The 139,431-nt window shown below is 51.3% G+C and overlaps 10 long non-coding RNA genes across 12 annotated transcripts; all 10 read left to right on the top strand.

Annotated features, from left to right (window-relative positions):
- The first annotated feature begins 31,455 nt into the window (after nt 1–31,455).
- LOC125326721 lies at nt 31,456–34,493 on the top strand. 2 transcript variants are annotated; one of them, XR_007203961.1, is made up of 3 exons: nt 31,456–32,651; nt 32,919–33,044; nt 34,201–34,493. It is a non-coding gene; the product is annotated as an uncharacterized LOC125326721 (long non-coding RNA). The 2 variants fall into 2 exon arrangements; XR_007203960.1 differs by having other exon boundaries at nt 31,456–33,044.
- Nucleotides 34,494–52,448: 17,955 nt separating this feature from the next.
- Nucleotides 52,449–52,840, top strand: LOC125326112. Its single transcript, XR_007203683.1, has 3 exons — nt 52,449–52,491; nt 52,593–52,634; nt 52,729–52,840. It is a non-coding gene; the product is annotated as an uncharacterized LOC125326112 (long non-coding RNA).
- Nucleotides 52,841–60,910: 8,070 nt separating this feature from the next.
- LOC125326683 lies at nt 60,911–65,183 on the top strand. The gene is made up of 3 exons (XR_007203935.1): nt 60,911–60,944; nt 61,039–61,164; nt 65,155–65,183. It is a non-coding gene; the product is annotated as an uncharacterized LOC125326683 (long non-coding RNA).
- Nucleotides 65,184–66,386: 1,203 nt separating this feature from the next.
- Nucleotides 66,387–67,507, top strand: LOC125326691. Of its 2 annotated transcripts, none has more exons than XR_007203944.1 (3): nt 66,387–66,473; nt 67,334–67,397; nt 67,476–67,507. It is a non-coding gene; the product is annotated as an uncharacterized LOC125326691 (long non-coding RNA). The 2 variants fall into 2 exon arrangements; XR_007203943.1 differs by lacking the exon at nt 66,387–66,473 and adding an exon at nt 66,942–66,992.
- A 3,817-nt stretch (nt 67,508–71,324) lies between these two features.
- LOC125326684 lies at nt 71,325–78,335 on the top strand. Its single transcript, XR_007203936.1, has 3 exons — nt 71,325–71,358; nt 74,191–74,316; nt 78,307–78,335. It is a non-coding gene; the product is annotated as an uncharacterized LOC125326684 (long non-coding RNA).
- Nucleotides 78,336–91,082: 12,747 nt separating this feature from the next.
- Nucleotides 91,083–97,139, top strand: LOC125326685. The gene is made up of 3 exons (XR_007203937.1): nt 91,083–91,116; nt 94,723–94,848; nt 97,111–97,139. It is a non-coding gene; the product is annotated as an uncharacterized LOC125326685 (long non-coding RNA).
- Nucleotides 97,140–100,234: 3,095 nt separating this feature from the next.
- On the top strand, nt 100,235–104,511 carry LOC125326686. The gene is made up of 3 exons (XR_007203938.1): nt 100,235–100,268; nt 100,363–100,488; nt 104,483–104,511. It is a non-coding gene; the product is annotated as an uncharacterized LOC125326686 (long non-coding RNA).
- A 3,095-nt stretch (nt 104,512–107,606) lies between these two features.
- On the top strand, nt 107,607–111,875 carry LOC125326687. The gene is made up of 3 exons (XR_007203939.1): nt 107,607–107,640; nt 107,735–107,860; nt 111,847–111,875. It is a non-coding gene; the product is annotated as an uncharacterized LOC125326687 (long non-coding RNA).
- Nucleotides 111,876–125,098: 13,223 nt separating this feature from the next.
- LOC125326688 lies at nt 125,099–128,609 on the top strand. The gene is made up of 3 exons (XR_007203940.1): nt 125,099–125,132; nt 125,227–125,352; nt 128,581–128,609. It is a non-coding gene; the product is annotated as an uncharacterized LOC125326688 (long non-coding RNA).
- Nucleotides 128,610–135,584: 6,975 nt separating this feature from the next.
- Nucleotides 135,585–137,180, top strand: LOC125326682. Its single transcript, XR_007203934.1, has 4 exons — nt 135,585–135,658; nt 135,743–135,783; nt 135,888–135,957; nt 137,051–137,180. It is a non-coding gene; the product is annotated as an uncharacterized LOC125326682 (long non-coding RNA).
- The last annotated feature ends 2,251 nt before the right edge of the window (nt 137,181–139,431 follow it).

Genomic DNA, 139,431 nt, shown 5'->3' on the forward strand with positions numbered 1-139,431 from the left:
GATTTGGATCAAACGTGGCGTTTAAATCTGGGACAGCTCCGCTCCCCGGGTGGGAAAGTGCTTGGAGTAGCTGAGAGCTGAGCCGTTCTTGAGAATTCCAAGCGTTGTGTCCTTACGCTCCTTAATACAGCGTTTAAATAATTGATCCTGAAAGGAGCCAGTATCAGAGGGATTTGTTAGAGGGGCAGGGATGTTTTTTCACGTGGCAGTGTGTCGGGATAGTCAAGACTCCTTACGTCAGAATTAATTGGTCTTCCTTCTTTTCCCTTTTGTTCTTTCTAGATTGTGGCTGAGTGGGGAGAATATTTGGGATAAAGAAACGAAATGCCCGAGGGAAGCTTCGTGTTCCCGTGGGGATGCTTTAGGCACGTGCAGCTTCTGAGCTGCACCGAAAGTTGAGGCTCCCCCAGAAGCCTTCCGAAGCTGGAAGGGCCGGGGAAGAGAATTCCAGGAGAGGTGTGGGAAGCGCTTTCTGCCAGGTCTGGACAGCACCGAGGTGGGAATGACTTCAAAGTGTTCCTTGTCCCTGTCCTGTTCCCAGCCCAGGACAAAGTTGGTGTTCCCTGAACGGCTGCGGTTCCCTGGATGTGGCAGGAGGAGGTCTCTGCCGGGGAGTGGGAGAAGTGTCCCTGCCCGGTGCCGTGTCCTTGGCGGGCAGAGAGCGCCGATCGTGGCAAGGGGGGTTTGTGAGTGTGGAATCAATCCTAGCTCCTTTTTAAGGGGGTGTTTTAATGAGTCATCAGCAGGGACCACTTTTAGCCAGCTTTAGTTAAGTTCCTTTTGCACAGGTTTCATGTGGCTTTGATGGTGAAATCAGCAAACCCTGAAGTTTGCCAAATTACCCCTGAAAAGCTTTAATGAACCCATCCTGAGGGAACTGGGGATTGCATATCTGGGATCTTACGGCCCTTTGAGGCCATGTTGGGTTTAGCCCCTGATTTTGGTGCCGAGGGAAACTCCAAGTTAAGAATAATCCAAATATGAAGCACTTCTCACAAAACTCAGCTTTGCAAACCTTTATTTGGGCTAAAAAAGAAAAGATGGGAATGCCCTTGGCAGAAAAGCAGCTGTGAGGCACAGCAGGCTTCAAATGCCTGTCAGCAGGCGCTCCAGGAGAAACGGCTGCTGGCTCCGGGCATCCTGGGCTTTCCAGGCAGGTTTTGTACTGGATTGCAAGGCAGTTCTCCTGCCTCTGGGGGGTGGCACCCGCATCCCACTGGAAAGGGAAAATGTGGAGAGAGCGGCAAGCGGGAAGACGGTTGCTGATGTGTGTCCTTGGATTGCAGTTCCTCCCGGTGGGTCTGTGCTGCTGGAAGTTTGAAGGAGATCAGCCTTGGAGTACGTGTGGGTTCACCGGTGGGGCTTGGGAGAGACGCTGGACATGAAATTCCAGGGATGTTCCCCTTGCTGGAGTGAGAAGCAGTGGAAGCACTTTGCTGTCTGCTTCTTCATCGCCCTCACCTCGGTCCCCTGGGGCTCCAGGAAATCCCCTCTCACCTTTGCTTTTCCAAGGGTCTCTAAATGAGGGCTTGAGCTTTGGTGCAGCTCCCGTTACAGGGAAGATCTGTTCCAGGAAAGGTCTCCTGGTCTGGACCGATGGCGTTGCAGGAAGAGCAGGAAACCCCAGAGCTCCTGTGGCTCCCTCATCTGATTTGCCTGCAGGCAGCAAGGATCATTCCCAAGTGTCATCCCCTGGCTCCGTGACTCGGGGAGGTTGTGTTCCCCCAAAGGCCAGGGGCCGCTTTGTGTTGCAGCTCACGGAAGTCCAGCTCGGTGGTGCTGGGTTTGGTTTTTGCGTGCAATGAAGGCACTAAAAAATTCCCCTCCTTCACTGGCACAGCCCTGGAGTGGGAGCAGATTCCCCTTATCCCGGAGTTATCCCGCTCCTGCCCTGGATCCCTGCGGTGCCGTGTGTTCTCCAAGCTCACAGCACTGCTGGCTCTAAACAAGAAAAACAATCCCTGTTCCATCTCTTCTCCGTCCTTGATGTTCCCAGGCCCTGCATCTCCCTGGCTATTCCCTGTGGGAGTCTTCATCTCCATCCCACCTTATCCCGATCAAATAAGGGTCTGAGACGTGTTTAGCAGCAAATGCATTCTTGTAAAGAAAGCCAAGAGCAAAGAGCGTCCAGATGCAGAGAAGTCTTTAGAAAAGCATTGCAGACGTGCAAATGAGGGATGTGTCTTCCTGCATCTCCTGTTGTTTTTTCTCTGTCAGGTTTTGGAAGGGTTTTCTCTCAGTGATTTCCTGCAGTCCAGGTGCGTCCCTTCTTTTGTCCAAATCCAGTGCCAGAGGATCGAACAACTGACGAGTGGGGTCTGGGATGAAAACGGTTCTCCTAAAATGAGGGAAACAATGCTAGAAGAGAAATGAGCATCCTTTTAATGCCTGGAATAAAAATGCTGGAAAAGGGCAATTTTATTTGATATGGTGTCTTTCTCTTTTTTTTTTTCCATGGCTAAAACTGCACGGTGAGCAATCAGAGCAGAAATAGGAAATGCAGGAGTCTTGGATTCCACAGTGGGATTAACTTCCCTTTTCTGCTCTCTTTCAGGACAGGAAAAAACCACCGAACTCGCCCCATCTTTGGGACCAAGAGCTTTGGTGTTGGAGTAGGCAAAGCCAGCTAGGGCCCCCCTTGTCCTGCCCATGGTGTGGGTCAGGGACAGGCTCCTCTTCTCCTCTGGGCTGGGATGAACTGGCTAGGGAATGCTCTTTCTGACAGGCCGGTCCTAGCCCCGGCTACTGGAAATGGGCAGAGGTGAAGAGGCGCAAGTGCCAGAGTTCCTTGGGGATGACGGAATTGTGGTGTTTGGCTGTGCCCAGAGGGGCAGGTTGGGCATTTCTGTGTGTGTGAGGACCGGTTTGGGTGCTGGGGAGCCCGGGGAGCCGAGCTCTCAGTGCATTCCCAGCTCTCCCAGGGCTGGGAGCTGGTGCAGGGCTGGGTGACAGCCTCTGGTCGGGCTCGGGGCAGGCCCTGGCCCCGGCACGGACACGCTGGGGTGGTTTGGGGCCGCTTGGGGAGCCGTGGGAGGCAAATGAGGGATGGTGCTGGGCGGAGCGATCGGCCTGCGCTCGTGTCAGCGCAGCCGTGCAGGGCACTGGGATCTGGGTAAAACACCGGCTCTCCTGGCGTTCAGGGATGCAAGGTCTGAGGGACTGGATTTACTTGGGACTTTCCAGGACAGCAGGAAGAAGAGGAAATGTGGTGCCAGAGGTGCGTCCCATCCGGTTGCATTTCCCTCTTTCCCGTTTCCATTTCCTCCTCAGTGCAGGTGTCCCCTGCAGGCCATGAGCACGGGGCCGGTGACAACTCCCTGTCTGTAGAGGGATTCCTTATGGAACAAGGGCAGATGACACTTGTGTGAGGCTTACGACTGTTAGAATTAGACCAGGATGGGTTAAGAAAAAGAAAACTAGAATGGTGTGTTAATCTTACTGGTCAATTAACAAATAGAATCCACACTTCTGTAAGAAAAAATACAGTGTATGGAGCATATAGAAGAAGCTGGTTTTGCCTGCTGCTGCTGCTTGGCTTTATCATGTAACCCCATTCGAACTCTGCCTTCAAGACAGCTGTGAGACTGTGAAATAAAGAACTCAGCAGAACAGCAGCCTCCTCTGCTCTTTCACCCTGGTCCGAGAAGGAAGGGTACCCTGTCAAAGGCTCAACACTTGCCTTTCTGAGTTTGTTTCTAAATTTCTACCTTTCTAATTTTGTTTCTAGTTTTTTTTTTTGTTTCTAACTTTGTTTGTTTTTAACTTTCGACCTTTGGAAATTTGTTTGTTTCTTGTATTTTACCTCTTTGTTTGTTTCTAAATTTCTGCTGTTGTAACTTTGTTTCTAAGTTTCTACTTTTTACATTTCATTCGTTTTTAACTTTTTACCATTCCTCCCAGCGAGGGATGTGTGCAGAATACTAAAACCTGTTAAGTTCTTCACTTTTACATCTATAGGCAAGTGCTACTGATTTAGATGTAAATTCATTTTGAAATGAGCCAGCCCTCTCTCTCTACTCTGTCGCATACAGGAATATAAGAAGCTGGGAATAGAGATCAGCAAGTTTTGCGAATAACGAGCCGGCGTTTTTCTGTAGGAAGGAAAGAAGCAAGTGCCTGGCCCCAGGAGCCGAGACGCTCGGGCTGCAGGAGCTGCAGAGCGCCCAGAGGCGGCTTTTGCCTCTGCTCTGTCCCTGCCCCCGGGCTGAGCTGGGCGGCGCTGCTGCCGCCCGGTGCCGGCTGAGCCGAGAGGGCGGCGGCCTCGGTGGCTGCCGAGCGTGGCAAGGGCAAGGAGCGGGAGCGAGCGGGGCTGGGTCTGTCAGCGGAGGGGAGGGGCGAAGGGCGGTTCGGAGCGCCGAGGGACAGGGCCGTGCGTGAGCGGGGCCACAGCTATGGAAAGGAGTGGGCGCCGTGCGGGGCGGCGACCGCGAGGAATGACAGCGCGGGGGGCGGCCCGGCGGGGCCGGTTTTGCCGGGCAGCAGAGGCGCGGTCGCAGCGCGACCCGGGCGGGGGGCACCGGGCGGGCACGGTCGGAATCGAGCCGCCCGCGTGTCGCCCTCAAGGAGGCGGCTCGGAAAGGAAGGCGCAGTTGGGCGCTCTCGGGACGGCGTTAAGTGACGTTTTTATTAGAACCTGCCAGGACCTTGCAGAGGGTGGTTTACACTTCCGCCACACTCAAGATGGCGGACGCACTAGGCCCCTTTGAGAGGTGTCCCTGCCGATGCCTGCCGCCGGTCGCGGAGCAGTCGCCCGCCTCCGGCGCCGCTGACCCCACCAGCCGTGTCCTCGCGCCGGGAAGCACCGCGGAAAATCGCGCGGAAAGCGCGGGGCCGGCGTCGGAGTCCGGGCCGGATTCAGGCAGCCGAATAGACGCCCCTGTAAAGGGCGGGGGGGGGCCCCTTAAGAGTACCACACTAAAGATGGCGGCTCGACCGGAAGTGGCTTCTGCCAGCACCAAAGATGGCGGTGAAGGGCGGAAGTTTCGTCACCGCCACACTAAAGATGGCGGCCGTGTACGCTGTTTTCTGACCTTCTCAATATGGCGGCAGGGAAGGCCCCCCCCCCCCCCCCCCCCAAGGTGCGTCTATTCGGCTGCCTGAACGCGACGCCGACGCCGACGCCAGCCCAGCGCTTGCACGCAGATTTCTGAGGCGTTTCCAGCTATGCGGACACCGACTGTGGGGTCAGCGGCGCCTGGGGCAGGCGGGAACATTCAGGCAGCCGAATAGACGGAGCGGGGTCCTTCCGGCCGCCATCTTGAGAAGGTCGAATAGCCACATTGGTGCGGTCCCGGTGACTTCCGCCCTTCTTCGCCGGGAGCGGCAATGGCGGGGAGCCCGGGGAGCAGCGCTGCCGGGCCGGGGGCACCGGCGCGGGTGCTCCGGGCTCGGAGGTGAGCGGGGAACGGGGACAGCCCCGAGCGGACGGTGGGGGCCGCGGGGGATCGGTATTCCGGCCCAGGGATGGCTGCCCCGGCCCAGGGCTGGGTGTCCAGGCACAGGGATGGGTTCCTGGACTATCTAATAATATTATATAACGATCGTACAAGGAGATCTATCTAAGAAATCCTCCATGGTCATCCTTCTCCCAGCCCCGCTGTGTTTTCAGGATCTTGGGGGAAGAGTTTGGGTCTGGACAAGGCTCTCGGGCACAGGGTGGGATTCTTGGGGTGCAGGGCCAGGATTTGGACTCGATGCTCCCTGCGGGTCCCTTGCAGCCCAGGAAATGCTGCGATCCTGTGCCTCTGAGGGTGAAATAAAGGGCACCGGTGGGGTTTGTGCCCGCTGTGTTCACGGCCCCGCCGGCTCAGGGCGGGTTCAAGGCGCAGCTGCCCCGAGCCAGCGGGACCGGCCGGGGCTGCTCGCTCCCGGTGCTGCCGCCTTGTGGGGAGAGCCCGGCACTGCAGCCCGCACAGGCGCTGGACCACGGGATCGGCGTGGAACAGCAGCGCAGGGAGTGCTGAGGCAGCCCAGGGAATGCTGCGGTCCCAGGGAATGCTGCGGTCCCAGGGAAGGCTGAGGCGTCCCCTGCCCGGGGCACTCGGCAGCAAATCCCTGATGTTGAGCAGCAAAAGGAAAGTTCTGGGTTAATGGGAGGAGGTTTCTGGAGTGGAGCTGGGACAGGTGCTGATCCACGCATGGAATCACGGGCTGGTTTGGCTTGGAAGGGACCACCAAGATCATTTCCACTCTGTTTGTTGTCTGGTTCCACAGCAAAGAACATCCAGAACTGCCACCTCACCCTCACGGACAGCAGGAATGTCTTCCATAGCTCTTGTTTTGGAATGGGAATGGCTGTTGGGAGCTCTGGCAGGACCAGGTAAGAAGAGAAATGGGATCGTTCTGGCTGCTGCTGGAGGTGGTTTTCTGCTTTCAGGCTGTTCTTCTCATTGATCCTTTCACAGCAGTGTTCTAGGGCACATTTGAGGGTAATTCCAGGAATTTCAAACCAGATAAAAACTGGTGGGGCAAAAACGTGAACCTGATCCATTTCTGGTAATTCCAAGCTTCTCCCACAACACCGTTCCAGGGGAAAGCTGATGAAAGGGTAAAGATGCAGAGGAACAAGTGCTGTAAACCCCCCATGCGCTCTTGACAGAGCAAACCTTGCAGTACTCCCAGCAGATCTCTTGGAGAAAGTGTGGGATCGCAAGGTTTTCCGGGAAAGCAAAACAGGGGCGGAGATGAGGGACTAGGCTTCCAGTTCTTCGTTTAGCTGAAAGCCTGGGGGAATTGAGAGGGGCCACAAGAACTGTTTGTGTAGGAAAATGGGAGTTTGGGGGCTGAATCTGAGTTTCCCTCTGGGGCATTTTTGAGGGAAAAGCTGAGGTGCTGTTTAAGGGAGAGAGTGCACATTTTTGGGATGGAAAAGGTTTGATCAATATTGTAGAGGAAGTAAAATGTTGGGGGTAAAAGTGGATGCAATCTGGAGGGGACAGAAGGAATATTTTGGAGGCAAAATGGGGAACTGAGTAGTGGACAGATGGGGAACATTTTGGGGGCAACACTTGACAAACTCCCTGGGGTGGAGAACGAAGACATTGAGGGAAAAATGAGGTGATGAGCAGTGGGCACGTAGGGAAGGTGGTGGGGGTAAATGTTGAGAAAAGCCCCGTGGTATTCAAGAAATCCTTGGAAGCAGGACTGAGGAATTCAGTGGTGGAAAGATAGAGGAATTTTGCAGGGGTAAAACTTCCAAAGATCTAAGAGTTGAGAGTGAGTGTTTTTAGGTAAAAAGGATGTCTTGTTGAAGTTGGGCGTCTGGATTGTGGCATTTGTGGATCACAGGGTGTTTTTGCAGAAAGTAGGAGAAAAAGAAGACTCCCAAAGCCTCGGTAGCTGTGTTAAGAAATCCCTCGCAGGGAAGAAAGGTACCTAAACCTCCTAGAAGTAGGGACTAATTAGCATGGGAAGGGGAAAACCCACCCCCAGTGGGAGAGAGCACGCCGGGTAAGGGAAGAGAAGGATGCCCTTAAGAAGGAGCAGGGAAGGTGAATTTCTCGGTTTGCTGAAATGTATCAAAAAGTTTGGAATCTGGGTCTGTGTGGAGGCCGGGATTTTCTCGGCCATATGCAGAGCCCAGCACTAGGAATAAAGTTTTGATATCCTTCCAGCACCCAAACGCAACAGAGGGAATCCTGGAGGAGGTGGAAAACGCTGTCGCTCCGTCGGTGGAATTCCTGGGAAATGGAAAGCAGCAGAAGCAGCAAGAACAGAGTTGGAAGCAGGCTCCAGCCGGGTAAGGCAGACACCAAATCCTTTGGAATTAGAAGTGGGCAGGGGTGGGAAGAATTAATTCTTACATTCGTAGCCCATGGATTCCTGAGCAGGATCCTGGCAGGGAAGACTGCAGGGATCAGACTGGGGACTGATCCCAGCTGGGGGCATGAGCCTTGGAATTGGCCGGAGGGAAGAAAGAGGGATCCTTTGAGCACAAGGATCAGCTGTCAAATGCGGAGATGGCATCAGACAATTCCTGGGGAGGGTTTAGTTCCTGGGCCAAATCGATCTCCTGCCTTGTGAAGGAGCTCAGAGACCTGGGAAGAGCCCAAGCAACGCAGGGAATGCAGTGGCAGATAAAACTGCCGGGGAACGGTGGGGAAAAGCATCCGAACAGGGGGCCTCGTTTTGTACAGGAACGGTACAAAAAAATGTCCAAAAGAGCAGGAATCCAATGGGATTTTACATATTCCTCGGAGACCAGAATCCAGTGGGAAGGCTGAGAGAAGGAAACAAAGCCTAAAAAGGCAAATGAGCCAAATCCTGCCCAAAGCCTCCAATGGCCACATTCCCTGGCATTGCTGAGGACTTCAGCCGAGCTCCAGGCAAAAGGTGAGCCCCTATGGAATCCTTTCTGGGAGACCATATCCAGCTGGGACCCTTCCTGGAGAAGGCCATGGGATATGGGTTATCCCAGGTCCAGAGAATATGTCATTTCCTTGGAAAAACACTTGGATCACTGCATCACTTTCTTGTTTCAGGCTCACCAGTCAGCCGGGCTATCCAAGTCCATCCTCCCCAGCGGGGAGAGCGGGAGCACGTCCGGCCACGGAGAATTTCTGGGAGAGCCCGGGAGAAGAAAGAAGGCTCCAGCTTCACAGATCTGTGTCATAACCCATCCTGTCGGCCGCTCCTGTTTGATCCCGGTGCATTTGTCCTCTTGGATTCAACCTGAGCAGCGCTAATTGCTGGCAATGAAGCAGCCTTTGGTACTTCTTTGCCACAAAACCTCTCCATCCTGCCCTTCAATCCTTTTGCAAACACGGGGAAAACCCAAAACTCCGTTTTTTCCCCTCTCCCCTTCACTTTGCCTCCTCTTTTCTTGCAGGCTTTGGGCTATCCAGGCTTGCATGTGGATTACGCAGAGCACCCTGTAGGCTCAGCTCCAGGTGGGATTGCAGCGGTGTTGGAAGCACCAGGGATTCTCCCAAGGTTTGGTGTGAGGAGCTGCATCTTGGGAGGGGCTGGGATTTTGTGCACTTCTGGGGGTTTTTTTTCCTGTTTGCCTTTTGGGCTGCCTCAGAGAAAAGGCTGAAAACCGAAGGAGCTGAGGGGGGGTTCCCAAATTCCTTTCCAGCCCTTCAGAGGAGGCACAAAGCCACGTGCAGCTGAGGAGAGGGATGTGAGGAGAACGGCAATAATGGAGCCTTGGGACTCTGCACTTCATTCTTTTCACGTGTTTGGAGGTGCAGGAAATGCCAAACCCCACAGGAATTCTGTGTCTGTAACATCGGGTGCAACCTCTTGAAACCCAAATGCTCAGAGTGGGGTTTTCCCAAGGGTAAATCCCAATGTGACATGGCAAGGCTTCAGTGAGGATTTCCAGGCTTGACTGCACAGCTTTTGGGAAAGCTCAGTAACCAAACAAGAGCAGATTTCTGTCGGATTTGGATCAAACGTAGCGTTTAAATCTGGGACAGCTCCGCTCCCTGGGTGGGAAAGTGCTTGGAGTAGCCGAGAGCTGAGCCGTTGTTGAGAATTCCAAGCGTTGTGTCCTTACGCTCCTTAATACAGCGTTTAAATAATTGATCCTGAAAGGAGCCAGTATCAGAGGGATTTGTTAGAGGGGCAGGGATGTTTTTTCACGTGGCAGTGTGTCGGGATAGTCAAGACTCCTTATGTCAGAATTAATTGGTCTTCCTTCTTTTCCCTTTTGTTCTTTCTAGCTTGTGGCTGAGTGGGGAGAATATTTGGGATAAAGAAACGAAATGCCCGAGGGAAGCTTCGTGTTCCCGTGGGGATGCTTTAGGCACGTGCAGCTTCTGAGCTGCACCGAAAGTTGAGGCTCCCCCAGAAGCCTTCCGAAGCTGGAAGGGCCGGGGAAGAGAATTCCAGGAGAGGTGTGGGAAGCGCTTTCTGCCAGGTCTGGACAGCACCGAGGTGGGAATGACTTCAAAGTGTTCCTTGTCCCTGTCCTGTTCCCAGCCCAGGACAAAGTTGGTGTTCCCTGAGCGGCTGCGGTTCCCTGGATGTGGCAGGAGGAGGTCTCTGCCGGGGAGTGGGAGAAACGTCCCTGCCCGGTGCCGTATCCTTGGCGGGCAGAGAGCGCCGATCGTGGCAAGGGGGGTTTGTGAGTGTGGAATCAATCCTAGCTCCTTTTTAAGGGGGTGTTTTAATGAGTCATCAGCAGGGACCACTTTTAGCCAGCTTTAGTTAAGTTCCTTTTGCACAGGTTTCATGTGGCTTTGATGGTGAAATCAGCAAACCCTGAAGTTTGCCAAATTACCCCTGAAAAGCTTTAATGAACCAATCCTGAGGGAACTGGGGATTGCATATCTGGGATCTTATGGCCCTTTGAGGCCATGTTGGGTTTACCCCCTGATTTTGGTGCCGAGGGAAACTCCAAGTTAAGAATAATCCAAATATGAAGCACTTCTCACAAAACTCAGCTTTGCAAACCTTTATTTGGGCTAAAAAAGAAAAGATGGGAATGCCCTTGGCAGAAAAGCAGCTGTGAGGCACAGCAGGCTTCAAATGCCTGTCAGCAGGCGCTCCAGGAGAAACGGCTGCTGGCTCCGGGCATCCTGGGCTTTCCAGGCAGGTTTTGTAGCGGATTGCAAGGCAGTTCTCCTGCCTCTGGGGGGTGGCACCTGCATCCCACTGGAAAGGGAAAATGTGGAGAGAGCGGCAGGCGGGAAGACGGTTGCTGATGTGTGTCCTTGGATTGCAGTTCCTCCCGGTGGGTCTGTGCTGCTGGAAGTTTGAAGGAGATCAGTCCTGGAGTACGTGTGGGTTCACCTGTGGGGCTTGGGAGAGACGCTGGACATGAAATTCCAGGGATGTTCCCCTTGCTGGAGTGAGAAGCAGTGGAAGCACTTTGCTGTCTGCTTCTTCATCGCCCTCACCTCGGTCCCCTGGGGCTCCAGGTAATCCCCTCTCACCTTTGCTTTTCCAAGGGTCTCTAAATGAGGGCTTGAGCTTTGGTGCAGCTCCCTTTACAGGGAAGATCTGTTCCAGGAAAGGTCTCCTGGTCTGGACCGATGGTGTTGCAGGAAGAGCAGGAAACCCCAGAGCTGCTGTGGCTCCCTCATCTGATTTGCCTGCAGGCAGCAAGGATCATTCCCAAGTGTCATCCCCTGGCTCCGTGACTCGGGGAGGTTGTGTTCCCCCAAAGGCCAGGGGCCGCTTTGTGTTGCAGCTCACGGAAGTCCAGCTCGGTGGTGCTGGGTTTGGTTTTTGCGTGCAATGAAGGCACTAAAAAATTCCCCTCCTTCACTGGCACAGCCCTGGAGTGGGAGCAGATTCCCCTTATCCCGGAGTTATCCCGCTCCTGCCCTGGATCCCTGCGGTGCCGTGTGTTCTCCAAGCTCACAGCACTGCTGGCTCTAAACAAGAAAAACAATCCCTGTTCCATCTCTTCTCCGTCCTTGATGTTCCCAGGCCCTGCATCTCCCTGGCTATTCCCTGTGGGAGTCTTCATCTCCATCCCACCTTATCCCGATCAAATAAGGGTCTGAGACGTGTTTAGCAGCAAATGCATTCTTGTGAAGAAAGCCAAGAGCAAAGAGCGTCCAGATGCAGAGAAGTCTTTAGAAAAGCACTCCGGACGTGCAAATGAGGGATGTGTCTTCCTGCATCTCCTGTTGTTTTTTCTCTGTCAGGTTTTGGAAGGGTTTTCTCTCAGTGATTTCCTGCGATCCGGGTGCGTCCCTTCCTTTGTCCAAATCCAGTGCCAGAGGATCGATTAACTGACGAGTGGGGTCTGGGATGAAAACGGTTCTCCTAAAATGAGGGAAACAATGCTAGAAGAGAAATGAGCATCCTTTTAATGCCTGGAATAAAAATGCTGGAAAAGGGCAATTTTATTTGATATGGTGTCTTTCTCTTTTTTTTTTCCATGGCTAAAACTGCACGGTGAGCAATCAGAGCAGAAATAGGAAATGCAGGAGTCTTGGATTCCACAGTGGGATTAACTTCCCTTTTCTGCTCTCTTTCAGGACAGGAAAAACCACTGACCTCGCCCCATCTTTGGGACCAAGAGCTTTGGTGTTGGAGTAGGCAAAGCCAGCTAGGGCCCCCCTTGTCCTGCCCATGGTGTGGGTCAGGGACAGGCTCCTCTTCTCCTCTGGGCTGGGATGAACTGCCTAGGGAATGCTCTTTCTGACAGGCCGGTCCTAGCCCCGGCTACTGGAAATGGGCAGAGGTGAAGAGGCAAGTGCCAGAGTTCCTTGGGGATGATGGAATTGTGGTGTTTGGCTGTGCCCAGAGGGGCAGGTTGGGCATTTCTGTGTGTGTGAGGACCGGTTTGGGTGCTGGGGAGCCCGGGGAGCCGAGCTCTCAGTGCATTCCCAGCTCTCCCGGGGGTGGCAGCTGGTGCAGGGCTGGGTGACAGCCTCTGGTCGGGCTCGGGGCAGGCCCTGGCCCCGGCACAGACACGCTGGGGTGGTTTGGGGCCGCTTGGGGAGCCGTGGGAGGCAAATGAGGGATGGTGCTGGGCGGAGCGATCGGCCTGCGCTCGTGTCAGCGCAGCCGTGCAGGGCACTGGGATCTGGGCAAAACACCGGCTCTCCTGGCGTTCAGGGATGCAAGGTCTGAGGGACTGGATTTACTTGGGCCTTTCCAGGACAGCAGGAACAAGAGGAGGTGTGGTGCCAGAGGTGCGTCCCATCCGGTTGCATTTCCCTCTTTCCCGTTTCCATTTCCTCCTCAGTGCAGGCGTCCCCTGCAGCCCATGAGCACGGGGCCGGTGACAACTCCCTGTCTGTAGAGGGATTCCTTATGGAACAAGGGCAGATGACACTTGTGTGAGGCTTACGACTGTTAGAATTAGACCAGGATGGGTTAAGAAAAAGAAAACTAGAATGGTGTGTTAATCTTACTGGTCAATTAACAAATAGAATCCACACTTCTGTAAGAAAAAATACAGTGTATGGAGCATATAGAAGAAGCTGGTTTTGCCTGCTGCTGCTGCTTGGCTTTATCATGTGACCCCATTCGAACTCTGCCTTCAAGACAGCTGTGAGACCGTGAAATAAAGAACTTAGCAGAGCAGCAGCCTCCTCTGCTCTTTCACCCTGGTCCGAGAAGGAAGGGTACCCTGTCAAAGGCTCAACACTTGCCTTTCTGAGTTTGTTTCTAAATTTCTACCTTTCTAATTTTGTTTGTTTCTAATTTTTTTTTTTGTTTCTAACTTGGTTTGTTTTTAACTTTCTACCTTTAGAAATTTGTTTGTTTCTTGTATTTTACCTCTTTGTTTGTTTCTAAATTTCTGCTGTTGTAACTTTGTTTCTAACTTTCTACTTTTTAAGTTTCATTTGTTTTTAACTTTTTCCATTCCTCCCAGCGAGGGATGTGTGCAGAATACTAAAACCTGTTAAGTTCTTCATTTTTACATCTCTAGGCAAATGCTACTGATTTAGATGTAAATTCATTTTGAAATGAGCCAGCCCTCTCTCTCTACTCTGTCGCATACAGGAATATAAGAAGCTGGGAATAGAGATCAGCAAGTTTTGCGAATAACGAGCCGGCGTTTTTCTGTAGGAAGGAAAGAAGCAAGTGCCTGGCCCCAGGAGCCGAGACGCTCGGGCTGCAGGAGCTGCAGAGCGCCCAGAGGCGGCTTTTCCCTCTGCTCTGTCCCTGCCCCCGGGCTGAGCTGGGCGGCGCTGCTGCCGCCCGGTGCCGGCTGAGCCGAGAGGGCGGCGGCCTCGGTGGCTGCCGAGCGTGGCAAGGGCAAGGAGCGGGAGCGAGCGGGGCTGGGTCTGTCAGCGGAGGGGAGGGGCGAAGGGCGGTTCGGAGCGCCGAGGGACAGGGCCGTGCGTGAGCGGGGCCACAGCTATGGAGAGGAGTGGGCGCCGTGCGGGGCGGCGACCGCGAGGAATGACAGCGCGGGGGGCGGGGCCGGTTTTGCCGGGCAGCAGAGGCGCGGTCGCAGCGCGACCCGGGCGGGGGGCACCGGGCGGGCACGGTCGGAATGGAGCCGCCCGCGTGTCGCTCTCAAGGAGGCGGCTTGGAAAGGAAGGCGCAGTTGGGCGCTCTCGGGACGGCGTTAAGTGACGTTTTTATTAGAACCTGCCAGGACCTTGCAGAGGGTGGTTTACACTTCCGCCACACTCAAGATGGCGGACGCACTAGGCCCCTTTGAGAGGTGTCCCTGCCGATGCCTGCCGCCGGTCGCGGAGCAGTCGCCCGCCTCCGGCGCCGCTGACCCCACCAGCCGTGTCCTCGCACCGGGAAGCACCGCGGAAAATCGCGCGGAAAGCGCGGGGCCGGCGTCGGAGTCCGGGCCGGATTCAGGCAGCCGAATAGACGCCCCTGTAAGGGGCGGGGGGGGCCCCTTAAGGGTACCACACTAAAGATGGCGGCTCGACCGGAAGTGGCTTCTGCCAGCACCAAAGATGGCGGTGAAGGGCGGAAGTTTCGTCACCGCCACACTAAAGATGGCGGCCGTGTACGCTGTTTTCTGACCTTCTCAATATGGCGGCAGGGAAGGCCCCCCCCCCCCCCCCCCCCCAAGGTGCGTCTATTCGGCTGCCTGAACGCGACGCCGACGCCGACGCCAGCCCAGCGCTTGCACGCAGATTTCTGAGGCGTTTCCCGCTATGCGGACACCGACTGTGGGGTCAGCGGCGCCTGGGGCAGGCGGGAGCATTCAGGCAGTCGAATAGACGGAGCGGGGTCCTTCCGGCCGCCATCTTGAGAAGGTCGAATAGCCACATTGGCGCGGTCCCGGTGACTTCCGCCCTTCTTCGCCAGGAGCGGCAATGGCGGGGAGCCCGGGGAGCAGCGCTGCCGGGCCGGGGGCACCGGGCCGGGTGCTCCGGGCTCGGAGGTGAGCGGGGAACGGGGACAGCCCCGAGCGGACGGTGGGGGCCGCGGGGGATCGGTATTCCGGCCCAGGGATGGGTGTCCAGGCACAGGGATGGGTTCCTGGACTATCTAATAATATTATATAACGATCGTACAAGGAGATCTATATAAAAAAATCCTCCATGGTCATCCTTCTCCCAGTCCCTCTGTGTTTTCAGGATCTTGGGGGAAGAGTTTGGGTCTGGACAAGGCTCTCGGGCACAGGGTGGGATTCTTGGGGTGCAGGGCCAGGATTTGGACTCGATGCTCCCTGCGGGTCCCTTCCAGCCCAGGAAATGCTGCGATCCTGTGCCTCTGAGGGTGAAATAAAGGGCACCGGTGGGGTTTGTGCCCGCTGTGTTCACGGCCCCGCCGGCTCAGGGCGGGTTCAAGGCGCAGCTGCCCCGAGCCAGCGGGACCGGCCGGGGCTGCTCGCTCCCGGTGCTGCCGCCTTGTGGGGAGAGCCCGGCACTGCAGCCCGCACAGGCGCTGGACCACGGGATCGGCGTGGAACAGCAGCGCAGGGAGTGCTGAGGCAGCCCAGGGAATGCTGCGGTCCCAGGGAATGCTGCGGTCCCAGGGAAGGCTGAGGCGTCCCCTGCCCGGGGCACTCGGCAGCAAATCCCTGATGTTGAGCAGCAAAAGGAAAGTTCTGGGTTAATGGGAGGAGGTTTCTGGAGTGGAGCTGGGACAGGTGCTGATCCACGCATGGAATCACGGGCTGGTTTGGCTTGGAAGGGACCACCAAGATCATTTCCACTCTGTTTGTTGTCTGGTTCCACAGCAAAGACCATCCAGAACTGCCACCTCACCCTCACGGACAGCAGGAATGTCTTCCATAGCTCTTGTTTTGGAATGGGAATGGCTGTTGGGAGCTCTGGCAGGACCAGGTAAGAAGAGAAATGGGATCGTTCTGGCTGCTGCTGGAGGTGGTTTTCTGCTTTCAGGCTGTTCTTCTCATTGATCCTTTCACAGCAGTGTTCTAGGGCACATTTGAGGGTAATTCCAGGAATTTCAAACCAGATAAAAACTGGTGGGGCAAAAACGTGAACCTGATCCATTTCTGGTAATTCCAAGCTTCTCCCACAACACCGTTCCAGGGGAAAGCTGATGAAAGGGTAAAGATGCAGAGGAACAAGTGCTGTAAACCCCCCATGCGCTCTTGACAGAGCAAACCTTGCAGTACTCCCAGCAGATCTCTTGGAGAAAGTGTGGGATCGCAAGGTTTTCCGGGAAAGCAAAACAGGGGCGGAGATGAGGGACTAGGCTTCCAGTTCTTCGTTTAGCTGAAAGCCTGGGGGAATTGAGAGGGGCCACAAGAACTGTTTGTGTAGGAAAATGGGAGTTTGGGGGCTGAATCTGAGTTTCCCTCTGGGGCATTTTTGAGGGAAAAGCTGAGGTGCTGTTTAAGGGAGAGAGTGCACATTTTTGGGATGGAAAAGGTTTGATCAATATTGTAGAGGAAGTAAAATGTTGGGGGTAAAAGTGGATGCAATCTGGAGGGGACAGAAGGAATATTTTGGAGGCAAAATGGGGAACTGAGTAGTGGACAGATGGGGAACATTTTGGGGGCAACACTTGACAAACTCCCTGGGGTGGAGAACGAAGACATTGAGGGAAAAATGAGGTGATGAGCAGTGGGCACGTAGGGAAGGTGGTGGGGGTAAATGTTGAGAAAAGCCCCGTGGTATTCAAGAAATCCTTGGAAGCAGGACTGAGGAATTCAGTGGTGGAAAGATAGAGGAATTTTGCAGGGGTAAAACTTCCAAAGATCTAAGAGTTGAGAGTGAGTGTTTTTAGGTAAAAAGGATGTCTTGTTGAAGTTGGGCGTCTGGATTGTGGCATTTGTGGATCACAGGGTGTTTTTGCAGAAAGTAGGAGAAAAAGAAGACTCCCAAAGCCTCGGTAGCTGTGTTAAGAAATCCCTCGCAGGGAAGAAAGGTACCTAAACCTCCTAGAAGTAGGGACTAATTAGCATGGGAAGGGGAAAACCCACCCCCAGTGGGAGAGAGCACGCCGGGTAAGGGAAGAGAAGGATGCCCTTAAGAAGGAGCAGGGAAGGTGAATTTCTCGGTTTGCTGAAATGTATCAAAAAGTTTGGAATCTGGGTCTGTGTGGAGGCCGGGATTTTCTCGGCCATATGCAGAGCCCAGCACTAGGAATAAAGTTTTGATATCCTTCCAGCACCCAAACGCAACAGAGGGAATCCTGGAGGAGGTGGAAAACGCTGTCGCTCCGTCGGTGGAATTCCTGGGAAATGGAAAGCAGCAGAAGCAGCAAGAACAGAGTTGGAAGCAGGCTCCAGCCGGGTAAGGCAGACACCAAATCCTTTGGAATTAGAAGTGGGCAGGGGTGGGAAGAATTAATTCTTACATTCGTAGCCCATGGATTCCTGAGCAGGATCCTGGCAGGGAAGACTGCAGGGATCAGACTGGGGACTGATCCCAGCTGGGGGCATGAGCCTTGGAATTGGCTGGAGGGAAGAAAGAGGGATCCTTTGAGCACAAGGATCAGCTGTCAAATGCGGAGATGGCATCAGACAATTCCTGGGGAGGGTTTAGTTCCTGGGCCAAATCGATCTCCTGCCTTGTGAAGGAGCTCAGAGACCTGGGAAGAGCCCAAGCAACGCAGGGAATGCAGTGGCAGATAAAACTGCCGGGGAACGGTGGGGAAAAGCATCCGAACAGGGGGCCTCGTTTTGTACAGGAACGGTACAAAAAAATGTCCAAAAGAGCAGGAATCCAATGGGATTTTACATATTCCTCGGAGACCAGAATCCAGTGGGAAGGCTGAGAGAAGGAAACAAAGCCTAAAAAGGCAAATGAGCCAAATCCTGCCCAAAGCCTCCAATGGCCACATTCCCTGGCATTGCTGAGGACTTCAGCCGAGCTCCAGGCAAAAGGTGAGCCCCTATGGAATCCTTTCTGGGAGACCATATCCAGCTGGGACCCTTCCTGGAGAAGGCCATGGGATATGGGTTATCCCAGGTCCAGAGAATATGTCATTTCCTTGGAAAAACACTTGGATCACTGCATCACTTTCTTGTTTCAGGCTCACCAGTCAGCCGGGCTATCCAAGTCCATCCTCCCCAGCGGGGAGAGCGGGAGCACGTCCGGCCACGGAGAATTTCTGGGAGAGCCCGGGAGAAGAAAGAAGGCTCCAGCTTCACAGATCTGTGTCATAACCCATCCTGTCGGCCGCTCCTGTTTGATCCCGGTGCATTTGTCCTCTTGGATTCAACCTGAGCAGCGCTAATTGCTGGCAATGAAGCAGCCTTTGGTACTTCTTTGCCACAAAACCTCTCCATCCTGCCCTTCAATCCTTTTGCAAACACGGGGAAAACCCAAAACTCCGTTTTTTCCCCTCTCCCCTTCACTTTGCCTCCTCTTTTCTTGCAGGCTTTGGGCTATCCAGGCTTGCATGTGGATTACGCAGAGCACCCTGTAGGCTCAGCTCCAGGTGGGATTGCAGCGGTGTTGGAAGCACCAGGGATTCTCCCAAGGTTTGGTGTGAGGAGCTGCATCTTGGGAGGGGCTGGGATTTTGTGCACTTCTGGGGGTTTTTTTTCCTGTTTGCCTTTTGGGCTGCCTCAGAGAAAAGGCTGAAAACCGAAGGAGCTGAGGGGGGGTTCCCAAATTCCTTTCCAGCCCTTCAGAGGAGGCACAAAGCCACGTGCAGCTGAGGAGAGGGATGTGAGGAGAACGGCAATAATGGAGCCTTGGGACTCTGCACTTCATTCTTTTCACGTGTTTGGAGGTGCAGGAAATGCCAAACCCCACAGGAATTCTGTGTCTGTAACATCGGGTGCAACCTCTTGAAACCCAAATGCTCAGAGTGGGGTTTTCCCAAGGGTAAATCCCAATGTGACATGGCAAGGCTTCAGTGAGGATTTCCAGGCTTGACTGCACAGCTTTTGGGAAAGCTCAGTAACCAAACAAGAGCAGATTTCTGTCGGATTTGGATCAAACGTAGCGTTTAAATCTGGGACAGCTCCGCTCCCTGGGTGGGAAAGTGCTTGGAGTAGCCGAGAGCTGAGCCGTTGTTGAGAATTCCAAGCGTTGTGTCCTTACGCTCCTTAATACAGCGTTTAAATAATTGATCCTGAAAGGAGCCAGTATCAGAGGGATTTGTTAGAGGGGCAGGGATGTTTTTTCACGTGGCAGTGTGTCGGGATAGTCAAGACTCCTTATGTCAGAATTAATTGGTCTTCCTTCTTTTCCCTTTTGTTCTTTCTAGGTTGTGGCTGAGTGGGGAGAATATTTGGGATAAAGAAACGAAATGCCCGAGGGAAGCTTCGTGTTCCCGTGGGGATGCTTTAGGCACGTGCAGCTTCTGAGCTGCACCGAAAGTTGAGGCTCCCCCAGAAGCCTTCCGAAGCTGGAAGGGCCGGGGAAGAGAATTCCAGGAGAGGTGTGGGAAGCGCTTTCTGCCAGGTCTGGACAGCACCGAGGTGGGAATGACTTCAAAGTGTTCCTTGTCCCTGTCCTGTTCCCAGCCCAGGACAAAGTTGGTGTTCCCTGAGCGGCTGCGGTTCCCTGGATGTGGCAGGAGGAGGTCTCTGCCGGGGAGTGGGAGAAACGTCCCTGCCCGGTGCCGTATCCTTGGCGGGCAGAGAGCGCCGATCGTGGCAAGGGGGGTTTGTGAGTGTGGAATCAATCCTAGCTCCTTTTTAAGGGGGTGTTTTAATGAGTCATCAGCAGGGACCACTTTTAGCCAGCTTTAGTTAAGTTCCTTTTGCACAGGTTTCATGTGGCTTTGATGGTGAAATCAGCAAACCCTGAAGTTTGCCAAATTACCCCTGAAAAGCTTTAATGAACCAATCCTGAGGGAACTGGGGATTGCATATCTGGGATCTTATGGCCCTTTGAGGCCATGTTGGGTTTAGCCCCTGATTTTGGTGCCGAGGGAAACTCCAAGTTAAGAATAATCCAAATATGAAGCACTTCTCACAAAACTCAGCTTTGCAAACCTTTATTTGGGCTAAAAAAGAAAAGATGGGAATGCCCTTGGCAGAAAAGCAGCTGTGAGGCACAGCAGGCTTCAAATGCCTGTCAGCAGGCGCTCCAGGAGAAACGGCTGCTGGCTCCGGGCATCCTGGGCTTTCCAGGCAGGTTTTGTAGCGGATTGCAAGGCAGTTCTCCTGCCTCTGGGGGGTGGCACCTGCATCCCACTGGAAAGGGAAAATGTGGAGAGAGCGGCAGGCGGGAAGACGGTTGCTGATGTGTGTCCTTGGATTGCAGTTCCTCCCGGTGGGTCTGTGCTGCTGGAAGTTTGAAGGAGATCAGTCCTGGAGTACGTGTGGGTTCACCTGTGGGGCTTGGGAGCGACGCTGGACATGAAATTCCAGGGATGTTCCCCTTGCTGGAGTGAGAAGCAGTGGAAGCACTTTGCTGTGTGCTTCTTCATCGCCCTCACCTCGGTCCCCTGGGGCTCCAGGTAATCCCCTCTCACCTTTGCTTTTCCAAGGGTCTCTAAATGAGGGCTTGAGCTTTGGTGCAGCTCCCTTTACAGGGAAGATCTGTTCCAGGAAAGGTCTCCTGGTCTGGACCGATGGTGTTGCAGGAAGAGCAGGAAACCCCAGAGCTGCTGTGGCTCCCTCATCTGATTTGCCTGCAGGCAGCAAGGATCATTCCCAAGTGTCATCCCCTGGCTCCGTGACTCGGGGAGGTTGTGTTCCCCCAAAGGCCAGGGGCCGCTTTGTGTTGCAGCTCACGGAAGTCCAGCTCGGTGGTGCTGGGTTTGGTTTTTGCGTGCAATGAAGGCACTAAAAAATTCCCCTCCTTCACTGGCACAGCCCTGGAGTGGGAGCAGATTCCCCTTATCCCGGAGTTATCCCGCTCCTGCCCTGGATCCCTGCGGTGCCGTGTGTTCTCCAAGCTCACAGCACTGCTGGCTCTAAACAAGAAAAACAATCCCTGTTCCATCTCTTCTCCGTCCTTGATGTTCCCAGGCCCTGCATCTCCCTGGCTATTCCCTGTGGGAGTCTTCATCTCCATCCCACCTTATCCCGATCAAATAAGGGTCTGAGACGTGTTTAGCAGCAAATGCATTCTTGTAAAGTAAGCCAAGAGCAAAGAGCGTCCAGATGCAGAGAAGTCTTTAGAAAAGCATTGCAGACGTGCAAATGAGGGATGTGTCTTCCTGCATCTCCTGTTGTTTTTTCTCTGTCAGGTTTTGGAAGGGTTTTCTCTCAGTGATTTCCTGCAGTCCAGGTGCGTCCCTTCTTTTGTCCAAATCCAGTGCCAGAGGATCGAACAACTGACGAGTGGGGTCTGGGATGAAAACGGTTCTCCTAAAATGAGGGAAACAATGCTAGAAGAGAAATGAGCATCCTTTTAATGCCTGGAATAAAAATGCTGGAAAAGGGCAATTTTATTTGATATGGTGTCTTTCTCTTTTTTTTTTCCATGGCTAAAACTGCACGGTGAGCAATCAGAGCAGAAATAGGAAATGCAGGAGTCTTGGATTCCACAGTGGGATTAACTTCCCTTTTCTGCTCTCTTTCAGGACAGGAAAAAACCACCGAACTCGCCCCATCTTTGGGACCAAGAGCTTTGGTGTTGGAGTAGGCAAAGCCAGCTAGGGCCCCCCTTGTCCTGCCCATGGTGTGGGTCAGGGACAGGCTCCTCTTCTCCTCTGGGCTGGGATGAACTGCCTAGGGAATGCTCTTTCTGACAGGCCGGTCCTAGCCCCGGCTACTGGAAATGGGCAGAGGTGAAGAGGCGCAAGTGCCAGAGTTCCTTGGGGATGATGGAACTGTGGTGTTTGGCTGTGCCCAGAGGGGCAGGTTGGGCATTTCTGTGTGTGTGAGGACCGGTTTGGGTGCTGGGGAGCCCGGGGAGCCGAGCTCTCAGTGCATTCCCAGCTCTCCCGGGGGTGGGAGCTGGTGCAGGGCTGGGTGACAGCCTCTGGTCGGGCTCGGGGCAGGCCCTGGCCCCGGCACAGACACGCTGGGGTGGTTTGGGGCCGCTTGGGGAGCCGTGGGAGGCAAATGAGGGATGGTGCTGGGCGGAGCGATCGGCCTGCGCTCGTGTCAGCGCAGCCGTGCAGGGCACTGGGATCTGGGTAAAACACCGGCTCTCCTGGCGTTCAGGGAGGCAAGGTCTGAGGGACTGGATTTACTTGGGACTTTCCAGGACAGCAGGAAGAAGAGGAAATGTGGTGCCAGAGGTGCGTCCCATCCGGTTGCATTTCCCTCTTTCCCGTTTCCATTTCCTCCTCAGTGCAGGTGTCCCCTGCAGGCCATGAGCACGGGGCCGGTGACAACTCCCTGTCTGTAGAGGGATTCCTTATGGAACAAGGGCAGATGACACTTGTGTGAGGCTTACGACTGTTAGAATTAGACCAGGATGGGTTAAGAAAAAGAAAACTAGAATGGTGTGTTAATCTTACTGGTCAATTAACAAATAGAATCCACACTTCTGTAAGAAAAAATACAGTGTATGGAGCATATAGAAGAAGCTGGTTTTGCCTGCTGCTGCTGCTTGGCTTTATCATGTAACCCCATTCGAACTCTGCCTTCAAGACAGCTGTGAGACTGTGAAATAAAGAACTCAGCAGAACAGCAGCCTCCTCTGCTCTTTCACCCTGGTCCGAGAAGGAAGGGTACCCTGTCAAAGGCTCAACACTTGCCTTTCTGAGTTTGTTTCTAAATTTCTACCTTTCTAATTTTGTTTCTAATTTTTTTTTTTGTTTCTAACTTTGTTTGTTTTTAACTTTCGACCTTTGGAAATTTGTTTGTTTCTTGTATTTTACCTCTTTGTTTGTTTCTAAATTTCTGCTGTTGTAACTTTGTTTCTAAGTTTCTACTTTTTACATTTCATTCGTTTTTAACTTTTTACCATTCCTCCCAGCGAGGGATGTGTGCAGAATACTAAAACCTGTTAAGTTCTTCACTTTTACATCTATAGGCAAGTGCTACTGATTTAGATGTAAATTCATTTTGAAATGAGCCAGCCCTCTCTCTCTACTCTGTCGCATACAGGAATATAAGAAGCTGGGAATAGAGATCAGCAAGTTTTGCGAATAACGAGCCGGCGTTTTTCTGTAGGAAGGAAAGAAGCAAGTGCCTGGCCCCAGGAGCCGAGACGCTCGGGCTGCAGGAGCTGCAGAGCGCCCAGAGGCGGCTTTTCCCTCTGCTCTGTCCCTGCCCCCGGGCTGAGCTGGGCGGCGCTGCTGCCGCCCGGTGCCGGCTGAGCCGAGAGGGCGGCGGCCTCGGTGGCTGCCGAGCGTGGCAAGGGCAAGGAGCGGGAGCGAGCGGGGCTGGGTCTGTCAGCGGAGGGGAGGGGCGAAGGGCGGTTCGGAGCGCCGAGGGACAGGGCCGTGCGTGAGCGGGGCCACAGCTATGGAAAGGAGTGGGCGCCGTGCGGGGCGGCGACCGCGAGGAATGACAGCGCGGGGGGCGGCCCGGCGGGGCCGGTTTTGCCGGGCAGCAGAGGCGCGGTCGCAGCGCGACCCGGGCGGGGGGCACCGGGCGGGCACGGTCGGAATCGAGCCGCCCGCGTGTCGCCCTCAAGGAGGCGGCTCGGAAAGGAAGGCGCAGTTGGGCGCTCTCGGGACGGCGTTAAGTGACGTTTTTATTAGAACTTGCCAGGACCTTGCAGAGGGTGGTTTACACTTCCGCCACACTCAAGATGGCGGACGCACTAGGCCCCTTTGAGAGGTGTCCCTGCCGATGCCTGCCGCCGGTCGCGGAGCAGTCGCCCGCCTCCGGCGCCGCTGACCCCACCAGCCGTGTCCTCGCGCCGGGAAGCACCGCGGAAAATCGCGCGGAAAGCGCGGGGCCGGCGTCGGAGTCCGGGCCGGATTCAGGCAGCCGAATAGACGCCCCTGTAAAGGGCGGGGGGGGCCCCTTAAGAGTACCACACTAAAGATGGCGGCTCGACCGGAAGTGGCTTCTGCCAGCACCCAAGATGGCGGCGAAGAGCGGAAGTTTCGTCACCGCCACACTAAAGATGGCGGCCGTGTACGCTGTTTTCTGACCTTCTCAATATGGCGGCAGGGAAGCCCCCCCCCCCCCCCCCCCCCCCCCAAGGTGCGTCTATTCGGCTGCCTGAACGCGACGCCGACGCCGACGCCAGCCCAGCGCTTGCACGCAGATTTCTGAGGCGTTTCCAGCTATGCGGACACCGACTGTGGGGTCAGCGGCGCCTGGGGCAGGCGGGAGCATTCAGGCAGCCGAATAGACGGAGCGGGGTCCTTCCGGCCGCCATCTTGAGAAGGTCGAATAGCCACATTGGTGCGGTCCCGGTGACTTCCGCCCTTCTTCGCCGGGAGCGGCAATGGCGGGGAGCCCGGGGAGCAGCGCTGCCGGGCCGGGGGCACCGGCGCGGGTGCTCCGGGCTCGGAGGTGAGCGGGGAACGGGGACAGCCCCGAGCGGACGGTGGGGGCCGCGGGGGATCGGTATTCCGGCCCAGGGATGGGTGTCCAGGCACAGGGATGGGTTCCTGGACTATCTAATAATATTATATAACGATCGTACAAGGAGATCTATATAAAAAAATCCTCCATGGTCATCCTTCTCCCAGTCCCTCTGTGTTTTCAGGATCTTGGGGGAAGAGTTTGGGTCTGGACAAGGCTCTCGGGCACAGGGTGGGATTCTTGGGGTGCAGGGCCAGGATTTGGACTCGATGCTCCCTGCGGGTCCCTTCCAGCCCAGGAAATGCTGCGATCCTGTGCCTCTGAGGGTGAAATAAAGGGCACCGGTGGGGTTTGTGCCCGCTGTGTTCACGGCCCCGCCGGCTCAGGGCGGGTTCAAGGCGCAGCTGCCCCGAGCCAGCGGGACCGGCCGGGGCTGCTCGCTCCCGGTGCTGCCGCCTTGTGGGGAGAGCCCGGCACTGCAGCCCGCACAGGCGCTGGACCACGGGATCGGCGTGGAACAGCAGCGCAGGGAGTGCTGAGGCAGCCCAGGGAATGCTGCGGTCCCAGGGAATGCTGCGGTCCCAGGGAAGGCTGAGGCGTCCCCTGCCCGGGGCACTCGGCAGCAAATCCCTGATGTTGAGCAGCAAAAGGAAAGTTCTGGGTTAATGGGAGGAGGTTTCTGGAGTGGAGCTGGGACAGGTGCTGATCCACGCATGGAATCACGGGCTGGTTTGGCTTGGAAGGGACCACCAAGATCATTTCCACTCTGTTTGTTGTCTGGTTCCACAGCAAAGACCATCCAGAACTGCCACCTCACCCTCACGGACAGCAGGAATGTCTTCCATAGCTCTTGTTTTGGAATGGGAATGGCTGTTGGGAGCTCTGGCAGGACCAGGTAAGAAGAGAAATGGGATCGTTCTGGCTGCTGCTGGAGGTGGTTTTCTGCTTTCAGGCTGTTCTTCTCATTGATCCTTTCACAGCAGTGTTCTAGGGCACATTTGAGGGTAATTCCAGGAATTTCAAACCAGATAAAAACTGGTGGGGCAAAAACGTGAACCTGATCCATTTCTGGTAATTCCAAGCTTCTCCCACAACACCGTTCCAGGGGAAAGCTGATGAAAGGGTAAAGATGCAGAGGAACAAGTGCTGTAAACCCCCCATGCGCTCTTGACAGAGCAAACCTTGCAGTACTCCCAGCAGATCTCTTGGAGAAAGTGTGGGATCGCAAGGTTTTCCGGGAAAGCAAAACAGGGGCGGAGATGAGGGACTAGGCTTCCAGTTCTTCGTTTAGCTGAAAGCCTGGGGGAATTGAGAGGGGCCACAAGAACTGTTTGTGTAGGAAAATGGGAGTTTGGGGGCTGAATCTGAGTTTCCCTCTGGGGCATTTTTGAGGGAAAAGCTGAGGTGCTGTTTAAGGGAGAGAGTGCACATTTTTGGGATGGAAAAGGTTTGATCAATATTGTAGAGGAAGTAAAATGTTGGGGGTAAAAGTGGATGCAATCTGGAGGGGACAGAAGGAATATTTTGGAGGCAAAATGGGGAACTGAGTAGTGGACAGATGGGGAACATTTTGGGGGCAACACTTGACAAACTCCCTGGGGTGGAGAACGAAGACATTGAGGGAAAAATGAGGTGATGAGCAGTGGGCACGTAGGGAAGGTGGTGGGGGTAAATGTTGAGAAAAGCCCCGTGGTATTCAAGAAATCCTTGGAAGCAGGACTGAGGAATTCAGTGGTGGAAAGATAGAGGAATTTTGCAGGGGTAAAACTTCCAAAGATCTAAGAGTTGAGAGTGAGTGTTTTTAGGTAAAAAGGATGTCTTGTTGAAGTTGGGCGTCTGGATTGTGGCATTTGTGGATCACAGGGTGTTTTTGCAGAAAGTAGGAGAAAAAGAAGACTCCCAAAGCCTCGGTAGCTGTGTTAAGAAATCCCTCGCAGGGAAGAAAGGTACCTAAACCTCCTAGAAGTAGGGACTAATTAGCATGGGAAGGGGAAAACCCACCCCCAGTGGGAGAGAGCACGCCGGGTAAGGGAAGAGAAGGATGCCCTTAAGAAGGAGCAGGGAAGGTGAATTTCTCGGTTTGCTGAAATGTATCAAAAAGTTTGGAATCTGGGTCTGTGTGGAGGCCGGGATTTTCTCGGCCATATGCAGAGCCCAGCACTAGGAATAAAGTTTTGATATCCTTCCAGCACCCAAACGCAACAGAGGGAATCCTGGAGGAGGTGGAAAACGCTGTCGCTCCGTCGGTGGAATTCCTGGGAAATGGAAAGCAGCAGAAGCAGCAAGAACAGAGTTGGAAGCAGGCTCCAGCCGGGTAAGGCAGACACCAAATCCTTTGGAATTAGAAGTGGGCAGGGGTGGGAAGAATTAATTCTTACATTCGTAGCCCATGGATTCCTGAGCAGGATCCTGGCAGGGAAGACTGCAGGGATCAGACTGGGGACTGATCCCAGCTGGGGGCATGAGCCTTGGAATTGGCCGGAGGGAAGAAAGAGGGATCCTTTGAGCACAAGGATCAGCTGTCAAATGCGGAGATGGCATCAGACAATTCCTGGGGAGGGTTTAGTTCCTGGGCCAAATCGATCTCCTGCCTTGTGAAGGAGCTCAGAGACCTGGGAAGAGCCCAAGCAACGCAGGGAATGCAGTGGCAGATAAAACTGCCGGGGAACGGTGGGGAAAAGCATCCGAACAGGGGGCCTCGTTTTGTACAGGAACGGTACAAAAAAATGTCCAAAAGAGCAGGAATCCAATGGGATTTTACATATTCCTCGGAGACCAGAATCCAGTGGGAAGGCTGAGAGAAGGAAACAAAGCCTAAAAAGGCAAATGAGCCAAATCCTGCCCAAAGCCTCCAATGGCCACATTCCCTGGCATTGCTGAGGACTTCAGCCGAGCTCCAGGCAAAAGGTGAGCCCCTATGGAATCCTTTCTGGGAGACCATATCCAGCTGGGACCCTTCCTGGAGAAGGCCATGGGATATGGGTTATCCCAGGTCCAGAGAATATGTCATTTCCTTGGAAAAACACTTGGATCACTGCATCACTTTCTTGTTTCAGGCTCACCAGTCAGCCGGGCTATCCAAGTCCATCCTCCCCAGCGGGGAGAGCGGGAGCACGTCCGGCCACGGAGAATTTCTGGGAGAGCCCGGGAGAAGAAAGAAGGCTCCAGCTTCACAGATCTGTGTCATAACCCATCCTGTCGGCCGCTCCTGTTTGATCCCGGTGCATTTGTCCTCTTGGATTCAACCTGAGCAGCGCTAATTGCTGGCAATGAAGCAGCCTTTGGTACTTCTTTGCCACAAAACCTCTCCATCCTGCCCTTCAATCCTGTTGCAAACACGGGGAAAACCCAAAACTCCGTTTTTTCCCCTCTCCCCTTCACTTTGCCTCCTCTTTTCTTGCAGGCTTTGGGCTATCCAGGCTTGCATGTGGATTAGGCAGAGCACCCTGTAAGCTCAGCTCCAGGTGGGATTGCAGCGGTGTTGGAAGCACCAGGGATTCTCCCAAGGTTTGGTGTGAGGAGCTGCATCTTGGGAGGGGCTGGGATTTTGTGCACTTCTGGGGGTTTTTTTTCCTGTTTGCCTTTTGGGCTGCCTCAGAGAAAAGGCTGAAAACCGAAGGAGCTGAGGGGGGGTTCCCAAATTCCTTTCCAGCCCTTCAGAGGAGGCACAAAGCCACGTGCAGCTGAGGAGAGGGATGTGAGGAGAATGGCAATAATGGAGCCTTGGGACTCTGCACTTCATTCTTTTCACGTGTTTGGAGGTGCAGGAAATGCCAAACCCCACAGGAATTCTGTGTCTGTAACATCGGGTGCAACCTCTTGAAACCCAAGTGCTCAGAGTGGGGTTTTCCCAAGGGTAAATCCCGATGTGACATGGCAAGGCTTCAGTGAGGATTTCCAGGCTTGACTGCACAGCTTTTGGGAAAGCTCAGTAGCCAAACAAGGTCAGATTTCTGTTGGATTTGGATCAAACGTGGCGTTTAAATCTGGGACAGCTCAGCTCCCTGGGTGGGAAAGTGCTTGGAGTAGCCGAGAGCTGAGCCGTTGTTGAGAATTCCAAGCGTTGTGTCCTTACGCTCCTTAATACAGCGTTTAAATAATTGATCCTGAAAGGAGCCAGTATCAGAGGGATTTGTTAGAGGGGCAGGGATGTTTTTTCACGTGGCAGTGTGTCGGGATAGTCAAGACTCCTTATGTCAGAATTAATTGGTCTTCCTTCTTTTCCCTTTTGTTCTTTCTAGCTTGTGGCTGAGTGGGGAGAATATTTGGGATAAAGAAACGAAATGCCCGAGGGAAGCTTCGTGTTCCCGTGGGGATGCTTTAGGCACGTGCAGCTTCTGAGCTGCACCGAAAGTTGAGGCTCCCCCAGAAGCCTTCCGAAGCTGGAAGGGCCGGGGAAGAGAATTCCAGGAGAGGTGTGGGAAGCGCTTTCTGCCAGGTCTGGACAGCACCGAGGTGGGAATGACTTCAAAGTGTTCCTTGTCCCTGTCCTGTTCCCAGCCCAGGACAAAGTTGGTGTTCCCTGAACGGCTGCGGTTCCCTGGATGTGGCAGGAGGAGGTCTCTGCCGGGGAGTGGGAGAAGTGTCCCTGCCCGGTGCCGTGTCCTTGGCGGGCAGAGAGCGCCGATCGTGGCAAGGGGGGTTTGTGAGTATGGAATCAATCCTAGCTCCTTTTTAAGGGGGTGTTTTAATGAGTCATCAGCAGGGACCACTTTTAGCCAGCTTTAGTTAAGTTCCTTTTGCACAGGTTTCATGTGGCTTTGATGGTGAAATCACCAAACCCTGAAGTTTGCCAAATTACCCCTGAAAAGCTTTAATGAACCAATCCTGAGGGAACTGGGGATTGCATATCTGGGATCTTATGGCCCTTTGAGGCCATGTTGGGTTTAGCCCCTGATTTTGGTGCCGAGGGAAACTCCAAGTTAAGAATAATCCAAATATGAAGCACTTCTCACAAAACTCAGCTTTGCAAAGCTTTATTTGGGCTAAAAAAGAAAAGATGGGAATGCCCTTGGCAGAAAAGCAGCTGTGAGGCACAGCAGGCTTCAAATGCCTGTCAGCAGGCGCTCCAGGAGAAACGGCTGCTGGCTCCGGGCATCCTGGGCTTTCCAGGCAGGTTTTGTACTGGATTGCAAGGCAGTTCTCCTGCCTCTGGGGGGTGGCACCTGCATCCCACTGGAAAGGGAAAATGTGGAGAGAGCGGCAAGCGGGAAGACGGTTGCTGATGTGTGTCCTTGGATTGCAGTTCCTCCCGGTGGGTCTGTGCTGCTGGAAGTTTGAAGGAGATCAGCCTTGGAGTACGTGTGGGTTCACCTGTGGGGCCTGGAGCGACGCTGGACATGAAATTCCAGGGATGTTCCCCTTGCTGGAGTGAGAAGCAGTGGAAGCACTTTGCTGTCTGCTTCTTCATCGCCTTCACCTCGGTCCCCTGGGGCTCCAGGAAATCCCCTCTCACCTTTGCTTTTCCAGGGGTCTCTAAATGAGGGCTTGAGCTTTGGTGCAGCTGCCTTTACAGGGAAGATCTGTTCCAGGAAAGGTCTCCTGGTCTGGACCGATGGCGTTGCAGGAAGAGCAGGAAACCCCAGAGCTCCTGTGGCTCCCTCATCTGATTTGCCTGCAGGCAGCAAGGATCATTCCCAAGTGTCATCCCCTGGCTCCGTGACTCGGGGAGGTTGTGTTCCCCCAAAGGCCAGGGGCCGCTTTGTGTTGCAGCTCACGGAAGTCCAGCTCGGTGGTGCTGGGTTTGGTTTTTGTGTGCAATGAAGGCACTAAAAAATTCCCCTCCTTCACTGGCACAGCCCTGGAGTGGGAGCAGATTCCCCTTATCCCGGAGTTATCCCGCTCCTGCCCTGGATCCCTGCGGTGCCGTGTGTTCTCCAAGCTCACAGCACTGCTGGCTCTAAACAAGAAAAACAATCCCTGTTCCATCTCTTCTCTGTCCTTGATGTTCCCAGGCCCTGCATCTCCCTGGCTATTCCCTGTGGGAGTCTTCATCTCCATCCCACCTTATCCCGATCAAATAAGGGTCTGAGACGTGTTTAGCAGCAAATGTATTCTTGTAAAGAAAGCCAAGAGCAAGGAGCGTCCAGATGCAGAGAAGTCTTTAGAAAAGCATTGCAGACGTGCAAATGAGGGATGTGTCTTCCTGCATCTCCTGTTGTTTTTTCTCTGTCAGGTTTTGGAAGGGTTTTCTCTCAGTGATTTCCTGCAGTCCAGGTGCGTCCCTTCTTTTGTCCAAATCCAGTGCCAGAGGATCGAATAACTGACGAGTCGGGTCTGGGATGAAAACGGTTCTCCTAAAATGAGGGAAACAATGCTAGAAGAGAAATGAGCATCCTTTTAATGCCTGGAATAAAAATGCTGGAAAAGGGCAATTTTATTTGATATGGTGTCTTTCTCTTTTTTTTTTCCATGGCTAAAACTGCACGGTGAGCAATCAGAGCAGAAATAGGAAATGCAGGAGTCTTGGATTCCACAGTGGGATTAACTTCCCTTTTCTGCTCTCTTTCAGGACAGGAAAAATCCACTGAACTCGCCCCATCTTTGGGACCAAGAGCTTTGGTGTTGGAGTAGGCAAAGCCAGCTAGGGCCCCCCTCGTCCTGCCCATGGTGTGGGTCAGGGACAGGCTCCTCTTCTCCTCTGGGCTGGGATGAACTGCCTAGGGAATGCTATTTCTGACAGGCCGGTCCTAGCCCCGGCTACTGGAAATGGGCAGAGGTGAAGAGGCAAGTGCCAGAGTTCCTTGGGGATGATGGAATTGTGGTGTTTGGCTGTGCCCAGAGGGGCAGGTTGGGCATTTCTGTGTGTGTGAGGACCGGTTTGGGTGCTGGGGAGCCCGGGGAGCCGAGCTCTCAGTGCATTCCCAGCTCTCCCGGGGGTGGGAGCTGGTGCAGGGCTGGGTGACAGCCTCTGGTCGGGCTCGGGGCAGGCCCTGGCCCCGGCATAGACACGCTGGGGTGGTTTGGGGCCGCTTGGGGAGCCGTGGGAGGAAAATGAGGGATGGTGCTGGGCGGAGCGATCGGCCTGCGCTCGTGTCAGCGCAGCTGTGCAGGGCACTGGGATCTGGATAAAACACCAGCTCTCCTGGTGTTCAGGGATGCAAGGTCTGAGGCACTGGATTTACTTGGGGCTTTCCAGGACAGCAGGAACAAGAGGAGGTGTGGTGCCAGAGTTGCGTCCCATCCGGTTGCATTTCCCTCTTTCCCATTTCCATTTTTTCCTCAGTGCAGGTGTCCCCTGCAGCCCATGAGCACGGGGCAGGTGACAACTCCCTGTCTGTAGAGGGATTCCTTATGGAACAAGGGCATATGATACCCCTGGAAAGATTGGACAACCCAGGGTTGCTGAGGAAAAGCCCCTGAACAGGCCCCTGACTGCAGGCAGCCCTGAGTGTCCTTGGCAAGGTATACAGCTGCCCGGCTCCCCCCCTCATTAGAGGCCATCTAGAGGGACTGGGTGTGAATCTTTGCAAAAGTAGATGTAAGTTGGCATAGTTGAACAATAAGGGGAGAACAATGCTTAATCATATTGGTGTACATGTCATTTATGCGGCCAGCTCTCCGGACTCGGTCCCTAACACCTGTCCTCCTCCTGTCCCCCTGTGCCCCTTTTCTTGGACAAGTCTCAAATGGCAACACACATTCCCAAAGACTGTCTGCTTCCTTAAATCCACGGACCAGCTAGTGCTGTCACTCAACAGCTGAAATGAGCTTTCAGAGCCTAGAAACTAGCAGGAGTGACAAACAAAGGGATTTGAATCTGGAAATAGGTGAGTTCCACCCACCCACTGCTGCTGATGCAGAGACGGGCTCAGGGCATCTGCGCAGCCCTTCCCTTTGGCACTGATCCTGCACTGGAATGTTGTGTTGTTGCCAAACCGGGCCTCAAACCAGGAGAAGGTAAGCCCTGACCATTTGCCCCTGACCCTGGCACACCCACAGTGTGTTATCTGGAGCGTGTGCCTCAGCTGGTGTCACTTGAGTTTCACCAGAGTTGCAAGTTGGCTCCTGCTCTGGGCGATTCCGAGTGACCATCACATCAGTTGTGCACTAAGCACCGTTTAGCCAGACCCAGAGATTTGGCCACATAGTGACTTCTGAACAGAAAATCAAAATGCAGGAAAAGTGCCAGGACCACGGACGGGCCTGGGTACAGCACGGTCTTTGTGGGTCACTGTCACTCCAGGCCCTTACAGTCTCTCCTCATCTTTCTTGTAGGCTCCCTTCAGGTACAGGAGCCATTGCTCACTGGTGTTTTTGACTATTCTCTGCCAAGGAAATGAGTTGAATTTCCTTGTCAAATCTAATAGGCTTTTATACTTGGGCTTCTCTGCTGTGGGATTCATACTCAGAGACTGGTGTTGGTGTCTGGACGCTTCCAGAAGGTGGATGTTATCCCTGGATGTATAAAGAAAACGCCTATCCATCATCTCTCAGGCAATGAGAGCGGTGCAGGTGTCTGGCATGGCAGCCTTTCCACCAGTTCACTGGTTGAGCTGGTGCCAAGGTGAGCCCACTCTCTAAATTTCCCTTGCATGCCTCAAGGCGTGCATCGTAAGATTCGTGCTTGTTGGAAGGACAGGATTGAGCCGGTCTTCCGTGCAGTGAGTGTCAGGCGACGTTCTCTTTGCTGCACGTTGGTGACTCCAGGGGGTTCTGGAGTAACACAGACATGCTGGCTCGAGAAGGCACAAAAGAGTGCTTTCCTTTCAAACACGGGAACTGGTGAAAAAGTGTGGTTTGTCTCTCACTGCCTGCATTCCCTTCAACCCAGGGAGGCCGTATGGAGCTGATGACTTCCTGCCTGTGTTGACATAGGCCCTAGCCCAGTGTGATGAGCTGGAGACTGAAATCGAATACATGACAGAGTGGCTGGATCCATCCTTGGTGTATGGAGAAGGTAATGGATTTTTTTTATTTTTACTAGAACCCCCTGAAGGACTAGTGAGGGGATGTTCTTCCTCACAGCACAGTTGCTGTTCCTCTTGTTTGAGTAGAAATCCTGTTAAGGGGAGACCTAATGACAGTGATGTTAGTAGTGTAGCAGGACAATGTCCTAATCATTTCCACTGCTGGGTAGCTCGCAGAGCACAAGCCCTAGCAGCCTGAAAATGTGCTGCTGTGCATTGCTTTACGAGCAAATACGTTGTTTCTAACCCGTTTTGACTCTGCAGGCAAGGACATCCATTGTGCAGGTGCCCAGTGGCCTTAGCCTTTTGTGCCTGAAAAATTTCCTGAGAGTACTTATAGGGCAGCAGCACTCAGCTCACTGTGAGGCACATAATGAGACTTGGGTTAGGTGCTGTGTGAAAACTTCTGGGGGACTCTTTGCACCTTTGGGGAAGTGCTTTGAAAATATTGCTCCCTTTTAATGATTTTTACTTCTTTCCAATATTTGCTTCTCACAAAGTATTTTTCTGAGCCCTAGGAATGTGTTTCTTGAGGCATTACTTGCATGAGGACTTAAGTCTGCTAGAAGCAAGGAAATCTGCCTCCTTGCTGTTTCCATGGTAGCATTTTTAACAAACAAGTTTTCTGCAAGGCTCCGGTAGGCCCCAGAATCTAAAAAGTTTATGAGAAAGTTTAAAGGTTCTTGCGGCCAAGCCTAGCTGCGTGTTTAGGTATATGTATGTGTTTCCTATTCCTGCTGCATCTTGGCTTTCTGAAGTTGCTGTATCCTCTTGTATGCCATTATGCCTGGGAGAATTCATGCCACGATTCCTCCAGTCTGGCACTAGTGTGCTCCTTGCTTGGTGTACAGAGCATCCTTGGGCACATTGTTAGGAATCTTAGCATGGAAAATAATTGAGATGTGAAGCTGGAGATCAGTAACGCGCTTGAAAAGCCGAAAGTTTTCCTGGACTATTAAGTCACATTATTATGAATGCCGCAAAGGAAGTCTGTCCATAGGCTGGGCCTGTCTTTGGCACTAGCTCAGCTCTACCGTGCAGAAAAAATTGTGTAGTGCTTTGGGGTTGTGCATTTCAACTGTAATGTATTGTCCAATTTATCTAATGGGTCTTGCATGAATTTTGTGTGTCAATCTTGTTGCAAAGCTAAAGGCTGAGAGGGGACACTGTCGGTAATACAGAAAATACTACCCTGTGTACAGAACGCATCTCTGAACGCCTCTGAACAGACTGTGCTGCCTCTTAGCTGGACACTCCCACCCAAATGGCTGACTTGGAAAAGATAAGACAGACAGTGGGTCTCCTGTTGCTGCGGACTGTTACCTCCCGTCGAGACTCTTTTACTTTGTGACCTGCAGCTTCTTTTGTACATTGCAACTCTGTTGTGGCTTTAATTTGTTCTCTGTTTGTGTAATAAAGGTGGAGTATGCAGGACTGTACACACCATCTCCCGAACAAGTTGGACATTATGGGGAATGCCACAAAGGTGACAGACCAGTTGTTGTTTTAAAAACAAAGGCAACCCTTTGGGATGATTGCAGAGTACAAATCTCACACTCAATTGTTGCTTTATTGCCACTAAGAGCGGTTGCTTTGATGTTGATGAACACCGGTAGATTGTCTTTTACTTTGTTTAAGCAGCCGTGTTTATTTCATCCACCTCTGAAGCTTGGGAAGAAGACAAAACCCTGTTAGATAATCATTTAAAATAAAGCTGGTGTTCCAAGAGTAGAGGAATAAACACATGGGAGTAAAGGAGAGACAGGAGTCTTTTAAGGAATCGGCTTTCCTCAGCATGAGTGGACCCAGCCACGGGCACCGCTGTATCATATGGAGCACATGCAACCACTGAATGCGTCTCAGTGGCTGAGAATACACACTCCAGCGTTTTGCAGGCCAATGAGCTGTTTTCCTTTTGTGTGAAAATATTTTGGCCATAGAATAAAGGGACTTTCTGTATATCCGTGTGTGTGTCTGGGTGCCTCTCTGGATGTATTTATACATCTCAAAGAAAACGGTCTGTACCTGTGACTGAGACCACTCTGAGACGTTCTTCCCTTGCTGTCCTTCACAGGAGGCTATTATTTGACAAGTGCTTATGGAGCACTTTCACTGTTCAAGAACTTCCAGGAAGAACAAATAGCCCTACAGCTCAGCTCAGAGGCCAGGGATACTCTCCGGCAGTGGCACAACAGGAGGACAACAAACAGGACAATACCTCTGGTTGATGATTTTCAGATAGAGCTTAGGGCTGAAATAAGAACTGGGATGATTGTGTTGTTGTAAATTGCTATTTGAGAGGTATGATTTGTAGCAAATTCTCTTGGTGCTGCCAAACACCTCTGCAAACCTACACTACTGCTTACATGAAAGTTCCTTACCAAACTCCTTCACCACCTCCTGTAAGGAGCCTGAAGCAGCAGACTGATGGATTTCAATCCTAAATCGGGTTCTCCACATTCTTTCTCTGCTCCTTCTCTACAACCCTTTCCTTCAATTTGCTCTTGTAGCCTCCTAGTTTTGTTTAAAACACTGCATCTAAGCAATAATAGAGATAACAATACATCAAGTTCAGATAAAGGCACTGGAATCAGTAGTTCTGATGTTGCAACCTTCTCACAGATAACACAAGCTTCCAAAGAACTCTCTTGGAACAGGGAAAGAAGAGAAAGTACATGGACTTTCAATGCCATACTCGAAAACCAGCAAGAGATTTAGTCTTGTATATCAAATGTCAAAAATCACATGCATAATTACAGAATTTTTTATAGTTAAAGAAGTATTTCAAAACCCAACCCTGACAGTTCACCTGCAACTTGCATCAAATATCTGTTATCCATAGGAAGGAAAGCCCGGTGCCCCAGTGTGTCAGGTGCAGAGGATGAGCTGTCCAGGGAATGAGCAGCAAATCCTTTCTGCACCTGCCCTCACACTGGGACTGGCAACAACCCCGGGTGTGAGCTGTGAGGATGATGAGGGGTCAGAGCAGCCCCAGGTGTGAGCTGTGACGGTGAGGAGAGGGCGGCTCCTGCCGGGGGCTGTTTTAGGAGGGGTTTCCTCAGCTCACTTTTGCACGGCGATGCTGGAAGAGAGGCGCTTATGCCGGGCTCCTGGGGGGCGGGGGGTGTCTCTCACGGAAGGACGGTGAGAGCGTCTCCCAGGGTCTGGGGGAGCGCTTGGATGTGGAGCGTTGCTTAAATGAGGTGCCGAGGGATGAACCTTTGTGCCGGGGAGTAGCAGGTGAGCCACGGTATGGATTTGCAAGGGGGATCTTTCTCCTTTCCCCTTTTTCCTTTTGATTTCATCTTGCCAACCCCTCGACACGCCCGCCCCCCCCCCCCCCCCTCCCCCGCCAGTACCCCCAGAAAAAAAAAAGGGGGTTGCGAGGACAAAAGGGGTGTAAATTGCCGGAAGAAATTCCTCTTTCGTTATTGCCTGTGTTTAAACTGGGGGGATGCCCCTTCACTTATGACTTTAAGGGTATTGATTGAAGGAAAACCTGCTTTTTCTATGGTGTTAGGGTTATCAGTTGATAGGGAGTTCCCACGTTCCACTTTAAATGGAAGGGGAGAGCACGGGTCTTGCCACTTTAGGGGTTTGAATTGGGGGTAACCCCCCCGCATTTTCATCATCCTGAGGTTTACGCTGAGGGGGAAGCCCTGTTGTCCCTGCTTTTTAAGGGTTTTAATTGAGGTAAAAATCGCCGTTTTCCCATTATTTGAAAGATTTAATTTGAGGAAAGCCCGTCTCTTTCTGATATTTCAGGGGATTGAGCTGAAGGGGAGAACCCATTTATTTGCCATTGTATTGGTTTAAATTGTGGTAAACACTGCCCGTTGCCTCAGTTCCAGGGGTTAAATTGAAGGAAACGCCAGCTCTTCCAGCATTTGAAGGGTTTAAATCGTGGCGTGCCGCTGCATTTGAGGGCGCTTTTGCCCGTGCCCCGGCACCGAATGTCTTGCGCGGGAGCACTCCTGGCCCCTGGGGAATTTCTGAGGAGGAACGGCAGTTTGGGGGCTGGGCTGCCGACAGGGACTGATGGAACCGCGGCGGTCCGAGCCGTGCGGAGCCCAGGCGAGCGCTGTCAGGGCGGGCAGGCGGGAGACGAGGCGCGGAGCCGAGCCGCTCCCTGTCGTCCCGCCCGCTGCGTGCGCTCCGTGCGCGGGGCTCAGGCGCCGCCGGGTCCCCCTCGGCCCGGGGCTGCTCGGCAGGCGCCGGGGGCGGGCGGGGCTCTCCCGGCGCGGGGCCGCCTCCGCCTGCCGGAGGAGCCACTTCCGTGCCGGGAGCTGCGCTCCGCCCGGGTCCGGGAGCGCGGGGCCGCCCCCGGGCGCCGAGTGCCGCCGGTGCCGTGGGTCGCGTGGCTTTTCCGGTCCCCTCGCACCGTGGAACGGCGCCAGCCCGGCCCGAGTCCCGGCAAGGGACGCTGGGGGACGCTTGTGGCTTGTCCGCTTCAGAGCTTGCTTGCAAAAGTCACTGAAAGGAAGATTGGAAAAAACCCAACCCCGACTCCCCAGGCTTTTTGCCTGGGGACTTTGTTGGTATTGCTCTTTAACTGAGCCACGCCTTTAAACACCAACGTGGGTGCCTGCTGGAAGCGGTGTTCCATGTATATTGTACTCTCTCATGAGACCTTCGTGGTGTCATATTTCCATTGCTGTGTCAATCCAGCGGCAGGGGTGGAGGTAATTGGAGGTCCAAGCTGACAGTGTCCCGTGCATCTGTTGTTCATTGATCTATTTGTGGTGTGAAAAACGAGGTTCACTTTCCTGTGAGAATTTTTTTTTTTAAAAATTAAAGGGTTTAATATAAAGACAATAAGAGACACAAAATAAAGCAAAGGGGTAATGGCCCCGGTGCCTTGGCGCTCTGCCAAGAGCACACCTGATGCTCGAGGTGAGTCCTTTTTATACTATTTTTACTGTCTGTTCTCGATTAATATTCAAACTTTTCCCGGAGCTGTTCTGCATGGCCACTCCTTGGTTCCGCCTTTTTAGAGCATGCTACTCTTCTGCCTTGTGGTTTTATTTCTTTTGATTCTTGGGGTTGGGCTCGCTAGGTAAGAGTCGATGGTAGGGTGGATCTCTTAATTCTCTAGACAGTCAGGGCTGATTGCAGCTTTGGGCCTCTTCGTCTCCCCGGGCAGAGCGGTGATAGCAGCTCTCGGACTCTCCTGGCCGCCCGTTCTTCGGGCGGAGTAGCCTTTGGGCCCTTTTGTTCCCTGGACAAAGTGTTGATTAGCAGCTTCTCGGGCCTCATCCTCTGTTCGCTTGGAGGTTATCTTACTTGGTCACACTTGCTAACATTCTTGCTAAAAAGAGAGAAAACCACATCCACACAGCAAAAAGCATTTCTAACATTATATAATACCTACTTTTATACTTGCGAGAAGCCAATATTATATGTTTATAACAATCCCCCCTTTTTCTATTTTATAAATCATTTGGCTTGAGCAATAATTCTTTTTTCTTGGCTTCTAATGTCCGTTTGTTCTTTTCACAGATCAATTTGGCTTCTTCGAGAGGGTCTTTTATATCACTTTGTCTTTTTAATACTATAATTTTTTGTGCTGTTCCAGACATAGCCAACTTTGGGTCTGTAGGCATTGCCACAACTTGCATGCCTTGAACTACGCTTGTGATTAGCTGAATAAAGCAGGGGATCAAGCAAGGGAGAAATATTAGACTAGCTGTAGCACATAAGAGGAAGAAGCCTAGCTTCTTCCACCATTCTTTCCCCGATATGCCATCCCACCAGTTAGCAGTCGTCATTGATTCCCATTTTTGGACTGGTACATGGGCTATTTTTCTGATATTGTTGGCGATATCTAGAATGGCATCCTCATTGTCATTGACTTTTAAACAACAATCCGATGTATTGAACTTCCCGCATACACCCCCTTCTTCAGCCAGTAAATAGTCTAAAGCCAGCCTATTTTGATATATTGCAGCTCTAGTTTGGCGTTGCTGGCTGACTATTAATTCCATAGCCCCGGCTGTTTCATTGGTTATGATTTCTACAAGAGCTTGGAGTCTGATGATACGATTCAGCATGTAAATTGGGGTTCGATATCCCCAACTTCTATCTTGTGCCCAGGTAGCTGGCCCATGTGTTTCTAATATTTGTTCAGGGGGCCATTCCTCATCTTTCCGTTTTTGGAATCCTCCAATCAAATCTTTTATTTCTTTTGAAGTCTTCATAGACAGCTATTTCTAATTGATCTCCCTCTGGTTCTGGTAAAAGGAAAAACCCTGGTTGAATGATTCCTAGTGTACAACTCCCTTTCCAGTGTGAAGGGAGTCTCGGGTATGCCCTTTCCCCACATATCCGAAATAAGCCATCTGGTGCTTTCCAATAATTAATTTCTTGTTGATTTATATTCTCCCAAAATTTGGATATTTCTGGGATTCCAAAATAAGGATTTTTCCTTGTGTTATTACACTGAAAGAGTCCAATTTCATTATCATATACACAGTCTTTTCTTTTTTTCTGAGCCCAATACCAAGTTGGTTTTCCTGGGACCCACTATGTTGAGGTTTTGTTACTCACTTTATACCTTTTACAGGGAGTGTTTTTTACTTCATTAAGAAAGTTTTTCCCAGTTCGCCAGAGGCATTCTTCCCTTATCACTGTTGAACTTAAAATCCACCCCTCAGGTCGGTTCCCCCCTCTTATATTTGTCTGGTTCCATTTAAGGAGTTCTACTGGGCCTGCACTGCTACCTTTCCATGGCCATTCTTCTGTCATTAAAGCTCCTCCAGAGACCCAACAGTTGGTTATGTTAAGTTCTTTACTTATCCTCTCCCCCAATTCCACAAAGAGATTTTTTCCTAACCTTGGGGTTTTTTTCTCTTTTAACTGTTGTTTAAGCTTTGCATACAGGTCCTGATGTGAGGTGAATATAGGGCGAGGTTGCTGTGCTGGCTTTGTATTTTTACTTACCACTTGTTCTTTTACCAAATCTTGGACTATTCCCCTGGTGGCACCTGTGAAGCAAATCCATTTTTCTCCTTTTGGACAATTACTTCTTAGTCTGTTTCCACTTGTTCCCAAATTTTCTGTAATCTAATATTTTTCTCCTTTATGCATGCAAATACCTAATTTGGATGAGTCATAACAGTGACTGTTGATATGGGTATGAGTAATATGTCTTTCCATGTAGAGCTTTCGGTAGCATTTGTAACATGGTCTTGCCGGTGTCCCGAAAGGGACCAGGATAAGTGACAAAAGAAGGAATAACAGAGGTCCGGCATGGCTTATCCTCCCACCTCCCTTGCCTATGAGGTTGCAACCCATAGCAGGTGTATTGGATCATCTTGGTGGCAAGTACAGTGGCCAACCCGGTCTTGCCCTCTATTTCCTTGTCACTTCCTTTGTAGCTTTTAGGCAAGTTTCTTTTGGCACCTTTTTTTTTTTTTTTTTTTTTTTTTAACTGTAGTATCTTATTATATCTTAGGTATTTCCCATTCAACAGGCACTAGTAATTCCTATCTGCAGAGCAAAGTTGTTGCTTTTGTTGCTTATGATTTTGTCTGGGTAGGGGGTCGATTTTGTGCTTGACACCCTTGCCAATTTCCCTCTAGGTTAATTACTTACATTTGACCTGGCTGGCATGCCCTGTGTTAGAATGATTCAAACAGAGTATATGATGTGGCATTGATGGAAGTTGTGATTCTCCCCCTTCTTAACACAAATCACAGGCTAGAATCAGAACATGAGAGTTCCCTGTTTGATACAGTCCCAACCCTTCCTGTTTGAAGTGAGAATATTCTTCTCCAAGATGTCCCAGAATTTCTCCAGGGGGCACTTGAAACTACTGATATAAATTTGGCTTTTACTTCTCAGTTAGGTGTGATTCTTTGCATATCCTTTGGATTATTTAGATTTGTTCTAGTTCATTGCCACCTGGCCTCTGTTTAAGAATCAATTTGGTATCACTTGGTTTGGATATTGCAGTCCATTCTTCAGGTTCTTTTACAGGTCCTTTGATTCTGCTGGCATGGATCCACCCTCGTTCCTTGGTCCGGATTGCGGCCTCAGTCATCAGCAGTACCTGAAAAGGACCCTCCCATTGTGGAGTCAAAGGTTGTTCTTTCCATATTTTTACTAGTACCCATTCCCCTGGATGGATATTATGAATTTTGAACTCCAAAGTTGTGGTTTGAGGGATCATTCCTTTCAGCTGCAAATTTTCAAGTGTTCTGGCAATTGTGGTGACATATTTTCTGTCACTTACTTCTCCTACTTCATAAGAGGCTGTTTCATGTTGAGTGGTAAGGAAAGGTAATCTGAACATCATCTCATACGGAGTTACTCCCAGGTCTGACCTGGGCTGTGTTCGGACTCTCAACAGAGCCAAAGGTAAGCACTTTACCCACGACATTTGAGTTTCAATCATTAATTTTGTTAAAGTTTTTTTCAAAGTCTGGTTCATTCTTTCTACTCGGCCTGAACTTTGTGGGTGCCAGGGGGTATGTAATTCCCATTTTATCCCCAAGGCTTGAGCTATTTGTTGTAAGACTTTGGATGTAAAATGTGTTCCTTGATCTGAGTCTATTTTATTAACCATTCCATATCTGGGAATAATTTGTTCCAGAAGGGTTTTGCATACTATGTTAGCTGTAGCTCTAGTAGCAGGAACTGCTTCTACCCAATGAGTTAGATGATTTACTATTACTAACAGGAACTTCCATCTCTGTACTTGAGGAAGTTCAGTGAACTCTACTTGGATACTTTGGAATGGTCGCAGAGCTAACTCACGGCCTCTTAATGTTGTTTTTCTCATTATTTTCCTATTCACTCTTTGGCAAGTTATACAGTTCCCAGTTATTTGTTTTGCTACCCCAAAGATTCTAATACACCCATAATTTCTCAGAAAATGATCACACAAAGCTTGAGTACCCCAATGAGTTTTTTGATGCATATCTTCTAATATTCTCTTAGTGAGTGGCTTATTAAGTAACTGTCTTCCATCAGGGAGTTTCCATTTTCCAGATTGATCTTGTTCTCCCCCTATCTTAAATAATTCCTTTTCTTCTTTACTAAATTTGGGGATTTCCAATTCTCCCCTTTCTGGGGTCAGGATTAACATAATTCATTTAGTCCCATTTTCTGCTGCATCTTTGCCTTCTTGGTCTGCTAGATTATTCCCTCTTATTTCTGGGGTCATCCCTTTTTGGTGTCCTTTGATATGCACTATGGCTATTTCTTCAGGCAATTTTAATGCCTCCAGAACTTCTGAAATCAGGCCTTCATGTATCAATTCCTTCCCCTTTGAATTTAGTAAACCCCTTTCTTCCCTGATCTTTCCAAAGGTATGTATTACCCCAAAGGCGTACTTTGAATCAGTATAGATGGTCCCCTTTTTGTGTGCTAAATGCTCCAGCGCTCTCTCTAGAGCGTATAATTCACAAGATTGCGCCGAGCAATTTGAAGGTAGTTTTCCTTTTTCAATGGTCTGCATATTTATCCCATCGACTAAGGCGTATCCTGACATTCTTTTTCCTTGCAAGCATCTGGATGAACCGTCCACATATATTCTTTCCCCTTCTAAGAGGGCTTGTTCTGCTAGATCTTCCCAAACTTTTGTTTGGTATTGAATAATTTCTAAGCTATCATGTGCCAAGTTATCTTTTGGTTCCCCATACAGGAATTGGGCCGGATTAAGGCTTTTGCTTGTTTCTATAGTTAGATCATTACTGTCAATCAGAATTGCTTCATATTTTAATATCCTGGAGTCTGTTAACCATTTTTCAGCTTTTTGATTTAGCACATTTCGGACTGCATGGGGTGTGTATACAATCAGTTTACTTCCAAAGGTGAGCTTACGGCTTTCCTCCACCAAAATAGCAGTAGCTGCTATGGCTTGAATGCATACCAGCCAGCCACGGCTTACTGGGTCCAATAATTTAGATAAATAAGCTATTGGTCTTCTCACTCCTCCCCATTCCTGGACTAATACACCATGAGCTACTCCATTTTCTGCATTCACATATAAATGAAAGGGTTTTTCTAGTGAGGGTAAGCTTAGGGCTGGTATCGAGGCTAGTTTCAACTGCAGTTTTTCTAATTTATCATCATCATTTTTGGTCCATTGTGTATTGTCTCCCCCTGTTAATTTTTCATGTAGAAATTTTACTGCTTGTGTATATCCTTTAATCCATAGTCTGCAATATCTCAGTAGCCCCAGCAGTCTTTTAACCTCCTTCTTTGAAGAGGGAGGAGGGAGGGATAAAATCCCTGTAATTCTTTCAGGACTTAGTTTTTGGCTACCTTTGCTTATCAGGTGGCTGAGATATTTTACTTCTGATTCCACAAACTGTAATTTCCTTTTTGATGCCCTTAGTCCCTTTTCCCCAAGAAAATTTAGAGCCTGGCAAATCCATGCCTCATCAGACCCATATTTTGGCCAGTACACATGATCATATCTGATTTCCTTTTTGACCCACTCTTTCATGCAGAATTGAATCATTTTTACTTTATCTTTTCCTTTTGTAGAAGGATCAGTTTCCCAGTTTGCGAGTTTGACCCCGAGGGGACTGTCTTGGGGTATATCCTCTGGCACCCTTTTATAATTTGAACTTAATTTACTAGGTTGTTGTCCCATTTTTCCAGGGGTTCTCTATTCTAACTTAATTAAAATACCAATTTATCCCCCCCTTTGAAATACTAATTCATTCTTTTAAAACACCAATCTTCACTGCTGTAAAATACTACCCACCCTTTCACAGTGCAAAAAACAAAAAAAAATTTATTATAGCCCACCTTCCCCAAAAACCAAGTTAACTTCTAATTACACAGTTTTTCATTCACACATTCACTCTTTTTTAATATTTGTTCACTCACCTATTCTTACTCACAATAGAATAATAAGGTACCTCTTTCAAGTCACTTGTTAGTATCCACGCATGGGTATGATATAATCCTTAGGATTCTGGGTGTTCTTGGATTTCCCTCAACCTAGCACTGCTAGCATCCAACCCCAAATTCTCTTGGGGTAACTTTAGACCCTGGGTGCTCTAGGAGTTTTCCTCAACCCAGCATATGGGGGGGGGGGGGGGGGGTAGCTCCCACTTTGCAACCCCTGGTGCCTTGGTGCTCTGCCAAGAGCACACCTGATGCTCGAGGTGAGTCCTTTTTATACTATTTTTACTGTCTGTTCTCGATTAATATTCAAACTTTCCCCGGAGCTGTTCTGCATGGCCACTCCTTGGTTCTGCCTTTTTAGAGCATGCTACTCTTCTGCCTTGTGGTTTTATTTCTTTTGATTCTTGGGGTTGGGCTCACTAGGTAAGAGTCGATGGTAGGGTGGATCTCTTAATTCTCTAGACAGTCAGGGCTGATTGCAGCTTTGGGCCTCTTCGTCTCTCCGGGCAGAGCGGTGATAGCAGCTCTCGGACTCTCCTGGCCGCCCGTTCTTCGGGCGGAGTAGCCTTTGGGCCCTTTTATTCCCTGGACAAAGTGTTGATTAGCAGCTTCTCGGGCCTCATCCTCTGTTCGCTTGGAGGTTATCTTACTTGGTCACACTTGCTAACATTCTTGCTAAAAAGAGAGAAAACCACATCCACACAGCAAAAAGCATTTCTAACATTATATAATACCTACTTTTATACTTGTGAGAAGCCAGTATTATAGTATGTTTATAACAGTGGTGTTCATTTCATCTGGATGCAGAGTTGGGCTTTTTGGGCAGATGGTCCCCCTCAAACCACAAGGCTTATTTAAACCTTGTACACTATTTTTTGAAGATGCAGGGTGGGTGAGGACTTTTTCTTGTTGCTGTACTAGGGAATGGAATGCAGGAGGTTCCTACAATATTGGCATTGAGGTTGGAATGTTCAAGGATATCAGTGTGACTATTCTCAAGGATGAATCTTGCTCCCGGCAGTCTGTAGCGTGGTAGAGCAGGACACGACAAAGCAGGGTGTGAGGCACAGGCAGGGTAGGAACAGTGAGGTGCTTCATGCTGGCAGCTCAGTTTGGTGTTGCTGATGTTTTCAGAGTGGAAGCAGATTGATTTGGTTCCGGTGCACTGGAACAGGATCCAAACCTTAGAAAGTATTTCTTTGTCCTCAGGCTGAAAAATATTGCTGTGCAGCACTTGTTCCCTTGTACCTTCAGTTCATTGTGGAAAGCATTTATTTTAGTGAGCACATGTTGTTGTGGCTGGTGCAGTGAAAAGCAGAAGAGTTCTTGATAAGATCAACTTGGAGAGCTGAAGTGCCAGCCAAAACCTTGCTGTGTTCCGCTGTGATGCCACTGAGGGAGGAAAAGAGTGAGTGTGGAAAGCCTTGAGCAGAGTGGTGGGAAATGGGAGGAGAGGAAGAGTCAGGCTGATATGCAGAAAAGATTCCACTACTGGAGTAAGTAGTAAAGTATTTTTTATTATGTATGTTTATTCCAGCGCTGGAACACATGGGGGAATAGTTCCTCCAAAGTCATGCATGCCGACAGCTGCATTCAGCTTGGTATATATCGGGTTACAAGTTCCATATTCATTAAGTTTCCCAATATGCCTATACCTATTCGTTGCCTAGCCTCGCCTTGTATTACAATGAGCCCAAAAGTCATTTATGTCTGCGTTGCGCTTGCGCAGTGTTGTCTGGTGGTTGTGGGCAGGGGTCTCCGGAATGAAATAAGAGTCTTCCTCAGATGAAGTAAAGGGTCTTCCTCATCCTGAACTTTTCACCTTGCTTCCATGTGCATGCTCTTTATGTCCCTGGCCCAAGTCTAAACTTCAAGACTGGTTTGAGTTAGTTTTAGGTTAAAAACAGGATCTTTGGTCAAGATTCCTTCCCTTTATCAATAGTCTTCTATCTTCTCATCTTGCTTTGGTAGGCACAATAAGTGTTGAGCAAGTTGTATGCATTGCTTTTAACAAACAACTTCTTAGCAAATCATTTAACCTCTGCTTCCCCATCCCCCCGATTAAGGGCTAAGTATGGATTTAAACTGGGCCAGGTGTTAGTGTAGGAAGAGACATTTAACTGCAATTTATTTGTTTCAGGAGGTGTCTCATCATTTAGTCTGCTATTTAACAGTTTCCATGCCAGGTTAATTGTAGTGGAAGACAGCAAATGAAGCCAAGAGACTCAGGATGTCCCAGGTCCCCGCCAAGCACAGATTACAAAAAACCCAAACCCTGGGATTACAAAAATACTGAAAGCTAATCTTAAAAAATACTAAAAAAACAGCCTACCAAAAACTAGGTTCAAAAATACTAGAATAACATTGTTTCAAAATAAGAGAAACCCAAATTTCAAAATACCAGAAAACCAGGTTTCAAAATCTCAGTTTTAAAATACCAGATTACCAAATTCCAAAAGACCACAGTTACCCTGTTTCAAAATTGCAAACTACCAGGTTCCAAAATACCAATTTTTTTCCATTTCATAATAGCAGAATCTCAAGTTCCAAAATATCAAAATGACTCTGTTTCAAGATATCAAATTGCAAAATACCAATTTTCAGATGTCTTATACAGGCAGGATTCCCAAACCCACAAGAATGCAACATTGTCAAAATGGGATCCGTGCTACCAAAATGGATATTTTATCCTCTGAAAAGCTTTCTTACAGTGACCATCAACACAGGTATTTATTTTAATTGCACAGCCAGATGCAATAAGACTTTTACTTCAAAAGCAAACACTCACAGTAGTTTTCTGCTTAGATCGTGTCCGTGAGGACCGGCATTTGGGCCGGAGAGCTGCAGTTGGGATCAAAGGATGGAGTCAATCTGCTCCCTGCAGATGCACAAGGAAAGATCAAGTAGCAGGCAGAGGGAGTATTTATAAACAATATCAATGTTTCACTGAAATTCAGGGTGGACTGGTGATGGGTGTGCCTGCCAGGATCAGCCATAAACAACCCGGCCAAACCCCCGACCCCTCAAGGGGTGCGTCAAACACTTCAACAGAAACGCAAGTCAGTAATGATTATGGAAGAAAAATTACTGGTAATTGCTTGTGATCTGTGGGGAATTTCCTTGGTAGTTACCAGTCTAGGACATACGGAATTTTGAAGGCAGGATCCCAGTTTTGGCCACGGGCACCCAGATGAGAAGGCCAGTCCTTTTCCACAGAAAGGAAAGCCCGGCACCCCGGTGTTTCGGGGGTGGACGATGGCCCGCGTAGGGGAGGGAACAACCGGCAGGACCATTCTCTGCCTCATCCCTGCACTCCAAGATGCAGCAGCCCCAGGTGCGACCAGTGAGAATGAGGAGGGGGTGGCTCCTGCCACAGGCTGCTTTCAGAGGGTTCCCCGGGCACACCTATGCAGGGAGCTGCCAGTCGAGAGGGGCCAACGGAGGCATCTCGAGAGCCCCTCTGGGAACAACGGTCACAGCATCCGGCAGGAGCTGGGAAGTTGGCCGGATGCACCCGGGTACAGAACATCGCTTCAAGAAGATGCCCAGGGAAAAACCTTTTTGCCAAGGGGCGGCACTTGAGCAGGCAGGGGAGCCTGTGAGGTCCCTTTCATCTCATCAGCCTCTCTCCAGAGCCCCCAGTCCCTCCCCAGTGCCCTCAGAAAAGAGAGGAGTTATTAGGAGAAAAGGGGCTTAAATTGAGATAATCAGCTTCCTTTTCCATAATTGTCTGTGTTAAAATTGTGGGGGAATCCGCTTCCCCTGTCATTTTAATGGTCTCATTTGAAAGAAACCCTGCATTTTCCATGCTATCGGGGTATAAATTGACAGGGAATCCTCACTGTCCATTATTTTCCAGTTTAAATGGAAGGGGAAAACCTTTACAATGCTCTTTTATGTGTTTGAATTAAGGGTAGCTTCCCCCTTTTCATTGTCCTAAGGTTTAAATTGAGGGGGAAGCCCAGTTGTCCCTCCTTTCTAAAGGTTTGAATTGAGGAAAAATCCCCCTTTTTCCATCACTGGAGAGATTTAAAGTGAGGAAACCCCTCTTTTCCCAATAGTTTAGGGGATTAAATTGAAGGGGAGAAGCCATTTATTTGCCACTGTATCAGTTTCAGTGGAGGTAACTACCCCCCATTCCCTCATTGTAAGGAGTTCAATTGAAGGAAGCTCTCCCTTTTTGAGTATTTTAAGGATTTAAACCTGCATTTCAGGGTGCTCCTACCCGAGCCCTGGTACCGAATGTCATATGGGAGCGAGTCTGGCACAGATGTAACCCTAATGCCACCTGGGAGTGTATTAATTTTTCTTGTTTTTATTTTTAATGTATATAGCCCTAATTAGAGATCCCAATGAGAGTTACATCATTCATACAATTACTATTCTTCTCTACCTTACTTAGTCACATGTGGAATACTACTTATTAATCACTAGGGAATATTTATCCAAGTTAGGAACAAATTATTCAAGTTATCTAGCTGTGCTGCCAAAACACAATGTTTTATTTCTTACCGGTTTTCTGCCCTTTTGCTTGATGTTGTTGAAGCAGAAAAGAAAGTGTCATCATTTCCCTGAAGAGTTTTCTTCTCTATTGAGCCCTTTACTCATCTCGAATTTAAGTCAGAGGAGCCAAATGACCACTGCTCCTCCAAGGGCTTTTATACCTTGCGGTATTTGCCTTCTCCCTTTTCCCGGGCATTGTGGGATTGAGAGGTGGGCCCGGCCAGAGCTATATCAACCCCAGCCTTTGGCAAAGGGCTTCATTCTCTCCCTGGGAGTGACTGTGACAAGAGCTTTTCTCTTATTTCAATGAAAGGGATCTTTCAGCTTATCTTAGCTTGTTTTCAGTAGGTGCTTTTGGTGTCTAAAGCATCAGAGACCTTGAAGGCACTGTGAAGAAGATAGCATTGAACACAGAGAGTATATAAGTTCACAATTTTTGGTTGTGCATTCAGGGGTGATAAGGTGCTTTTGCGATTTCTGTTTTTGTTCTTGTATTTTTTTTTTAGGAGTTGTGTAACTTCCCGCAATTCCAGATTGCGTTGAGTGGGATACTTCAATTTTTTTCAGCAAATGCATTGTGTCCCAAAAGGGATTTGCCCCATGTCAAAGATGATGACTGAGATCGAGGCTTCTAATAGGTAAGTCAAGGATTGTGACTGGGAGAGGGAGGGGTGTGCAGGGTATTGGACTAGGGGTTACCGTGGGGAGGTTTTGAAGGCAGCACAGTAGGAAACAGTGTCCATTTGGGGCCCAGTAAAGCTTTTCTACACGTGCAGCAGGTGCATTTACGTGCGTCTTACGGCCCACAAACGCATCCACTGCACTCACAGAAATGCCTCGTAACTTTGTCTCTCGCTAATGCAGGTGCCCATCATAATAACAGCCACAGCCTTGACATGGGCTAAAGCCAGAGACTTGAGGACCTAGGTGCACTTAGGAGCGAGCGAGCGGCTGACTTGTTGGGATTTGGCCCATGTGCTCCTAAACTCGTCTATTGATTTTGGCTCTTTTTTATCCAAGAGGCTAACCAGCAATTGCGGGGCCTTCCGAGATGGCCGAGGCAGATTTATTTCGCATCCAATGCAGATGCACATCGCGGATCATTTGAAAGATAAGTTGGGGGCCACAACCTGGGGATGGGATGCCAGCAGAGCAGCGGGTTAGAAATTCCTGGGAGAGATTTAAAAATTAGCAGAGGGGAAAGGGAATGTCCTTTAAGGGGCTTCTTTGGACAGCTAAAGAGAGCAGCTCTACTTTTGATTGCAACCATAGGACATGCAGAGCAGTTCCTGTCAGTCTTGTGCTGTCTAACATGCTTTTGGGATCCCTTGGATCAGATATCTTTGCCTTTTCCCCTTGAAGGCCTTATCACAAGCATTGACTGCCATCTCTAGGTTCTTGAATATTTGTACTTCTCGGCATGATGCCGATATAATTTGTTCTTTTACCGGCGGGCTCGGCCACATCTTGGAATCACATCTTGGAATCACATCTTGGAATCACATCTTGGAATCACATCTTGGAATCACATCTTGGAATCACATCTTGGAATCACATCTTGGAATCACATCTTGGAATCACATCTTGGAATCACATCTTGGAATCACATCTTGGAATCGCATCTCAGAAGCGTCGAGTTGGGTGCCTTTTGAGGCCTTGTTCCTGGCTCTATTGCCATCCATCCTTTGCAGCCGTGAGATGTCGTGTCCTGGGGCTTGTCAGACTGTAAGGATATGGGGAACGTTCTGAATGTAGCATTGTCTTGCAGCCATCTTGATCGTCGTGACCGACAGTCCTTCTCACAGGTCACTGTTACAGTTTTTTTCTTCTGCTCCTTAGAGCCTCCACCATCGCCATACCATCAGTCATCTCTTTGGCGTTGTCTCGGTCCTTGCCATTATTCTTCTTCCCGAGAGCTTTTTTTATCATCCTAGTGTTACACTGTTTGTAGCATAATGTGTCGTTTGAGTTTGTGTTTAGCCTGAAACTGCTCTGCCCTGTGGAGTAGACTGGGGGGGTAGGTGGAGTAGAAAGAAGACTTTACGGGGAACTTTTTGCTTTGTTTGGCCACCTAAGCCACACCTCAGACGGAGCAATTGCAGCCAGTTCATGCAAGGTTTGTTGGAGGTATGGGAGAGGTATTGCAGTGTCTCGCAGTTTTCTAGTCCTTTGTTTTAATGCACGCTGTTTACGGCTCCTAGATGGTTTGATTGGAGAAATGAGAACTTGGGGAAGGCTAAGCTTTCCCTGTGTGTCTGAGTGACTTTGACAAATAATTTTTTTTGCAGAGGGATAGGATGTAAACCAGACACAAATGGAGGAGGCCAGAGGAGCACAGCAATGAGGTGGGTTGGCACCTGAAGCCCAAGCTCCAGCCTGACTTTCTTCAATGCTTACCCCATTGTTTGGCTCTTTGTTTCATTAGAAGATGCGAAGCGCTTGGTACGGCCAGGTGCTGGTACCGGGGGCACCATGAGCCAGATGAGTATTGGTGACTGAGATGAGTATTGATTCCAGCACAGAGCCGGATGTTACCGGAGTTTTAATGTGTTAGTGATAAAACTATAAGCATCCTTTGTTTTTTTGTGTTTTACAGGTGGTCTGAAGCATTCCGACCACTGGTCCAATATGACAGCGGCCCTTGTGGAAAGAGGTCACGGTCAAGCGGTTTCAGATGGAAACTAATCCGGCAACGCGATGCTTTCGGACCCTATGTCGGTACATGCCTTTCCGTTTTGTTTTGCCCTGTCTCCCCTGGGAAGGTCCATTGTCATTCAGCTTTTCAGGGGAGGTGTAAACAGTGGCTATGTTACCAGATTGTTCTTTGTCTTAATTTTTAGGAAGTAAAGCCAGGTATCACCGATCAATGTCAAATGAGTGAGGTGAGCAGTGTCTGGTGGACAGAACCAGTTGTTATTGCATGGTTGCCACATTGCGGTGCAGCTCTAAGCATCCGTTGTTTGTATGTTTAAGGTAGTCCACTTTTTTATGCCAAATCGCCTTGCCTAGCGGCTGATGGACCCGGCTCACCGCCATTGTGAGCCCGTTGGAAGTATCATGGGACTCTGTGACGGAGCCTTGACCTTTTCCATTTGAAGGTGCCCTCCATGTTGCATTTGGCAATGGCTGATGATTTGCGGCAAGTCGGGGAGGGGGGGAGGAGGAGCAAGGGTCCCCTCAAGTTTCAGCAATGCCACATGGCCTTGTCTCCTCTTATCTCAGGTATGCCCTGTGATGGTGGCGTCAGACTCGGAGTGCAGCTGGAGCATGTGGCCCGAGGGCCCTGGCCATCTTAGGAGACGGTGAGTACAAGAATTGTTGGGTTTTGGCCGGTGTGCCACTAAGTTCACGCCTTGACGTTTGGTTTTCTTTCTTGTAGCCATCTAAGAGACAATGGCCTGGCAACGGCTGGAACTTCCCAGATGGTGAGGTGGCCTTCTTTCACACCGGATGCAGATTTGCATTCCCGGACCTCTGAGAGATAAATGGAGGGCTACGCCTCACAGAGGGGATGAGAGCGATGTGCCGAGTCAGGACTCCCCGGGATGGATTTTTGAATTAGCTCTGGAGACGGGGCTGTCCAAGAAAGGGCCCCTTTAGGCCACATAATGGGAAAGTCTCGTTTTTGATCACAATGCTGAGGCGCGTAGGACAGAACAGTCCCGGTGCGTGTCGTGTTGCTCGTCTATCGTGTGTTCTGCGTCTTTTGGGCTTCTTGTGTCGTGTGTCTTTTTCCTTTGCCCTTCGAGGTGCTGGCGGCCGTTCTTCTCACTGGGAGTTTCTCTCTGTGTTGCACCCCCGTGTTCGTCATGTCCCGTGTCACAGGGGCCAGCGTGGGTTTGGCCCGGAGCTGCTCTGCCCTGCCGCATAGTCTGGCGTTATAGGTGCGATAGGGCAAAGCCCGGGGACTTGAAATTTGTTATGTAGGCTGTAGTTGCCATCTAGATGGTATTCCTAGATTGACATAAGGTGTCTGTAGCCATTAAGTTCTCATGCAGCTCTTTGACTTTTATCATTAACTTTCTTTCAGACGCAGATCGATTATATCTGTGGCGGAGCGCTCCATACCAGGTGAGGGGGTTCCCACAGGAAGGTGAGTCACCGTTTGTGTTTGCGGGGCGAGTGTAAACGGGTGGCTATGTTCTAGCATTGTTCTCTGTCTTTGTTTTTAGGTGGTAAAGCCGGATCTTAGCAGTCAGTGTCGAGTGAGCGAGGTAAGCAGTGGCCGGTGGAAAGAAAAAGTTGTTCTTGCTTGGGTGCCAGGTTCTGGCGCAGCTCTTAGCATCTATTGTCATTTGTGCGTTTTAGGCGGTCCACTTGCATTACGCCGAACCCCCTCGCAGAACGGCCGACGGACCCGGCTCGCCGCCCTCGTGACCCCTCCGCAAGTATCGCCAAGCTCTGCGATGAAGCCCTGACCTTTTCCAGGTGAGGGTGCAGTCCGGGTAGCCTTTGGCAATAGCCGAGGAGTTGCGGCGAGTCGGGGAGGGAGGGAGGAGCGAGGGTCCACTCAGGTTTCAGCAATGCCACGTGGCCTGTCTCCTCTTACCTCAGGTATAGCCTGCGACGGTGACATCAGCCTCGGAGCGCGGCCGAAGCGTGCAGCGTGAGGTCCCCTGCCATCTTAGGAGATGGTGAGTACAAGAATTGTAGTGGGCCACGTGCTGCTAAGTTCAGGCCTTGACAGGTTTTTTTTAATCGTAGCTGACTAAGAGACAACAGCCCGGCGACGGCAGGAGCTTCCCGGACGGTGAGCGGCCTTCTTTTGCACCTGAGGAGCATTCGCATCCCTGGATGTCCGAGAGATAAGTTGAGGGGATGCAAGCGGGGTGTCGGGTCGGGGCTCGCCCCAAGGGAATATTGAGTCAGCTTCAGAGATGAGGATGTCTAAGAAGGGGCCCCTTTAGGCCCCCTAAAGGGAAAGTCTCCCCTTTGATCACAGCGCTGAGGCGTGCCAGGCAGAGCGGTCCCAGTGCACGTTGTGTAGCTTGTCTCCTGCGTGTTCTGTCTCTACTGGGTGTCTCGTGTCTTCTGCCTTAGCCCTTCGATGTGCCTGCGGTCATTCTTCTCGCCGAGAGTTTTCTCTCCTCGTCGCTTCCCCGCATTTGTCATCTGCTGTGTCACGGGTGCCTGTGTGGGTTTTCTCAGGAGGTGCTCTGCCCTGCTGCGCCGTCTGGCATATAGGTGTAATAGGACAGGGTCTGGGGACTTGAAATTTGTAATGTAGGGTGTAGTTTGGCCTCTAGATGGTATTCCTAGATTGACACAGGATGGCTGTAGCTGTTAAGTTCCTGTGCACCGCTTTGACTTTTGTCATCGCTTTCTTTCAGATGCAGACAGATTAAATCTGTGGCAGAGCCCCCTGCACCGGGTGAGGGGGTTCCCGCAGGAAGGTGAGTTGCTGTTTGTGTTTGCAGGGCGAGTGTAAATGGTGGCTATGTTTACAGCATTGTTCTTTGTTTTTAGGAGGTTAAGCTGGATAGCAGCAGTCAAAGTGAGTTGAGCAAGGTAAGCGGTGAGTGGTGGAAAGAAAAAGTTGTCATTCTTTGGGTGTCAAGTTCTGGTACAGCTCTAAGCATCCGTTGTCATTTGTGTGTTTTAGGTGGTCTGCTTGTATTCTCCGAGCCTCCTTGCTGCCAGACCTGGCTCGCCACCCTTGTGAGCCCTCTGAAAATATTATGGGACTATTCGACCGAGCCTTCACTTTTTCCGTTCGAAGGGTCTTTCTGAGCAGCCTTTGGCAACGGCTGAGGAGTTGCATCGAGTCAGGGAGGAGGAGGAGGAGTGAGGGTCTGCTCAAGTCTCAGCAATGCCGCATCACCTTGTCTCCTCCTAATCAAGGTATACCTTGCAACGACAGTGTCAGTATCGGAGAGTGGCCAAAGCGTGCGGCCCGAGGACCCTGGCCCTATTAGGAGACGGTGAGCGGCAGAATTGTCGGGTTTTGGCTGAGGTGCCACTAAGTTCATACACTGATGTTTGTTCGGTTTTCTTTGTTGTAGCTGACTAAGAGAGAACAGCCCGGTGACAGCAGGAGCTTCTCGGATGGCGAGGCGGCCTTCTTTTGTGCCCGAGGCAGACGTCTGAGAGATAAGTCAAGGCTTGTGACCCACAGATGGGGTGACAGCAGAGTGTCGAGTTGGGACTCGCCAGGAGGGATTTTTGAGTCAGGTTTGGAGGTAGGGATACCCAAGAAGGGGACCCTTAGGCCAACATAAAGGGAAAATCTTAATTTTGATCACAATGCCCAGGTGTGCAGGGCAGAGCAGTCCTGGTGCATGTCACTTGTCTATTGTGTGTTCTCTGTCTTTTGGGCATCTCGTGTCACAGGTCTTTTGTCTTAGCCCTCTGAGCTGCTCATTGCAAAGGCTGGGCGTTATTCTTAGCATCTCTGCTCTTGGTGTTCCTCAGTGTGGTGCTGATACCATTGATCCTTTGACTCTTGAGCTTGGAACTTCATCAGAATCGCGTCTCTTTAGCAACGTTGAGTCGGGTGTCTTTTCAGGTCTTGTTCTGAGCTGCATCGACAGCTGTGCACCACAACGATCCGTTATAGGGGATGAGGACTTGTAAGAATGCGAAGACAGCTAGAGGATTCCGCCCGTACAATTCTCGGGCATCCATCTTTGCGGTTCTTGGATTAAGTCTTTCTGTTAGCGTCCTCTTCTGCCAGGGTTCTTGGAGCCTTGTCGGCTCACCGCCGGTCTTGCCTAGGTCATCTCATTGCTCATTCTCTTGGTCCTTGTGCTCATCTAGCCCAGAGTTTTCTCTCCTAGTTGCGTCCCCTTGTTTGTCATCTCCTGTGTCACGGGTGCCTGCTCGGGTTTGTCCCGGAGCTGCTCTGCCCTGCTGCACAGCCTGGTGTATGGATGTAATAGGACAAGGCCCGGGGACTTGAAATTTGTAGTGTAGAGTGTAGTTTGGCCTCTAGATGGCATTCCTAGATTGACACAGGATTGTCGGAGCTGTTAAGTTCTCGTGCAGCACTTTGACTTTTGTCAGCACTTTCTTGCAGATGCCGATGGATTAAATCCATGGCAGAGCGCCCCACACCGGCTGAGGGGGTTCCCACATGAAGGTCAGTCACCGTTTGTGTTTGTAGGGCAAGGGTAAATGGTGGCTGTGTTACAGCCTAGTTCTCTGTCTTCATTTTTAGGAGGTAAAGCCACATCTCAGCAGTCAAGGTCAAGTGAGTGAGGTAAGCGGTGACCGGCAGAAAGAAAAAGTTGTTATTGCTCGGGTGCCAGGTTCTGGTGCAGCTCTTAACATCCATTGTCATTTGTGTGTTTCAGGCGGTCCACTTGTATTACACTGTACCCCCTCGCCTACTGGCCGACGTACCCCGCTTGCCGTCCTTGTGAGCCCTCCGCAAGTATCACGGGACTCTGCGATGAAGCCTTGACCTTTTCCATGTGAAGGCAATGGCTGAGGAGGTGCGGTGAGTCAGGGAGGGAGGGAAGAGGAGCCAAGGTCTGTTAAAGTTTCAGCGGTGCCACAGTGCCTTGTCTCCTCTTATCTTAGGTATGCGCCGCGATGACGGCGTTAGTCTTGGAGCATGGCCGAAGCGTGGGGCCCCGAGGAGCCCGGCCCTCTTAGTAGACAGTGAGTAGAGAAATTGTTGGGTTTTGGCCGACATGCCACTACGTTCACCCCTTAATGTTTGGTTCTCTTTATGGTAGCCGACTAAGAGACAATGGCCCAGCGATGGCTGGAACTTCCCAGATGGTGAGGCGGCCTTCTCTCACACCTGATGCAGATTTGCATGCCCGGACATCTGAGAGATAAGTCGAGGGCTATGCCCCACGGAGGGGATGAGAGCGGGGTGCCTGGTCAGGAGTCGCCCAGAGGGATTTTTGAATTAGCTCTTGAGATGGGGCTGTCCAAGAAAGGGCCCCTTAGGCCACATAATGGGAAAGTCTCATTTTTGATCACAATGCTGAGGCGCGTACGGCAGAGCAGTCCAGTGTGTGTTGCCTTACTCGTCTATCGTGTCTTCTGTGTCTTTTGGGCATTTCACATTGCACATCATTTTCCTTAGCCCTTTGAGGTGCCTTTGTGGTCATTCTTCTTGCAGTGAATTTTCTCTCCTTGTTGCTCCCCCTTGTTTGTCATCTCCTGTTGTTGCTGGGGCCTATGTGGGTTTGGCCCGGAGCTGCTCTGCCCTGCTGCATAGTCTGGAGTATAGGTGTGATAGGACAAGGCCTGGGGACTTGAAATTTGTAATGTAGGCTGTAGTTGGACTCTAGATTGTATTGTTAGATTGACACAAGGTGGCTGGAGCTGCTAAGTTATCGTGCAGGACTCTGACTTTTGTCATCACTTTCTTTCAGATGCAGATGGATTAACTCTGTGGCAGAGCACCCCACACCGGGAGAGGGGCTTCCTGCAGGAAGGTGACGCACTGTTTGTTTTGGCAGGGCAAGTGTAAATGGTGGCTATGTTACAGCCTAGTTGTCTGGTTTTATTTTTAGGAGGTAAAGCCAGATAGCAGCAGTCAATGTCAAGTGAGTGAGGTAAGCAGTGACGGGTGGAAAGAAAATGTTGTTATTGCTTGGGTGCCAAGTTCCGGTGCAGCTCTTAACATCCAATGTCAATTTGTGCGTTTTAGGCGGTCTATTTGTATTATGCCAAACCCCCTCACCGACCAGCTGACATACCCGGCTCGCTCTCCTTGTGAGCCATCCCCAAGTATCACTGGACTCTGAGAAGAAGCCGTTACCTTTTCCATTTGAAGGTGTTCTCTGTGTTGCCTTTGGCAATGGCCGAGGAGGTGGGGTGAGTCAGGGAGGGGAGGGAGGGTGTAGCGAGGGTCCATTCAAGTTTCTGCAATGGCACATCACCTTGTCTCCTCTTAACTCAGGTGACCCCTGCGACGGCAGCGTCGGCCTCGAAGCATGGCCAAAGCGTGTGGCCTGAGAACCCCTGCCATCTTAGGAGATGGTGAGTACAGGAACCGTAGGCTTTTGGCCCACGTGCCACTAAGTTCAGGCCTTAAAGTTTGGGTTTTTTTTCTATCGCAGCCGCCCAAGAGACAACAGCCCGATGACGACAGGAGGTTCCCGGCCGGCGAGGAGGCCTTCTTTTGCGCCCGAGGAGGATTCGCAGCCTGGGCTTCAGAGAGGTAAGTCGAGGGCTAAGACCCACAGAGGGGATGAAAGCGGGGTCTTGGGTCGGGACTCGCCAGGAGGGATTTTTGAGTCGGCTTTGGAGACGGGGATACCCAAGAAGGGGCCCCTTAGTCCCCATAAAGGGACAGTCTCACTTTTGTTCACAAGGCTAAAATGTGCAGAGCAGAGGAATCATGGTGCATGTCATGTTACTTGTCTATTGTGCGTTCTCCGTCCTTTGGGCATCTTGTGTCATCTGCCTTAGCCCTTCGATGTGCTTGCGGTTGTTCTTCTTGCTGAGAGTTTTCTCTCCTCGTCATGTCCCCTTGTTTATTTGCTGTATCACGGGTGCCTGCATGGGTTTAGCCTGGAGCTGCTCTGCCCTGCTGCATAGCCTGGCCTATAAGTGTAATAGGACAGGGCCCCGGGACATGAAATTTGTAATGTAGGGTGTAGTTTGACCTCTAGATGGCATTCTGTGATTGACACAGGATGGCTGGAGCTGTTAAGTTCTCATGCAGCACTGTGGCTTTCGTCATCACTTTCTTGCAGATGCAGAAGGGTTAAATCCATGGCAGGGCGCCCTATATGGGGTGAGGGGGTTCCTGCAGGGAAGTTAGTCACAGTTTGTCTTTGTATGGCACATGTAAATGGTGGCTGTTACAGCAGTGTTCTGTGTCTTTATTTTTAGGAGGTAAAGCCAGATAGTAGCAGTCAAGGTGAAGTGAGCACGGTAAGCGGTGACCGGTGGAAAGAAAAAGTTGTTATTCCTTGGGTGCCAAGTTCTGGTACAGCTCTAAGCATCCATTGTCATTTGTGTGTTTCAGGTGGTCCCCTTGTATTACGCTGAAACCCCTCGCCAACCAGCCGACGGACCCGGTTTGCTGCCCTCGTGAGCCCTCTGGAAGTATTACACTGAAGTCATTATATTTTCCATTCGAAGGTACCACCGGGTAGCCTTTGGCAACGGCCGAGGAGTTGCGGCAAGTCGGGGAGGGAGGGAGGGAGGAGGAGCGAGGGTCCACTCAGGTTTTAGCAGTGCCGCATCACCTCGTCTCCTCTTAACCCAGGTATACCCTGTGATGACAGCGTCGGCCTCCAAGCTTGGCCAAAGCATGCGACCCGAGGACACTGGCTTTCTTAGGAAATGGTGAGTTGCAGAATTGTTGGGGTTTGGCCAATGTGCGACAAAGTTCCTGTACTGATGTTTGGTTTTCTTTAATGTAGCCATCTAAGAGCAAACAGCCTGGCGAGGGCAGGAGCTTCCAGGATGGTGAGGCGGTCTTCTTTTGCGTTCCAGGTGGATTCACATCCCCAGATGTCTAAGAGATAAGTCAAGGGGATGAAAGCGGAGTATCGAGTTGGGGCTCTCTGGGAGGGATTTTTGAGTCAGCTTTGGAGATGGGGATACCCAAGAAGGGGCCCCTTAGAGCCCGCATAATGGGAAAGTCTCACATTTGATCACAATGCTGAGGTGCACAGGGCAGAGCGGTCCCAGTGCATGTTGGGTCACTTGTCTATTGTATATTGTGTCTTTTGGGCATCTTGTGTCACAGGTCTTTTACCTTAGCCCTTCGATGTGCTTGCAGTCATGCTTTCTGCCGAGAGTTCTCTCTCCTCTTGGCATCCTCTTGTTTGTCATCTCCTGTTAGGAGACGGTGAGGGGCAGAATTGACGGGTTTTGGCTGAGGTGCCACTAAGTTCATGCACTGATGTTTTTTGCTTTTGTTTATTGTAGCTGACCAAGAGATAACCAACCCGGTGAAGGCACAAGCTGCCTGCATGGTGAGGCGGCCTTCTTTTGCACCCTAGGCAGATTGACATCCCCTGACATCCAGGAGATAAGTTGAGGCCTGCGACCCACAGAGGTATTAAGGGACTCTGCGACGAAGCCTTTAGCTTTTTCATGTGAAGGTACCGTCCGGGAAGCCTTCGGCAACGGCCGAGGACTTGCAGTGAGTTGCGGAGGGAGGGAGGAGCGAGGGCCCTCTCAAGTTTAGGCGATGCCGCATCACCTTGTCTCCTCTTAACCCAGGTATACCCTGCGATGATGGCGATGGCGTTGGCCTCGGAGGTTGGCCAAAGCGTGCGGCCCGAGGAACACGGCCTTCTTAGGAGACGGTGAGTGGCAGAACTGATGGGTTTTGGCTGAGGTTCCACTAAGTTCATGCACTGATGTTTTTTGCTTTTGTTTATTGTAGCTGACCAAGAGATAACCAGCCCGATGAAGACATGAGGTTCCTGCCTGGCGAAGTGGCCTTCTTTTGCACCCGAGGCAGACTGATATCCTCAGACATCCAGGAGATAAGTCGAGGCCTGCGACCCACAGAGGGGGTGAAAGCGGGGTGTCGAGTTGGGACTCACCGGGAGGTATTTTTGAGTCAGATTTGGAGGCGGGGATACCCAAGAAGGGGCCCCTTAGGCCCCATAAAGCAAAAGTCTTGGATTTGATCACGGTGCTGAGGTGCGCAGGGCAGAGCGGTCCCGGTACATGTCACTAGTCTATTGTGCGTTCTCTGTCTTTTGTGCATCTTGTGTCGCAGGTCTTTTGCCTTAGCCCTTTGAGATGCTTATCGCAAACGCTGGGCATTATTCTTAGCGTCTCTGTTCTTGGTGTTCCTCAGTGCGGTGCTGATACCATTGATCCTTTGACTCGTGAGCTTGGAGGTGCATCAGCATCACGTCTCTCTTCAGCGACATTGAGTCGGGTGTCTTTTCAGGTCTTGTTCTGAGCTGCATCGACAGCTGTGCACTGCAACGATCCATTATAGGGGATGAGGACTTGTAAGAATACGAAGATAGCTAGAGGATTCCGCCCGTCCAATTCTCGGGCATCCGTCTTTGCAGTTCTTGGAATAAGTCCTTCTGTTATCATCCTCTTCTGCCAGGGTTCGTGCAACCTCCTTGGCTCCCCGTCGGTCTCGCCTAGGTCATCTCATTCCTCATTTGCTCGGTCCTTGTGATCATCTAGCCCAGAGTTTTCTCTCTTTGTTGCATCCCCTTGTTTGTCATCTCCTGTGTCACGGGTGCCTGCGTGGGTTTGGCCCAGAGCTGCTCTGCCCTGTTGCATACCCTGGCATATAGGTGTAATAGAACAAGGCCCAAGGCCTTTAAATCTGTAATGTAGGGTGTAGTCTGGCCTCTAGATGATATTCCGAGATTGACACAAGATGGCTGGAGCTGTTAAGTTCTCATGCAGCCCTTTGACTTTTGTCATCACTTTCTTGCAGAGGCAGATGGATTAGAATCCATGGCAGAGCGCCCCATACCGGGTGAGGGGGTTCCCACATGAAGGTCAGTCACCGTTTGTGTTTGCAGAGCAAGTGTATATGGTGGCTGTGTTACAGCATTGTTCTTTGTCCTTGTTCTTAGGAGGAGATAAAGCCAGATCTCAGCAGTCAAGGTCAAGTGAACGAGGTAAGAAGTCCCTGGTGGTAAGAACCACGTGTTATTCCTTGGGTGCCAAGTTCTGGTACAGCTCTAAGCATCCATTGTCATTTGTGTGTTTCAGGCGGTCCACTTGTAGTACACCAAAACCCCTCACCGACCGGCCGCCGGATGTGTCTCACCGCCCTCGTGAGTACTCTGCAAGTATCGTGGGACTCTGCGACGAAGCCTTTACCTTTTCCATGTGAAGGTACTGTCCGGGTGGCCTTTGGCAACGGCCGAGGAGTTGCGGCAAGTCGGGGAGGGAGGAGGGGATGGAGGGAGGGAGGGAGGAGGAGCGAGGGCCTACTCAAGTTTCAGTCATGCCACATCAGCTCGTCTCCACTCAACCCAGGTATGCCCTGTGATGATGGCGTTGGCCTCGGAGCTTGGCTGAAGCGTGTGGCCCGAGGACCCTGGCCTTTTTAGGAGACAGTGAGTAGTGGAATTGTTGGGTTTTGGCCGGTGTGCCACTAAGCTCGTGTACTGATGTTCGGTTTTCTTTATTGTAGCTGACTGAGAGACAACAGCCTGGCAATGGCAGGAGCTTCTGGGACGGCGGGAGGCGGCCTTCTTTTGCTCCCCAGGAAGATTCACATCCCCAGACGTCCGAGAGATAAGTTGAGGGATATGACCCACGGAGGGAATGAAAGCGGCGTGTCGGGTCGGGGCTCTCTGGGAGGGAGTTTTGAGTCAGCTTTGGAGATGGGGATACCCAAGAAGGGGCGCCTTAGCCCGCATAATGGAAAACTCTCACGTTTGATCACAATGCTGAGGTGCGCAGGGCAGAGCAGTCCCAGTGCGTGTTGCGTCGCTTGTCTATTGTGTACGCCGTGTCTTTTGGGTGTCTTGTGTCACAGGTCTTTTGCCTTAGCCCTTCGATGTGCTTGCAGTCATGCTTTCCGCCAAGAGTTCTCTCTCCTCTTGGCATCCTCTTGTTTGTCATCTCCTGTGTCACGAGTGCCTGCATGGGTTTGGCCTAGAGTTGCTCTGCCCTGCTGCATAGCCTGGCCTCTAGGTGTATTAGAACAAGGCCCAAGGCCTTTAAATCTGTAATGTAGGGTGTAGTTTGGCCTCTAGATGATATTCCTAGATTGACACAAGATGGCTGGAGCTGTTAAGTTCTCGTGCAGCCCTTTGACTTTTGTCATCACTTTCTTGCAGATGCAGACGGATTAGAATCCTTGGCAGAGCGCCCCATACCGGGTGAGGGGGTTCCCGCATTGTTGGGGAAGATGAAACAGGAAAGCCTCGGAAATATGATTGCCTGACAAAAGATTTTGGGAATATGAAAACTACAGGCAACATCGAAATGAAAGCCACTTTTGAAATACCAGGTCTTAGTTACTGAACAACTAGAAAACAATGGTATGGCCGACTGAAGTAATCCCCTCTTGATGGAACAATACCCTCTGCTTGCAAACAGGTCCAAGGGTCAGAGCAGACCCTACTAGCTCAGCAGAAGGGGTCCAAAGAGTAGTTTTTAGAAGTTAAGATGTAACACTCTATGGTAATATAAGAACTCTTATAGGCTGTATGTAAATGCTATAGGATTTGTATCTTGTATTAGATTGGTTAGTGACAATTAGAATATTCAGTGCAGAAGATGATTTATTGTATTGTAACCAGGACTTCAGACATTCTCATTCTCAATTCTCACTCTCTCTCTTCTACTCATTCTCATTCTCATTCTCACTCTCTCTCTTCTACTCATTCTCATTATCACTTCTATTCATTCCTCTCTTCCACTTCTACTCTTGCTCCTACTCTCTCTCTCTCTCTCTCTCACCCGTTCACTCTCTTGCTCTCTTGGGCCTGCTCAGAGCTGAGTCTACCAGCTCTGAGCAGTGCCCCAATACCCACGCCCTTTACAATAAACCGACTGTGTCCCAAGACCTGCCTATAGAGATCTCTCGTCTCCATCCGTCACCGTCTACGTCCGGCCGTCCCGACTGGACCCCAGAACCCCCGTAACCTACACCGCATGAAGGTCAGTCACCGTTTGTGTTTGCAGAGCAAGTGTGTATGGTGGCTGTGTTACAGCATTGTTCTTTGTCCTTGTTCTTAGGAGGAGATAAAGCCAGATCTCAGTAGTCAAGGTCAAGTGAACGAGGTAAGAAGTCCCTGGTGGTAAGAACCACTTGTTATTCCTTGGGTGCCAAGTTCTGGTACAGCTCTAAGCATCCATTGTCATCTGTGTGTTTTAGATGGTCCACCTGTAGTACGCCAAAACCCCTCGCCGCCGGCTGACAGACCTGGCTTGCCGCCCTCGTGAGCCCTCCAGAAATATTAAGGGACTCTGCCACGAAGCCTTTAGCTTTTCAATGTGACGGTACCATCCAGGAAGCCTTTGGCAACGGCCGAGGACTTGCAGTGAGTTGCGGAGGGAGGGAGGAGCGAGGGCCCCCTCAAGTTTTGGCGATGTCGCATCACCTTGTCTCCTCTTAACCCAGGTATACCCTGCGACGATGGTGTTGGCCTCGGAGGTTGGCCAAAGTGTGCGGCCCAAGGACCGCGGCCTTCTTAGGAGATGGTGAGGGGCAGAACTGACAGGTTTTGGCTGAGGTGCCACTAAGTTCATGCGCTGATGTTCGTTTGCTTTTGTTTATTGTAGCTGACCAAGAGATAACCAGCCCGATGAAGACATGAGGTTTCCGCCTGGCGAGGTGGCCTTCTTTTGCACCCAAGGCAGACTGATATCCTCAGACATCCAGGAGATAAGTCGAGGCCTGCGACCCACAGAGGGGGTGAAAGCGGGGTGTCGAGTTGGGACTCACCGGGAGGTATTTTTGAGTCAGATTTGGAGGCGGGGATAGCCAAGAAGGGGCCCCTTAGGCCCCATAAAGCAAAAGTCTTGGTTTTGATCACGGTGCCGAGGTGCGCAGGGCAGAGCGGTCCCGGTACGTGTCACTAGTCTATTGTGCGTTCTCTGTCTTTTGTGCATCTTGTGTCGCAGGTCTTTTGCCTTAGCCCTTTGAGATGCTTATCGCAAACGCTGGGCATTATTCTTAGCGTCTCTGTTCTTGGTGTTCCTCAGTGCGGTGCTGATACCATTGATCCTTTGACTCGTGAGCTTGGAGGTGCATCAGCATCACGTCTCTCTTCAGCGACATTGAGTCGGGTGTCTTTTCAGGTCTTGTTCTGAGCTGCATCGACAGCTGTGCACTGCAACGATCCATTATAGGGGATGAGGACTTGTAAGAATACGAAGATAGCTAGAGGATTCCGCCCGTCCAATTCTCGGGCATCCGTCTTTGCAGTTCTTGGAATAAGTCCTTCTGTTATCATCCTCTTCTGCCAGGGTTCGTGCAACCTCCTTGGCTCCCCGTCGGTCTCGCCTAGGTCATCTCATTCCTCATTTGCTCGGTCCTTGTGATCATCTAGCCCAGAGTTTTCTCTCTTTGTTGCATCCCCTTGTTTGTCATCTCCTGTGTCACGGGTGCCTGCGTGGGTTTGGCCCAGAGCTGCTCTGCCCTGTTGCATACCCTGGCATATAGGTGTAATAGAACAAGGCCTAAGGCCTTTAAATCTGTAATGTAGGGTGTAGTCTGGCCTCTAGATGATATTCCGAGATTGACACAAGATGGCTGGAGCTGTTAAGTTCTCGTGCGGCCCTTTGACTTTTGTCATCACTTTCTTGCAGATGCAGAAGGATTAAATCCTTGGCAGAGCGTCCCATACAGGGTGAGGGGGTTCCCGCAGGAAGGTCGGTCACCGTTTGTGTTTGCAGAGTAGGTGTATATGGTGGCTGTGTTACAGCATTGTTCTTTGTCCTTGTTCTTAGGAGGAGATAAAGCCAGATCTCAGCAGTCAAGGTCAAGTGAACGAGGTAAGAAGTCCCTGGTGGTAAGAACCACTTGTTATTCCTTGGGTGCCAAGTTCTGGTACAGCTCTAAGCATCCATTGTCATTTGTGTGTTTCAGGCGGTCCACTTGTAGTACACCAAAACCCCTCACCGACCGGCCGACGGATGTGTCTCACCGCCCTCGTGAGTCCTCTGCAAGTGTCATGGGACTCTGCGACGAAGTCTTTACCTTTTCCATGTAAAGTTACCGTCTGGGTGGCCTTTGGCAATGGCCGAGGAGTTGCGGCAAGTCGGGGAGGGAGGGAGGGATGGAGGGAGGGAGGGATGGAGGGAGGAGGAGCGAGGGCCCACTCAAGTTTCAGTAATGCCACATTAGCTCGTCTCCACTCAACCCAGGTATACCCTGTGATGACGGCGTTGGCCTCGGAGCTTGGCTGAAGCGTGCGGCCCGAGGACCCTGGCCTTTTTAGGAGACAGTGAGTAGTGGAATTGTTGGGTTTTGGCCGACGTGCCACTAAGCTCGTGTACTGATGTTCGGTTTTCTTTATTGTAGCTGACTGAGAGACAACAGCCTGGCAATGGCAGGAGCTTCTGGGACGGCGGGAGGCGGCCTTCTTTTGCTCCCCAGGAAGATTCACATCCCCAGACGTCCGAGAGATAAGTTGAGGGATATGACCCACGGAGGGAATGAAAGCGGCGTGTCGGGTCGGGGCTCTCTGGGAGGGAGTTTTGAGTCAGCTTTGGAGATGGGGATACCCAAGAAGGGGCGCCTTAGCCCGCATAATGGAAAACTCTCACGTTTGATCACAATGCTGAGGTGCGCAGGGCAGAGCAGTCCCAGTGCGTGTTGCGTCGCTTGTCTATTGTGTACGCCGTGTCTTTTGGGTGTCTTGTGTCACAGGTCTTTTGCCTTAGCCCTTCGATGTGCTTGCAGTCATGCTTTCCGCCGAGAGTTCTCTCTCCTCTTGGCATCCTCTTGTTTGTCATCTCCTGTTAGGAGACGGTGAGGGGCAGAATTGACGGGTTTTGGCTGAGGTGCCACTAAGTTCATGCACTGATGTTTTTTGCTTTTGTTTATTGTAGCTGACCAAGAGATAACCAACCCGGTGAAGGCACAAGCTGCCTGCATGGTGAGGCGGCCTTCTTTTGCACCCTAGGCAGATTGACATCCCCTGACATCCAGGAGATAAGTTGAGGCCTGCGACCCACAGAGGTATTAAGGGACTCTGCGACGAAGCCTTTAGCTTTTTCATGTGAAGGTACCGTCCGGGAAGCCTTCGGCAACGGCCGAGGACTTGCAGTGAGTTGCGGAGGGAGGGAGGAGCGAGGGCCCTCTCAAGTTTAGGCGATGCCGCATCACCTTGTCTCCTCTTAACCCAGGTATACCCTGCGATGATGGCGATGGCGTTGGCCTCGGAGGTTGGCCAAAGCGTGCGGCCCGAGGAACACGGCCTTCTTAGGAGACGGTGAGTGGCAGAACTGATGGGTTTTGGCTGAGGTTCCACTAAGTTCATGCACTGATGTTTTTTGCTTTTGTTTATTGTAGCTGACCAAGAGATAACCAGCCCGATGAAGACATGAGGTTCCTGCCTGGCGAAGTGGCCTTCTTTTGCACCCGAGGCAGACTGATATCCTCAGACATCCAGGAGATAAGTCGAGGCCTGCGACCCACAGAGGGGGTGAAAGCGGGGTGTCGAGTTGGGACTCACCGGGAGGTATTTTTGAGTCAGATTTGGAGGCGGGGATACCCAAGAAGGGGCCCCTTAGGCCCCATAAAGCAAAAGTCTTGGATTTGATCACGGTGCTGAGGTGCGCAGGGCAGAGCGGTCCCGGTACATGTCACTAGTCTATTGTGCGTTCTCTGTCTTTTGTGCATCTTGTGTCGCAGGTCTTTTGCCTTAGCCCTTTGAGATGCTTATCGCAAACGCTGGGCATTATTCTTAGCGTCTCTGTTCTTGGTGTTCCTCAGTGCGGTGCTGATACCATTGATCCTTTGACTCGTGAGCTTGGAGGTGCATCAGCATCACGTCTCTCTTCAGCGACATTGAGTCGGGTGTCTTTTCAGGTCTTGTTCTGAGCTGCATCGACAGCTGTGCACTGCAACGATCCATTATAGGGGATGAGGACTTGTAAGAATACGAAGATAGCTAGAGGATTCCGCCCGTCCAATTCTCGGGCATCCGTCTTTGCAGTTCTTGGAATAAGTCCTTCTGTTATCATCCTCTTCTGCCAGGGTTCGTGCAACCTCCTTGGCTCCCCGTCGGTCTCGCCTAGGTCATCTCATTCCTCATTTGCTCGGTCCTTGTGATCATCTAGCCCAGAGTTTTCTCTCTTTGTTGCATCCCCTTGTTTGTCATCTCCTGTGTCACGGGTGCCTGCGTGGGTTTGGCCCAGAGCTGCTCTGCCCTGTTGCATACCCTGGCATATAGGTGTAATAGAACAAGGCCCAAGGCCTTTAAATCTGTAATGTAGGGTGTAGTCTGGCCTCTAGATGATATTCCGAGATTGACACAAGATGGCTGGAGCTGTTAAGTTCTCATGCAGCCCTTTGACTTTTGTCATCACTTTCTTGCAGAGGCAGATGGATTAGAATCCATGGCAGAGTGCCCCATACCGGGTGAGGGGGTTCCCACATGAAGGTCAGTCACCGTTTGTGTTTGCAGAGCAAGTGTATATGGTGGCTGTGTTACAGCATTGTTCTTTGTCTTTGTTCTTAGGAGGAGATAAAGCCAGATCTCAGCAGTCAAGGTCAAGTGAACGAGGTAAGAAGTCCCTGGTGGTAAGAACCACGTGTTATTCCTTGGGTGCCAAGTTCTGGTACAGCTCTAAGCATCCATTGTCATTTGTGTGTTTCAGGCGGTCCACTTGTAGTACACCAAAACCCCTCACCGACCGGCCGCCGGATGTGTCTCACCGCCCTCGTGAGTACTCTGCAAGTATCGTGGGACTCTGCGACGAAGCCTTTACCTTTTCCATGTGAAGGTACTGTCCGGGTGGCCTTTGGCAACGGCCGAGGAGTTGCGGCAAGTCGGGGAGGGAGGAGGGGATGGAGGGAGGGAGGGAGGAGGAGCGAGGGCCTACTCAAGTTTCAGTCATGCCACATCAGCTCGTCTCCACTCAACCCAGGTATGCCCTGTGATGATGGCGTTGGCCTCGGAGCTTGGCTGAAGCGTGTGGCCCGAGGACCCTGGCCTTTTTAGGAGACAGTGAGTAGTGGAATTGTTGGGTTTTGGCCGGTGTGCCACTAAGCTCGTGTACTGATGTTCGGTTTTCTTTATTGTAGCTGACTGAGAGACAACAGCCTGGCAATGGCAGGAGCTTCTGGGACGGCGGGAGGCGGCCTTCTTTTGCTCCCCAGGAAGATTCACATCCCCAGACGTCCGAGAGATAAGTTGAGGGATATGACCCACGGAGGGAATGAAAGCGGCGTGTCGGGTCGGGGCTCTCTGGGAGGGAGTTTTGAGTCAGCTTTGGAGATGGGGATACCCAAGAAGGGGCGCCTTAGCCCGCATAATGGAAAACTCTCACGTTTGATCACAATGCTGAGGTGCGCAGGGCAGAGCAGTCCCAGTGCGTGTTGCGTCGCTTGTCTATTGTGTACGCCGTGTCTTTTGGGTGTCTTGTGTCACAGGTCTTTTGCCTTAGCCCTTCGATGTGCTTGCAGTCATGCTTTCCGCCAAGAGTTCTCTCTCCTCTTGGCATCCTCTTGTTTGTCATCTCCTGTGTCACGAGTGCCTGCATGGGTTTGGCCTAGAGTTGCTCTGCCCTGCTGCATAGCCTGGCCTATAGGTGTATTAGAACAAGGCCCAAGGCCTTTAAATCTGTAATGTAGGGTGTAGTTTGGCCTCTAGATGATATTCCTAGATTGACACAAGATGGCTGGAGCTGTTAAGTTCTCGTGCAGCCCTTTGACTTTTGTCATCACTTTCTTGCAGATGCAGACGGATTAGAATCCTTGGCAGAGCGCCCCATACCGGGTGAGGGGGTTCCCGCATTGTTGGGGAAGATGAAACAGGAAAGCCTCGGAAATATGATTGCCTGACAAAAGATTTTGGGAATATGAAAACTACAGGCAACATCGAAATGAAAGCCACTTTTGAAATACCAGGTCTTAGTTACTGAACAACTAGAAAACAATGGTATGGCCGACTGAAGTAATCCCCTCTTGATGGAACAATACCCTCTGCTTGCAAACAGGTCCAAGGGTCAGAGCAGACCCTACTAGCTCAGCAGAAGGGGTCCAAAGAGTAGTTTTTAGAAGTTAAGATGTAACACTCTATGGTAATATAAGAACTCTTATAGGCTGTATGTAAATGCTATAGGATTTGTATCTTGTATTAGATTGGTTAGTGACAATTAGAATATTCAGTGCAGAAGATGATTTATTGTATTGTAACCAGGACTTCAGACATTCTCATTCTCAATTCTCACTCTCTCTCTTCTACTCATTCTCATTCTCATTCTCACTCTCTCTCTTCTACTCATTCTCATTATCACTTCTATTCATTCCTCTCTTCCACTTCTACTCTTGCTCCTACTCTCTCTCTCTCTCTCTCTCACCCGTTCACTCTCTTGCTCTCTTGGGCCTGCTCAGAGCTGAGTCTACCAGCTCTGAGCAGTGCCCCAATACCCACGCCCTTTACAATAAACCGACTGTGTCCCAAGACCTGCCTATAGAGATCTCTCGTCTCCATCCGTCACCGTCTACGTCCGGCCGTCCCGACTGGACCCCAGAACCCCCGTAACCTACACCGCATGAAGGTCAGTCACCGTTTGTGTTTGCAGAGCAAGTGTGTATGGTGGCTGTGTTACAGCATTGTTCTTTGTCCTTGTTCTTAGGAGGAGATAAAGCCAGATCTCAGTAGTCAAGGTCAAGTGAACGAGGTAAGAAGTCCCTGGTGGTAAGAACCACTTGTTATTCCTTGGGTGCCAAGTTCTGGTACAGCTCTAAGCATCCATTGTCATCTGTGTGTTTTAGATGGTCCACCTGTAGTACGCCAAAACCCCTCGCCGCCGGCTGACAGACCTGGCTTGCCGCCCTCGTGAGCCCTCCAGAAATATTAAGGGACTCTGCCACGAAGCCTTTAGCTTTTCAATGTGACGGTACCATCCGGGAAGCCTTTGGCAACGGCCGAGGACTTGCAGTGAGTTGCGGAGGGAGGGAGGAGCGAGGGCCCCCTCAAGTTTTGGTGATGTCGCATCACCTTGTCTCCTCTTAACCCAGGTATACCCTGCGACGATGGTGTTGGCCTCGGAGGTTGGCCAAAGTGTGCGGCCCAAGGACCGCGGCCTTCTTAGGAGATGGTGAGGGGCAGAACTGACAGGTTTTGGCTGAGGTGCCACTAAGTTCATGCGCTGATGTTCGTTTGCTTTTGTTTATTGTAGCTGACCAAGAGATAACCAGCCCGATGAAGACATGAGGTTTCCGCCTGGCGAGGTGGCCTTCTTTTGCACCCAAGGCAGACTGATATCCTCAGACATCCAGGAGATAAGTCGAGGCCTGCGACCCACAGAGGGGGTGAAAGCGGGGTGTCGAGTTGGGACTCACCGGGAGGTATTTTTGAGTCAGATTTGGAGGCGGGGATAGCCAAGAAGGGGCCCCTTAGGCCCCATAAAGCAAAAGTCTTGGTTTTGATCACGGTGCCGAGGTGCGCAGGGCAGAGCGGTCCCGGTACGTGTCACTAGTCTATTGTGCGTTCTCTGTCTTTTGTGCATCTTGTGTCGCAGGTCTTTTGCCTTAGCCCTTTGAGATGCTTATCGCAAACGCTGGGCATTATTCTTAGCGTCTCTGTTCTTGGTGTTCCTCAGTGCGGTGCTGATACCATTGATCCTTTGACTCGTGAGCTTGGAGGTGCATCAGCATCACGTCTCTCTTCAGCGACATTGAGTCGGGTGTCTTTTCAGGTCTTGTTCTGAGCTGCATCGACAGCTGTGCACTGCAACGATCCATTATAGGGGATGAGGACTTGTAAGAATACGAAGATAGCTAGAGGATTCCGCCCGTCCAATTCTCGGGCATCCGTCTTTGCAGTTCTTGGAATAAGTCCTTCTGTTATCATCCTCTTCTGCCAGGGTTCGTGCAACCTCCTTGGCTCCCCGTCGGTCTCGCCTAGGTCATCTCATTCCTCATTTGCTCGGTCCTTGTGATCATCTAGCCCAGAGTTTTCTCTCTTTGTTGCATCCCCTTGTTTGTCATCTCCTGTGTCACGGGTGCCTGCGTGGGTTTGGCCCAGAGCTGCTCTGCCCTGTTGCATACCCTGGCATATAGGTGTAATAGAACAAGGCCTAAGGCCTTTAAATCTGTAATGTAGGGTGTAGTCTGGCCTCTAGATGATATTCCGAGATTGACACAAGATGGCTGGAGCTGTTAAGTTCTCGTGCGGCCCTTTGACTTCTGTCATCACTTTCTTGCAGATGCAGAAGGATTAAATCCTTGGCAGAGCGTCCCATACAGGGTGAGGGGGTTCCCGCAGGAAGGTCGGTCACCGTTTGTGTTTGCAGAGTAGGTGTATATGGTGGCTGTGTTACAGCATTGTTCTTTGTCCTTGTTCTTAGGAGGAGATAAAGCCAGATCTCAGCAGTCAAGGTCAAGTGAACGAGGTAAGAAGTCCCTGGTGGTAAGAACCACTTGTTATTCCTTGGGTGCCAAGTTCTGGTACAGCTCTAAGCATCCATTGTCATTTGTGTGTTTCAGGCGGTCCACTTGTAGTACACCAAAACCCCTCACCGACCGGCCGACGGATGTGTCTCACCGCCCTCGTGAGTCCTCTGCAAGTGTCATGGGACTCTGCGACGAAGTCTTTACCTTTTCCATGTAAAGTTACCGTCTGGGTGGCCTTTGGCAATGGCCGAGGAGTTGCGGCAAGTCGGGGAGGGAGGGAGGGATGGAGGGAGGGAGGGATGGAGGGAGGAGGAGCGAGGGCCCACTCAAGTTTCAGTAATGCCACATTAGCTCGTCTCCACTCAACCCAGGTATACCCTGTGATGACGGCGTTGGCCTCGGAGCTTGGCTGAAGCGTGCGGCCCGAGGACCCTGGCCTTTTTAGGAGACAGTGAGTAGTGGAATTGTTGGGTTTTGGCCGACGTGCCACTAAGCTCGTGTACTGATGTTCGGTTTTCTTTATTGTAGCTGACTGAGAGACAACAGCCTGGCAATGGCAGGAGCTTCTGGGACGGTGGGAGGCGGCCTTCTTTTGCTCCCCAGGAAGATTCACATCCCCAGACGTCCGAGAGATAAGTTGAGGGATATGACCCACGGAGGGAATGAAAGCGGCGTGTCGGGTCGGGGCTCTCTGGGAGGGAGTTTTGAGTCAGCTTTGGAGATGGGGATACCCAAGAAGGGGCGCCTTAGCCCGCATAATGGAAAACTCTCACGTTTGATCACAATGCTGAGGTGCGCAGGGCAGAGCAGTCCCAGTGCGTGTTGCGTCGCTTGTCTATTGTGTACGCCGTGTCTTTTGGGTGTCTTGTGTCACAGGTCTTTTGCCTTAGCCCTTCGATGTGCTTGCAGTCATGCTTTCCGCCGAGAGTTCTCTCTCCTCTTGGCATCCTCTTGTTTGTCATCTCCTGTTAGGAGACGGTGAGGGGCAGAATTGACGGGTTTTGGCTGAGGTGCCACTAAGTTCATGCACTGATGTTTTTTGCTTTTGTTTATTGTAGCTGACCAAGAGATAACCAACCCGGTGAAGGCACAAGCTGCCTGCATGGTGAGGCGGCCTTCTTTTGCACCCTAGGCAGATTGACATCCCCTGACATCCAGGAGATAAGTTGAGGCCTGCGACCCACAGAGGTATTAAGGGACTCTGCGACGAAGCCTTTAGCTTTTTCATGTGAAGGTACCGTCCGGGAAGCCTTCGGCAACGGCCGAGGACTTGCAGTGAGTTGCGGAGGGAGGGAGGAGCGAGGGCCCTCTCAAGTTTAGGCGATGCCGCATCACCTTGTCTCCTCTTAACCCAGGTATACCCTGCGATGATGGCGATGGCGTTGGCCTCGGAGGTTGGCCAAAGCGTGCGGCCCGAGGAACACGGCCTTCTTAGGAGACGGTGAGTGGCAGAACTGATGGGTTTTGGCTGAGGTTCCACTAAGTTCATGCACTGATGTTTTTTGCTTTTGTTTATTGTAGCTGACCAAGAGATAACCAGCCCGATGAAGACATGAGGTTCCTGCCTGGCGAAGTGGCCTTCTTTTGCACCCGAGGCAGACTGATATCCTCAGACATCCAGGAGATAAGTCGAGGCCTGCGACCCACAGAGGGGGTGAAAGCGGGGTGTCGAGTTGGGACTCACCGGGAGGTATTTTTGAGTCAGATTTGGAGGCGGGGATACCCAAGAAGGGGCCCCTTAGGCCCCATAAAGCAAAAGTCTTGGATTTGATCACGGTGCTGAGGTGCGCAGGGCAGAGCGGTCCCGGTACATGTCACTAGTCTATTGTGCGTTCTCTGTCTTTTGTGCATCTTGTGTCGCAGGTCTTTTGCCTTAGCCCTTTGAGATGCTTATCGCAAACGCTGGGCATTATTCTTAGCGTCTCTGTTCTTGGTGTTCCTCAGTGCGGTGCTGATACCATTGATCCTTTGACTCGTGAGCTTGGAGGTGCATCAGCATCACGTCTCTCTTCAGCGACATTGAGTCGGGTGTCTTTTCAGGTCTTGTTCTGAGCTGCATCGACAGCTGTGCACTGCAACGATCCATTATAGGGGATGAGGACTTGTAAGAATACGAAGATAGCTAGAGGATTCCGCCCGTCCAATTCTCGGGCATCCGTCTTTGCAGTTCTTGGAATAAGTCCTTCTGTTATCATCCTCTTCTGCCAGGGTTCGTGCAACCTCCTTGGCTCCCCGTCGGTCTCGCCTAGGTCATCTCATTCCTCATTTGCTCGGTCCTTGTGATCATCTAGCCCAGAGTTTTCTCTCTTTGTTGCATCCCCTTGTTTGTCATCTCCTGTGTCACGGGTGCCTGCGTGGGTTTGGCCCAGAGCTGCTCTGCCCTGTTGCATACCCTGGCATATAGGTGTAATAGAACAAGGCCCAAGGCCTTTAAATCTGTAATGTAGGGTGTAGTCTGGCCTCTAGATGATATTCCGAGATTGACACAAGATGGCTGGAGCTGTTAAGTTCTCATGCAGCCCTTTGACTTTTGTCATCACTTTCTTGCAGAGGCAGATGGATTAGAATCCATGGCAGAGCGCCCCATACCGGGTGAGGGGGTTCCCACATGAAGGTCAGTCACCGTTTGTGTTTGCAGAGCAAGTGTATATGGTGGCTGTGTTACAGCATTGTTCTTTGTCCTTGTTCTTAGGAGGAGATAAAGCCAGATCTCAGCAGTCAAGGTCAAGTGAACGAGGTAAGAAGTCCCTGGTGGTAAGAACCACGTGTTATTCCTTGGGTGCCAAGTTCTGGTACAGCTCTAAGCATCCATTGTCATTTGTGTGTTTCAGGCGGTCCACTTGTAGTACACCAAAACCCCTCACCGACCGGCCGCCGGATGTGTCTCACCGCCCTCGTGAGTACTCTGCAAGTATCGTGGGACTCTGCGACGAAGCCTTTACCTTTTCCATGTGAAGGTACTGTCCGGGTGGCCTTTGGCAACGGCCGAGGAGTTGCGGCAAGTCGGGGAGGGAGGAGGGGATGGAGGGAGGGAGGGAGGAGGAGCGAGGGCCTACTCAAGTTTCAGTCATGCCACATCAGCTCGTCTCCACTCAACCCAGGTATGCCCTGTGATGATGGCGTTGGCCTCGGAGCTTGGCTGAAGCGTGTGGCCCGAGGACCCTGGCCTTTTTAGGAGACAGTGAGTAGTGGAATTGTTGGGTTTTGGCCGGTGTGCCACTAAGCTCGTGTACTGATGTTCGGTTTTCTTTATTGTAGCTGACTGAGAGACAACAGCCTGGCAATGGCAGGAGCTTCTGGGACGGCGGGAGGCGGCCTTCTTTTGCTCCCCAGGAAGATTCACATCCCCAGACGTCCGAGAGATAAGTTGAGGGATATGACCCACGGAGGGAATGAAAGCGGCGTGTCGGGTCGGGGCTCTCTGGGAGGGAGTTTTGAGTCAGCTTTGGAGATGGGGATACCCAAGAAGGGGCGCCTTAGCCCGCATAATGGAAAACTCTCACGTTTGATCACAATGCTGAGGTGCGCAGGGCAGAGCAGTCCCAGTGCGTGTTGCGTCGCTTGTCTATTGTGTACGCCGTGTCTTTTGGGTGTCTTGTGTCACAGGTCTTTTGCCTTAGCCCTTCGATGTGCTTGCAGTCATGCTTTCCGCCAAGAGTTCTCTCTCCTCTTGGCATCCTCTTGTTTGTCATCTCCTGTGTCACGAGTGCCTGCATGGGTTTGGCCTAGAGTTGCTCTGCCCTGCTGCATAGCCTGGCCTCTAGGTGTATTAGAACAAGGCCCAAGGCCTTTAAATCTGTAATGTAGGGTGTAGTTTGGCCTCTAGATGATATTCCTAGATTGACACAAGATGGCTGGAGCTGTTAAGTTCTCGTGCAGCCCTTTGACTTTTGTCATCACTTTCTTGCAGATGCAGACGGATTAGAATCCTTGGCAGAGCGCCCCATACCGGGTGAGGGGGTTCCCGCATTGTTGGGGAAGATGAAACAGGAAAGCCTCGGAAATATGATTGCCTGACAAAAGATTTTGGGAATATGAAAACTACAGGCAACATCGAAATGAAAGCCACTTTTGAAATACCAGGTCTTAGTTACTGAACAACTAGAAAACAATGGTATGGCCGACTGAAGTAATCCCCTCTTGATGGAACAATACCCTCTGCTTGCAAACAGGTCCAAGGGTCAGAGCAGACCCTACTAGCTCAGCAGAAGGGGTCCAAAGAGTAGTTTTTAGAAGTTAAGATGTAACACTCTATGGTAATATAAGAACTCTTATAGGCTGTATGTAAATGCTATAGGATTTGTATCTTGTATTAGATTGGTTAGTGACAATTAGAATATTCAGTGCAGAAGATGATTTATTGTATTGTAACCAGGACTTCAGACATTCTCATTCTCAATTCTCACTCTCTCTCTTCTACTCATTCTCATTCTCATTCTCACTCTCTCTCTTCTACTCATTCTCATTATCACTTCTATTCATTCCTCTCTTCCACTTCTACTCTTGCTCCTACTCTCTCTCTCTCTCTCTCTCACCCGTTCACTCTCTTGCTCTCTTGGGCCTGCTCAGAGCTGAGTCTACCAGCTCTGAGCAGTGCCCCAATACCCACGCCCTTTACAATAAACCGACTGTGTCCCAAGACCTGCCTATAGAGATCTCTCGTCTCCATCCGTCACCGTCTACGTCCGGCCGTCCCGACTGGACCCCAGAACCCCCGTAACCTACACCGCATGAAGGTCAGTCACCGTTTGTGTTTGCAGAGCAAGTGTGTATGGTGGCTGTGTTACAGCATTGTTCTTTGTCCTTGTTCTTAGGAGGAGATAAAGCCAGATCTCAGTAGTCAAGGTCAAGTGAACGAGGTAAGAAGTCCCTGGTGGTAAGAACCACTTGTTATTCCTTGGGTGCCAAGTTCTGGTACAGCTCTAAGCATCCATTGTCATCTGTGTGTTTTAGATGGTCCACCTGTAGTACGCCAAAACCCCTCGCCGCCGGCTGACAGACCTGGCTTGCCGCCCTCGTGAGCCCTCCAGAAATATTAAGGGACTCTGCCACGAAGCCTTTAGCTTTTCAATGTGACGGTACCATCCAGGAAGCCTTTGGCAACGGCCGAGGACTTGCAGTGAGTTGCGGAGGGAGGGAGGAGCGAGGGCCCCCTCAAGTTTTGGCGATGTCGCATCACCTTGTCTCCTCTTAACCCAGGTATACCCTGCGACGATGGTGTTGGCCTCGGAGGTTGGCCAAAGTGTGCGGCCCAAGGACCGCGGCCTTCTTAGGAGATGGTGAGGGGCAGAACTGACAGGTTTTGGCTGAGGTGCCACTAAGTTCATGCGCTGATGTTCGTTTGCTTTTGTTTATTGTAGCTGACCAAGAGATAACCAGCCCGATGAAGACATGAGGTTTCCGCCTGGCGAGGTGGCCTTCTTTTGCACCCAAGGCAGACTGATATCCTCAGACATCCAGGAGATAAGTCGAGGCCTGCGACCCACAGAGGGGGTGAAAGCGGGGTGTCGAGTTGGGACTCACCGGGAGGTATTTTTGAGTCAGATTTGGAGGCGGGGATAGCCAAGAAGGGGCCCCTTAGGCCCCATAAAGCAAAAGTCTTGGTTTTGATCACGGTGCCGAGGTGCGCAGGGCAGAGCGGTCCCGGTACGTGTCACTAGTCTATTGTGCGTTCTCTGTCTTTTGTGCATCTTGTGTCGCAGGTCTTTTGCCTTAGCCCTTTGAGATGCTTATCGCAAACGCTGGGCATTATTCTTAGCGTCTCTGTTCTTGGTGTTCCTCAGTGCGGTGCTGATACCATTGATCCTTTGACTCGTGAGCTTGGAGGTGCATCAGCATCACGTCTCTCTTCAGCGACATTGAGTCGGGTGTCTTTTCAGGTCTTGTTCTGAGCTGCATCGACAGCTGTGCACTGCAACGATCCATTATAGGGGATGAGGACTTGTAAGAATACGAAGATAGCTAGAGGATTCCGCCCGTCCAATTCTCGGGCATCCGTCTTTGCAGTTCTTGGAATAAGTCCTTCTGTTATCATCCTCTTCTGCCAGGGTTCGTGCAACCTCCTTGGCTCCCCGTCGGTCTCGCCTAGGTCATCTCATTCCTCATTTGCTCGGTCCTTGTGATCATCTAGCCCAGAGTTTTCTCTCTTTGTTGCATCCCCTTGTTTGTCATCTCCTGTGTCACGGGTGCCTGCGTGGGTTTGGCCCAGAGCTGCTCTGCCCTGTTGCATACCCTGGCATATAGGTGTAATAGAACAAGGCCTAAGGCCTTTAAATCTGTAATGTAGGGTGTAGTCTGGCCTCTAGATGATATTCCGAGATTGACACAAGATGGCTGGAGCTGTTAAGTTCTCGTGCGGCCCTTTGACTTCTGTCATCACTTTCTTGCAGATGCAGAAGGATTAAATCCTTGGCAGAGCGTCCCATACAGGGTGAGGGGGTTCCCGCAGGAAGGTCGGTCACCGTTTGTGTTTGCAGAGTAGGTGTATATGGTGGCTGTGTTACAGCATTGTTCTTTGTCCTTGTTCTTAGGAGGAGATAAAGCCAGATCTCAGCAGTCAAGGTCAAGTGAACGAGGTAAGAAGTCCCTGGTGGTAAGAACCACTTGTTATTCCTTGGGTGCCAAGTTCTGGTACAGCTCTAAGCATCCATTGTCATTTGTGTGTTTCAGGCGGTCCACTTGTAGTACACCAAAACCCCTCACCGACCGGCCGACGGATGTGTCTCACCGCCCTCGTGAGTCCTCTGCAAGTGTCATGGGACTCTGCGACGAAGTCTTTACCTTTTCCATGTAAAGTTACCGTCTGGGTGGCCTTTGGCAATGGCCGAGGAGTTGCGGCAAGTCGGGGAGGGAGGGAGGGATGGAGGGAGGGAGGGATGGAGGGAGGAGGAGCGAGGGCCCACTCAAGTTTCAGTAATGCCACATTAGCTCGTCTCCACTCAACCCAGGTATACCCTGTGATGACGGCGTTGGCCTCGGAGCTTGGCTGAAGCGTGCGGCCCGAGGACCCTGGCCTTTTTAGGAGACAGTGAGTAGTGGAATTGTTGGGTTTTGGCCGACGTGCCACTAAGCTCGTGTACTGATGTTCGGTTTTCTTTATTGTAGCTGACTGAGAGACAACAGCCTGGCAATGGCAGGAGCTTCTGGGACGGCGGGAGGCGGCCTTCTTTTGCTCCCCAGGAAGATTCACATCCCCAGACGTCCGAGAGATAAGTTGAGGGATATGACCCACGGAGGGAATGAAAGCGGCGTGTCGGGTCGGGGCTCTCTGGGAGGGAGTTTTGAGTCAGCTTTGGAGATGGGGATACCCAAGAAGGGGCGCCTTAGCCCGCATAATGGAAAACTCTCACGTTTGATCACAATGCTGAGGTGCGCAGGGCAGAGCAGTCCCAGTGCGTGTTGCGTCGCTTGTCTATTGTGTACGCCGTGTCTTTTGGGTGTCTTGTGTCACAGGTCTTTTGCCTTAGCCCTTCGATGTGCTTGCAGTCATGCTTTCCGCCGAGAGTTCTCTCTCCTCTTGGCATCCTCTTGTTTGTCATCTCCTGTTAGGAGACGGTGAGGGGCAGAATTGACGGGTTTTGGCTGAGGTGCCACTAAGTTCATGCACTGATGTTTTTTGCTTTTGTTTATTGTAGCTGACCAAGAGATAACCAACCCGGTGAAGGCACAAGCTGCCTGCATGGTGAGGCGGCCTTCTTTTGCACCCTAGGCAGATTGACATCCCCTGACATCCAGGAGATAAGTTGAGGCCTGCGACCCACAGAGGTATTAAGGGACTCTGCGACGAAGCCTTTAGCTTTTTCATGTGAAGGTACCGTCCGGGAAGCCTTCGGCAACGGCCGAGGACTTGCAGTGAGTTGCGGAGGGAGGGAGGAGCGAGGGCCCTCTCAAGTTTAGGCGATGCCGCATCACCTTGTCTCCTCTTAACCCAGGTATACCCTGCGATGATGGCGATGGCGTTGGCCTCGGAGGTTGGCCAAAGCGTGCGGCCCGAGGAACACGGCCTTCTTAGGAGACGGTGAGTGGCAGAACTGATGGGTTTTGGCTGAGGTTCCACTAAGTTCATGCACTGATGTTTTTTGCTTTTGTTTATTGTAGCTGACCAAGAGATAACCAGCCCGATGAAGACATGAGGTTCCTGCCTGGCGAAGTGGCCTTCTTTTGCACCCGAGGCAGACTGATATCCTCAGACATCCAGGAGATAAGTCGAGGCCTGCGACCCACAGAGGGGGTGAAAGCGGGGTGTCGAGTTGGGACTCACCGGGAGGTATTTTTGAGTCAGATTTGGAGGCGGGGATACCCAAGAAGGGGCCCCTTAGGCCCCATAAAGCAAAAGTCTTGGATTTGATCACGGTGCTGAGGTGCGCAGGGCAGAGCGGTCCCGGTACATGTCACTAGTCTATTGTGCGTTCTCTGTCTTTTGTGCATCTTGTGTCGCAGGTCTTTTGCCTTAGCCCTTTGAGATGCTTATCGCAAACGCTGGGCATTATTCTTAGCGTCTCTGTTCTTGGTGTTCCTCAGTGCGGTGCTGATACCATTGATCCTTTGACTCGTGAGCTTGGAGGTGCATCAGCATCACGTCTCTCTTCAGCGACATTGAGTCGGGTGTCTTTTCAGGTCTTGTTCTGAGCTGCATCGACAGCTGTGCACTGCAACGATCCATTATAGGGGATGAGGACTTGTAAGAATACGAAGATAGCTAGAGGATTCCGCCCGTCCAATTCTCGGGCATCCGTCTTTGCAGTTCTTGGAATAAGTCCTTCTGTTATCATCCTCTTCTGCCAGGGTTCGTGCAACCTCCTTGGCTCCCCGTCGGTCTCGCCTAGGTCATCTCATTCCTCATTTGCTCGGTCCTTGTGATCATCTAGCCCAGAGTTTTCTCTCTTTGTTGCATCCCCTTGTTTGTCATCTCCTGTGTCACGGGTGCCTGCGTGGGTTTGGCCCAGAGCTGCTCTGCCCTGTTGCATACCCTGGCATATAGGTGTAATAGAACAAGGCCCAAGGCCTTTAAATCTGTAATGTAGGGTGTAGTCTGGCCTCTAGATGATATTCCGAGATTGACACAAGATGGCTGGAGCTGTTAAGTTCTCATGCAGCCCTTTGACTTTTGTCATCACTTTCTTGCAGAGGCAGATGGATTAGAATCCATGGCAGAGTGCCCCATACCGGGTGAGGGGGTTCCCACATGAAGGTCAGTCACCGTTTGTGTTTGCAGAGCAAGTGTATATGGTGGCTGTGTTACAGCATTGTTCTTTGTCCTTGTTCTTAGGAGGAGATAAAGCCAGATCTCAGCAGTCAAGGTCAAGTGAACGAGGTAAGAAGTCCCTGGTGGTAAGAACCACGTGTTATTCCTTGGGTGCCAAGTTCTGGTACAGCTCTAAGCATCCATTGTCATTTGTGTGTTTCAGGCGGTCCACTTGTAGTACACCAAAACCCCTCACCGACCGGCCGCCGGATGTGTCTCACCGCCCTCGTGAGTACTCTGCAAGTATCGTGGGACTCTGCGACGAAGCCTTTACCTTTTCCATGTGAAGGTACTGTCCGGGTGGCCTTTGGCAACGGCCGAGGAGTTGCGGCAAGTCGGGGAGGGAGGAGGGGATGGAGGGAGGGAGGGAGGAGGAGCGAGGGCCTACTCAAGTTTCAGTCATGCCACATCAGCTCGTCTCCACTCAACCCAGGTATGCCCTGTGATGATGGCGTTGGCCTCGGAGCTTGGCTGAAGCGTGCGGCCCGAGGACCCTGGCCTTTTTAGGAGACAGTGAGTAGTGGAATTGTTGGGTTTTGGCCGGTGTGCCACTAAGCTCGTGTACTGATGTTCGGTTTTCTTTATTGTAGCTGACTGAGAGACAACAGCCTGGCAATGGCAGGAGCTTCTGGGACGGCGGGAGGCGGCCTTCTTTTGCTCCCCAGGAAGATTCACATCCCCAGACGTCCGAGAGATAAGTTGAGGGATATGACCCACGGAGGGAATGAAAGCGGCGTGTCGGGTCGGGGCTCTCTGGGAGGGAGTTTTGAGTCAGCTTTGGAGATGGGGATACCCAAGAAGGGGCGCCTTAGCCCGCATAATGGAAAACTCTCACGTTTGATCACAATGCTGAGGTGCGCAGGGCAGAGCAGTCCCAGTGCGTGTTGCGTCGCTTGTCTATTGTGTACGCCGTGTCTTTTGGGTGTCTTGTGTCACAGGTCTTTTGCCTTAGCCCTTCGATGTGCTTGCAGTCATGCTTTCCGCCAAGAGTTCTCTCTCCTCTTGGCATCCTCTTGTTTGTCATCTCCTGTGTCACGAGTGCCTGCATGGGTTTGGCCTAGAGTTGCTCTGCCCTGCTGCATAGCCTGGCCTATAGGTGTATTAGAACAAGGCCCAAGGCCTTTAAATCTGTAATGTAGGGTGTAGTTTGGCCTCTAGATGATATTCCTAGATTGACACAAGATGGCTGGAGCTGTTAAGTTCTCGTGCAGCCCTTTGACTTTTGTCATCACTTTCTTGCAGATGCAGACGGATTAGAATCCTTGGCAGAGCGCCCCATACCGGGTGAGGGGGTTCCCGCATTGTTGGGGAAGATGAAACAGGAAAGCCTTGGAAATATGATTGCCTGACAAAAGATTTTGGGAATATGAAAACTACAGGCAACATCGAAATGAAAGCCACTTTTGAAATACCAGGTCTTAGTTACTGAACAACTAGAAAACAATGGTATGGCCGACTGAAGTAATCCCCTCTTGATGGAACAATACCCTCTGCTTGCAAACAGGTCCAAGGGTCAGAGCAGACCCTACTAGCTCAGCAGAAGGGGTCCAAAGAGTAGTTTTTAGAAGTTAAGATGTAACACTCTATGGTAATATAAGAACTCTTATAGGCTGTATGTAAATGCTATAGGATTTGTATCTTGTATTAGATTGGTTAGTGACAATTAGAATATTCAGTGCAGAAGATGATTTATTGTATTGTAACCAGGACTTCAGACATTCTCATTCTCAATTCTCACTCTCTCTCTTCTACTCATTCTCATTCTCATTCTCACTCTCTCTCTTCTACTCATTCTCATTATCACTTCTATTCATTCCTCTCTTCCACTTCTACTCTTGCTCCTACTCTCTCTCTCTCTCTCTCTCACCCGTTCACTCTCTTGCTCTCTTGGGCCTGCTCAGAGCTGAGTCTACCAGCTCTGAGCAGTGCCCCAATACCCACGCCCTTTACAATAAACCGACTGTGTCCCAAGACCTGCCTATAGAGATCTCTCGTCTCCATCCGTCACCGTCTACGTCCGGCCGTCCCGACTGGACCCCAGAACCCCCGTAACCTACACCGCATGAAGGTCAGTCACCGTTTGTGTTTGCAGAGCAAGTGTGTATGGTGGCTGTGTTACAGCATTGTTCTTTGTCCTTGTTCTTAGGAGGAGATAAAGCCAGATCTCAGTAGTCAAGGTCAAGTGAACGAGGTAAGAAGTCCCTGGTGGTAAGAACCACTTGTTATTCCTTGGGTGCCAAGTTCTGGTACAGCTCTAAGCATCCATTGTCATCTGTGTGTTTTAGATGGTCCACCTGTAGTACGCCAAAACCCCTCGCCGCCGGCTGACAGACCTGGCTTGCCGCCCTCGTGAGCCCTCCAGAAATATTAAGGGACTCTGCCACGAAGCCTTTAGCTTTTCAATGTGACGGTACCATCCGGGAAGCCTTTGGCAACGGCCGAGGACTTGCAGTGAGTTGCGGAGGGAGGGAGGAGCGAGGGCCCCCTCAAGTTTTGGTGATGTCGCATCACCTTGTCTCCTCTTAACCCAGGTATACCCTGCGACGATGGTGTTGGCCTCGGAGGTTGGCCAAAGTGTGCGGCCCAAGGACCGCGGCCTTCTTAGGAGATGGTGAGGGGCAGAACTGACAGGTTTTGGCTGAGGTGCCACTAAGTTCATGCGCTGATGTTCGTTTGCTTTTGTTTATTGTAGCTGACCAAGAGATAACCAGCCCGATGAAGACATGAGGTTTCCGCCTGGCGAGGTGGCCTTCTTTTGCACCCAAGGCAGACTGATATCCTCAGACATCCAGGAGATAAGTCGAGGCCTGCGACCCACAGAGGGGGTGAAAGCGGGGTGTCGAGTTGGGACTCACCGGGAGGTATTTTTGAGTCAGATTTGGAGGCGGGGATAGCCAAGAAGGGGCCCCTTAGGCCCCATAAAGCAAAAGTCTTGGTTTTGATCACGGTGCCGAGGTGCGCAGGGCAGAGCGGTCCCGGTACGTGTCACTAGTCTATTGTGCGTTCTCTGTCTTTTGTGCATCTTGTGTCGCAGGTCTTTTGCCTTAGCCCTTTGAGATGCTTATCGCAAACGCTGGGCATTATTCTTAGCGTCTCTGTTCTTGGTGTTCCTCAGTGCGGTGCTGATACCATTGATCCTTTGACTCGTGAGCTTGGAGGTGCATCAGCATCACGTCTCTCTTCAGCGACATTGAGTCGGGTGTCTTTTCAGGTCTTGTTCTGAGCTGCATCGACAGCTGTGCACTGCAACGATCCATTATAGGGGATGAGGACTTGTAAGAATGCGAAGATAGCTAGAGGATTCCGCCCGTCCAATTCTCGGGCATCCGTCTTTGCAGTTCTTGGAATAAGTCCTTCTGTTATCATCCTCTTCTGCCAGGGTTCGTGCAACCTCCTTGGCTCCCCGTCGGTCTCGCCTAGGTCATCTCATTCCTCATTTGCTCGGTCCTTGTGATCATCTAGCCCAGAGTTTTCTCTCTTTGTTGCATCCCCTTGTTTGTCATCTCCTGTGTCACGGGTGCCTGCGTGGGTTTGGCCCAGAGCTGCTCTGCCCTGTTGCATACCCTGGCATATAGGTGTAATAGAACAAGGCCTAAGGCCTTTAAATCTGTAATGTAGGGTGTAGTCTGGCCTCTAGATGATATTCCGAGATTGACACAAGATGGCTGGAGCTGTTAAGTTCTCGTGCGGCCCTTTGACTTCTGTCATCACTTTCTTGCAGATGCAGAAGGATTAAATCCTTGGCAGAGCGTCCCATACAGGGTGAGGGGGTTCCCGCAGGAAGGTCGGTCACCGTTTGTGTTTGCAGAGTAGGTGTATATGGTGGCTGTGTTACAGCATTGTTCTTTGTCCTTGTTCTTAGGAGGAGATAAAGCCAGATCTCAGCAGTCAAGGTCAAGTGAACGAGGTAAGAAGTCCCTGGTGGTAAGAACCACTTGTTATTCCTTGGGTGCCAAGTTCTGGTACAGCTCTAAGCATCCATTGTCATTTGTGTGTTTCAGGCGGTCCACTTGTAGTACACCAAAACCCCTCACCGACCGGCCGACGGATGTGTCTCACCGCCCTCGTGAGTCCTCTGCAAGTGTCATGGGACTCTGCGACGAAGTCTTTACCTTTTCCATGTAAAGTTACCGTCTGGGTGGCCTTTGGCAATGGCCGAGGAGTTGCGGCAAGTCGGGGAGGGAGGGAGGGATGGAGGGAGGGAGGGATGGAGGGAGGAGGAGCGAGGGCCCACTCAAGTTTCAGTAATGCCACATTAGCTCGTCTCCACTCAACCCAGGTATACCCTGTGATGACGGCGTTGGCCTCGGAGCTTGGCTGAAGCGTGCGGCCCGAGGACCCTGGCCTTTTTAGGAGACAGTGAGTAGTGGAATTGTTGGGTTTTGGCCGACGTGCCACTAAGCTCGTGTACTGATGTTCGGTTTTCTTTATTGTAGCTGACTGAGAGACAACAGCCTGGCAATGGCAGGAGCTTCTGGGACGGCGGGAGGCGGCCTTCTTTTGCTCCCCAGGAAGATTCACATCCCCAGACGTCCGAGAGATAAGTTGAGGGATATGACCCACGGAGGGAATGAAAGCGGCGTGTCGGGTCGGGGCTCTCTGGGAGGGAGTTTTGAGTCAGCTTTGGAGATGGGGATACCCAAGAAGGGGCGCCTTAGCCCGCATAATGGAAAACTCTCACGTTTGATCACAATGCTGAGGTGCGCAGGGCAGAGCAGTCCCAGTGCGTGTTGCGTCGCTTGTCTATTGTGTACGCCGTGTCTTTTGGGTGTCTTGTGTCACAGGTCTTTTGCCTTAGCCCTTCGATGTGCTTGCAGTCATGCTTTCCGCCGAGAGTTCTCTCTCCTCTTGGCATCCTCTTGTTTGTCATCTCCTGTCACGAGTGCCTGCATAGGTTTGGCCTAGAGCTGCTCTGCCCTGCTGCATACCCTGGCATATAGGTGTATAAGAACAAGGCCCAAGGCCTTTAAATCTGTAATGTAGGGTGTAGTTTGGCCTCTAGATGATATTCCTAGATTGACACAAGATGGCTGGAGCTGTTAAGTTCTCGTGCAGCCCTTTGACTTCTGTCATCGCTTTCTTGCCGATGCAGACGGATTAGAATCCGTGGCAGAGCACCCCATACCGGGTGAGGGGGTTCCCGCAGGAAGGTCGGTCACCGTTTGTGTTTGCAGAGCAAGTGTATATGGTGGCTGTGTTACAGCATTGTTCTTTGTCTTTGGTCTTAGGCGATAAAGTCAGATCTCAGTAGTCAAGGTCAAGTGAACGAGGTAAGAAGTCCCTGGTGGTAAGAACCACTTGTTATTCCTTGGGTGCCAAGTTCTGGTACAGCTCTAAGCATCCATTGTCATTTGTGTGTTTTAGATGGTCCGCTTGTAGTACACCAAAACCCCTCACTGACCAGCCGACAGACCTGGCTTGCCGCCCTCGTGAGCCCTCCAGAAGTATTAAGGGACTCTGTGATGAATCCTTTACCTTTTTCATGTTAAGGTACTGTCCGGGAAGCCTTTGGCAATGGCCGAGGACTTGCAATGAGTTACGGAGGGAGGGAGGAGCGAGGGCCCCCTCAAGTTTTGTCTTCTCTTAACCCAGGTATACCCTGTGATGATGACGATGGCGTTGGCCTCGGAGCATGGCGAAAGCATGCGGCCCAAGGACCGCGGCCTTCTTAGGAGACGGTGAGGGGCAGAATTGACAGGTTTTGGCTGAGGTGCCACTAAGTTCATGCACTGATGTTTTTTGCTTTTGTTTATTGTAGCTGACCAAGAGATAACCAACCTGGTGAAGGCACAAGCTGCCTGCATGGTGAGGCGGCCTTCTTTTGCACCCTAGGCAGATTGACATCCCCTGACATCCAGGAGATAAGTTGAGGCCTGTGACCCACAGAGGTATTAAGGGACTCTGCGACGAAGCCTTTAGCTTTTTCATGTGAAGGTACCGTCCGGGAAGCCTTCGGCAACGGCCGAGGACTTGCAGTGAGTTGCGGAGGTAGGGAGGAGCGAGGGCCCTCTCAAGTTTAGGCGATGCCGCATCACCTTGTCTCCTCTTAACCCAGGTATACCCTGCGATGATGGCGATGGCGTTGGCCTCGGAGGTTGGCCAAAGCGTGCGGCCCGAGGAACACGGCCTTCTTAGGAGACGGTGAGTGGCAGAACTGATGGGTTTTGGCTGAGGTTCCACTAAGTTCATGCACTGATGTTTTTTGCTTTTGTTTATTGTAGCTGACCAAGAGATAACCAGCCCGATGAAGACATGAGGTTCCTGCCTGGCGAAGTGGCCTTCTTTTGCACCCGAGGCAGACTGATATCCTCAGACATCCAGGAGATAAGTCGAGGCCTGCGACCCACAGAGGGGGTGAAAGCGGGGTGTCGAGTTGGGACTCACCGGGAGGTATTTTTGAGTCAGATTTGGAGGCGGGGATACCCAAGAAGGGGCCCCTTAGGCCCCATAAAGCAAAAGTCTTGGATTTGATCACGGTGCTGAGGTGCGCAGGGCAGAGCGGTCCCGGTACATGTCACTAGTCTATTGTGCGTTCTCTGTCTTTTGTGCATCTTGTGTCGCAGGTCTTTTGCCTTAGCCCTTTGAGATGCTTATCGCAAACGCTGGGCATTATTCTTAGCGTCTCTGTTCTTGGTGTTCCTCAGTGCGGTGCTGATACCATTGATCCTTTGACTCGTGAGCTTGGAGGTGCATCAGCATCACGTCTCTCTTCAGCGACATTGAGTCGGGTGTCTTTTCAGGTCTTGTTCTGAGCTGCATCGACAGCTGTGCACTGCAACGATCCATTATAGGGGATGAGGACTTGTAAGAATACGAAGATAGCTAGAGGATTCCGCCCGTCCAATTCTCGGGCATCCGTCTTTGCAGTTCTTGGAATAAGTCCTTCTGTTATCATCCTCTTCTGCCAGGGTTCGTGCAACCTCCTTGGCTCCCCGTCGGTCTCGCCTAGGTCATCTCATTCCTCATTTGCTCGGTCCTTGTGATCATCTAGCCCAGAGTTTTCTCTCTTTGTTGCATCCTCTTGTTTGTCATCTCCTGTGTCACGGGTGCCTGCGTGGGTTTGGCCCAGAGCTGCTCTGCCCTGTTGCATACCCTGGCATATAGGTGTAATAGAACAAGGCCCAAGGCCTTTAAATCTGTAATGTAGGGTGTAGTCTGGCCTCTAGATGATATTCCGAGATTGACACAAGATGGCTGGAGCTGTTAAGTTCTCGTGCAGCCCTTTGACTTTTGTCATCACTTTCTTGCAGAGGCAGATGGATTAGAATCCTTGGCAGAGCGTCCCATACAGGGTGAGGGGGTTCCCACATGAAGGTCAGTCACCGTTTGTGTTTGCAGAGCAAGTGTATATGGTGGCTGTGTTACAGCATTGTTCTTTGTCCTTGTTCTTAGGAGGAGATAAAGCCAGATCTCAGCAGTCAAGGTCAAGTGAACGAGGTAAGAAGTCCCTGGTGGTAAGAACCACTTGTTATTCCTTGGGTGCCAAGTTCTGGTACAGCTCTAAGCATCCATTGTCATTTGTGTGTTTCAGGCGGTCCACTTGTAGTACACCAAAACCCCTCACCGACCGGCCGCCGGATGTGTCTCACCGCCCTCGTGAGTACTCTGCAAGTATCGTGGGACTCTGCGACGAAGCCTTTACCTTTTCCATGTGAAGGTACTGTCCGGGTGGCCTTTGGCAACGGCCGAGGAGTTGCGGCAAGTCGGGGAGGGAGGAGGGGATGGAGGGATGGAGGGAGGAGGAGCGAGGGCCTACTCAAGTTTCAGTCATGCCACATCAGCTCGTCTCCACTCAACCCAGGTATGCCCTGTGATGATGGCGTTGGCCTCGGAGCTTGGCTGAAGCGTGCGGCCCGAGGACCCTGGCCTTTTTAGGAGACAGTGAGTAGTGGAATTGTTGGGTTTTGGCCGATGTGCCACTAAGCTCGTGTACTGATGTTCGGTTTTCTTTATTGTAGCTGACTGAGAGACAACAGCCTGGCAATGGCAGGAGCTTCTGGGACGGCGGGAGGCGGCCTTCTTTTGCTCCCCAGGAAGATTCACATCCCCAGACGTCCGAGAGATAAGTTGAGGGATATGACCCACGGAGGGAATGAAAGCGGCGTGTCGGGTCGGGGCTCTCTGGGAGGGAGTTTTGAGTCAGCTTTGGAGATGGGGATACCCAAGAAGGGGCGCCTTAGCCCGCATAATGGAAAACTCTCACGTTTGATCACAATGCTGAGGTGCGCAGGGCAGAGCAGTCCCAGTGCGTGTTGCGTCGCTTGTCTATTGTGTACGCCGTGTCTTTTGGGTGTCTTGTGTCACAGGTCTTTTGCCTTAGCCCTTCGATGTGCTTGCAGTCATGCTTTCCGCCAAGAGTTCTCTCTCCTCTTGGCATCCTCTTGTTTGTCATCTCCTGTGTCACGAGTGCCTGCATGGGTTTGGCCTAGAGCTGCTCTGCCCTGCTGCATAGCCTGGCCTCTAGGTGTATTAGAACAAGGCCCAAGGCCTTTAAATCTGTAATGTAGGGTGTAGTTTGGCCTCTAGATGATATTCCTAGATTGACACAAGATGGCTGGAGCTGTTAAGTTCTCGTGCAGCCCTTTGACTTTTGTCATCACTTTCTTGCAGATGCAGACGGATTAGAATCCTTGGCAGAGCGCCCCATACCGGGTGAGGGGGTTCCCGCATGAAGGTCGGTCACCGTTTGTGTTTGCAGAGCAAGTGTATATGGTGGCTGTGTTACAGCATTGTTCTTTGTCCTTGTTCTTAGGAGGAGATAAAGCCAGATCTCAGTAGTCAAGGTCAAGTGAACGAGGTAAGAAGTCCCTGGTGGTAAGAACCACTTGTTATTCCTTGGGTGCCAAGTTCTGGTACAGCTCTAAGCATCCATTGTCATCTGTGTGTTTTAGATGGTCCACCTGTAGTACGCCAAAACCCCTCGCCGCCGGCTGACAGACCTGGCTTGCCGCCCTCGTGAGCCCTCCAGAAATATTAAGGGACTCTGCCACGAAGCCTTTAGCTTTTCAATGTGACGGTACCATCCGGGAAGCCTTTGGCAACGGCTGAGGACTTGCAGTGAGTTGCGGAGGGAGGGAGGAGCGAGGGCCCCCTCAAGTTTTGGCGATGTCGCATCACCTTGTCTCCTCTTAACCCAGGTATACCCTGCGACGATGGTGTTGGCCTCGGAGGTTGGCCAAAGTGTGCGGCCCAAGGACCGCGGCCTTCTTAGGAGATGGTGAGGGGCAGAACTGACAGGTTTTGGCTGAGGTGCCACTAAGTTCATGCGCTGATGTTCGTTTGCTTTTGTTTATTGTAGCTGACCAAGAGATAACCAGCCCGATGAAGACATGAGGTTTCCGCCTGGCGAGGTGGCCTTCTTTTGCACCCAAGGCAGACTGATATCCTCAGACATCCAGGAGATAAGTCGAGGCCTGCGACCCACAGAGGGGGTGAAAGCGGGGTGTCGAGTTGGGACTCACCGGGAGGTATTTTTGAGTCAGATTTGGAGGCGGGGATAGCCAAGAAGGGGCCCCTTAGGCCCCATAAAGCAAAAGTCTTGGTTTTGATCACGGTGCCGAGGTGCGCAGGGCAGAGCGGTCCCGGTACATGTCACTAGTCTATTGTGCGTTCTCTGTCTTTTGTGCATCTTGTGTCGCAGGTCTTTTGCCTTAGCCCTTTGAGATGCTTATCGCAAACGCTGGGCATTATTCTTAGCGTCTCTGTTCTTGGTGTTCCTCAGTGCGGTGCTGATACCATTGATCCTTTGACTCGTGAGCTTGGAGGTGCATCAGCATCACGTCTCTCTTCAGCGACATTGAGTCGGGTGTCTTTTCAGGTCTTGTTCTGAGCTGCATCGACAGCTGTGCACTGCAACGATCCATTATAGGGGATGAGGACTTGTAAGAATACGAAGATAGCTAGAGGATTCCGCCCGTCCAATTCTCGGGCATCCGTCTTTGCAGTTCTTGGAATAAGTCCTTCTGTTATCATCCTCTTCTGCCAGGGTTCGTGCAACCTCCTTGGCTCCCCGTCGGTCTCGCCTAGGTCATCTCATTCCTCATTTGCTCGGTCCTTGTGATCATCTAGCCCAGAGTTTTCTCTCTTTGTTGCATCCCCTTGTTTGTCATCTCCTGTGTCACGGGTGCCTGCGTGGGTTTGGCCCAGAGCTGCTCTGCCCTGTTGCATACCCTGGCATATAGGTGTAATAGAACAAGGCCCAAGGCCTTTAAATCTGTAATGTAGGGTGTAGTTTGGCCTCTAGATGATATTCCGAGATTGACACAAGATGGCCGGAGCTGTTAAGTTCTCGTGCGGCCCTTTGACTTCTGTCATCACTTTCTTGCAGATGCAGAAGGATTAAATCCTTGGCAGAGCGTCCCATACAGGGTGAGGGGGTTCCCGCAGGAAGGTCGGTCACCGTTTGTGTTTGCAGAGTAGGTGTATATGGTGGCTGTGTTACAGCATTGTTCTTTGTCCTTGTTCTTAGGAGGAGATAAAGCCAGATCTCAGCAGTCAAGGTCAAGTGAACGAGGTAAGAAGTCCCTGGTGGTAAGAACCACTTGTTATTCCTTGGGTGCCAAGTTCTGGTACAGCTCTAAGCATCCATTGTCATTTGTGTGTTTCAGGCGGACCAATTGTAGTACACCAAAACCCCTCACCGACCGGCCGACGGATGTCTCACCGCCCTCGTGAGTCCTCTGCAAGTGTCATGGGACTCTGCGACGAAGTCTTTACCTTTTCCATGTAAAGTTACCGTCTGGGTGGCCTTTGGCAATGGCCGAGGAGTTGCGGCAAGTCGGGGAGGGAGGGAGGGATGGAGGGAGGAGGAGCGAGGGCCCACTCAAGTTTCAGTAATGCCACATTAGCTCGTCTCCACTCAACCCAGGTATACCCTGTGATGACGGCGTTGGCCTCGGAGCTTGGCTGAAGCGTGCGGCCCGAGGACCCTGGCCTTTTTAGGAGACAGTGAGTAGTGGAATTGTTGGGTTTTGGCCGACGTGCCACTAAGCTCGTGTACTGATGTTCGGTTTTCTTTATTGTAGCTGACTGAGAGACAACAGCCTGGCAATGGCAGGAGCTTCTGGGACGGCGGGAGGCGGCCTTCTTTTGCTCCCCAGGAAGATTCACATCCCCAGACGTCCGAGAGATAAGTTGAGGGATATGACCCACGGAGGGAATGAAAGCGGCGTGTCGGGTCGGGGCTCTCTGGGAGGGAGTTTTGAGTCAGCTTTGGAGATGGGGATACCCAAGAAGGGGCGCCTTAGCCCGCATAATGGAAAACTCTCACGTTTGATCACAATGCTGAGGTGCGCAGGGCAGAGCAGTCCCAGTGCGTGTTGCGTCGCTTGTCTATTGTGTACGCCGTGTCTTTTGGGTGTCTTGTGTCACAGGTCTTTTGCCTTAGCCCTTCGATGTGCTTGCAGTCATGCTTTCCGCCGAGAGTTCTCTCTCCTCTTGGCATCCTCTTGTTTGTCATCTCCTGTCACGAGTGCCTGCATGGGTTTGGCCTAGAGCTGCTCTGCCCTGCTGCATACCCTGGCATATAGGTGTATAAGAGCAAGGCCCAAGGCCTTTAAATCTGTAATGTAGGGTGTAGTTTGGCCTCTAGATGATATTCCTAGATTGACACAAGATGGCTGGAGCTGTTAAGTTCTCGTGCAGCCCTTTGACTTCTGTCATCGCTTTCTTGCCGATGCAGACGGATTAGAATCCGTGGCAGAGCACCCCATACCGGGTGAGGGGGTTCCCGCAGGAAGGTCGGTCACCGTTTGTGTTTGCAGAGCAAGTGTATATGGTGGCTGTGTTACAGCATTGTTCTTTGTCTTTGGTCTTAGGCGATAAAGTCAGATCTCAGTAGTCAAGGTCAAGTGAACGAGGTAAGAAGTCCCTGGTGGTAAGAACCACTTGTTATTCCTTGGGTGCCAAGTTCTGGTACAGCTCTAAGCATCCATTGTCATTTGTGTGTTTTAGATGGTCCGCTTGTAGTACACCAAAACCCCTCACTGACCAGCCGACAGACCTGGCTTGCCGCCCTCGTGAGCCCTCCAGAAGTATTAAGGGACTCTGTGATGAATCCTTTACCTTTTTCATGTTAAGGTACTGTCCGGGAAGCCTTTGGCAATGGCCGAGGACTTGCAATGAGTTACGGAGGGAGGGAGGAGCGAGGGCCCCCTCAAGTTTTGTCTTCTCTTAACCCAGGTATACCCTGTGATGATGACGATGGCGTTGGCCTCGGAGCATGGCGAAAGCATGCGGCCCAAGGACCGCGGCCTTCTTAGGAGACGGTGAGGGGCAGAATTGACAGGTTTTGGCTGAGGTGCCACTAAGTTCATGCACTGATGTTTTTTGCTTTTGTTTATTGTAGCTGACCAAGAGATAACCAACCCGGTGAAGGCACAAGCTGCCTGCATGGTGAGGCAGCCTTCTTTTGCACCCTAGGCAGATTGACATCCCCTGACATCCAGGAGATAAGTTGAGGCCTGCGACCTACAGAGGTATTAAGGGACTCTGCGACGAAGCCTTTAGCTTTTTCATGTGAAGGTACCGTCCGGGAAGCCTTCGGCAACGGCCGAGGACTTGCAGTGAGTTGCGGAGGTAGGGAGGAGCGAGGGCCCTCTCAAGTTTAGGCGATGCCGCATCACCTTGTCTCCTCTTAACCCAGGTATACCCTGCGATGATGGCGATGGCGTTGGCCTCGGAGGTTGGCCAAAGCGTGCGGCCCGAGGAACACGGCCTTCTTAGGAGACGGTGAGTGGCAGAACTGATGGGTTTTGGCTGAGGTTCCACTAAGTTCATGCACTGATGTTTTTTGCTTTTGTTTATTGTAGCTGACCAAGAGATAACCAGCCCGATGAAGACATGAGGTTCCTGCCTGGCGAAGTGGCCTTCTTTTGCACCCGAGGCAGACTGATATCCTCAGACATCCAGGAGATAAGTCGAGGCCTGCGACCCACAGAGGGGGTGAAAGCGGGGTGTCGAGTTGGGACTCACCGGGAGGTATTTTTGAGTCAGATTTGGAGGCGGGGATACCCAAGAAGGGGCCCCTTAGGCCCCATAAAGCAAAAGTCTTGGATTTGATCACGGTGCTGAGGTGCGCAGGGCAGAGCGGTCCCGGTACATGTCACTAGTCTATTGTGCGTTCTCTGTCTTTTGTGCATCTTGTGTCGCAGGTCTTTTGCCTTAGCCCTTTGAGATGCTTATCGCAAACGCTGGGCATTATTCTTAGCGTCTCTGTTCTTGGTGTTCCTCAGTGCGGTGCTGATACCATTGATCCTTTGACTCGTGAGCTTGGAGGTGCATCAGCATCACGTCTCTCTTCAGCGACATTGAGTCGGGTGTCTTTTCAGGTCTTGTTCTGAGCTGCATCGACAGCTGTGCACTGCAACGATCCATTATAGGGGATGAGGACTTGTAAGAATGCGAAGATAGCTAGAGGATTCCGCCCGTCCAATTCTCGGGCATCCGTCTTTGCAGTTCTTGGAATAAGTCCTTCTGTTATCATCCTCTTCTGCCAGGGTTCGTGCAGCCTCCTTGGCTCCCCGTCGGTCTCGCCTAGGTCATCTCATTCCTCATTTGCTCGGTCCTTGTGATCATCTAGCCCAGAGTTTTCTCTCTTTGTTGCATCCCCTTGTTTGTCATCTCCTGTGTCACGGGTGCCTGCGTGGGTTTGGCCCAGAGCTGCTCTGCCCTGTTGCATACCCTGGCATATAGGTGTAATAGAACAAGGCCCAAGGCCTTTAAATCTGTAATGTAGGGTGTAGTCTGGCCTCTAGATGATATTCCGAGATTGACACAAGATGGCTGGAGCTGTTAAGTTCTCGTGCAGCCCTTTGACTTTTGTCATCACTTTCTTGCAGAGGCAGATGGATTAGAATCCTTGGCAGAGCGTCCCATACAGGGTGAGGGGGTTCCCACATGAAGGTCAGTCACCGTTTGTGTTTGCAGAGCAAGTGTATATGGTGGCTGTGTTACAGCATTGTTCTTTGTCCTTGTTCTTAGGAGGAGATAAAGCCAGATCTCAGCAGTCAAGGTCAAGTGAACGAGGTAAGAAGTCCCTGGTGGTAAGAACCACTTGTTATTCCTTGGGTGCCAAGTTCTGGTACAGCTCTAAGCATCCATTGTCATTTGCGTGTTTCAGGCGGTCCACTTGTAGTACACCAAAACCCCTCACCGACCGGCCGCCGGATGTGTCTCACCGCCCTCGTGAGTACTCTGCAAGTATCGTGGGACTCTGCGACGAAGCCTTTACCTTTTCCATGTGAAGGTACTGTCCGGGTGGCCTTTGGCAACGGCCGAGGAGTTGCGGCAAGTCGGGGAGGGAGGAGGGGATGGAGGGATGGAGGGAGGAGGAGTGAGGGCCTACTCAAGTTTCAGTCATGCCACATCAGCTCGTCTCCACTCAACCCAGGTATGCCCTGTGATGATGGCGTTGGCCTCGGAGCTTGGCTGAAGCGTGCGGCCCGAGGACCCTGGCCTTTTTAGGAGACAGCGAGTAGTGGAATTGTTGGGTTTTGGCCGATGTGCCACTAAGCTCGTGTACTGATGTTCGGTTTTCTTTATTGTAGCTGACTGAGAGACAACAGCCTGGCAATGGCAGGAGCTTCTGGGACGGCGGGAGGCGGCCTTCTTTTGCTCCCCAGGAAGATTCACATCCCCAGACGTCCGAGAGATAAGTTGAGGGATATGACCCACGGAGGGAATGAAAGCGGCGTGTCGGGTCGGGGCTCTCTGGGAGGGAGTTTTGAGTCAGCTTTGGAGATGGGGATACCCAAGAAGGGGCGCCTTAGCCCGCATAATGGAAAACTCTCACGTTTGATCACAATGCTGAGGTGCGCAGGGCAGAGCAGTCCCAGTGCGTGTTGCGTCGCTTGTCTATTGTGTACGCCGTGTCTTTTGGGTGTCTTGTGTCACAGGTCTTTTGCCTTAGCCCTTCGATGTGCTTGCAGTCATGCTTTCCGCCAAGAGTTCTCTCTCCTCTTGGCATCCTCTTGTTTGTCATCTCCTGTGTCACGAGTGCCTGCATGGGTTTGGCCCACAGCTGCTCTGCCCTGCTGCATAGCCTGGCCTCTAGGTGTATTAGAACAAGGCCCAAGGCCTTTAAATCTGTAATGTAGGGTGTAGTTTGGCCTCTAGATGATATTCCTAGATTGACACAAGATGGCTGGAGCTGTTAAGTTCTCGTGCAGCCCTTTGACTTTTGTCATCACTTTCTTGCAGATGCAGACGGATTAGAATCCTTGGCAGAGCGCCCCATACCGGGTGAGGGGGTTCCCGCATTGTTGGGGAAGATGAAACAGGAAAGCCTTGGAAATATGATTGCCTGACAAAAGATTTTGGGAATATGAAAACTACAGGCAACATCGAAATGAAAGCCACTTTTGAAATACCAGGTCTTAGTTACTGAACAACTAGAAAACAATGGTATGGCCGACTGAAGTAATCCCCTCTTGATGGAACAATACCCTCTGCTTGCAAACAGGTCCAAGGGTCAGAGCAGACCCTACTAGCTCAGCAGAAGGGGTCCAAAGAGTAGTTTTTAGAAGTTAAGATGTAACACTCTATGGTAATATAAGAACTCTTATAGGCTGTATGTAAATGCTATAGGATTTGTATCTTGTATTAGATTGGTTAGTGACAATTAGAATATTCAGTGCAGAAGATGATTTATTGTATTGTAACCAGGACTTCAGACATTCTCATTCTCATTCTCAATTCTCACTCTCTCTCTTCTACTCATTCTCATTCTCATTCTCACTCTCTCTCTTCTACTCATTCTCATTATCACTTCTATTCATTCCTCTCTTCCACTTCTACTCTTGCTCCTACTCTCTCTCTCTCTCTCTCTCACCCGTTCACTCTCTTGCTCTCTTGGGCCTGCTCAGAGCTGAGTCTACCAGCTCTGAGCAGTGCCCCAATACCCACGCCCTTTACAATAAACCGACTGTGTCCCAAGACCTGCCTATAGAGATCTCTCGTCTCCATCCGTCACCGTCTACGTCCGGCCGTCCCGACTGGACCCCAGAACCCCCGTAACCTACACCGCATGAAGGTCAGTCACCGTTTGTGTTTGCAGAGCAAGTGTGTATGGTGGCTGTGTTACAGCATTGTTCTTTGTCCTTGTTCTTAGGAGGAGATAAAGCCAGATCTCAGTAGTCAAGGTCAAGTGAACGAGGTAAGAAGTCCCTGGTGGTAAGAACCACTTGTTATTCCTTGGGTGCCAAGTTCTGGTACAGCTCTAAGCATCCATTGTCATTTGTGTGTTTCAGGCGGACCAATTGTAGTACACCAAAACCCCTCACCGACCGGCCGACGGATGTCTCACCGCCCTCGTGAGTCCTCTGCAAGTGTCATGGGACTCTGCGACGAAGTCTTTACCTTTTCCATGTAAAGTTACCGTCTGGGTGGCCTTTGGCAATGGCCGAGGAGTTGCGGCAAGTCGGGGAGGGAGGGAGGGATGGAGGGAGGAGGAGCGAGGGCCCACTCAAGTTTCAGTAATGCCACATTAGCTCGTCTCCACTCAACCCAGGTATACCCTGTGATGACGGCGTTGGCCTCGGAGCTTGGCTGAAGCGTGCGGCCCGAGGACCCTGGCCTTTTTAGGAGACAGTGAGTAGTGGAATTGTTGGGTTTTGGCCGACGTGCCACTAAGCTCGTGTACTGATGTTCGGTTTTCTTTATTGTAGCTGACTGAGAGACAACAGCCTGGCAATGGCAGGAGCTTCTGGGACGGCGGGAGGCGGCCTTCTTTTGCTCCCCAGGAAGATTCACATCCCCAGACGTCCGAGAGATAAGTTGAGGGATATGACCCACGGAGGGAATGAAAGCGGCGTGTCGGGTCGGGGCTCTCTGGGAGGGAGTTTTGAGTCAGCTTTGGAGATGGGGATACCCAAGAAGGGGCGCCTTAGCCCGCATAATGGAAAACTCTCACGTTTGATCACAATGCTGAGGTGCGCAGGGCAGAGCAGTCCCAGTGCGTGTTGCGTCGCTTGTCTATTGTGTACGCCGTGTCTTTTGGGTGTCTTGTGTCACAGGTCTTTTGCCTTAGCCCTTCGATGTGCTTGCAGTCATGCTTTCCGCCGAGAGTTCTCTCTCCTCTTGGCATCCTCTTGTTTGTCATCTCCTGTCACGAGTGCCTGCATGGGTTTGGCCTAGAGCTGCTCTGCCCTGCTGCATACCCTGGCATATAGGTGTATAAGAGCAAGGCCCAAGGCCTTTAAATCTGTAATGTAGGGTGTAGTTTGGCCTCTAGATGATATTCCTAGATTGACACAAGATGGCTGGAGCTGTTAAGTTCTCGTGCAGCCCTTTGACTTCTGTCATCGCTTTCTTGCCGATGCAGACGGATTAGAATCCGTGGCAGAGCACCCCATACCGGGTGAGGGGGTTCCCGCAGGAAGGTCGGTCACCGTTTGTGTTTGCAGAGCAAGTGTATATGGTGGCTGTGTTACAGCATTGTTCTTTGTCTTTGGTCTTAGGCGATAAAGTCAGATCTCAGTAGTCAAGGTCAAGTGAACGAGGTAAGAAGTCCCTGGTGGTAAGAACCACTTGTTATTCCTTGGGTGCCAAGTTCTGGTACAGCTCTAAGCATCCATTGTCATTTGTGTGTTTTAGATGGTCCGCTTGTAGTACACCAAAACCCCTCACTGACCAGCCGACAGACCTGGCTTGCCGCCCTCGTGAGCCCTCCAGAAGTATTAAGGGACTCTGTGATGAATCCTTTACCTTTTTCATGTTAAGGTACTGTCCGGGAAGCCTTTGGCAATGGCCGAGGACTTGCAATGAGTTACGGAGGGAGGGAGGAGCGAGGGCCCCCTCAAGTTTTGTCTTCTCTTAACCCAGGTATACCCTGTGATGATGACGATGGCGTTGGCCTCGGAGCATGGCGAAAGCATGCGGCCCAAGGACCGCGGCCTTCTTAGGAGACGGTGAGGGGCAGAATTGACAGGTTTTGGCTGAGGTGCCACTAAGTTCATGCACTGATGTTTTTTGCTTTTGTTTATTGTAGCTGACCAAGAGATAACCAACCCGGTGAAGGCACAAGCTGCCTGCATGGTGAGGCAGCCTTCTTTTGCACCCTAGGCAGATTGACATCCCCTGACATCCAGGAGATAAGTTGAGGCCTGCGACCCACAGAGGTATTAAGGGACTCTGCGACGAAGCCTTTAGCTTTTTCATGTGAAGGTACCGTCCGGGAAGCCTTCGGCAACGGCCGAGGACTTGCAGTGAGTTGCGGAGGTAGGGAGGAGCGAGGGCCCTCTCAAGTTTAGGCGATGCCGCATCACCTTGTCTCCTCTTAACCCAGGTATACCCTGCGATGATGGCGATGGCGTTGGCCTCGGAGGTTGGCCAAAGCGTGCGGCCCGAGGAACACGGCCTTCTTAGGAGACGGTGAGTGGCAGAACTGATGGGTTTTGGCTGAGGTTCCACTAAGTTCATGCACTGATGTTTTTTGCTTTTGTTTATTGTAGCTGACCAAGAGATAACCAGCCCGATGAAGACATGAGGTTCCTGCCTGGCGAAGTGGCCTTCTTTTGCACCCGAGGCAGACTGATATCCTCAGACATCCAGGAGATAAGTCGAGGCCTGCGACCCACAGAGGGGGTGAAAGCGGGGTGTCGAGTTGGGACTCACCGGGAGGTATTTTTGAGTCAGATTTGGAGGCGGGGATACCCAAGAAGGGGCCCCTTAGGCCCCATAAAGCAAAAGTCTTGGATTTGATCACGGTGCTGAGGTGCGCAGGGCAGAGCGGTCCCGGTACATGTCACTAGTCTATTGTGCGTTCTCTGTCTTTTGTGCATCTTGTGTCGCAGGTCTTTTGCCTTAGCCCTTTGAGATGCTTATCGCAAACGCTGGGCATTATTCTTAGCGTCTCTGTTCTTGGTGTTCCTCAGTGCGGTGCTGATACCATTGATCCTTTGACTCGTGAGCTTGGAGGTGCATCAGCATCACGTCTCTCTTCAGCGACATTGAGTCGGGTGTCTTTTCAGGTCTTGTTCTGAGCTGCATCGACAGCTGTGCACTGCAACGATCCATTATAGGGGATGAGGACTTGTAAGAATGCGAAGATAGCTAGAGGATTCCGCCCGTCCAATTCTCGGGCATCCGTCTTTGCAGTTCTTGGAATAAGTCCTTCTGTTATCATCCTCTTCTGCCAGGGTTCGTGCAGCCTCCTTGGCTCCCCGTCGGTCTCGCCTAGGTCATCTCATTCCTCATTTGCTCGGTCCTTGTGATCATCTAGCCCAGAGTTTTCTCTCTTTGTTGCATCCCCTTGTTTGTCATCTCCTGTGTCACGGGTGCCTGCGTGGGTTTGGCCCAGAGCTGCTCTGCCCTGTTGCATACCCTGGCATATAGGTGTAATAGAACAAGGCCCAAGGCCTTTAAATCTGTAATGTAGGGTGTAGTCTGGCCTCTAGATGATATTCCGAGATTGACACAAGATGGCTGGAGCTGTTAAGTTCTCGTGCAGCCCTTTGACTTTTGTCATCACTTTCTTGCAGAGGCAGATGGATTAGAATCCTTGGCAGAGCGTCCCATACAGGGTGAGGGGGTTCCCACATGAAGGTCAGTCACCGTTTGTGTTTGCAGAGCAAGTGTATATGGTGGCTGTGTTACAGCATTGTTCTTTGTCCTTGTTCTTAGGAGGAGATAAAGCCAGATCTCAGCAGTCAAGGTCAAGTGAACGAGGTAAGAAGTCCCTGGTGGTAAGAACCACTTGTTATTCCTTGGGTGCCAAGTTCTGGTACAGCTCTAAGCATCCATTGTCATTTGTGTGTTTCAGGCGGTCCACTTGTAGTACACCAAAACCCCTCACCGACCGGCCGCCGGATGTGTCTCACCGCCCTCGTGAGTACTCTGCAAGTATCGTGGGACTCTGCGACGAAGCCTTTACCTTTTCCATGTGAAGGTACTGTCCGGGTGGCCTTTGGCAACGGCCGAGGAGTTGCGGCAAGTCGGGGAGGGAGGAGGGGATGGAGGGAGGGAGGGAGGAGGAGCGAGGGCCTACTCAAGTTTCAGTCATGCCACATCAGCTCGTCTCCACTCAACCCAGGTATGCCCTGTGATGATGGCGTTGGCCTCGGAGCTTGGCTGAAGCGTGCGGCCCGAGGACCCTGGCCTTTTTAGGAGACAGTGAGTAGTGGAATTGTTGGGTTTTGGCCGGTGTGCCACTAAGCTCGTGTACTGATGTTCGGTTTTCTTTATTGTAGCTGACTGAGAGACAACAGCCTGGCAATGGCAGGAGCTTCTGGGACGGTGGGAGGCGGCCTTCTTTTGCTCCCCAGGAAGATTCACATCCCCAGACGTCCGAGAGATAAGTTGAGGGATATGACCCACGGAGGGAATGAAAGCGGCGTGTCGGGTCGGGGCTCTCTGGGAGGGAGTTTTGAGTCAGCTTTGGAGATGGGGATACCCAAGAAGGGGCGCCTTAGCCCGCATAATGGAAAACTCTCACGTTTGATCACAATGCTGAGGTGCGCAGGGCAGAGCAGTCCCAGTGCGTGTTGCGTCGCTTGTCTATTGTGTACGCCGTGTCTTTTGGGTGTCTTGTGTCACAGGTCTTTTGCCTTAGCCCTTCGATGTGCTTGCAGTCATGCTTTCCGCCGAGAGTTCTCTCTCCTCTTGGCATCCTCTTGTTTGTCATCTCCTGTCACGAGTGCCTGCATGGGTTTGGCCTAGAGCTGCTCTGCCCTGCTGCATACCCTGGCATATAGGTGTATTAGAACAAGGCCCAAGGCCTTTAAATCTGTAATGTAGGGTGTAGTTTGGCCTCTAGATGATATTCCTAGATTGACACAAGATGGCTGGAGCTGTTAAGTTCTCGTGCAGCCCTTTGACTTTTGTCATCACTTTCTTGCAGATGCAGACGGATTAGAATCCTTGGCAGAGCGCCCCATACCGGGTGAGGGGGTTCCCGCATTGTTGGGGAAGATGAAACAGGAAAGCCTTGGAAATATGATTGCCTGACAAAAGATTTTGGGAATATGAAAACTACAGGCAACATCGAAATGAAAGCCACTTTTGAAATACCAGGTCTTAGTTACTGAACAACTAGAAAACAATGGTATGGCCGACTGAAGTAATCCCCTCTTGATGGAACAATACCCTCTGCTTGCAAACAGGTCCAAGGGTCAGAGCAGACCCTACTAGCTCAGCAGAAGGGGTCCAAAGAGTAGTTTTTAGAAGTTAAGATGTAACACTCTATGGTAATATAAGAACTCTTATAGGCTGTATGTAAATGCTATAGGATTTGTATCTTGTATTAGATTGGTTAGTGACAATTAGAATATTCAGTGCAGAAGATGATTTATTGTATTGTAACCAGGACTTCAGACATTCTCATTCTCATTCTCAATTCTCACTCTCTCTCTTCTACTCATTCTCATTCTCATTCTCACTCTCTCTCTTCTACTCATTCTCATTATCACTTCTATTCATTCCTCTCTTCCACTTCTACTCTTGCTCCTACTCTCTCTCTCTCTCTCTCTCACCCGTTCACTCTCTTGCTCTCTTGGGCCTGCTCAGAGCTGAGTCTACCAGCTCTGAGCAGTGCCCCAATACCCACGCCCTTTACAATAAACCGACTGTGTCCCAAGACCTGCCTATAGAGATCTCTCGTCTCCATCCGTCACCGTCTACGTCCGGCCGTCCCGACTGGACCCCAGAACCCCCGTAACCTACACCGCATGAAGGTCAGTCACCGTTTGTGTTTGCAGAGCAAGTGTGTATGGTGGCTGTGTTACAGCATTGTTCTTTGTCCTTGTTCTTAGGAGGAGATAAAGCCAGATCTCAGTAGTCAAGGTCAAGTGAACGAGGTAAGAAGTCCCTGGTGGTAAGAACCACTTGTTATTCCTTGAGTGCCAAGTTCTGGTACAGCTCTAAGCATCCATTGTCATCTGTGTGTTTTAGATGGTCCACCTGTAGTACGCCAAAACCCCTCGCCGCCGGCTGACAGACCTGGCTTGCCGCCCTCGTGAGCCCTCCAGAAATATTAAGGGACTCTGCCACGAAGCCTTTAGCTTTTCAATGTGACGGTACCATCCGGGAAGCCTTTGGCAACGGCCGAGGACTTGCAGTGAGTTGCGGAGGGAGGGAGGAGCGAGGGCCCCCTCAAGTTTTGGCGATGTCGCATCACCTTGTCTCCTCTTAACCCAGGTATACCCTGCGACGATGGTGTTGGCCTCGGAGGTTGGCCAAAGTGTGCGGCCCAAGGACCGCGGCCTTCTTAGGAGATGGTGAGGGGCAGAACTGACAGGTTTTGGCTGAGGTGCCACTAAGTTCATGCGCTGATGTTCGTTTGCTTTTGTTTATTGTAGCTGACCAAGAGATAACCAGCCCGATGAAGACATGAGGTTTCCGCCTGGCGAGGTGGCCTTCTTTTGCACCCAAGGCAGACTGATATCCTCAGACATCCAGGAGATAAGTCGAGGCCTGCGACCCACAGAGGGGGTGAAAGCGGGGTGTCGAGTTGGGACTCACCGGGAGGTATTTTTGAGTCAGATTTGGAGGCGGGGATAGCCAAGAAGGGGCCCCTTAGGCCCCATAAAGCAAAAGTCTTGGTTTTGATCACGGTGCCGAGGTGCGCAGGGCAGAGCGGTCCCGGTACATGTCACTAGTCTATTGTGCGTTCTCTGTCTTTTGTGCATCTTGTGTCGCAGGTCTTTTGCCTTAGCCCTTTGAGATGCTTATCGCAAACGCTGGGCATTATTCTTAGCGTCTCTGTTCTTGGTGTTCCTCAGTGCGGTGCTGATACCATTGATCCTTTGACTCGTGAGCTTGGAGGTGCATCAGCATCACGTCTCTCTTCAGCGACATTGAGTCGGGTGTCTTTTCAGGTCTTGTTCTGAGCTGCATCGACAGCTGTGCACTGCAACGATCCATTATAGGGGATGAGGACTTGTAAGAATACGAAGATAGCTAGAGGATTCCGCCCGTCCAATTCTCGGGCATCCGTCTTTGCAGTTCTTGGAATAAGTCCTTCTGTTATCATCCTCTTCTGCCAGGGTTCGTGCAACCTCCTTGGCTCCCCGTCGGTCTCGCCTAGGTCATCTCATTCCTCATTTGCTCGGTCCTTGTGATCATCTAGCCCAGAGTTTTCTCTCTTTGTTGCATCCCCTTGTTTGTCATCTCCTGTGTCACGGGTGCCTGCGTGGGTTTGGCCCAGAGCTGCTCTGCCCTGTTGCATACCCTGGCATATAGGTGTAATAGAACAAGGCCTAAGGCCTTTAAATCTGTAATGTAGGGTGTAGTCTGGCCTCTAGATGGTATTCCGAGATTGACGCAAGATGGCTGGAGCTGTTAAGTTCTCGTGCGGCCCTTTGACTTCTGTCATCACTTTCTTGCAGATGCAGAAGGATTAAATTCTTGGCAGAGCGTCCCATACAGGGTGAGGGGGTTCCCGCAGGAAGGTCGGTCACCGTTTGTGTTTGCAGAGTAGGTGTATATGGTGGCTGTGTTACAGCATTGTTCTTTGTCCTTGTTCTTAGGAGGAGATAAAGCCAGATCTTAGCAGTCAAGGTCAAGTGAACGAGGTAAGAAGTCCCTGGTGGTAAGAACCACTTGTTATTCCTTGGGTGCCAAGTTCTGGTACAGCTCTAAGCATCCATTGTCATTTGTGTGTTTCAGGCGGACCAATTGTAGTACACCAAAACCCCTCACCGACCGGCCGACGGATGTGTCTCACCGCCCTCGTGAGTCCTCTGCAAGTGTCATGGGACTCTGCGACGAAGTCTTTACCTTTTCCATGTAAAGTTACCGTCTGGGTGGCCTTTGGCAATGGCCGAGGAGTTGCGGCAAGTCGGGGAGGGAGGGAGGGATGGAGGGAGGGAGGGATGGAGGGAGGAGGAGCGAGGGCCCACTCAAGTTTCAGTAATGCCACATTAGCTCGTCTCCACTCAACCCAGGTATACCCTGTGATGACGGCGTTGGCCTCGGAGCTTGGCTGAAGCGTGCGGCCCGAGGACCCTGGCCTTTTTAGGAGACAGTGAGTAGTGGAATTGTTGGGTTTTGGCCGACGTGCCACTAAGCTCGTGTACTGATGTTCGGTTTTCTTTATTGTAGCTGACTGAGAGACAACAGCCTGGCAATGGCAGGAGCTTCTGGGACGGCGGGAGGCGGCCTTCTTTTGCTCCCCAGGAAGATTCACATCCCCAGACGTCCGAGAGATAAGTTGAGGGATATGACCCACGGAGGGAATGAAAGCAGCGTGTCGGGTCGGGGCTCTCTGGGAGGGAGTTTTGAGTCAGCTTTGGAGATGGGGATACCCAAGAAGGGGCGCCTTAGCCCGCATAATGGAAAACTCTCACGTTTGATCACAATGCTGAGGTGCGCAGGGCAGAGCAGTCCCAGTGCGTGTTGCGTCGCTTGTCTATTGTGTACGCCGTGTCTTTTGGGTGTCTTGTGTCACAGGTCTTTTGCCTTAGCCCTTCGATGTGCTTGCAGTCATGCTTTCCGCCGAGAGTTCTCTCTCCTCTTGGCATCCTCTTGTTTGTCATCTCCTGTCACGAGTGCCTGCATGGGTTTGGCCTAGAGCTGCTCTGCCCTGCTGCATACCCTGGCATATAGGTGTATAAGAACAAGGCCCAAGGCCTTTAAATCTGTAATGTAGGGTGTAGTTTGGCCTCTAGATGATATTCCTAGATTGACACAAGATGGCTGGAGCTGTTAAGTTCTCGTGCAGCCCTTTGACTTCTGTCATCGCTTTCTTGCCGATGCAGACGGATTAGAATCCGTGGCAGAGCACCCCATACCGGGTGAGGGGGTTCCCGCAGGAAGGTCGGTCACCGTTTGTGTTTGCAGAGCAAGTGTATATGGTGGCTGTGTTACAGCATTGTTCTTTGTCTTTGGTCTTAGGCGATAAAGTCAGATCTCAGTAGTCAAGGTCAAGTGAACGAGGTAAGAAGTCCCTGGTGGTAAGAACCACTTGTTATTCCTTGGGTGCCAAGTTCTGGTACAGCTCTAAGCATCCATTGTCATTTGTGTGTTTTAGATGGTCCGCTTGTAGTACACCAAAACCCCTCACTGACCAGCCGACAGACCTGGCTTGCCGCCCTCGTGAGCCCTCCAGAAGTATTAAGGGACTCTGTGATGAATCCTTTACCTTTTTCATGTTAAGGTACTGTCCGGGAAGCCTTTGGCAATGGCCGAGGACTTGCAATGAGTTACGGAGGGAGGGAGGAGCGAGGGCCCCCTCAAGTTTTGTCTTCTCTTAACCCAGGTATACCCTGTGATGATGACGATGGCGTTGGCCTCGGAGCATGGCGAAAGCATGCGGCCCAAGGACCGCGGCCTTCTTAGGAGACGGTGAGGGGCAGAATTGACAGGTTTTGGCTGAGGTGCCACTAAGTTCATGCACTGATGTTTTTTGCTTTTGTTTATTGTAGCTGACCAAGAGATAACCAACCCGGTGAAGGCACAAGCTGCCTGCATGGTGAGGCGGCCTTCTTTTGCACCCTAGGCAGATTGACATCCCCTGACATCCAGGAGATAAGTTGAGGCCTGCGACCCACAGAGGTATTAAGGGACTCTGCGACGAAGCCTTTAGCTTTTTCATGTGAAGGTACCGTCCGGGAAGCCTTCGGCAACGGCCGAGGACTTGCAGTGAGTTGCGGAGGGAGGGAGGAGCGAGGGCCCTCTCAAGTTTAGGCGATGCCGCATCACCTTGTCTCCTCTTAACCCAGGTATACCCTGCGATGATGGCGATGGCGTTGGCCTCGGAGGTTGGCCAAAGCGTGCGGCCCGAGGAACACGGCCTTCTTAGGAGACGGTGAGTGGCAGAACTGATGGGTTTTGGCTGAGGTTCCACTAAGTTCATGCACTGATGTTTTTTGCTTTTGTTTATTGTAGCTGACCAAGAGATAACCAGCCCGATGAAGACATGAGGTTCCTGCCTGGCGAAGTGGCCTTCTTTTGCACCCGAGGCAGACTGATATCCTCAGACATCCAGGAGATAAGTCGAGGCCTGCGACCCACAGAGGGGGTGAAAGCGGGGTGTCGAGTTGGGACTCACCGGGAGGTATTTTTGAGTCAGATTTGGAGGCGGGGATACCCAAGAAGGGGCCCCTTAGGCCCCATAAAGCAAAAGTCTTGGATTTGATCACGGTGCTGAGGTGCGCAGGGCAGAGCGGTCCCGGTACATGTCACTAGTCTATTGTGCGTTCTCTGTCTTTTGTGCATCTTGTGTCGCAGGTCTTTTGCCTTAGCCCTTTGAGATGCTTATCGCAAACGCTGGGCATTATTCTTAGCGTCTCTGTTCTTGGTGTTCCTCAGTGCGATGCTGATACCATTGATCCTTTGACTCGTGAGCTTGGAGGTGCATCAGCATCACGTCTCTCTTCAGCGACATTGAGTCGGGTGTCTTTTCAGGTCTTGTTCTGAGCTGCATCGACAGCTGTGCACTGCAACGATCCATTATAGGGGATGAGGACTTGTAAGAATGCGAAGATAGCTAGAGGATTCCGCCCGTCCAATTCTCGGGCATCCGTCTTTGCAGTTCTTGGAATAAGTCCTTCTGTTATCATCCTCTTCTGCCAGGGTTCGTGCAGCCTCCTTGGCTCCCCGTCGGTCTCGCCTAGGTCATCTCATTCCTCATTTGCTCGGTCCTTGTGATCATCTAGCCCAGAGTTTTCTCTCTTTGTTGCATCCCCTTGTTTGTCATCTCCTGTGTCACGGGTGCCTGCGTGGGTTTGGCCCAGAGCTGCTCTGCCCTGTTGCATACCCTGGCATATAGGTGTAATAGAACAAGGCCCAAGGCCTTTAAATCTGTAATGTAGGGTGTAGTCTGGCCTCTAGATGATATTCCGAGATTGACACAAGATGGCTGGAGCTGTTAAGTTCTCGTGCAGCCCTTTGACTTTTGTCATCACTTTCTTGCAGAGGCAGATGGATTAGAATCCATGGCAGAGCGCCCCATACCGGGTGAGGGGGTTCCCACATGAAGGTCAGTCACCGTTTGTGTTTGCAGAGCAAGTGTATATGGTGGCTGTGTTACAGCATTGTTCTTTGTCCTTGTTCTTAGGAGGAGATAAAGCCAGATCTCAGCAGTCAAGGTCAAGTGAACGAGGTAAGAAGTCCCTGGTGGTAAGAACCACTTGTTATTCCTTGGGTGCCAAGTTCTGGTACAGCTCTAAGCATCCATTGTCATTTGTGTGTTTCAGGCGGTCCACTTGTAGTACACCAAAACCCCTCACCGACCGGCCGCCGGATGTGTCTCACCGCCCTCGTGAGTACTCTGCAAGTATCGTGGGACTCTGCGACGAAGCCTTTACCTTTTCCATGTGAAGGTACTGTCCGGGTGGCCTTTGGCAACGGCCGAGGAGTTGCGGCAAGTCGGGGAGGGAGGAGGGGATGGAGGGAGGGAGGGAGGAGGAGCGAGGGCCTACTCAAGTTTCAGTCATGCCACATCAGCTCGTCTCCACTCAACCCAGGTATGCCCTGTGATGATGGCGTTGGCCTCGGAGCTTGGCTGAAGCGTGCGGCCCGAGGACCCTGGCCTTTTTAGGAGACAGTGAGTAGTGGAATTGTTGGGTTTTGGCCGGTGTGCCACTAAGCTCGTGTACTGATGTTCGGTTTTCTTTATTGTAGCTGACTGAGAGACAACAGCCTGGCAATGGCAGGAGCTTCTGGGACGGTGGGAGGCGGCCTTCTTTTGCTCCCCAGGAAGATTCACATCCCCAGACGTCCGAGAGATAAGTTGAGGGATATGACCCACGGAGGGAATGAAAGCGGCGTGTCGGGTCGGGGCTCTCTGGGAGGGAGTTTTGAGTCAGCTTTGGAGATGGGGATACCCAAGAAGGGGCGCCTTAGCCCGCATAATGGAAAACTCTCACGTTTGATCACAATGCTGAGGTGCGCAGGGCAGAGCAGTCCCAGTGCGTGTTGCGTCGCTTGTCTATTGTGTACGCCGTGTCTTTTGGGTGTCTTGTGTCACAGGTCTTTTGCCTTAGCCCTTCGATGTGCTTGCAGTCATGCTTTCCGCCGAGAGTTCTCTCTCCTCTTGGCATCCTCTTGTTTGTCATCTCCTGTCACGAGTGCCTGCATGGGTTTGGCCTAGAGCTGCTCTGCCCTGCTGCATACCCTGGCATATAGGTGTATTAGAACAAGGCCCAAGGCCTTTAAATCTGTAATGTAGGGTGTAGTTTGGCCTCTAGATGATATTCCTAGATTGACACAAGATGGCTGGAGCTGTTAAGTTCTCGTGCAGCCCTTTGACTTTTGTCATCACTTTCTTGCAGATGCAGACGGATTAGAATCCTTGGCAGAGCGCCCCATACCGGGTGAGGGGGTTCCCGCATTGTTGGGGAAGATGAAACAGGAAAGCCTTGGAAATATGATTGCCTGACAAAAGATTTTGGGAATATGAAAACTACAGGCAACATCGAAATGAAAGCCACTTTTGAAATACCAGGTCTTAGTTACTGAACAACTAGAAAACAATGGTATGGCCGACTGAAGTAATCCCCTCTTGATGGAACAATACCCTCTGCTTGCAAACAGGTCCAAGGGTCAGAGCAGACCCTACTAGCTCAGCAGAAGGGGTCCAAAGAGTAGTTTTTAGAAGTTAAGATGTAACACTCTATGGTAATATAAGAACTCTTATAGGCTGTATGTAAATGCTATAGGATTTGTATCTTGTATTAGATTGGTTAGTGACAATTAGAATATTCAGTGCAGAAGATGATTTATTGTATTGTAACCAGGACTTCAGACATTCTCATTCTCATTCTCAATTCTCACTCTCTCTCTTCTACTCATTCTCATTCTCATTCTCACTCTCTCTCTTCTACTCATTCTCATTATCACTTCTATTCATTCCTCTCTTCCACTTCTACTCTTGCTCCTACTCTCTCTCTCTCTCTCTCTCACCCGTTCACTCTCTTGCTCTCTTGGGCCTGCTCAGAGCTGAGTCTACCAGCTCTGAGCAGTGCCCCAATACCCACGCCCTTTACAATAAACCGACTGTGTCCCAAGACCTGCCTATAGAGATCTCTCGTCTCCATCCGTCACCGTCTACGTCCGGCCGTCCCGACTGGACCCCAGAACCCCCGTAACCTACACCGCATGAAGGTCAGTCACCGTTTGTGTTTGCAGAGCAAGTGTGTATGGTGGCTGTGTTACAGCATTGTTCTTTGTCCTTGTTCTTAGGAGGAGATAAAGCCAGATCTCAGTAGTCAAGGTCAAGTGAACGAGGTAAGAAGTCCCTGGTGGTAAGAACCACTTGTTATTCCTTGGGTGCCAAGTTCTGGTACAGCTCTAAGCATCCATTGTCATCTGTGTGTTTTAGATGGTCCACCTGTAGTACGCCAAAACCCCTCGCCGCCGGCTGACAGACCTGGCTTGCCGCCCTCGTGAGCCCTCCAGAAATATTAAGGGACTCTGCCACGAAGCCTTTAGCTTTTCAATGTGACGGTACCATCCGGGAAGCCTTTGGCAACGGCCGAGGACTTGCAGTGAGTTGCGGAGGGAGGGAGGAGCGAGGGCCCCCTCAAGTTTTGGCGATGTCGCATCACCTTGTCTCCTCTTAACCCAGGTATACCCTGCGACGATGGTGTTGGCCTCGGAGGTTGGCCAAAGTGTGCGGCCCAAGGACCGCGGCCTTCTTAGGAGATGGTGAGGGGCAGAACTGACAGGTTTTGGCTGAGGTGCCACTAAGTTCATGCGCTGATGTTCGTTTGCTTTTGTTTATTGTAGCTGACCAAGAGATAACCAGCCCGATGAAGACATGAGGTTTCCGCCTGGCGAGGTGGCCTTCTTTTGCACCCAAGGCAGACTGATATCCTCAGACATCCAGGAGATAAGTCGAGGCCTGCGACCCACAGAGGGGGTGAAAGCGGGGTGTCGAGTTGGGACTCACCGGGAGGTATTTTTGAGTCAGATTTGGAGGCGGGGATACCCAAGAAGGGGCCCCTTAGGCCCCATAAAGCAAAAGTCTTGGATTTGATCACGGTGCCGAGGTGCGCAGGGCAGAGCGGTCCCGGTACATGTCACTAGTCTATTGTGCGTTCTCTGTCTTTTGTGCATCTTGTGTCGCAGGTCTTTTGCCTTAGCCCTTTGAGATGCTTATCGCAAACGCTGGGCATTATTCTTAGCGTCTCTGTTCTTGGTGTTCCTCAGTGCGGTGCTGATACCATTGATCCTTTGACTCGTCAGCTTGGAGGTGCATCAGCATCACGTCTCTCTTCAGCGACATTGAGTCGGGTGTCTTTTCAGGTCTTGTTCTGAGCTGCATCGACAGCTGTGCACTGCAACGATCCATTATAGGGGATGAGGACTTGTAAGAATGCGAAGATAGCTAGAGGATTCCGCCCGTCCAATTCTCGGGCATCCGTCTTTGCAGTTCTTGGAATAAGTCCTTCTGTTATCATCCTCTTCTGCCAGGGTTCGTGCAACCTCCTTGGCTCCCCGTCGGTCTCGCCTAGGTCATCTCATTCCTCATTTGCTCGGTCCTTGTGATCATCTAGCCCAGAGTTTTCTCTCTTTGTTGCATCCCCTTGTTTGTCATCTCCTGTGTCACGGGTGCCTGCGTGGGTTTGGCCCAGAGCTGCTCTGCCCTGTTGCATACCCTGGCATATAGGTGTAATAGAACAAGGCCCAAGGCCTTTAAATCTGTAATGTAGGGTGTAGTTTGGCCTCTAGATGATATTCCGAGATTGACACAAGATGGCCGGAGCTGTTAAGTTCTCGTGCGGCCCTTTGACTTCTGTCATCACTTTCTTGCAGATGCAGAAGGATTAAATCCTTGGCAGAGCGTCCCATACAGGGTGAGGGGGTTCCCGCAGGAAGGTCGGTCACCGTTTGTGTTTGCAGAGTAGGTGTATATGGTGGCTGTGTTACAGCATTGTTCTTTGTCCTTGTTCTTAGGAGGAGATAAAGCCAGATCTCAGCAGTCAAGGTCAAGTGAACGAGGTAAGAAGTCCCTGGTGGTAAGAACCACTTGTTATTCCTTGGGTGCCAAGTTCTGGTACAGCTCTAAGCATCCATTGTCATTTGTGTGTTTCAGGCGGACCAATTGTAGTACACCAAAACCCCTCACCGACCGGCCGACGGATGTGTCTCACCGCCCTCGTGAGTCCTCTGCAAGTGTCATGGGACTCTGCGACGAAGTCTTTACCTTTTCCATGTAAAGTTACCGTCTGGGTGGCCTTTGGCAATGGCCGAGGAGTTGCGGCAAGTCGGGGAGGGAGGGAGGGATGGAGGGATGGAGGGAGGAGGAGCGAGGGCCCACTCAAGTTTCAGTAATGCCACATTAGCTCGTCTCCACTCAACCCAGGTATACCCTGTGATGACGGCGTTGGCCTCGGAGCTTGGCTGAAGCGTGCGGCCCGAGGACCCTGGCCTTTTTAGGAGACAGTGAGTAGTGGAATTGTTGGGTTTTGGCCGATGTGCCACTAAGCTCGTGTACTGATGTTCGGTTTTCTTTATTGTAGCTGACTGAGAGACAACAGCCTGGCAATGGCAGGAGCTTCTGGGACGGCGGGAGGCGGCCTTCTTTTGCTCCCCAGGAAGATTCACATCCCCAGACGTCCGAGAGATAAGTTGAGGGATATGACCCACGGAGGGAATGAAAGCGGCGTGTCGGGTCGGGGCTCTCTGGGAGGGAGTTTTGAGTCAGCTTTGGAGATGGGGATACCCAAGAAGGGGCGCCTTAGCCCGCATAATGGAAAACTCTCACGTTTGATCACAATGCTGAGGTGCGCAGGGCAGAGCAGTCCCAGTGCGTGTTGCGTCGCTTGTCTATTGTGTACGCCGTGTCTTTTGGGTGTCTTGTGTCACAGGTCTTTTGCCTTAGCCCTTCGATGTGCTTGCAGTCATGCTTTCCGCCGAGAGTTCTCTCTCCTCTTGGCATCCTCTTGTTTGTCATCTCCTGTCACGAGTGCCTGCATGGGTTTGGCCTAGAGCTGCTCTGCCCTGCTGCATACCCTGGCATATAGGTGTATAAGAACAAGGCCCAAGGCCTTTAAATCTGTAATGTAGGGTGTAGTTTGGCCTCTAGATGATATTCCTAGATTGACACAAGATGGCTGGAGCTGTTAAGTTCTCGTGCAGCCCTTTGACTTCTGTCATCGCTTTCTTGCCGATGCAGACGGATTAGAATCCGTGGCAGAGCACCCCATACCGGGTGAGGGGGTTCCCGCAGGAAGGTCGGTCACCGTTTGTGTTTGCAGAGCAAGTGTATATGGTGGCTGTGTTACAGCATTGTTCTTTGTCTTTGGTCTTAGGCGATAAAGTCAGATCTCAGTAGTCAAGGTCAAGTGAACGAGGTAAGAAGTCCCTGGTGGTAAGAACCACTTGTTATTCCTTGGGTGCCAAGTTCTGGTACAGCTCTAAGCATCCATTGTCATTTGTGTGTTTTAGATGGTCCGCTTGTAGTACACCAAAACCCCTCACTGACCAGCCGACAGACCTGGCTTGCCGCCCTCGTGAGCCCTCCAGAAGTATTAAGGGACTCTGTGATGAATCCTTTACCTTTTCCATGTTAAGGTACTGTCCGGGAAGCCTTTGGCAATGGCCGAGGACTTGCAATGAGTTACGGAGGGAGGGAGGAGCGAGGGCCCCCTCAAGTTTTGTCTTCTCTTAACCCAGGTATACCCTGTGATGATGACGATGGCGTTGGCCTCGGAGCATGGCGAAAGCATGCGGCCCAAGGACCGCGGCCTTCTTAGGAGACGGTGAGGGGCAGAATTGACAGGTTTTGGCTGAGGTGCCACTAAGTTCATGCACTGATGTTTTTTGCTTTTGTTTATTGTAGCTGACCAAGAGATAACCAACCCGGTGAAGGCACAAGCTGCCTGCATGGTGAGGCGGCCTTCTTTTGCACCCTAGGCAGATTGACATCCCCTGACATCCAGGAGATAAGTTGAGGCCTGCGACCCACAGAGGTATTAAGGGACTCTGCGACGAAGCCTTTAGCTTTTTCATGTGAAGGTACCGTCCGGGAAGCCTTCGGCAACGGCCGAGGACTTGCAGTGAGTTGCGGAGGGAGGGAGGAGCGAGGGCCCTCTCAAGTTTAGGCGATGCCGCATCACCTTGTCTCCTCTTAACCCAGGTATACCCTGCGATGATGGCGATGGCGTTGGCCTCGGAGGTTGGCCAAAGCGTGCGGCCCGAGGAACACGGCCTTCTTAGGAGACGGTGAGTGGCAGAACTGATGGGTTTTGGCTGAGGTTCCACTAAGTTCATGCACTGATGTTTTTTGCTTTTGTTTATTGTAGCTGACCAAGAGATAACCAGCCCGATGAAGACATGAGGTTCCTGCCTGGCGAAGTGGCCTTCTTTTGCACCCGAGGCAGACTGATATCCTCAGACATCCAGGAGATAAGTCGAGGCCTGCGACCCACAGAGGGGGTGAACGCGGGGTGTCGAGTTGGGACTCACCGGGAGGTATTTTTGAGTCAGATTTGGAGGCGGGGATACCCAAGAAGGGGCCCCTTAGGCCCCATAAAGCAAAAGTCTTGGATTTGATCACGGTGCTGAGGTGCGCAGGGCAGAGCGGTCCCGGTACATGTCACTAGTCTATTGTGCGTTCTCTGTCTTTTGTGCATCTTGTGTCGCAGGTCTTTTGCCTTAGCCCTTTGAGATGCTTATCGCAAACGCTGGGCATTATTCTTAGCGTCTCTGTTCTTGGTGTTCCTCAGTGCGGTGCTGATACCATTGATCCTTTGACTCGTGAGCTTGGAGGTGCATCAGCATCACGTCTCTCTTCAGCGACATTGAGTCGGGTGTCTTTTCAGGTCTTGTTCTGAGCTGCATCGACAGCTGTGCACTGCAACGATCCATTATAGGGGATGAGGACTTGTAAGAATGCGAAGATAGCTAGAGGATTCCGCCCGTCCAATTCTCGGGCATCCATCTTTGCAGTTCTTGGAATAAGTCCTTCTGTTATCATCCTCTTCTGCCAGGGTTCGTGCAGCCTCCTTGGCTCCCCGTCGGTCTCGCCTAGGTCATCTCATTCCTCATTTGCTCGGTCCTTGTGATCATCTAGCCCAGAGTTTTCTCTCTTTGTTGCATCCCCTTGTTTGTCATCTCCTGTGTCACGGGTGCCTGCGTGGCTTTGGCCCAGAGCTGCTCTGCCCTGTTGCATACCCTGGCATATAGGTGTAATAGAACAAGGCCCAAGGCCTTTAAATCTGTAATGTAGGGTGTAGTCTGGCCTCTAGATGATATTCCGAGATTGACACAAGATGGCTGGAGCTGTTAAGTTCTCGTGCAGCCCTTTGACTTTTGTCATCACTTTCTTGCAGAGGCAGATGGATTAGAATCCATGGCAGAGCGCCCCATACCGGGTGAGGGGGTTCCCACATGAAGGTCAGTCACCGTTTGTGTTTGCAGAGCAAGTGTATATGGTGGCTGTGTTACAGCATTGTTCTTTGTCCTTGTTCTTAGGAGGAGATAAAGCCAGATCTCAGCAGTCAAGGTCAAGTGAACGAGGTAAGAAGTCCCTGGTGGTAAGAACCACTTGTTATTCCTTGGGTGCCAAGTTCTGGTACAGCTCTAAGCATCCATTGTCATTTGTGTGTTTCAGGCGGTCCACTTGTAGTACACCAAAACCCCTCACCGACCGGCCGCCGGATGTGTCTCACCGCCCTCGTGAGTACTCTGCAAGTATCGTGGGACTCTGCGACGAAGCCTTTACCTTTTCCATGTGAAGGTACTGTCCGGGTGGCCTTTGGCAACGGCCGAGGAGTTGCGGCAAGTCGGGGAGGGAGGAGGGGATGGAGGGAGGGAGGGAGGAGGAGCGAGGGCCTACTCAAGTTTCAGTCATGCCACATCAGCTCGTCTCCACTCAACCCAGGTATGCCCTGTGATGATGGCGTTGGCCTCGGAGCTTGGCTGAAGCGTGCGGCCCGAGGACCCTGGCCTTTTTAGGAGACAGTGAGTAGTGGAATTGTTGGGTTTTGGCCGATGTGCCACTAAGCTCGTGTACTGATGTTCGGTTTTCTTTATTGTAGCTGACTGAGAGACAACAGCCTGGCAATGGCAGGAGCTTCTGGGACGGCGGGAGGCGGCCTTCTTTTGCTCCCCAGGAAGATTCACATCCCCAGACGTCCGAGAGATAAGTTGAGGGATATGACCCACGGAGGGAATGAAAGCGGCGTGTCGGGTCGGGGCTCTCTGGGAGGGAGTTTTGAGTCAGCTTTGGAGATGGGGATACCCAAGAAGGGGCGCCTTAGCCCGCATAATGGAAAACTCTCACGTTTGATCACAATGCTGAGGTGCGCAGGGCAGAGCAGTCCCAGTGCGTGTTGCGTCGCTTGTCTATTGTGTACGCCGTGTCTTTTGGGTGTCTTGTGTCACAGGTCTTTTGCCTTAGCCCTTCGATGTGCTTGCAGTCATGCTTTCCGCCAAGAGTTCTCTCTCCTCTTGGCATCCTCTTGTTTGTCATCTCCTGTGTCACGAGTGCCTGCATGGGTTTGGCCTAGAGCTGCTCTGCCCTGCTGCATAGCCTGGCCTCTAGGTGTATTAGAACAAGGCCCAAGGCCTTTAAATCTGTAATGTAGGGTGTAGTTTGGCCTCTAGATGATATTCCTAGATTGACACAAGATGGCTGGAGCTGTTAAGTTCTCGTGCAGCCCTTTGACTTTTGTCATCACTTTCTTGCAGATGCAGACGGATTAGAATCCTTGGCAGAGCGCCCCATACCAGGTGAGGGGGTTCCCGCATGAAGGTCGGTCACCGTTTGTGTTTGCAGAGCAAGTGTATATGGTGGCTGTGTTACAGCATTGTTCTTTGTCCTTGTTCTTAGGAGGAGATAAAGCCAGATCTCAGTAGTCAAGGTCAAGTGAACGAGGTAAGAAGTCCCTGGTGGTAAGAACCACTTGTTATTCCTTGGGTGCCAAGTTCTGGTACAGCTCTAAGCATCCATTGTCATCTGTGTGTTTTAGATGGTCCACCTGTAGTACGCCAAAACCCCTCGCCGCCGGCTGACAGACCTGGCTTGCCGCCCTCGTGAGCCCTCCAGAAATATTAAGGGACTCTGCCACGAAGCCTTTAGCTTTTCAATGTGACGGTACCATCCGGGAAGCCTTTGGCAACGGCCGAGGACTTGCAGTGAGTTGCGGAGGGAGGGAGGAGCGAGGGCCCCCTCAAGTTTTGGCGATGCCGCATCACCTTGTCTCCTCTTAACCCAGGTATACCCTGCGACGATGGTGTTGGCCTCGGAGGTTGGCCAAAGTGTGCGGCCCAAGGACCGCGGCCTTCTTAGGAGATGGTGAGGGGCAGAACTGACAGGTTTTGGCTGAGGTGCCACTAAGTTCATGCGCTGATGTTCGTTTGCTTTTGTTTATTGTAGCTGACCAAGAGATAACCAGCCCGATGAAGACATGAGGTTTCCGCCTGGCGAGGTGGCCTTCTTTTGCACCCAAGGCAGACTGATATCCTCAGACATCCAGGAGATAAGTCGAGGCCTGCGACCCACAGAGGGGGTGAAAGCGGGGTGTCGAGTTGGGACTCACCGGGAGGTATTTTTGAGTCAGATTTGGAGGCGGGGATACCCAAGAAGGGGCCCCTTAGGCCCCATAAAGCAAAAGTCTTGGTTTTGATCACGGTGCCGAGGTGCGCAGGGCAGAGCGGTCCCGGTACATGTCACTAGTCTATTGTGCGTTCTCTGTCTTTTGTGCATCTTGTGTCGCAGGTCTTTTGCCTTAGCCCTTTGAGATGCTTATCGCAAACGCTGGGCATTATTCTTAGCGTCTCTGTTCTTGGTGTTCCTCAGTGCGATGCTGATACCATTGATCCTTTGACTCGTGAGCTTGGAGGTGCATCAGCATCACGTCTCTCTTCAGCGACATTGAGTCGGGTGTCTTTTCAGGTCTTGTTCTGAGCTGCATCGACAGCTGTGCACTGCAACGATCCATTATAGGGGATGAGGACTTGTAAGAATGCGAAGATAGCTAGAGGATTCCGCCCGTCCAATTCTCGGGCATCCGTCTTTGCAGTTCTTGGAATAAGTCCTTCTGTTATCATCCTCTTCTGCCAGGGTTCGTGCAACCTCCTTGGCTCCCCGTCGGTCTCGCCTAGGTCATCTCATTCCTCATTTGCTCGGTCCTTGTGATCATCTAGCCCAGAGTTTTCTCTCTTTGTTGCATCCCCTTGTTTGTCATCTCCTGTGTCACGGGTGCCTGCGTGGGTTTGGCCCAGAGCTGCTCTGCCCTGTTGCATACCCTGGCATATAGGTGTAATAGAACAAGGCCCAAGGCCTTTAAATCTGTAATGTAGGGTGTAGTTTGGCCTCTAGATGATATTCCGAGATTGACACAAGATGGCCGGAGCTGTTAAGTTCTCGTGCGGCCCTTTGACTTCTGTCATCACTTTCTTGCAGATGCAGAAGGATTAAATCCTTGGCAGAGCGTCCCATACAGGGTGAGGGGGTTCCCGCAGGAAGGTCGGTCACCGTTTGTGTTTGCAGAGTAGGTGTATATGGTGGCTGTGTTACAGCATTGTTCTTTGTCCTTGTTCTTAGGAGGAGATAAAGCCAGATCTCAGCAGTCAAGGTCAAGTGAACGAGGTAAGAAGTCCCTGGTGGTAAGAACCACTTGTTATTCCTTGGGTGCCAAGTTCTGGTACAGCTCTAAGCATCCATTGTCATTTGTGTGTTTCAGGCGGACCAATTGTAGTACACCAAAACCCCTCACCGACCGGCCGACGGATGTGTCTCACCGCCCTCGTGAGTCCTCTGCAAGTGTCATGGGACTCTGCGACGAAGTCTTTACCTTTTCCATGTAAAGTTACCGTCTGGGTGGCCTTTGGCAATGGCCGAGGAGTTGCGGCAAGTCGGGGAGGGAGGGAGGGATGGAGGGAGGGAGGGATGGAGGGAGGAGGAGCGAGGGCCCACTCAAGTTTCAGTAATGCCACATTAGCTCGTCTCCACTCAACCCAGGTATACCCTGTGATGACGGCGTTGGCCTCGGAGCTTGGCTGAAGCGTGCGGCCCGAGGACCCTGGCCTTTTTAGGAGACAGTGAGTAGTGGAATTGTTGGGTTTTGGCCGATGTGCCACTAAGCTCGTGTACTGATGTTCGGTTTTCTTTATTGTAGCTGACTGAGAGACAACAGCCTGGCAATGGCAGGAGCTTCTGGGACGGCGGGAGGCGGCCTTCTTTTGCTCCCCAGGAAGATTCACATCCCCAGACGTCCGAGAGATAAGTTGAGGGATATGACCCACGGAGGGAATGAAAGCGGCGTGTCGGGTCGGGGCTCTCTGGGAGGGAGTTTTGAGTCAGCTTTGGAGATGGGGATACCCAAGAAGGGGCGCCTTAGCCCGCATAATGGAAAACTCTCACGTTTGATCACAATGCTGAGGTGCGCAGGGCAGAGCAGTCCCAGTGCGTGTTGCGTCGCTTGTCTATTGTGTACGCCGTGTCTTTTGGGTGTCTTGTGTCACAGGTCTTTTGCCTTAGCCCTTCGATGTGCTTGCAGTCATGCTTTCCGCCGAGAGTTCTCTCTCCTCTTGGCATCCTCTTGTTTGTCATCTCCTGTCACGAGTGCCTGCATGGGTTTGGCCTAGAGCTGCTCTGCCCTGCTGCATACCCTGGCATATAGGTGTATAAGAACAAGGCCCAAGGCCTTTAAATCTGTAATGTAGGGTGTAGTTTGGCCTCTAGATGATATTCCTAGATTGACACAAGATGGCTGGAGCTGTTAAGTTCTCGTGCAGCCCTTTGACTTCTGTCATCGCTTTCTTGCCGATGCAGACGGATTAGAATCCGTGGCAGAGCACCCCATACCGGGTGAGGGGGTTCCCGCAGGAAGGTCCGTCACCGTTTGTGTTTGCAGAGCAAGTGTATATGGTGGCTGTGTTACAGCATTGTTCTTTGTCTTTGGTCTTAGGCGATAAAGTCAGATCTCAGTAGTCAAGGTCAAGTGAACGAGGTAAGAAGTCCCTGGTGGTAAGAACCACTTGTTATTCCTTGGGTGCCAAGTTCTGGTACAGCTCTAAGCATCCATTGTCATTTGTGTGTTTTAGATGGTCCGCTTGTAGTACACCAAAACCCCTCACTGACCAGCCGACAGACCTGGCTTGCCGCCCTCGTGAGCCCTCCAGAAGTATTAAGGGACTCTGTGATGAATCCTTTACCTTTTCCATGTTAAGGTACTGTCCGGGAAGCCTTTGGCAATGGCCGAGGACTTGCAATGAGTTACGGAGGGAGGGAGGAGCGAGGGCCCCCTCAAGTTTTGTCTTCTCTTAACCCAGGTATACCCTGTGATGATGACGATGGCGTTGGCCTCGGAGCATGGCGAAAGCATGCGGCCCAAGGACCGCGGCCTTCTTAGGAGACGGTGAGGGGCAGAATTGACAGGTTTTGGCTGAGGTGCCACTAAGTTCATGCACTGATGTTTTTTGCTTTTGTTTATTGTAGCTGACCAAGAGATAACCAACCCGGTGAAGGCACAAGCTGCCTGCATGGTGAGGCGGCCTTCTTTTGCACCCTAGGCAGATTGACATCCCCTGACATCCAGGAGATAAGTTGAGGCCTGCGACCCACAGAGGTATTAAGGGACTCTGCGACGAAGCCTTTAGCTTTTTCATGTGAAGGTACCGTCCGGGAAGCCTTCGGCAACGGCCGAGGACTTGCAGTGAGTTGCGGAGGGAGGGAGGAGCGAGGGCCCTCTCAAGTTTAGGCGATGCCGCATCACCTTGTCTCCTCTTAACCCAGGTATACCCTGCGATGATGGCGATGGCGTTGGCCTCGGAGGTTGGCCAAAGCGTGCGGCCCGAGGAACACGGCCTTCTTAGGAGACGGTGAGTGGCAGAACTGATGGGTTTTGGCTGAGGTTCCACTAAGTTCATGCACTGATGTTTTTTGCTTTTGTTTATTGTAGCTGACCAAGAGATAACCAGCCCGATGAAGACATGAGGTTCCTGCCTGGCGAAGTGGCCTTCTTTTGCACCCGAGGCAGACTGATATCCTCAGACATCCAGGAGATAAGTCGAGGCCTGCGACCCACAGAGGGGGTGAAAGCGGGGTGTCGAGTTGGGACTCACCAGGAGGTATTTTTGAGTCAGATTTGGAGGCGGGGATACCCAAGAAGGGGCCCCTTAGGCCCCATAAAGCAAAAGTCTTGGATTTGATCACGGTGCTGAGGTGCGCAGGGCAGAGCGGTCCCGGTACATGTCACTAGTCTATTGTGCGTTCTCTGTCTTTTGTGCATCTTGTGTCGCAGGTCTTTTGCCTTAGCCCTTTGAGATGCTTATCGCAAACGCTGGGCATTATTCTTAGCGTCTCTGTTCTTGGTGTTCCTCAGTGCGGTGCTGATACCATTGATCCTTTGACTCGTGAGCTTGGAGGTGCATCAGCATCACGTCTCTCTTCAGCGACATTGAGTCGGGTGTCTTTTCAGGTCTTGTTCTGAGCTGCATCGACAGCTGTGCACTGCAACGATCCATTATAGGGGATGAGGACTTGTAAGAATGCGAAGATAGCTAGAGGATTCCGCCCGTCCAATTCTCGGGCATCCATCTTTGCAGTTCTTGGAATAAGTCCTTCTGTTATCATCCTCTTCTGCCAGGGTTCGTGCAGCCTCCTTGGCTCCCCGTCGGTCTCGCCTAGGTCATCTCATTCCTCATTTGCTCGGTCCTTGTGATCATCTAGCCCAGAGTTTTCTCTCTTTGTTGCATCCCCTTGTTTGTCATCTCCTGTGTCACGGGTGCCTGCGTGGGTTTGGCCCAGAGCTGCTCTGCCCTGTTGCATACCCTGGCATATAGGTGTAATAGAACAAGGCCCAAGGCCTTTAAATCTGTAATGTAGGGTGTAGTCTGGCCTCTAGATGATATTCCGAGATTGACACAAGATGGCTGGAGCTGTTAAGTTCTCGTGCAGCCCTTTGACTTTTGTCATCACTTTCTTGCAGAGGCAGATGGATTAGAATCCATGGCAGAGCGCCCCATACCGGGTGAGGGGGTTCCCACATGAAGGTCAGTCACCGTTTGTGTTTGCAGAGCAAGTGTATATGGTGGCTGTGTTACAGCATTGTTCTTTGTCCTTGTTCTTAGGAGGAGATAAAGCCAGATCTCAGCAGTCAAGGTCAAGTGAACGAGGTAAGAAGTCCCTGGTGGTAAGAACCACTTGTTATTCCTTGGGTGCCAAGTTCTGGTACAGCTCTAAGCATCCATTGTCATTTGTGTGTTTCAGGCGGTCCACTTGTAGTACACCAAAACCCCTCACCGACCGGCCGCCGGATGTGTCTCACCGCCCTCGTGAGTACTCTGCAAGTATCGTGGGACTCTGCGACGAAGCCTTTACCTTTTCCATGTGAAGGTACTGTCCGGGTGGCCTTTGGCAACGGCCGAGGAGTTGCGGCAAGTCGGGGAGGGAGGAGGGGATGGAGGGAGGGAGGGAGGAGGAGCGAGGGCCCACTCAAGTTTCAGTCATGCCACATCAGCTCGTCTCCACTCAACCCAGGTATGCCCTGTGATGATGGCGTTGGCCTCGGAGCTTGGCTGAAGCGTGCGGCCCGAGGACCCTGGCCTTTTTAGGAGACAGTGAGTAGTGGAATTGTTGGGTTTTGGCCGATGTGCCACTAAGCTCGTGTACTGATGTTCGGTTTTCTTTATTGTAGCTGACTGAGAGACAACAGCCTGGCAATGGCAGGAGCTTCTGGGACGGCGGGAGGCGGCCTTCTTTTGCTCCCCAGGAAGATTCACATCCCCAGACGTCCGAGAGATAAGTTGAGGGATATGACCCACGGAGGGAATGAAAGCGGCGTGTCGGGTCGGGGCTCTCTGGGAGGGAGTTTTGAGTCAGCTTTGGAGATGGGGATACCCAAGAAGGGGCGCCTTAGCCCGCATAATGGAAAACTCTCACGTTTGATCACAATGCTGAGGTGCGCAGGGCAGAGCAGTCCCAGTGCGTGTTGCGTCGCTTGTCTATTGTGTACGCCGTGTCTTTTGGGTGTCTTGTGTCACAGGTCTTTTGCCTTAGCCCTTCGATGTGCTTGCAGTCATGCTTTCCGCCGAGAGTTCTCTCTCCTCTTGGCATCCTCTTGTTTGTCATCTCCTGTCACGAGTGCCTGCATGGGTTTGGCCTAGAGCTGCTCTGCCCTGCTGCATACCCTGGCATATAGGTGTATAAGAACAAGGCCCAAGGCCTTTAAATCTGTAATGTAGGGTGTAGTTTGGCCTCTAGATGATATTCCTAGATTGACACAAGATGGCTGGAGCTGTTAAGTTCTTGTGCAGCCCTTTGACTTCTGTCATCGCTTTCTTGCCGATGCAGACGGATTAGAATCCGTGGCAGAGCACCCCATACCGGGTGAGGGGGTTCCCGCAGGAAGGTCGGTCACCGTTTGTGTTTGCAGAGCAAGTGTATATGGTGGCTGTGTTACAGCATTGTTCTTTGTCTTTGGTCTTAGGCGATAAAGTCAGATCTCAGTAGTCAAGGTCAAGTGAACGAGGTAAGAAGTCCCTGGTGGTAAGAACCACTTGTTATTCCTTGGGTGCCAAGTTCTGGTACAGCTCTAAGCATCCATTGTCATTTGTGTGTTTTAGATGGTCCGCTTGTAGTACACCAAAACCCCTCACTGACCAGCCGACAGACCTGGCTTGCCGCCCTCGTGAGCCCTCCAGAAGTATTAAGGGACTCTGTGATGAATCCTTTACCTTTTCCATGTTAAGGTACTGTCCGGGAAGCCTTTGGCAATGGCCGAGGACTTGCAATGAGTTACGGAGGGAGGGAGGAGCGAGGGCCCCCTCAAGTTTTGTCTTCTCTTAACCCAGGTATACCCTGTGATGATGACGATGGCGTTGGCCTCGGAGCATGGCGAAAGCATGCGGCCCAAGGACCGCGGCCTTCTTAGGAGACGGTGAGGGGCAGAATTGACAGGTTTTGGCTGAGGTGCCACTAAGTTCATGCACTGATGTTTTTTGCTTTTGTTTATTGTAGCTGACCAAGAGATAACCAACCCGGTGAAGGCACAAGCTGCCTGCATGGTGAGGCGGCCTTCTTTTGCACCCTAGGCAGATTGACATCCCCTGACATCCAGGAGATAAGTTGAGGCCTGCGACCCACAGAGGTATTAAGGGACTCTGCGACGAAGCCTTTAGCTTTTTCATGTGAAGGTACCGTCCGGGAAGCCTTCGGCAACGGCCGAGGACTTGCAGTGAGTTGCGGAGGGAGGGAGGAGCGAGGGCCCTCTCAAGTTTAGGCGATGCCGCATCACCTTGTCTCCTCTTAACCCAGGTATACCCTGCGATGATGGCGATGGCGTTGGCCTCGGAGGTTGGCCAAAGCGTGCGGCCCGAGGAACACGGCCTTCTTAGGAGACGGTGAGTGGCAGAACTGATGGGTTTTGGCTGAGGTTCCACTAAGTTCATGCACTGATGTTTTTTGCTTTTGTTTATTGTAGCTGACCAAGAGATAACCAGCCCGATGAAGACATGAGGTTCCTGCCTGGCGAAGTGGCCTTCTTTTGCACCCGAGGCAGACTGATATCCTCAGACATCCAGGAGATAAGTCGAGGCCTGCGACCCACAGAGGGGGTGAAAGCGGGGTGTCGAGTTGGGACTCACCAGGAGGTATTTTTGAGTCAGATTTGGAGGCGGGGATACCCAAGAAGGGGCCCCTTAGGCCCCATAAAGCAAAAGTCTTGGATTTGATCACGGTGCTGAGGTGCGCAGGGCAGAGCGGTCCCGGTACATGTCACTAGTCTATTGTGCGTTCTCTGTCTTTTGTGCATCTTGTGTCGCAGGTCTTTTGCCTTAGCCCTTTGAGATGCTTATCGCAAACGCTGGGCATTATTCTTAGCGTCTCTGTTCTTGGTGTTCCTCAGTGCGGTGCTGATACCATTGATCCTTTGACTCGTGAGCTTGGAGGTGCATCAGCATCACGTCTCTCTTCAGCGACATTGAGTCGGGTGTCTTTTCAGGTCTTGTTCTGAGCTGCATCGATAGCTGTGCACTGCAACGATCCATTATAGGGGATGAGGACTTGTAAGAATGCGAAGATAGCTAGAGGATTCCGCCCGTCCAATTCTCGGGCATCCGTCTTTGCAGTTCTTGGAATAAGTCCTTCTGTTATCATCCTCTTCTGCCAGGGTTCGTGCAGCCTCCTTGGCTCCCCGTCGGTCTCGCCTAGGTCATCTCATTCCTCATTTGCTCGGTCCTTGTGATCATCTAGCCCAGAGTTTTCTCTCTTTGTTGCATCCCCTTGTTTGTCATCTCCTGTGTCACGGGTGCCTGCGTGGGTTTGGCCCAGAGCTGCTCTGCCCTGTTGCATACCCTGGCATATAGGTGTAATAGAACAAGGCCCAAGGCCTTTAAATCTGTAATGTAGGGTGTAGTCTGGCCTCTAGATGATATTCCGAGATTGACACAAGATGGCTGGAGCTGTTAAGTTCTCGTGCAGCCCTTTGACTTTTGTCATCACTTTCTTGCAGAGGCAGATGGATTAGAATCCATGGCAGAGCGCCCCATACCGGGTGAGGGGGTTCCCACATGAAGGTCAGTCACCGTTTGTGTTTGCAGAGCAAGTGTATATGGTGGCTGTGTTACAGCATTGTTCTTTGTCCTTGTTCTTAGGAGGAGATAAAGCCAGATCTCAGCAGTCAAGGTCAAGTGAACGAGGTAAGAAGTCCCTGGTGGTAAGAACCACTTGTTATTCCTTGGGTGCCAAGTTCTGGTACAGCTCTAAGCATCCATTGTCATTTGTGTGTTTCAGGCGGTCCACTTGTAGTACACCAAAACCCCTCACCGACCGGCCGCCGGATGTGTCTCACCGCCCTCGTGAGTACTCTGCAAGTATCGTGGGACTCTGCGACGAAGCCTTTACCTTTTCCATGTAAAGGTACTGTCCGGGTGGCCTTTGGCAACGGCCGAGGAGTTGCGGCAAGTCGGGGAGGGAGGAGGGGATGGAGGGAGGGAGGGAGGAGGAGCGAGGGCCCACTCAAGTTTCAGTCATGCCACATTAGCTCGTCTCCACTCAACCCAGGTATACCGTGTGGTGACGGCGTTGGCCTCGGAGCTTGGCTGAAGCGTGCGGCCCGAGGACCCTGGCCTTTTTAGGAGACAGTGAGTAGTGGAATTGTTGGGTTTTGGCCGATGTGCCACTAAGCTCGTGTACTGATGTTCGGTTTTCTTTATTGTAGCTGACTGAGAGACAACAGCCTGGCAATGGCAGGAGCTTCTGGGACGGCGGGAGGCGGCCTTCTTTTGCTCCCCAGGAAGATTCACATCCCCAGACGTCCGAGAGATAAGTTGAGGGATATGACCCACGGAGGGAATGAAAGCGGCGTGTCGGGTCGGGGCTCTCTGGGAGGGAGTTTTGAGTCAGCTTTGGAGATGGGGATACCCAAGAAGGGGCGCCTTAGCCCGCATAATGGAAAACTCTCACGTTTGATCACAATGCTGAGGTGCGCAGGGCAGAGCAGTCCCAGTGCGTGTTGTGTCGCTTGTCTATTGTGTACGCCGTGTCTTTTGGGTGTCTTGTGTCACAGGTCTTTTGCCTTAGCCCTTCGATGTGCTTGCAGTCATGCTTTCCGCCAAGAGTTCTCTCTCCTCTTGGCATCCTCTTGTTTGTCATCTCCTGTGTCACGAGTGCCTGCATGCGTTTGGCCCACAGCTGCTCTGCCCTGCTGCATAGCCTGGCCTCTAGGTGTATTAGAACAAGGCCCAAGGCCTTTAAATCTGTAATGTAGGGTGTAGTTTGGCCTCTAGATGATATTCCTAGATTGACACAAGATGGCTGGAGCTGTTAAGTTCTCGTGCAGCCCTTTGACTTTTGTCATCACTTTCTTGCAGATGCAGACGGATTAGAATCCTTGGCAGAGCGCCCCATACTGGGTGAGGGGGTTCCCGCATGAAGGTCAGTCACCGTTTGTGTTTGCAGAGCAAGTGTATATGGTGGCTGTGTTACAGCATTGTTCTTTGTCCTTGTTCTTAGGAGGAGATAAAGCCAGATCTCAGTAGTCAAGGTCAAGTGAACGAGGTAAGAAGTCCCTGGTGGTAAGAACCACTTGTTATTCCTTGGGTGCCAAGTTCTGGTACAGCTCTAAGCATCCATTGTCATCTGTGTGTTTCAGATGGTCCACCTGTAGTACACCAAAACCCCTCGCCGCCGGCTGACAGACCTGGCTTGCCGCCCTCGTGAGCCCTCCAGAAATATTAAGGGACTCTGCCACGAAGCCTTTAGCTTTTCAATGTGACGGTACCATCCGGGAAGCCTTTGGCAACGGCCGAGGACTTGCAGTGAGTTGCGGAGGGAGGGAGGAGCGAGGGCCCCCTCAAGTTTTGGCGATGCCGCATCACCTTGTCTCCTCTTAATCCAGGTATACCCTGCGACGATGGTGTTGGCCTCGGAGGTTGGCCAAAGTGTGCGGCCCAAGGACCGCGGCCTTCTTAGGAGATGGTGAGGGGCAGAACTGACAGGTTTTGGCTGAGGTGCCACTAAGTTCATGTGCTGATGTTCGTTTGCTTTTGTTTATTGTAGCTGACCAAGAGATAACCAGCCCGATGAAGACATGAGGTTTCCGCCTGGCGAGGTGGCCTTCTTTTGCACCCAAGGCAGACTGATATCCTCAGACATCCAGGAGATAAGTCGAGGCCTGCGACCCACAGAGGGGGTGAAAGCGGGGTGTCGAGTTGGGACTCACCGGGAGGTATTTTTGAGTCAGATTTGGAGGCGGGGATACCCAAGAAGGGGCCCCTTAGGCCCCATAAAGCAAAAGTCTTGGATTTGATCACGGTGCCGAGGTGCGCAGGGCAGAGCGGTCCCGGTACATGTCACTAGTCTATTGTGCGTTCTCTGTCTTTTGTGCATCTTGTGTCGCAGGTCTTTTGCCTTAGCCCTTTGAGATGCTTATCGCAAACGCTGGGCATTATTCTTAGCGTCTCTGTTCTTGGTGTTCCTCAGTGCGGTGCCGATACCATTGATCCTTTGACTCGTGAGCTTGGAGGTGCATCAGCATCACGTCTCTCTTCAGCGACATTGAGTCGGGTGTCTTTTCAGGTCTTGTTCTGAGCTGCATCGACAGCTGTGCACTGCAACGATCCATTATAGGGGATGAGGACTTGTAAGAATGCGAAGATAGCTAGAGGATTCCGCCCGTCCAATTCTCGGGCATCCGTCTTTGCAGTTCTTGGAATAAGTCCTTCTGTTATCATCCTCTTCTGCCAGGGTTCGTGCAGCCTCCTTGGCTCCCCGTCGGTCTCGCCTAGGTCATCTCATTCCTCATTTGCTCGGTCCTTGTGATCATCTAGCCCAGAGTTTTCTCTCTTTGTTGCATCCCCTTGTTTGTCATCTCCTGTGTCACGGGTGCCTGCGTGGGTTTGGCCCAGAGCTGCTCTGCCCTGTTGCATACCCTGGCATATAGGTGTAATAGAACAAGGCCCAAGGCCTTTAAATCTGTAATGTAGGGTGTAGTTTGGCCTCTAGATGATATTCCGAGATTGACACAAGATGGCTGGAGCTGTTAAGTTCTCGTGCGGCCCTTTGACTTCTGTCATCACTTTCTTGCAGATGCAGAAGGATTAAATCCTTGGCAGAGCGTCCCATACAGGGTGAGGGGGTTCCTGCAGGAAGGTCGGTCACCGTTTGTGTTTGCAGAGTAGGTGTATATGGTGGCTGTGTTACAGCATTGTTCTTTGTCCTTGTTCTTAGGAGGAGATAAAGCCAGATCTCAGCAGTCAAGGTCAAGTGAACGAGGTAAGAAGTCCCTGGTGGTAAGAACCACTTGTTATTCCTTGGGTGCCAAGTTCTGGTACAGCTCTAAGCATCCATTGTCATTTGTGTGTTTCAGGCGGACCAATTGTAGTACACCAAAACCCCTCACCGACCGGCCGCCGGATGTGTCTCACCGCCCTCGTGAGTCCTCTGCAAGTGTCATGGGACTCTGCAACGAAGTCTTTACCTTTTCCATGTAAAGTTACCGTCTGGGTGGCCTTTGGCAATGGCCGAGGAGTTGCGGCAAGTCGGGGAGGGAGGGAGGGATGGAGGGAGGGAGGGATGGAGGGAGGAGGAGCGAGGGCCCACTCAAGTTTCAGTAATGCCACATTAGCTCGTCTCCACTCAACCCAGGTATACCCTGTGATGACGGCGTTGGCCTCGGAGCTTGGCTGAAGCGTGCGGCCCGAGGACCCTGGCCTTTTTAGGAGACAGAGAGTAGTGGAATTGTTGGGTTTTGGCCGATGTGCCACTAAGCTCGTGTACTGATGTTCGGTTTTCTTTATTGTAGCTGACTGAGAGACAACAGCCTGGCAATGGCAGGAGCTTCTGGGACGGCGGGAGGCGGCCTTCTTTTGCTCCCCAGGAAGATTCACATCCCCAGACGTCCGAGAGATAAGTTGAGGGATATGACCCACGGAGGGAATGAAAGCGGCGTGTCGGGTCGGGGCTCTCTGGGAGGGAGTTTTGAGTCAGCTTTGGAGATGGGGATACCCAAGAAGGGGCGCCTTAGCCCGCATAATGGAAAACTCTCACGTTTGATCACAATGCTGAGGTGCGCAGGGCAGAGCAGTCCCAGTGCGTGTTGCGTCGCTTGTCTATTGTGTACGCCGTGTCTTTTGGGTGTCTTGTGTCACAGGTCTTTTGCCTTAGCCCTTCGATGTGCTTGCAGTCATGCTTTCCGCCGAGAGTTCTCTCTCCTCTTGGCATCCTCTTGTTTGTCATCTCCTGTCACGAGTGCCTGCATGGGTTTGGCCTAGAGCTGCTCTGCCCTGCTGCATACCCTGGCATATAGGTGTATAAGAACAAGGCCCAAGGCCTTTAAATCTGTAATGTAGGGTGTAGTTTGGCCTCTAGATGATATTCCTAGATTGACACAAGATGGCTGGAGCTGTTAAGTTCTCGTGCAGCCCTTTGACTTCTGTCATCGCTTTCTTGCCGATGCAGACGGATTAGAATCCGTGGCAGAGCACCCCATACCGGGTGAGGGGGTTCCCGCAGGAAGGTCGGTCACCGTTTGTGTTTGCAGAGCAAGTGTATATGGTGGCTGTGTTACAGCATTGTTCTTTGTCTTTGGTCTTAGGCGATAAAGTCAGATCTCAGTAGTCAAGGTCAAGTGAACGAGGTAAGAAGTCCCTGGTGGTAAGAACCACTTGTTATTCCTTGGGTGCCAAGTTCTGGTACAGCTCTAAGCATCCATTGTCATTTGTGTGTTTTAGATGGTTCGCTTGTAGTACACCAAAACCCCTCACTGACCAGCCGACAGACCTGGCTTGCCGCCCTCGTGAGCCCTCCAGAAGTATTAAGGGACTCTGTGATGAATCCTTTACCTTTTCCATGTTAAGGTACTGTCCGGGAAGCCTTTGGCAATGGCCGAGGACTTGCAATGAGTTACGGAGGGAGGGAGGAGCGAGGGCCCCCTCAAGTTTTGTCTTCTCTTAACCCAGGTATACCCTGTGATGATGACGATGGCGTTGGCCTCGGAGCATGGCGAAAGCATGCGGCCCAAGGACCGCGGCCTTCTTAGGAGACGGTGAGGGGCAGAATTGACAGGTTTTGGCTGAGGTGCCACTAAGTTCATGCACTGATGTTTTTTGCTTTTGTTTATTGTAGCTGACCAAGAGATAACCAACCCGGTGAAGGCACAAGCTGCCTGCATGGTGAGGTGGCCTTCTTTTGCACCCTAGGCAGATTGACATCCCCTGACATCCAGGAGATAAGTTGAGGCCTGCGACCCACAGAGGTATTAAGGGACTCTGCGACGAAGCCTTTAGCTTTTTCATGTGAAGGTACCGTCCGGGAAGCCTTCGGCAACGGCCGAGGACTTGCAGTGAGTTGCGGAGGGAGGGAGGAGCGAGGGCCCTCTCAAGTTTAGGCGATGCCGCATCACCTTGTCTCCTCTTAACCCAGGTATACCCTGCGATGATGGCGATGGCGTTGGCCTCGGAGGTTGGCCAAAGCGTGCGGCCCGAGGAACACGGCCTTCTTAGGAGACGGTGAGTGGCAGAACTGATGGGTTTTGGCTGAGGTTCCACTAAGTTCATGCACTGATGTTTTTTGCTTTTGTTTATTGTAGCTGACCAAGAGATAACCAGCCCGATGAAGACATGAGGTTCCTGCCTGGCGAAGTGGCCTTCTTTTGCACCCGAGGCAGACTGATATCCTCAGACATCCAGGAGATAAGTCGAGGCCTGCGACCCACAGAGGGGGTGAAAGCGGGGTGTCGAGTTGGGACTCACCGGGAGGTATTTTTGAGTCAGATTTGGAGGCGGGGATACCCAAGAAGGGGCCCCTTAGGCCCCATAAAGCAAAAGTCTTGGATTTGATCACGGTGCTGAGGTGCGCAGGGCAGAGCGGTCCCGGTACATGTCACTAGTCTATTGTGCGTTCTCTGTCTTTTGTGCATCTTGTGTCGCAGGTCTTTTGCCTTAGCCCTTTGAGATGCTTATCGCAAACGCTGGGCATTATTCTTAGCGTCTCTGTTCTTGGTGTTCCTCAGTGCGGTGCTGATACCATTGATCCTTTGACTCGTGAGCTTGGAGGTGCATCAGCATCACGTCTCTCTTCAGCGACATTGAGTCGGGTGTCTTTTCAGGTCTTGTTCTGAGCTGCATCGACAGCTGTGCACTGCAACGATCCATTATAGGGGATGAGGACTTGTAAGAATGCGAAGATAGCTAGAGGATTCCGCCCGTCCAATTCTCGGGCATCCATCTTTGCAGTTCTTGGAATAAGTCCTTCTGTTATCATCCTCTTCTGCCAGGGTTCGTGCAGCCTCCTTGGCTCCCCGTCGGTCTCGCCTAGGTCATCTCATTCCTCATTTGCTCGGTCCTTGTGATCATCTAGCCCAGAGTTTTCTCTCTTTGTTGCATCCCCTTGTTTGTCATCTCCTGTGTCACGGGTGCCTGCGTGGGTTTGGCCCAGAGCTGCTCTGCCCTGTTGCATACCCTGGCATATAGGTGTAATAGAACAAGGCCCAAGGCCTTTAAATCTGTAATGTAGGGTGTAGTCTGGCCTCTAGATGATATTCCGAGATTGACACAAGATGGCTGGAGCTGTTAAGTTCTCGTGCAGCCCTTTGACTTTTGTCATCACTTTCTTGCAGAGGCAGATGGATTAGAATCCATGGCAGAGCGCCCCATACCCGGTGAGGGGGTTCCCACATGAAGGTCAGTCACCGTTTGTGTTTGCAGAGCAAGTGTATATGGTGGCTGTGTTACAGCATTGTTCTTTGTCCTTGTTCTTAGGAGGAGATAAAGCCAGATCTCAGCAGTCAAGGTCAAGTGAACGAGGTAAGAAGTCCCTGGTGGTAAGAACCACTTGTTATTCCTTGGGTGCCAAGTTCTGGTACAGCTCTAAGCATCCATTGTCATTTGTGTGTTTCAGGCGGTCCACTTGTAGTACACCAAAACCCCTCACCGACCGGCCGCCGGATGTGTCTCACCGCCCTCGTGAGTACTCTGCAAGTATCGTGGGACTCTGCGACGAAGCCTTTACCTTTTCCATGTGAAGGTACTGTCCGGGTGGCCTTTGGCAACGGCCGAGGAGTTGCGGCAAGTCGGGGAGGGAGGAGGGGATGGAGGGATGGAGGAGCGAGGGCCTACTCAAGTTTCAGTCATGCCACATCAGCTCGTCTGCACTCAACCCAGGTATGCCCTGTGATGATGGCGTTGGCCTCGGAGCTTGGCTGAAGCGTGCGGCCCGAGGACCCTGGCCTTTTTAGGAGACAGTGAGTAGTGGAATTGTTGGGTTTTGGCTGATGTGCCACTAAGCTCGTGTACTGATGTTCGGTTTTCTTTATTGTAGCTGACTGAGAGACAACAGCCTGGCAATGGCAGGAGCTTCTGGGACGGCGGGAGGCGGCCTTCTTTTGCTCCCCAGGAAGATTCACATCCCCAGACGTCCGAGAGATAAGTTGAGGGATATGACCCACGGAGGGAATGAAAGCGGCGTGTCGGGTCGGGGCTCTCTGGGAGGGAGTTTTGAGTCAGCTTTGGAGATGGGGATACCCAAGAAGGGGCGCCTTAGCCCGCATAATGGAAAACTCTCACGTTTGATCACAATGCTGAGGTGCGCAGGGCAGAGCAGTCCCAGTGCGTGTTGCGTCGCTTGTCTATTGTGTACGCCGTGTCTTTTGGGTGTCTTGTGTCACAGGTCTTTTGCCTTAGCCCTTCGATGTGCTTGCAGTCATGCTTTCCGCCGAGAGTTCTCTCTCCTCTTGGCATCCTCTTGTTTGTCATCTCCTGTCACGAGTGCCTGCATGGGTTTGGCCTAGAGCTGCTCTGCCCTGCTGCATACCCTGGCATATAGGTGTATAAGAACAAGGCCCAAGGCCTTTAAATCTGTAATGTAGGGTGTAGTTTGGCCTCTAGATGATATTCCTAGATTGACACAAGATGGCTGGAGCTGTTAAGTTCTCGTGCAGCCCTTTGACTTCTGTCATCGCTTTCTTGCCGATGCAGACGGATTAGAATCCGTGGCAGAGCACCCCATACCGGGTGAGGGGGTTCCCGCAGGAAGGTCGGTCACCGTTTGTGTTTGCAGAGCAAGTGTATATGGTGGCTGTGTTACAGCATTGTTCTTTGTCTTTGGTCTTAGGCGATAAAGTCAGATCTCAGTAGTCAAGGTCAAGTGAACGAGGTAAGAAGTCCCTGGTGGTAAGAACCACTTGTTATTCCTTGGGTGCCAAGTTCTGGTACAGCTCTAAGCATCCATTGTCATTTGTGTGTTTTAGATGGTTCGCTTGTAGTACACCAAAACCCCTCACTGACCAGCCGACAGACCTGGCTTGCCGCCCTCGTGAGCCCTCCAGAAGTATTAAGGGACTCTGTGATGAATCCTTTACCTTTTCCATGTTAAGGTACTGTCCGGGAAGCCTTTGGCAATGGCCGAGGACTTGCAATGAGTTACGGAGGGAGGGAGGAGCGAGGGCCCCCTCAAGTTTTGTCTTCTCTTAACCCAGGTATACCCTGTGATGATGACGATGGCGTTGGCCTCGGAGCATGGCGAAAGCATGCGGCCCAAGGACCGCGGCCTTCTTAGGAGACGGTGAGGGGCAGAATTGACAGGTTTTGGCTGAGGTGCCACTAAGTTCATGCACTGATGTTTTTTGCTTTTGTTTATTGTAGCTGACCAAGAGATAACCAACCCGGTGAAGGCACAAGCTGCCTGCATGGTGAGGCGGCCTTCTTTTGCACCCTAGGCAGATTGACATCCCCTGACATCCAGGAGATAAGTTGAGGCCTGCGACCCACAGAGGTATTAAGGGACTCTGCGACGAAGCCTTTAGCTTTTTCATGTGAAGGTACCGTCCGGGAAGCCTTCGGCAACGGCCGAGGACTTGCAGTGAGTTGCGGAGGGAGGGAGGAGCGAGGGCCCTCTCAAGTTTAGGCGATGCCGCATCACCTTGTCTCCTCTTAACCCAGGTATACCCTGCGATGATGGCGATGGCGTTGGCCTCGGAGGTTGGCCAAAGCGTGCGGCCCGAGGAACACGGCCTTCTTAGGAGACGGTGAGTGGCAGAACTGATGGGTTTTGGCTGAGGTTCCACTAAGTTCATGCACTGATGTTTTTTGCTTTTGTTTATTGTAGCTGACCAAGAGATAACCAGCCCGATGAAGACATGAGGTTCCTGCCTGGCGAAGTGGCCTTCTTTTGCACCCGAGGCAGACTGATATCCTCAGACATCCAGGAGATAAGTCGAGGCCTGCGACCCACAGAGGGGGTGAAAGCGGGGTGTCGAGTTGGGACTCACCAGGAGGTATTTTTGAGTCAGATTTGGAGGCGGGGATACCCAAGAAGGGGCCCCTTAGGCCCCATAAAGCAAAAGTCTTGGATTTGATCACGGTGCTGAGGTGCGCAGGGCAGAGCGGTCCCGGTACATGTCACTAGTCTATTGTGCGTTCTCTGTCTTTTGTGCATCTTGTGTCGCAGGTCTTTTGCCTTAGCCCTTTGAGATGCTTATCGCAAACGCTGGGCATTATTCTTAGCGTCTCTGTTCTTGGTGTTCCTCAGTGCGGTGCTGATACCATTGATCCTTTGACTCGTGAGCTTGGAGGTGCATCAGCATCACGTCTCTCTTCAGCGACATTGAGTCGGGTGTCTTTTCAGGTCTTGTTCTGAGCTGCATCGACAGCTGTGCACTGCAACGATCCATTATAGGGGATGAGGACTTGTAAGAATGCGAAGATAGCTAGAGGATTCCGCCCGTCCAATTCTCGGGCATCCGTCTTTGCAGTTCTTGGAATAAGTCCTTCTGTTATCATCCTCTTCTGCCAGGGTTCGTGCAGCCTCCTTGGCTCCCCGTCGGTCTCGCCTAGGTCATCTCGTTCCTCATTTGCTCGGTCCTTGTGATCATCTAGCCCAGAGTTTTCTCTCCTTGTTGCATCCCCTTGTTTGTCATCTCCTGTGTCACGGGTGCCTGCATGGGTTTGGCCCAGAGCTGCTCTGCCCTGCTGCACAGTCAGGCCTATGGGTGTACCAGGACAAGGCCTGGGGGCTTGTAATTTGTGATGTAGGCTGTAGTTTGGCCTCTAGATGGTATTCCTAGATTGACACAGGATGGCTGGAGCTGTGAAGTTCTCCTGCAGCCCTTTGACTTTTGTCATCACTTTCTTTCAGATGCAGACGGATTATGACTGTGGCAGAGTGCCCTGTACCTGGAGAGGGAGTTCCTGTAGGAAGGTCAGTCACTGTTTGTCTTTGTAGGGCAAGCATAAATGGTGGCTATGTTACAGCATTGTTCCTTGTCTTTGTTTTTAGGAAGTAAAGCTGGATATTGATGTTTAAGGTCGATGGAGTGAGGTAAACGGCGACTGGTGGACAGAAGGTGTTGGTATTGCTCCAGTATCAATGACTGCTTCAGCTCTAAGCATCCACTGTTGTTTGTTCCTCTTCAGCGGTCCACTCGCAAGATGTCCTGGCCCAGAATGCCAGGGGCCAGGTGGGTGCAAGCTTAAGGTATTGGTGTGGCACACTTCAGTCGGAGTGGGGCGGTTGTGATTTCAGTCTCTCAGCCTGTTTTTTTGCTTTGTTTCTTTGCAGGTGCTGCTGCCGCCGCCCTAGGCGTGCCAAGGAACAGAGGCCAGCAGGCCACTCGGCATTTAGGCGGGGTGACTAATAAGAGAGCGGTATGTGGTGGCGTGTCAAGCGTGTACCTTTTCACTTTGCGGGTATCGTACAGGCCACCTCCAGAGTCGGATGAAGATTTGAGGTGTGCCGGGGCAGCAGTGTGGAGGAGCCCTGGGGATTAATCTTCTGGAGGGCGATAGTCACGTTTTCTGTTTTGTCGTCTTAGGTACGATGAGCCGGTGTGGAGCTCAAGTTTGGAAACGGCCGGTAAGCGATTAGCCTCGGCAGTTAAGAGGGAGGGGGGTGTTGCGGAAGGGGTCACTTCTGGGACATCTCATCGCAGTCTGAAGTTTCTTTTTGAATTTTTGCAGCCTCCAAAGCGGACTACAGGGAATGTACTGATGTCCACACCGCCCACGTGTTCTTTTCTGTCGAGCACAGGTTTTTTCCGCTCATCTCTGAAAGCTAAGTGTTGGGACCCGTGGTCTGGAGAAGGGAAAAGCCTTTGGAATCACAGGAGGCAATTTGAAGTTAGCTTAGAGGAGAGGGCTGCAGCGGGCCGGGCCCCTTGGAAGTAAAGGGAGAAGGTTTCTCCTCAGCATCACCTGACCCTTTGCCGGGCACAGCAGTTCCACACCCACGTTTTTGTGAGCTTTGTGTCATCTGCCCTCTTTGAGTCTCGATGTCATCGTGGGTCTTTTCGCCCGAGGAGCTCGCCTTCGGGTCCCGAGCGGTCACCCGGCAGTCATCACCTCTTTCTCTAGGCCTACTGAGCTTCTTGAGCATCCTCTTAACAGCTTTGGCACTAACTTCTTGTAAGGAGTTGTTTCACCATCACGTGCTATTGCCGTAGAGCCTTTTTTCCTTTGGCATCGTCGCTTTCTGGGTCATCTTGCAGCAGGAATCTTGGGTCCATCAGGTGAAACTGCTGGGCAGTTTTAACTTCTCTCTGTGTTACGTAGTTTGTGTCTATGTTGTGTAGTTTGTGTCCATCGTCTTCCGTGTCATAGGGCTTTGTTATGTCTCAATGCTTTATCGGCAGCGGGGGGGGTCTCTGCTCACCTAATTTTCCAGACCGGGCTTATTCCAGCATCTTTACTTTTTTACTTTTTGAGAACAGAGGAAGTACAGGAGATGTTTTCATCTATCTTCCGTCTCACTTTCGGTAGTGCCTTCTGTTCACGTCCTATTCCCTTGCACTTCTTTACGGAGCGTATTAGACCCTCCTCAGGTGACCACGGTAGTTCCGTAGGTTCCGTCGCCTTAAAGCGTATCGGGCTCGAGAATTAATCTTCCGGAGAGTTATCTTAAGCCCTCTCGTCATCTTTGCTTATATCCGGCGCACCGCCTTGTCCATGAGCTATTTACGGTTGGAGCTGCCCTGCCCTGGCAAGGTCACAGTTAAGAAGAGCAGTTAGAAAACTTAAAGGTTCCTATCTTTTCTATGGGATTCTGGGTAGAAAATTTATGGGCCTGGCACGGGGATAACTCCTAGCCTTCGGCCCCTCACCGGCCGCCTCACCTTGTCTCGCAGGTCCCCGAGGCGGCTTCGGATCTCTGCTGTCACCGACGCTACTGATTTTTTTTTCGAGGATCAGCAGCTGGAAGATGTGCTGAAGCATCTCCATCAGTAGAGCGTTTTGAGGAAGGGATGCAGTCAGTGCGTAAGCTGAAGAGTGTGAGAGTGTGTGACTGTCTGTGTCTGTCTGCGAGAGCTTGTCTGCCTGTGAGAGCGTGTGTGTTGACCGGTTCTAATGTCACGTGTGTGATTTTTGCCTTTCAGGTTTTTCAACACTAAATTTTTAAATTTAGAATTAAAAAAATCCCAGCTGCGTTGGGTTTTTTTTCCCCCCCCAGCTGGGTTTTTTTTCCCTCGGTCTTGGCCGGTCTGCGAGGCGACATTCATCGCCAAGGTTTGGGTGGGGACCCTGCCGGCGCCAGGGTTTTGTCAGGCAGGACAGTTTGGAGGCTCCCGGGAACCACATTCCCGTGGAGTGCTGAGAGTTAGCGGAGGGCTTGAGATGAGAGCGAGGGTGGGTTTGTGTGGAAGCTAAAGGAGGTGCGGGTGGTGGATGAGTGTTGCGTTCTCCACATGTTGCTGTTGTTTTGGGTTTCCTATAACAATAAAAGAAAATGGAATAAATGCCCCAGAAATAGAAAAATTTTTATTGTATTGATGTGTATTTGGCTTGCATTGCCCTGTATTGTTCTGTATTTGTGTTTGCCATTGCATTTCCATGTATTGCTCTGTATGTAAATTGGACTTTTACTAGAGTGTGTACGGATTGTATTCGTACTTGCGTTTGTATATGTTATTTCCACATGTTTTGCTGAAGTGTAAGTAAAAAAAATTCATTCAACACAGATGACGAAATATACCCTATTCCTCTCACTCCCCACCTTTTGGTTCCTGTCTTTCTTTGGTTTAGTAATTTTTTCGCTGTGTTTCTTGCTTTGCTACTCATCTTGGCTTTACTTTTCAGTCTATTCCTCACTTTACTTTTTCTGACTTTCTTTCTGTCTCTGTTTCTAACTCTCTTGCTCTTTCTCAGTTTCTCTATGTCTCTCTCTAGCTCTATTTTTCTTCAGCTCTATTTCTCTTTTTCTCTTTAAAGCTATTTCTCTTTTAAACTTGCTTTCTTTTTTTCTGAAACCCTATTTTTCTCTATTCCTTTTTCCCTCTAAATCTATTTTTTTCTCTATTTCTTTTTGTTTTCTCTCACTTTAACTTTCTTTCTGACTTTCTTTATTTCTGACTTTCTAGTGACTTTCTAGCTTTCTTCCTAAATATCTCTCTAACTTTCAAAAGGTCTTTCTACCTTTGTTCGTTTCTAACTTTCTACCTTTCTACCTCTGTTTGCTTCCACCCTTCTTTCTAACTTTGTTTCTTTCTGCCTTTCTAACTTTGCTTCTATCGTTCTTTGTTTCTAAATGTCTATGTTTTTAACTGTCTTTGTTTCCATCAAACTTTCCAGCTTTCTAACTTTGTCTGGTTCTAAATTTCTACCTTTTTAACTTTCTTTGTTTCTAACTTTGTAGCTTTTGAAGTTTCTACATTTCTAATTTTGTTTCTAACTTTCTACCTTTCTAATTTTATTTCATTATAACTTGGTTTGTTTCTACCTTTCTAAATTTTTGTTTCTAGCTTTATTTTTTTCTCACTTTCCACCTTTCTGCCTTTCGAAATATCTACCTTGCTAACTTTCTACATTTCTAACTTTGTTTTTGACTTTCAACCTTTCTAACTTTGTTCTTTTCTAACGTTGTTTATTTCTAACTATCTACCTTTCTAAATTAGTTTCTAACCATATTCATTTCTAACTGGTTTTGGTTCTAAATTATTTCCTTTCTAATTTTATTTCTTGATAAATTGGTTTGTTTCCAACTTTCTGTCTTTCTAAATTTTTTTTGTTTCTAACTTTATTTGTTTCTCACTTTCTACCTGTATGCCTTCCTAAATATCTGCCTTTCTAACTTTGTTTGTTTCTCACTTTCTATCTTTCTAACTTTCTTCTTTTCTATCTTGATTTGTTTCTAACTTTCTACCTTTTTAATTTTCTACCTTTCTACCTTTGTTCTGTTATAACTTTGTTTGTTTCTACTTTTCCACCTTTCTAAATTTGTTCTGTTCTAACTTTGTCTCTAATTTTCTACCTTTCTAAACTTGTTTCTTTCTAACTTTCTGCCTTTCTAACTCGGTTGGTTTCTAACTTTCCACCTTTCTAAGTTTGTTTGTAACTTTTTATCTTTCTAACTTCCTACCTTTTTAACTTTGTTTGCTTCTTTCTACGTTTCTAACTTTGTTTCTTCCTTTCTACCGTTCTACCTTTACCTTTCAAAATTTCTACCTTTCTAAATTAGTTTATTTCTTATTTCTTTTTTTCTAAGTTTGTTTGTTTCTGCCCTTCTAACTTT

The sequence above is a fragment of the Corvus hawaiiensis genome, chromosome 5 (assembly GCF_020740725.1).
Source record: "Corvus hawaiiensis isolate bCorHaw1 chromosome 5, bCorHaw1.pri.cur, whole genome shotgun sequence".
NCBI classification, from domain to species: domain Eukaryota; kingdom Metazoa; phylum Chordata; class Aves; order Passeriformes; family Corvidae; genus Corvus; species Corvus hawaiiensis.